Here is a 142,472-nt window from a genome sequence, read left to right as displayed (position 1 = left end):
CAGGTCTGTCTGTCTTAGATTACTGTGTTGTTGTACAAGCATAGCAGTAAAGCTGGTACAGCACAGGCAGGCATGGTTAAAGGGAATGATGCTAAAGGATAATACACTGTTAACCAAGCAAAGTTGTTGTGCAAATATACCATGATTACCTTGCTTATATGAATATCACAGCTCCACTGCATCAGAGAAAATGGATCCCTGTGAATTGGACAGTGTTAGAATGTATGTGGGGAGCTGAGGAGCTTGAAATGGCTGCCACATTTGTAGTCACAAGATGGCGACTGTGTGTGAGTGTTGTTGACATCCATAACTTCAAACAGGACAGTAGTCAAGCAGAGGTTTGTTTTAGCTATTGCCTTCATCAGAAACAGCAGCAGGATTAATAAAAGTGATTTAGTATTTCTGTTTTGAAGTTGCTGATCGTGTTGTCGGGTTACTCAGACCTTTTGATAAATAAACCAACTGCAGTCAAGGATAGTTCTATGATGAACACAAAATTGAATTTAAGACATACCCCAATCTTTTTTTTTTTTTAAAACATTCAGTAAATAACTTTGTGGCTATGGCCCATTAGTATGATCAGAGGTTCTCTGGTCTTCAGCTAGGTTTGATGTTATTGCAGGGAGGAGATAGTTTGCATTCAAAGCCACCGGCCTCAGAGTTAGTCATGGCCTTGATGAACAGGAATGCATGTCAGTATGGGTTTCAGGGTGTGTCAGTCTGCGAGTCTGCATCAAAGATCTTTGTAGATAAAGGTGTATCATTTGCCTGTGATGCACTTACGACCTTGCAGCTAAGAGCAGCAATGATTAATATCACTGGCAGATGATTGATTTATAATGGCGCCAAACAGTCACGAGACAGATGGAGACACAAACATATTTAAAAATACTATAATAATTTTTTTTTTAATAGCGGTCTGTAATGTTGAGTGCGTAGATGGCAAATCAAATCAATTCCATGGGATTTTGCTTTCAATATTAGATTGAATGTATGTTGTATATTGTTTGTAACAATTGTCATGATCTGTCTGCTTGTTTATATATGTAATAACCTTTTAAAAGCTTGATTGGCACTTCTTTGACCAATGATAATCTATATGTAACCCGCGTTGGTCTTAAAGCACTGTGTGCGGATGAAGTTCCCTTATAATGGCACTGTGTTAGCCCGTCGGTGTTAGACTGCCACCATGTGGCCTGTTTGGGAATTCCCTTTCCCGTTCATAGTTTCTATTACGTCTTATCACCAGCAGAGGACGCTCTACACCCAGATATTTCATTCCATTTCTAAACTACAATATTCACTTATTTTTCTCTGAGGATATATATATATATATAGTATGGGTACAGATGGGTTAATTTGTCCTGTAATTTCTAAAGAAAGTATAGAACTGCTAAAGCAATTTAAATACAGAGAGAGGCAATAATAATAATAATATCTTTATATAGCATCTTTCATAGTGGACCACCATCACAAAGCACTTTACAGAGGTATGTTGTGAACTGTGCATTATATGCAGAGTCACTTACAATAGGACATTGATTTAACATCTCATCCGCAGGACGGAGCACAAGGAGGTTAAGTGACTTGCTCAGGGTCACACAGTGAGTCAGTCAGTGGCAGAGGTGGGATTTGAACCGGTGACCTTCTGGTTACAAGCCCAGGACTTTAACCACTGGAGCACACTGCCTCTGTCTCAATGCAAGGCAATGGTTACAATAACTGAAAAGCTGTCAACAAGAACAGCAGGAACATTCTGGGAAACTGACTTGTGAAATCGTTCCAGAAAGAATGAAGGTATAGTTCTTACTGACACTGCATAATTACACTCCTCTGATCCTACCTCTGTAAGCAGTCAAGAGACCTGTAATTTGTCATGTCTGGATGAAAGAGCCTTTGATGCTGTTTAAAACTTAATAACAGCCATGGTGAATAAAGGACACCTCTCACCTGAAACTCATTTCTGGTTGCCTTATTATATAAAGTTGGCAGATACTGTACAGCTCAGGACAAACGTTCGGCATCACCTAGAGTTTTAAGATTGAGACCTAATTAAAGATGGTAGTACAGTATTTCATGTTAGATTTCCAAATGTCACGTCAGTTTTTAAGTAATTGAGAAAGAGAAGGGTAAAGGTAAACTGTGGCTATCCATCAGCACTTTTATATTCCAACAGGAATAAAAAAAAAGATGAATTTATGAGGGAGATTCTCAAAACCCTTTACCCCAAATTGGCATTAGCATTTGAAATGAAAGCATTTACCAAACAGGAATAATCAACTCGTTCATTTGATTTGTGTGCTTGTAAGCAGTGAGTTGTTTCGTAATTGTTTGAGAATTATAGCTGGCATGCATTTGAAAACTGAGCTAGCAGCAACTTGGAGTAATAAGCTTGAAGAATCTGTCCCTCAGTCTTTCTTGATGCCTTTGATATGGGTGTGGTATTTTAAAGGGCTCAAGCTTTGACCAAGTGGTTAGCAAGATTCCTTTAATTGTGCAGAATAATAATCAACATTCTAAATTGTATTTGATCAGATACTTGACTTGTACATGTTCAGAAAACGCTGCACTGACCCGATGAAACACAAGAGTGATTGTTCACATTCTACAAATACGGCTTACAGTTTCACACCTCACTGTCAAAACATCCCTGCAGGTAAACGACTCATAATCTAGGAGCCTTTACTTGTAATGTTTGCTAAAAAAAAAACAACAAAAAAAAACAGCAAGTTGTTTTCTTATTTGACTCATAGAACAGTAGATTTCACTTTAGATCATCTAAACAAACTGGACTGTGAACAAGGGAGAAAGGACACCAAAGGTGCTGCTCATAATACAGGGGTTAAGAATCTCGCTGTTACTGTATGTCTCATAAACCTCTAATTAAGAGAAATCCTTTCTGGGAACTCTTTGAGGGCTGAATGCAATATTTCATCTTGTTCTGTACTCTCTTGTGGATTCATTTGCAAATTGCCTCCCTTGTCTGAATAATAGGAGCAGGCTATTTGGTTATGAATGCATTTTTTTAAAACATGGACTGAAATGTGTCTTGTGCTTATTGCAGGTGGAAGTGAAGAGGCAGTTAGCTACATAGCTACCTACCTCTGGTGTGTAAATCACCCTTTGTATATATTTTTTGTTTTTGCTGGTTGAAAGCATTGCAATTTGAGGAGGATGTGTTCTAAAGCTAAAGGAGAATGACTAGGTTCCCAGAGCAAGGTGTTTTTCATCATGTTCTGTTTTTTTTATGTAACTACAGGCCAGTGTTTTCAAGCACCTCATGGAGAACCAATCTATGAGGAATGTTGCGAAATGGATTTGGATACAAGAAGATCTCCTGTTGCTTAGCAGTGAAAAGAAAAAGGATATAGAGTTCACACATTTGCATACCTCAATAAATGGTTTGACCACAAGTATACCATGATTCCATTACCAGGGAAGACACATTAACCATTAGCATACCATTATTAGCAGACCATTATTTTGAACAGATGTTATTGAATAAGGGGTACTGACATGGCACAATGTATTAGATTATCATTCCCACCAGTCTGGCACAAAAAGGGTTCAAACTTCATTATTAGGGACTCTCACTTTTTTTATCAGAACCCAATATTAAAAAATATGGTTGGTTTTTCCTCTTTATTATTTTCCTCAATCTGGTGATATTCTAGGTTCTGTTCTCATTATATTGAAGAATAACTCTTCACATACAAATTGATGTTTTTTTTTAATTTTTTATTTCAGCATAACTTTATTCAAAATATGATATTTCGACAGTTGAAAATGTGCCGGTCACCTGTCACAGCCTGCCCCATACTGGGGTTGGGTGTCACATGATATGGGGTTGGTGGTCACAGAGTATTTTCTTGCTTTTACAGTAGACAATAATGCAACTATTTTTTTTTTAAAATAACATAAAGTTTCTACTGCGTACAATGACAGAAAAAGTTGTATTTTTACTTTTTATGTGAACATGAAAAATATAGACCTATATATATATTTAAAATGTTGACACAATACTACAACATAATACCACAGCCTCCACAGAACCGGAGGACAAACAGTAAATAATTTAAATAAGCATCATATGGTGACATATCCAACATGTTGTATTCTCAATACTACTGGGAGAACCTACTGGTTTTGTTTTTACACCAAAAGATAGCCAGTATCTAGTTCTATTTAGCATGGCCAGCAGTTCAATCAAACTCCAATACTATTAAGAGTCATAACATAAATAACAAGATATACATGTTTTACTTTGGGTATGAAATAAAAATGAAATATGTGCTAACCTTTATGTTAGATGGAATTGACCTCAAATTACAAGATGGCTGAGCTCCATACAATAGAACACACATTTCAGTGTTAGTATCACCTTCCTGCGCCATCTGGTGTCATAGTTATGAGCACTGTGACAACCAACCCCAGTCTCCCCGGGGTGTGATACTGTGTGATACTGTGTGTATTATGTATGGGTGTGATACTGTGTGGAAAGAAAGACGTATAAATTAAAGCATAATTCCCTTCAGCTATCACGGGAAACGGAACCAACTGAGCACGGTGACTTTAGGCAGCTCGTGTTTTTAATGCAGTAAAGCTGTGTCATTATTCTATGACACCGTTTCAACATTCAGCAATTAAGGATGCGCGGTACTTAATACAACCCTCCAGGTCAATCTCAGAACAGTCTAATTCACCACTTAATGCATACTGATGACTTGCAAACGTATTACTGAAAATAATAGCCGTCATTCGACAGAACTGCTGTAACCTTAAGACCCCGCTGAGTTCAACACGCTGCCTCTCTGTTTCATTGCCATGGCATCAATACTGTTGCATATAAGACTTTAAAACAACCCTGTTCTGATGAGAACACATGCACTGTTGTTATTAACACGCAGGGGGTAAACAATCGCTGACTTGTGTATGGGCTGCAGATATGGACAAGATTCTTAAAGGATCATTTACAGACTTGTACAGTAACATACATGCCAAACAGGGTCATTTTTAGAGCAATTTGAGCTGTATTTGATTAAAGGTTCGTCTACTTTACTGGTTGTACATGTCTGGACCTAAAAGCATCGTGAATTCCAGCTGTCTTCATTGCTATATACTAAGTATAATGGCAACCTGCGTCTCATTGTTTCCGAACAATGCCTTGAAGGACATGGATCTGGATACAGAAGCTCTTCTTATTTATCTTATTAGATTAATGTATTCAGTTGTACAGTATAACAAGGAGGGATGATGGTCTGATATTTCAGACATAAAAGGAACTGCAGTCTGGACATAAAGTACTCACTTAACAATTTCTCTGGAGAACAAAAAAGCAAATTGAATCACCTTTCAAAGGGAAGTTTATTTCTGTCACCGCTGTACATCACTCAATTAACTCGAGTCTTCCATGTAATATGCAGTAAATGGGTGGATGGGCCTTAATGATAAACTGTGTTTATGATTATGTTATATAGATGCATTTAATGAATAGCTAGCAGTCTCATTGAGAATCATGTTTAACACTGTAAAGTTTTATCAGGGATGTTCTGGTTTTGTATGGTTAATAAGCGTGGGAGGTGCACAAAAATAAAATAAAAAAATACATCATATAGTTATTTTATTACGAGAAAGCACACCATTCACAATCTATTGGTACACTATGGTATGTACAATAAGCAAGCGAATTCATACATTTATCAAACTGTTACGCAAGTAATTGTTCACAATTTAAAACGTCTGGATTTTGTAATTGGCACATTTGCCGCACAACCAGGAGAAGGGCAACTTAAGCGCATTCATGGTGCAGTATTTCTTTGAGCAGTGCCCCGCAACGACCAGCAGTACCTGCATTCGAACCCGGGCAGCGCCGCTTCCTTTTCAGCACCTTTCCAAAGAACAGCTCCCTCGTTCTCCGGCGGAATTTCCGGTCCATGGCGCTGTAAATGATAACGTTCCAGCAACTGTTGGAGGTCAAAATCCAGAAAGCGTAAAAAGAAAATTCGCACCATTGGTACCCTAGGACGCTGCCCACCACAAAAACGGCAATGGGACCGAAACAGGCAGAAAAGGAGACCGTTAGAATGGCGATAGTCTTCGCTGCTTTTATGTCTGAAAACGAGGGTCTGTTTGAGATGCTTTGGACCTTAGGCTGAGCCAACTGTTTCCTGGCCTTGCTGAATTGGCGTATGGCAGCAAACGTTATCAAGTTAATGACAAAGGTGCCTCCCAGGAGGGAGAAATCAAAGGTTGGGAACAGCAGTATGACATTCCACCCAGTGCTGGTGCGCGCTGACTCCCCGGTGGAGAACACGTAATTGCACATCCTACTGCAGGGGCTGTAGTGCAAAAGGATATTCTGGCTGAACAGCAATGGCACCACGGCTAGAAAGCAGCACAGCAACCAGGAAAACGCGATCAGGGCGATCGTCCTCTTTTTTGTGACTAAGAGATTTTTGTGCAACGGCTTCAGCACCGTGATACTCCTTTCAATGCACAAAAGGAAAATGGTGGTGATGGAAACGAACGTGCAGCCCGCGAAAACAGGACCTATGACGTGACAGGGGTGGAACCCCCAGACCGCTGTTGACAGGGCCTCGTTGCAGTCTTTTTCTTGAAGCAATGTGGCTATTTCCCTGTAGGCAGAGTAAGGGACTACCAAGACACCAACCGCTAGATCAGCCAACGCCAGAGAAGCTTTTAAATACCCTTGTGGGGTTCTGAATCGCTTTGACCCAAGAAACACCAGAAGACTCACCACGTTCCCCAATATGATAGCAACGATGAAGACTATCATACCGCACACCTTCAGAACATCTCCGTGTAGGGTTTCACTACAAGAGCTACAGTTCCTTTCATTCTTGACACATCTCATTTTTAGAACTTCATTTAACACATCTTAAGACTTATTTGGGGAGATTGATCATGTTTAGACCCACGAGTCATCTGTGGGAGAAAGAAAATGTTAGCCTTAATATTATATGATTTAATTGATTAATCAACCAATGAATGTATTGATGAATTAGTGTATTTGTTTCAAATATTAAACTATTTAAAAAATAGTAATATAGAACATGTTTCTGAAGCCATGGCATTATAAAATAAGTCAGACAGAATTATAGTTCAAGACATAAAATAAAATCCAAGGAAATATCAACGATGGCTCTAATCAATCGCATTTGATATTGTTGACTATACTGTGAACCAAACGCAACAGATAAACACGTCAGTATTCTATTTTATACATTGTAATGATTATTTTTGTGTTTTTAAAACAAACACCAAGATGGAACATTTCTGTTAATTATTAAACATATGATTTTACACTGTATACCTTATAATAACCTAATTATGCAGGATAGTTGTTTTTTTTTTCCATTAAGTACGCATTTCAAATTTACAACGTTCAAGTCTGAAACGGCATTTAGTTACATTTGTAGAAGTACTGTAGTTTTACAGTATTTTCATAATTTCCACAATTATAAATTATTTTATTATTTATTTCTTAGCCGACACCCTTATCCAGGGTGACTTACAATTGTTACAAGATATCACCTTATTTTTACATACTGGAGCAATCTAGGTAAAGTACCTTGCTCAAGAGTACAGCAGCAATGTCCCCCACTGGGGATTGAACCCACAATCCTCCGATCAAGAGTCCAGAGCCCTAACCACTACTCCACACTGCTGCCCCTAAATTCAAACTATAGCTTTATAATATTATTGTATATTCCGTCTACATATGTGCAAAACAATAAAAAACTTAAATCGTACCTACAAAATATAAAGCTCTCTGTCTTTAAAAAATGCATTCACGTAAGTATGGTTAACAATGCTGAAAACAGACTGTACTTCGGTAACGCAACAATACCGGTCCTGACTTACCTCATTGTCGCTTGTCGCTTGCAGGTTCGCTGGAGCTGGATTGTTTAGATCTATGCACCTGACGTCAAGCTCACCCAAGAGCCAGCAAGCCAACCCCCGCTTTTTCAATGGCATTCTGCGAGATGAGAAAGCTCAAAGACTAGCACATGTGTTTTTTTTTGGTTTTTTTTACCCAGAAGTTCGAGGTGTTACATCTGCCACGAGCGGAGAGACTGATTCTTGGCAGCCCTTAACTCCCTAATGTCTGCTCCCAATTCAACCTGGTTTTAGAATCGTGGAGTCAAATAGAAACGCCCTTTTAGACCCTGTTGGGGTGATACGGAACTAATTGATTACCTACCCTGTCACTTTAAAAAGAAAAATGGAATATGGTGTTGCGGTGATGTGGTCCACTCGCTCGGGAGGAACGAGTGCCTATTGAAAGAACACCTGCGGGTTTCTGTAACGCGTATAGCAACAGCACACTCAGTTCCACACAGTAGCCTACTCTACAGTCTATGAAGTGCAAAACGCAATAGTGGAAATCATCCTTACAGTTTGTGAGCATTCTCTATACAGAGTGGCAGTATAGTCTTAGAGTAAGCTCCTGATCACAACAGTCCTGTCTTACCCCTCAGGTTCAAGGCTTTCTCAGATTGGCACGCAATGGATCAACAGTACCAGGTATAAGACTGGGCTTTATATTTTTAATCTTGTTTCTTTCTTGTATAATAACCCATTGCCTAAATATGTATCAGATTTATCTAACCTGTGCCTTTGTAACCACAGATTCTTTTCACATTTATAACTTGAAGGCTCTTGAAAACAGATATGTGCATTTATAATATATGACCGCCCATTCTTTCTCGATGTCTTAACAAAGCCTGATTACATGAAGTGGTTGTGACATGTTTAATAAATGCACATATATTTAACTGGAGCTGGCTGTGCACAGACTGTTAGGATAAAATTAATTGCACTAGGCTTCTTGTAAGATAATTAATAATTTCAGCCTATCAATTCCTGGGACATGCATGTCACGGCTCATCATTATAGACTCCTGCACCTGTCACACAACCTTTAAATGATGTAACTGGTTTTGCTCTGTATGGCAATGTTATACAGATTGTATTTAGAGTACTGCAAGCAAAATGCCAGTTTGATAGGAACAAATCCTTAAACCAATCGACAGTGACAGTGGATGAGCTCTCTTGGTTCATTCTGTAAATAAAAACATGTTATGCTGTTGAGTGTGGAGACTGAAATCTTCCTACACAATGCAATGCCAGTGCAATGCTGGGTACTGTCAACTCTCATGTTATTGACATGCCTCCTTGTGTACTTTTTTGCTGTTTCTTCTCTTTTATTACACAGGCTGCACAGCGTAATATAATATAATCATGTTTTTGTTGAAATCAACACGCTACCTTTCACAGGATTACATTACGATTGAGACTGACACACTCCCAGTCAGACTCCAGTAGACAAGCACAGCTGACAAGCCTGACAGCTCCCTCGTTACACAGCTCAATAAAAAAGACCAGCTTCTCATCAAACCTACAATTAGATTTTCGCTAAACCTGCTGCTGCTGTCACAATAAACTCTGCTGTATGTTAAACCAGAGTAGTGAGTTTTATTTTTAAAGCTGGGTGAGATCCAGGTTTCAGGTTTCAAACCTCATCATATACCTATCGGGGGTCACCCTGGTCAGAACTGGGATAGGAAGCCTCCATGCACCATATCACTTGAGGACTTGAGAACCACTACAGGAGCAAGTGATGGGTCTTTTAGGGATACACTCCCCTCCCGAGCAGATTTGTGTATTTCAGGACAAGAGGAGAGCTAACAAGTGCTTTCAAAAAATATATATATCACTTTAACATGCATACATCTATAACTCTATACCTACAACCCACACCTATACCTTCAGTGATCATTATTACATCATAGGAAGATTATGATATCAAATGTTACAACATTTTAAAAAGCCACAAATAGCCTCACTTAGAACTCCTACACGGTACAACACGCGTCTAAACCATAATGGGAAGATGCTTAAGAACGGAATTGAAAAATGTGATTGATAGAATCAAAGAACTACAGTCGACTGCAAAGAACTTCAACAGTATAGACTTGCATGCAAGTCCAGAGATACGAATGAAAAGACTTGTCAGAGCCTCTTTCGAGATTTATAACAAGATCCCGCTTTATTGTGGGTTGTTTACGTCTGCTTTATTTTTATGTTCATTCGTGCTATGCAAATATTTCATTTGCAACACTCCAGAAAATTAAGGGCATCTTGGCCACGTGGTTTTATTGCAGCTTGACCAATAGGAGTCAAGTTTGAACTACAACACGTGAAGCCGCTCGAACCAAAAGATCTTCAAAAGAACGAACAGTGAGTGACGCGTGATAATATCGTAAGTACTAGCAAGAAGTACGAAAATGGATTTTAAAACGTTGCTTAGCGCTGCATTCAATGTATAATGGAAGTGTTTCTGAAGAATGCGGAGTGCTTAGCACTTCAGCTCTCTTTTATGTTTCATCTCACAGGCTACGGGCAAACTGTGCGCCTGCTGTTTCATCAGCGGCTTCAGGAAGAGTGCAGGAAAGGTTAATAGTGAGGGAACTATTGTACTGCAGACAATAGGATCTGCTCATACAATCCGACTGCTGTTGCATGCTGATGCAGCAATGACCACACTTTTATATAGCGAAATAAAGAAAATGCTCGAGTAATTCATTGTTCAATATTATAAATTATTCCACTGTAAAATGACGTGATGTAGCTGAAAACCCCAGATATTATTAAGCTTTATAATACTGTCTAATGGACATTTTAAACCGTCCGAAATGTATGCCATATCATTGGGTTCTCGTATAGACATGTTAAGGCTCGTCTGTATATTTAAAACTAGTTGAGGCTACTTTGTAAGGAAATCTTACGAAGTTATGAAAACACAGACTTCAAAGCGTCACAGAGATGCATTGTTTTCCAATAAAAAGAGGTTATTTATTAATCTATATTGTGCAATTTAGTTTTCTTTTATATATGGTGTGATCAATCTTGTGGCATTCAGATGCTGAGTATATGTAACAGTATATGTGGAAATCAGCGGTTTAGTGTCATTTAGAAAAACATGATTGAAGCATTAGAGGATTCTAATAATATTCTTTATTTATTAATTAGCCATGTATATACCTACTATTGCCACAAGAGGGCGTGTAATGCAAACGCCTACTGATACACGATCCGACCAGAATTCAATTTTAAAAAATGCAGGTACCCCATTCGGCCACCAGATGGCGCTAAAAATACAAAAGTGCTGGTGGGTCCATAAAGTTAAAACCATTCACCGAGATCAAACGTTATTTAAGCAAATGTAATACAATGTATGCCATTAATCTCAAATGGACAATGCTGTTACCGTTCTGTTAAAAATGACGTATTCCAGTACTGGTGCTTAATGAAGAGTTCTGACTTCATAGGCTGTTTTTAGAGAACAATGCATATTGCCACACGTGTATTACGGGTTCCGCGTTGTTACAGGGTTAAAAAGAACGCATTCTTGTTAACATTCAGGGTTGACGCTATGAGAACGCTTGTGTGAACAAGGCTTTCAGACAAAACATTTTTGCAGTAGTGCTGCAGAGAGGGAGACTGATTTTCACCCCATTAAAATGACGTCACCCACAAATACTGCATAGAAGTCTCTGTGGTTTGTTCTAGAAATGTCTCGGTGTATTTTGTAAGGAGTTTTCATCATTTTTTTATGCAGTTATACAGTTATTTTAGTGTTACTGTTTATTTTATTATGAAATAATAAAAAAAAAACATTCTATTTTTGTTCACATGAAAATAACTAACATCTAAGCTGATAATATAACTTTAGCCATCAAAAGCTGCACATGTAATGCAACAGAAAATCTGGGGTGAAATGAATCATCTGTTAATCTTCCCCCCCCCCCCCGAGGCGCACCATAGAAGTTTACCCGGGGCTCCGATCAGACGGGTAGATAACGACTTATTCTTTCAATGCGTATGCGATTCAACAAATGTGATAGACTTCTGCCACGTGCAAATATCACATTCACTAGTCTTCGCCTTGGGGCACCTGTTTCGAAAATTCCTCGGTGAGCTCGCCTTTCTGATTTGATTGGGGCATGCCGTGCGTGCTGGGCGTGGATCTACCCGCACACCGCCTCTCCTTCCATGGACCGGGTGGATATCTCAGGCAGTGGGCTGGTTTCGCACATTCCAGATTGAGGCAAGGGTATCAAGCACTCTGCTCATTTCCTGCCACAGAAGATCCTGATTTCACTTCGCATTTAGCACAGATTATTTGGCTCGCTCTGCGCCTCGACCTGATTGCACTGTCTGAGTTTGTGCGGCGTGATTGACAGACCGGATTTTAATGCATGAATGCTGGCTATAGATCGAAGGGTTTATTTAGCCGTGGTCACTAAATCCTAACCCATTCCACGCTGTCTATAAAGAGTTGTAAAAAAAAAAAAAGAGAGAGAGAAGAAAACTACACCGAGGATAAAAGTGTCTCGAGACTGACTTTTATTTTAAGGATATTGTGTTTGTACCATTTTTAAAACTAAAATGCCTCGGTCTTTCCTCGTCAAGAAATGCTTTACCAGCAAAAAGCCGAACTACAGCGAGCTGGAAAGCCAGACAGGTATGTTTTCTTCTTTATTGACATTACATTAACATATTCAGTCCACGCGCACTCTAGATCGATTCAAGTTGTCGTAAAGGATGTTGCCTTTACAACGGTAACTTGAATAAGCGAAATGCACAAGGCACCGTACTAAAATGACACACCGTGCCACCATTGTGGCAAGAAAAGACTGGGGGTGTTAAGTACTGGCATTTGTCTGACAAGTCTCAGGAAATGTATCCTGGTTTAACACACCGAAAACCATTTAACGCCTGAAAGTCAGCAAACGCTTTTACACACAACCCCGAGTGTAAGAAGTGGCAGCTGTTTGTTAATTTGAGAAGCTGGACACCTCGTATACGCGCTACACAAGTGGAGATAAAAGGGCTTTTGCACCAACTATATAAAGAGTCTGGGGTTCAATGTGCGCTTTCACAACTTTCTGTTTAAGTCACTGTGTGTTTCTAATGACACTGTCGGTCATAGGACTCTAAGTGGTGCCCATAAATGTTTTTTATTTAGTTGTAGTTGGGGCAGACACAGCTGAGTTAGAAAGAAAAAAAAGCACGTTACAATTTACAGTTTTACTTCTAACACACCGATATATACTTTCACTTATTAAGCACCCAATTGGTTGCTGTGCAATTAGATTATTGTTGAATGTAACGATCTAGGCTATTACTGACGTTGGTGGTAAAACAGGTGTGGAAACCATTGTAAACCACAGGCTAGGTAGGGGCCAGGTGTGAGGTGTGGCAAAAGCTGTAAAGGATAGTGAAGCCTCCTGATGGCAAAGCATGGTCCTGTTTAAAGCAGGAGACCAAAACAGATTTTGCTGATGAATCACAAAGCAGAAACCAACTCAGGTTTCCTATATTACAGACCAGTTCTAACTTATAATGCTGTGATTGCTTGTAAAGACTGTATCTCCATCCTGACAGAGAGTTACCCAGGAGGCGAAATTAGTGCTGTCACTGCCTGCTACCCTTCAGCCCTGGTGTGGGGTGTGGGGCTCCTCCTCACCCCCGAGACGAGCCCCTTACCGGAGGGTCCCGGACCCATGGACTTGAGCTCTCTGTCCAGCAGCGAGGAGGAGGATGAGGGGCGCTCCTCGGACCCCCCAAGCCCCACCCCTGCCGAGCGCTTCCCATGCACATGCTGCAGCAAGTCCTACAGTAGCCCCGCAGGGCTGTCCCGTCACCAGCTGTCCCACTGCCAGAGCGGGGAGAGGGTAGCCAACCCCCGTGCCTTCCGCTGCAAGCACTGCCCCAAGGAGTACAGCAGCCTGGGCGCCCTAAAGATGCACATCCGCTCCCACACCCTGCCCTGCGTCTGCCCCACCTGCGGGAAGGCCTTCTCCCGACCCTGGCTGCTGCAGGGACACATCCGCACGCACACCGGTGAGCACTGCCCTGCACCGGGAGGGAGGGTCCCTGTTCTGATAGAAGAGGGGTGCGGGGGAGTTAATAGACTTTTGTTTGAATGTTCAATAAATGTTTAAGTTCCTGTTAATGCATCAAGAAAGATAGAGAGGTAGCTTGTCACAGCTGGGATCTTTTTTTTAAGATGTACACAAGGTTTTTAAAAAATCATTAATTTCAGGATGTTTAGGACAAAATCCCTTCAGCTGTGTCGAAAGAAAAGTAAACGCCTTGCAGTAAAGTTAAGGGATTTCATTTGTGTACAGTGCAGGTATACCTCCTTACACATTTAAGTATAAAACGTAAATGTATATTCTCTATGTGCTCCATCAACACTTCATGTTGAGAATGCATTCTAATATAACTTTTTTATATATATAAGAGTTCAGTATATCCTTAATCAATTCTTGTATCCCTTCTTGACTTGCAGGCGAGAGACCGTTTTCCTGCACTCACTGCAGCCGTGCCTTTGCTGATCGCTCCAACCTGCGCGCCCACCTGCAGACCCACGCCGAGGTGAAGAAGTACCAGTGCACCACCTGCTCTCGAACCTTCAGCCGCATGTCCCTCCTGCACAAGCACAGCGAGGCTGGCTGCTGTGTGTCCTCGTGAGGGACGTCTCCGCCTTGTAGACATGGGGGGGGGGGGAGGACAGCCTCTGGAACAGGACCATTGACTATGGAGAACATTGGGGATCAGCTTTGCATTTCAGAGAATTCTGTTATTGAACATTACTTCCCTCTCCATCACAAACAATTTGTCTCTCTTTAGAGTGGTTATTCCAATCTGATTGGCATTCCCAAACAAACTGTGCAGTCTAGAGCATATGAAACTTTTTTTATATATATTTTTGAATAAACGTATATACTGCAGCCTATTTTCATATATATTTGTACCTATGTTTGCACCCCCTCCCTCTCTGCCTGAGCACAAAGAAACAGCTGCTGGACTGCCAATGGTAACACACACCAAGAAACTTATTGAGTCAGCTGCTGCCTGATGCTGTGTGAAGGCAGAGCATTGACAGGTGTGCTCCTAGTGTCCTTCACAAGGCTGTTAACAGGTGCCTTCCTGTGAGTGTTCACGTAGCACGCAAATACAGTGACTATAACGAGTTTGTTTGCAGCCCAGGGAGGTATGGGTGTCATTCAGGTAACTGCCATCGTCTATCAGGATATATTGGTTATGTACAGTTTACAGATATTCAATAAAGATTATTTATATTAAAAAAAGCCTTATTTTTTGTATAAAATCAGGTTTCTCTGATCACAAAGAGGGGTGCTTTTTGTATTTTTTAAAGTAAAAAATAAATGCTGCTGTCTTTGACAGGAAATGACCCCACTAAGTGGTTCACACAACTTCCTGTTAGAATGCTGCAACCATGCTGCTCTCCTGTGACCACAGCGCCGGTCAGCATGAAGCACTGCGGCTTCTCCTAACAGGAGCTCTGCCCCTTGTCGATGTGTGTGGGCTGCTGCATGTCTCTGTTGGCACCTGCTGATAAAGAGAGGAGGCAGGTGCTGTTATGCCAAAAGAGCCTCGTTATTTACAGGGCTGAAGTCAAGGCCAGTGTCTTACAAGAGAAGGCCACATCCCTCATGTCAAGCACAGGATCGAACAATAACACAATATATCCTGTTCTACTGCAGTCATTTTGTATTGCACTGCAGAGTACCAGGGCCCATATTCCAGGTGGAACCTTTTATTCCAGTTGGAATTCCTTCATTACAGAGTTAAGGTGTGCTACTGCATACAGCAGTACATTTTTATAAGGTAGGCAATCAAACTCTGTCAATGGCCAAACTGGTTAACAGTTGACACTTTTGTTATAATAAACTATAAACATTTGCAACTAAAGGAGATTTATCACAGCATCAAAAATGTCAGTGGAAAGCCTCGTGCTGTGTTAGAAAATAATTTAAATGTTTTTACATTGCTGCATGTATGTCTTAGAAAGTCTGCAATTCCACATCCTGACAGGTTAAGACCCCTGTAAGCCCCTAATTCTAAGGCAAGATGAACTGATTGACTTGGGGGAGGGATACATCTTCCAGAAAAGTAATCCAGCAGTGAAGCAACTCAGGCTGACCCTGAGAGACAGGAAGAAGCTGTCAGGAATGTATAAACAAGTCTCATCCTGCACTCCAGATGAAGGCTTCCAGCAGTTTCTCAGGAACAGCCTATTCCACTAACGACAGACACACAGCACTCCCAGTACGGGACTCGGGTTCAGCTTTCTTGAAACGCTTCATTGTGAATTTTGTGTCTGACAACGGTCTGTATGACCTCAAAGTATGTACAACGCAGGGTGCTGTGAGGAAAGAGGATGCTGAGTAGAGAAGAACTCTGTCTGTTCACAGAGTAGTGCAGTACAGAGATGGGTTCAGGCAGTGGCACTGTGTTATGTGTAACAGTTTTGTAAAGAGGGTTGTGGGTATAGAGTTGGGTTTCATTGCTAGAATGATGTTTTTGTTTTGTAGTTCCATGTTTGAACATAGGAGGGTACAGAGGATCTCTGTTATAAGTATAGAGGAGTACAGCTCTGGTTTACAGTCTTGAAAGGCTTTAGAGATGTTTTCAATAGAGGCAGTCACTGCTTACCCTGGAACAATTTTTCAAACAAATAAATGCTGCTTTCTGACAGACAGGAAATGGCCCCAGACAACTTCCTGCTTAAAATGCCACAATCTCTCCTCCCCTGGGACTGGTCTTATCACCAGTGGTCCTGTTGTCAAAACAAGCTGGTTTTCATCAACACAGCTTCAACACAGACTGGTCCAAATCTAAACGTGTGTTTATACAGTACTGTGCAAAAGTTTTAGGCTGGTGTGAAAAAATGCTGTAAAGTAAGAATGCTTTCAAAAATAGTTAATAGTTTATATTTATCAATTAACAAAATGCAAAGTGAGTGAACAGAAGAAAAATCTACATTAAATCAATATTTGGTGTGACCACTCTTTGCCTTCAAAACAGCATCAATTCTTCTAGGTACACTTGCACACACTTTTTGCAGGAACTCGGCAGGTAGGTTGGCCCAAACATCTTGGAGAACTAACCACAGTTCTTCTGTGGATTTAGGCAGCCTCAGTTGCTTCTCTCTCTTCATGTAATCCCAGACAGACTCGATGATGTTGAGATCAGGGCTCTGTGGGGGCCATACCATCACTTCCAGGACTCCTTGTTCTTCTTTACGCTGAAGATAGTTCTTAATGACTTTCGCTGTATGTTTGGGGTCGTTGTCATGCTGCAGAATAAATTTGGGGCCAATCAGATGCCTCCCTGATGGTATTGCATGATGGATAAGTATCTGCCTGTACTTCTCAGCATTGAGGAGACCATTAATTCTGACCAAATCCCCAACTCCATTTGCAGAAATGCAGCCCCAAACTTGCAAGGAACCTCCACCATGCTTCACTGTTGCCTGCAGACACTCATTCGTGTACCGCTCTCCAGCCCTTCGGCGAACAAACTGCCTTCTGCTACAGCCAAATATTTCAAATTTTGACTCATCAGTCCAGAGCACCTGCTGCCATTTTTCTGCACCCCAGTTCCTGTGTTTTTGTGCATAGTTGAGTCGCTTGGCCTTGTTTCCACGTCGGAGGTATAGCTTTTTGGCCGCAAGTCTTCCATGAAGGCCACTTCTGACCAGACTTCTCCGGACAGTAGATGGGTGTACGAGGGTCCCACTGTTTTCTGCCAATTCTGAGCTGATGGCACTGCTGGACATCTTCCGATTGCAAAGGGAAGTAAGCATGATGTGTCTTTCATCTGCTGCAGTAAGTTTCCTTGGCCGACCACTGCGTCTACGGTCCTCAACGTTGCCCGTTTCTTTGTGCTTCTTCAAAAGAGCTTGGACAGCACACCTGGAAACCCCTGTCTGCCTTGCAATTTCTGCCTGGGAGAGACCTTGCTGATGCAGTATAAATACCTTGTGTCTTGTTGCTGTGCTCAGTCTTGCCATGGTGTATGACTCTTGACAGTAAACTGTCTTCAGCAACCTCACCTTGTTAGCTGAGTTTGGCTGTTCCTCACCCAGTTTTATTACTCCTACACAGCTGTTTCTGTTTCAGTTAATGATTGTGTTTCAACCTACATACCCAGCTCCTGGTCCAGGCCCTGGTACTCTCCCGCCTAGACTACTGCAACTCCCTCCTGGCTGGCCTCCCTGCGTCCACCACCCGTCCGCTCCAGCTCATCCAGAACTCTGCTGCCCGCCTGGTGTTCTCTCTGCCTCACTTCGTCCACTACTCTGCTCGCTCCACTGGCTCCCGATCACCGCTCGCATCCAGTTCAAGACTCTTGTACTAGCCTACAGATGCCTTGACCAGACTGCACCCAGCTACCTCCAGACCCTCATCTCTCCCTACACCCCCACTCGACCTCTCCGCTCCGCCTGCACTAGAAGACTAGCTCTACCTCCGCTACGCTCCCCCGCCTCCAGAGCCCGCTCCTTCTCCACCCTTGCTCCGCAGTGGTGGAATAACCTTCCTACAGATGTCAGGACTGCCCAGTCCCTGACCACATTCCGGCACCTCCTTAAGACTCACCTCTTCAAACAGCACCTGTAGAACTCCTCTGTTTGTATCCTGGGACACTATCACCCTTCATGTAAATGTGCTTTATTTTGCTCTTATCTGCCCCCTATTTTACTGCATTTAATCCTGTACTTCAGAATACTGTAATCTGCCAAGTGCTTAACCTGTAGTACTTTGTATTTAATCATATCCTGATGTAACTATCACTATTTAGTCATATCCTGATGTAACTCACTATTATCTGCTGTATTATTGAATTGTGGTTTGTCACACTTGTACTTTGCTTGAACAAAAGTTATTGTATTTCTTGCTCTTATTGTATTACTTGTATTGTAACACTTGAAATGTATTTGCTTATGATTGTAAGTCGCCCTGGATAAGGGCGTCTGCTAAGAAATAAATAATAATAAATAATAATACATATTGAATTGATGATCATTAGCACCTGTTTGGTATAATTGTTTAATCATACACCTGACTATATGCCTACAAAATCCCTGACTTTGTGCAAGTGTACCTAGAAGAATTGATGATGTTTTGAAGGCAAAGGGTGGTCACACCAAATATGGATTTGATTTAGATTTTTCTTCTGTTCACTCACTTTGCATTTAGTTAATTGATAAATATAATCTATTAACATGTCTATTTTTGAAAGCATTCTTACTTTACAGCATTTTTTGCACTGCTTTTGCACAGTACTGTGTATATATATATATATATACAGTATATATATATATATATATATATATATATATATATATATATATATATATATATATATATATATACATTGTATATATTGTCTATTCTTTCATATAATGTGGTCCCTTTTATATGTTCACTTGTCATGAACAGAAGTTTCATAAGGAACTTTATATAAAAAAAACTGAAGTAGTACCAGTGTAATCATAATGTTTTATTTTCTTTTAATTTGTCATTAAACAGTAAGGCACCATTTCTGCCCCTTTTTTTAAATGTTAATGAATTTGTGTTACTGTGTACATTGAAGATTATTTTAATATCATATTTCTGTGGAGTATAAACAGTCGGCCTCCATCAGGGGTGCCATAACCAGGAACTATTTTTTTCTTTTTTAATTTCGTGTACCCAATTATTTTACCCCCACTTTTCTGCCCACTTTTTTTACCAGGAACGCTGTGACAAAAAGCAAGCTCAGTTTAGCTACTGGGTGATGTTAGAGTTTAGCCAGTAAGGCTGGGTATGGGAGAGGCAGCACTGCTCCCCTGTAGGGGGTTGCACATCATTTGACCTCCTTGGATTTGACTTGACTGTCTCAATGCCTGCACCAGCTGTAAAAATAAAACCCCACTGAGAGTGAGGAGAGTTGCTTTTATAGCATGTCCTAAAAAGATCAGCAACACATCAGGGCAGCAACACCCCTAACCTATCCCACCCCCGTTTCAGGCATCACATGGAGAATTTGTCCCTGGGGGTCAGTTCTCTGACGGGACGGGTGGAAGTAGGCTTGTTTTCATGAGCCCAGCTCTCCTCACCCTACAGTGTGGAGCTCTTTCTCAAGCATGCATGAATCCATCACTCAGTGGCCTGGAGCAGGGGAGAAACACAACACGGGTCAGGTCTCAGTTGTTGTGTTTGAAACAGTCTATCTGATGCTGGGAAAGGAAGACATCTCCTTCTTCTTCTTCAACAGGTTTCACTGCTTACACAATAACACCTGCTGGATACTAACAGGACTGCACTCAAACCTGCTATGAAGAGCACTCAGAGCACATTAACCGCACTCTTCAGGGTCTCAGAAGCAGCCTGCATGCAGCTGGAGAAGAGTGATTGCAAATAACTGTTCACACAATCAGTGCCATAAGTGAAAATGATAGTTGAGATGCATATGCTGGTGCAAACCAGTGACCCTGCGCACCATACAGCATCTTTGAACCTCATCTCATCTCACCGACAGGGGTCAGAATTTGTAACGGCAGTGTCTTAAGCAGACTGCCTGTTACACCAGGATGAGCTGTTCAAACTCAGATACGTGTGGCTAAAAAACATCATTTTGTATTGGTTCAAATTCTTACTGAATGTAATAAACCCAATGTTTCTGTATGGTTTTAAGTCTGTTCCGAATTTAACCCACAAAATCTGAGAGAGTCTGAGGGACAGGGGGACAGGGAGACAGGGAGGGGTGCAGGCCAGTGTAGACACGCTCCTGATGGCAGGGAGGGTGAGCAGCGTGTGCCGAGCCCACTGATCAACAGATACTCAGCTGGAGCCCTGCAGGCACAGAGGTGCACCTGCCTCAGATCCTGCAATTCTGTGCCCAGGAGCCTTCAGGAAAACAATACCAGTGATCCATTCAACAGGACCTGGGGATTTTAATTCTAAATTCTTTTTTTTGGTGCTGGGTCCTAGATTGCAATTTGGATGCGGCAACATGCATTCACCTTAAAAAACCTTGCTGTCCTTATAAATGTATTACATTTATAAATGAAGCACCGAAATACAAAGATAACAACAAATATTCTTATGTCGACATTTTGCAAGTCAACACACCCTAAGAATTGCTTACAACACAACATGAGCCTGAAACACACCTGTCTCGCTAGAGCACATTGCAGTTCATTCCCAGGGTGCACCTTGTTCTTCACACTTTTACACAAGCAGCCAATCGGCACAATACCTGGGCTCTGTGTGCGTGTGCCGAGCCCACTGATCAACAGATACTCAGCTGGAGCCCTGCAGGCACAGAGGTGCACCTGCCTCAGATCCTGCAATTCTGTGCCCAGGAGCCTTCAGGAAAACAATACCAGTGATCCATTCAACAGGACCTGGGGATTTTAATTCTAAATTCTTTTTTTTGGTGCTGGGTCCTAGATTGCAATTTGGATGCGGCAACATGCATTCACCTTAAAAAACCTTGCTGTCCTTATAAATGTATTACATTTATAAATGAAGCACCGAAATACAAAGATAACAACAAATATTCTTATGTCGACATTTTGCAAGTCAACACACCCTAAGAATTGCTTACAACACAACATGAGCCTGAAACACACCTGTCTCGCTAGAGCACATTGCAGTTCATTCCCAGGGTGCACCTTGTTCTTCACACTTTTACACAAGCAGCCAATCGGCACAATACCTGGGCTCTCCACCAGGGAGCCACCATTACCTCTGGTTGTCACCACACCCTCCAGGTCGTAAGCTTTCCTTCAGCTTCTCCAGACACAAAGTGAAAAGGGATTCGTCAGGCCATGTAGCTTTCTGCCAGTGGCCAATGGCCCATGTCAGTTCCCAGTGAATGGAGATCTTTTGTCACTAATGTAGGCATCTGCAGTGCAGGGTTAGAATGTCAGATAGTTAGGGCTGGAGCCTTCCTAATGCAGGGAACTTCCTGCTGGATGTCACGCCCACATATAGAACAAACAGGTTCAACATCGGGGAGCAGCAGCATTTCTTAAAACACTTAACAGCTGACAATAACGGTATAGACACGTCCTGCTAGATAAGGGGTTAAATATCAATTTTTGTGGGGTTGTCACTTTTTGTGTGCGCAGGATCTCTCTTTTGCTAGACCAATAATCAGTGCAGTGTTTCCTTGCTAATGTTATAGCGTAGGCATAATTTCCCTGTCTCCAATTTGATGTCGCTCTAATCAATGGCAGCTGTGGATTCTGCCAGAACAAACAGCCAAACTGATAGATAACATCTTCACTGCATCCCCCCAGCTGGAAGCGATCAGCTTGCCGTGTAGAGCAGACAGCTATGTAACCGGACCAGACCTTCACAGGGATATCACCTCCCTGATTCATTAAAGACAGTCGGCAACAAGGATTATAACAAGAGCTTGGAGCATTTCACTGGTTTAAGAGCCATTAAGACTCTCAACCACTGTAGTATGAACCATATTCTGCTGTTTATCCTTATAGAAGTTTGCTGCGGTATTCTTGCCTAGTAAAATAAATCTGCATGTATCCCATGCATTTATAATAGTTTACCACCTTTTTGCATTTATAATAGTTTACCACCTTTTTTTTTTACATACTTCACCATACCATGTTCTCTATATTTTACTACTTCTTATGCTTTTGGCAAACTTTCTTAAGGGTGCACTAAGTTTCACAGAAAGGCATTAGGTATGGGTAAAATGTGTTACATTTCATTAGTTAATGGTGTAACGTTTAGTATTGCCCTGTTGAATGCCGCCCTGATTTCTTCACTGTTATAGAAAATCTCTGTTTCCTGTCATCACAACAACAGTAATAATCCTCCAAGTATGAGTCAAAGAGGGAGCAGCCAAGGAGACCACTTCAAACCTGAAACTGCACCCTAAACACTGATTTTCAAGCAGGTGGTTGCACTGATTAATACAAAGGGTGTGTCTGCTTGGCTGCACCTGCCACAGAAGAATGCTCACCTGTATTCACTTGGATTGCAAAGATATGTGGAAAGCATGTGCCTGAGGGTCCCTGGGAGGGGCAGTACCAGGAGAACAGTGTAATTGTGCTCCAGTCCAGGCTTGCTATGCCTGGGAGACAGGGGAGGGGTGAGTGGGTAGCTATTGTTGCGGCACATTCTAGCCCTGCAGGCCAGTGTAGGCACGCTCCTGATGGCAGGGAGGGTGATCAGCGTGTGCCAAGCCCACTGATCAACAGATACTCAGCTGGAGCCCTGCAGGCACAGCAGTGCACCTGCCTCAGATCCTGTGCCCAGGAGTCTTCAGGAAATCTGCTGCTAAACACAGGTGGGATTTAAGCCCCAAATTGAATACTGTAAAAATAATACAGCAGGGAAAGTCTCCGGTCTTGAATATTTATATACAGTAGGTGACCTGATGTACCTTGATTTGGAGTGTGCATACCTAATGAGAGCAATTAGCAAGCCGTTATCATGTAAAAAACGCACAATTAAACCAATATAACACGCTGTCACTGAAGAAATGCTGTACAAAGGGGTGGTGTCGGGAGCTACATTATGGGATAGAAAACCTTTTACTTTTCTGAAACGGCAAACAAGAACAAATAAAAACTAGGTACTAGGTTTTGTAACATTATTTTTAAATTAGGAGAGCGGGGATTCTTTCCGTATTATATATGTGCATGGTGAGATATTCTACACAGTACGGTAAGAGAGGTGTCCGATCTCTTCTAAGCAGTACGGTAGCAGGTAGCTGCTGGCACTGAGCAGGTGTTTCAGAGGAGCTCTCAGTCCTTCGAGCCCCAGGCTCTCCGCAGGTCAGACACCTGTCCACTGCCTTTCAGAAGGGACTCAGGTTACCACAGACTCCCTGAGTGCTGAGGGGCAGGACAGATTGGGCAGTCAGGGTTCAGCAACCTGCCTGGAGTCACACGACGACATCAGCAGCTGTCACTCTGAAACACAACTCTCTCTGACCACAACCGTGGGCCCACGTGGAAAAAAAAAACAATACATGCTGTATTCATGCAAAGCAAATAGCTCATCCTGAACTCACATGAAATTGTTAATACAATATATGCATTTACACAGAATGCTGAATGACTGGTTTTTATCAATTACCCCCACAGCTCACTAAATACTCCTCTATAGAAAATGTGTTACTCATAAGCTAAAGATGGAAGCGAGCAAACTGTCCCACAATTGAAGTTTATAAGAATGAAGAATGGCTTGAGAGACATGTGTTAATACTTTACTCCCACATTTCTGTAATGGGGACTCCCAGTATGTTTACATGCACAAACTCCCCGTCTTTCTGCACTCTGGGAACGTCATTTTGAAATACCAAAGCTGTAAATGTTTTCAACAGTTATGATACTGAACTGCCAGCAAGCCCCTTAACCACAATGCAAAAGAGCTGGGCCCGTCTGCATTCGTGGTTGTAGAGCTTTTAACCTCATCTCATCTCTCCCACAGGGACCAGAGTCTGTTACATCAGTGCATAACACAATGCTGGCCGTAACAACAGCGCCACCTTTGGCCTGGAAAGTAGATTACTAGCACCCAATAAGGAAACAATTATTATTGAAATGAATTTTTATTAAGCAATTTGTGAGGATCTGTGTTCTGCGGGGGGTAATGCAGATCCTGTGTTTTTGAGGAGTTCCCACAGCACTTGCCTTAAACTCCCAACAGTGCTACCCCCACTACTCCAGACAAAAGTCTTTCCAGATGCTGCTCCTTGAAAGAATGACTCAATTTCACCAAACCATTGGCTGTCTGAAAGCAGAGCCCCAGGCCACACGCTACTTCTCAAGGCTACGCTGTCTGAATATCTCAAACGTTGAATGTACTGTACACTGAGGTCTGGAGAGAATAGGCAACATACTGCATTCTCAAGGGAAACTGTGCTCAGGCTAAAATATGCCTGTTTGAATTGCTGTTAAGGACCTGTTCATGTAGGAAATCTGGTAGTATACTATAAGATACTGGTTTTATCTGATGAGTGACACAAGAGGCAGCTGGGGTGTTGGGTTACACAGGAATGGGGGGCATATAGGAACAGAGGGGTGTAATCTTTCATTACATATCATTCAGATGTTGCATTGATTTTCAAAGTGATTCTAAAGATTGCATGACAGATTGGATTATTTTGCTTTGCATTCCTATGATTAGGGTTGTCTAAAGCAGCATGCACTTAATGTTACAGTGTTGTGTATTGTCTATGAAGGTGTGATCAATGCTACAGTGTCCAGTTCACATAAAGTGTTCCCAGTTGTTACACTGCAGTCACTGCCTGTGGTTTTACAAGTTTCCCATTAAAACTGTTGATTCTCAACGGGATGTTAGCTGAGCTACTGCAACAGCCATGACACCTGAGATCAAAGACGGTCTCACACAACATTAGACTAGTGCCTCTCTCACCCTCTCCTCTTCTCTTCTTCTTCTTCGTGTGGTACCACCTGTCTAAGGAATTCAGCTACCTTCCTCCTCACCACACAGTTTGTTGCTTTCACAGCAGCAGTCATCAAGATTCTTTCAAAACAGAACAATGCAGCTGCCAAGAAAGGCTCACAAACCCTGAGACCGCAATGGTGACAGGAAGAGATAGAACGGTGGGAAATGGCATTGTCACCTGTTCTGTATTTTAAGGAACTGCTACCGATCAGCTTGATTTCGTTTCTTATTATATTTTCAAATCTTGTAAAGGAGATAGAAAAGCAAAAAAAAAAAAAAAAACACACTAGAATTTCTGTATTAAGATTCAATTGTTATTTCAATATCATCTCATCTGACAGATATTTGGTGCAAATATGGGGATTTTTAGACACTGACACTGATCCACTTCCTATATTCAGCAACAAACTACTGTATACAGGACATGTATATAGCTAACCAGTAGTGTTTTGCCTGTGAACCAAAGGCATCCTCATCTGGACTTCCAGAGGACATCTCCCCTTTACTTGCCAGCTCTCTCAGTGTGCACGCTGGTGTGGAGCCCTGCCAAGACCAGAGACCCCCGAGGCTTCCAGTCACAGTCTGCTTTTCATTCCCTTCAGCCCCCGCCATTCCCCTGGATCTCTAACACACACAGCTTCTCATTAACCTCCAGACAGAGGGGGGGGGGGGGGGGGGGGGGGGGGGGCTCAGGATCCCAATCAAAGGAGCAGAGCACTGCAGACACAACATGTGCGGGGGTCTGGAGACAGCAAGCTGGAATCAGTGGCTTAACGAGGGCTGAAACGCTACATTCACAGCACTCCACAAGGCTGGTGCGGCTGCAGGCATGCTGAACAGCGATCCATCAGAATCAGGGACAGTTGAGAAGCGTGTGTGTGTGTGTGTGTGTGTGTATGTGTGAGCCAAGCTCCTTGGAAGTTTGCGCTTGGGAGGGCTGCAAAGCAAGTGCGAGTGGGGGTGCAGACGAGTGAAAGCACCTTGCAGCAGCTGCTCTCAATTATCTGGGAGAACAGGCGGAGACCACTGGCGCCAGTTGGGAGCCGGGAGGTCAGGAAGGAGAAAGATTATCAGAATAGGAGCAGGCAGTCAGCCCCTGTGGATCCAGCTGCAGGCTGGCAAATCAGGGATCAGGGGCTCAAATCACACGCAGCCACGGACTCACAGGGGTAAGCCACTTCCCCTTCCTTCAGTGGCAGCCACATCCTTGCTGTGAGATGATAAAACAGTGTCTCAGTTTCTCATTATCTGTGCAAGGTTCCCTATATAAAATGTTAGAATCTATTCCACAGAGCTCATTCAAATAGAATAAGGGGGAGTGACCCTAATCATATGAATGCAAGTAAGAAAGGTCAGTCTGTCATGTGATCTGAGGAGTACATTGTGTGCTTGGGGGGGGGGGGGGGGGGGGGGGGGGGGGGGGGGGCTGATACTGCTGTGAGTCAGTAGACATAACACAATGGAAAAGATTAAGAACTTCACAGCAGCTTCAAAAAGGCCCACTTAGTTGGGTTTTATAGCTGAAAATAAAAATGTTCACTTCAATTTCTTGTTACATGAAACAAACATTGCATAATCTTGAATGAAATGGTCTGGCTCCTGTGTTCCGTACAGCATACAGGATTGGTTCTCCGATTGTTTTTCTTCCCTATCCCGTCCCGTTAGATGAGCACACTGAACTGAGACCGAATTTCCTACAACACCTTCTATATCACCGCACCCCAATACTTGACATGCCCTTATAGAAAGTATAGTAAATATAGTAAAGACTTTAGGGAAAAGGCTTCTTTCCTTCACTAGCAGGAATAAGCAATGCCCCAGAAGAGCTTCTCCCCTGTACCACTACTTCTGAAAACTTTTTAAACAAAATAAATTCTAATAAAACAAGACTTTACCTAGGAGTCGGTAATAAATAAATACATACATATTGCAAACTAGAGTCAGTGAAAGGGCTGTAACTTCTTAAATGACAACTTTCACCTGTACTTCTGTTACTCCAAACTTAAATGCCAACAAAATATATATTTGACTGCCATCTAGTGGACAAAAGATGCCTGTACACAGATATATATAGCAGCAGAGAACAGAGGAGTTTTCATTAAACTGGTTAACAGGCACTTTGGAATCCATGAACCAGAAACACAACACTAGTCTGCCATCTGGTGGACAGTTTAAAACAACAACGACAATCGGTAAAAAAAAAAGCTAGATGTGGACCTGCAACATTACCACCACTAATTCTCCAAACAGGCAACGTAATATTCTAATCTCACCTTGAATTATATAGAACTGCTTCAGATATGTTATAAAGAAATCCTGAGCCAGAATGCTGCCTGGAAGATTTTGGACAATATATATATATATATATATATATATATATATATATATATATATATATATATATATATTTATTTATTTTCTGTAACATTGCCTACCACCAAACAATAAGCAACTTGACCACAGGGGCTTTACATGTCACTGAAAATAGACAAAAGACACAAGGCAATTGAAATACTTTTTTATTATTATTTGTAACAATCATATATACGTATATATATTGCATGTTATACATACATACATATCGAATAGTAGTACATATATCCGGCTTGGGCCACTTAAATGAACTGAAATAAAACCCAACAGCCTGAAACAACCTATAAAAAAGAACATTCTAACAGCTTGGAAAATAAATACGCCAACACAATCAATCATTTATTTTACAATACCCAACTGCTTCCTCTATGGTGCTTGTGTGTATCGTGCTCATGAGTGGATGTCAATGGCAATCGCACTGGCAACATGTACACAGAGTGCTAGCAGGCACCAGGACAGCTTCCTTCAACAGCTCATCCTCTCCCACACAGAGCGCTGTGTTGGGTACTGTTGTGGTTTTGCTACATTGACGAATGCAAACTTTCAAGAGCACCCAGCTCCTTGCACCTGAGCTTGATTGGATTTTCCACTTTCTCAAAATGTTTGACGATGTAGCCGTCTTCTATTGTACTCAAGACTGCTACTGCCAGGCAACATACTTTATTAAAAAAGATAGTTTGCCAAATCGTAACAATTCAATCACTACACATGTTATTAACCCACTTTAAACACCCACATTGCTTACATTGCTTAATAACATAAAATTAAATGTCTCCACCAACTTATACTATTATTTAAGCCCTGATTTTCTCCAGAATTTACAAATGTCCCCTTATTTCTTCCTCACTGCAGGAATTCCCCACACAGCTCAAGAGAACTGCAGTGTCAGTGGGAGTTCTCCGATCCCACGACCAAACCAGTTTCCTCTTTCACACCCAGGAACTCAAGAGCCGACGTAAGCGAGCTACAGAAGCCATCCCTGCAGGTGTCTGCCTGAGTTCACTAAATGTCTGGCCGGTAGGGTTCACTGTAGCGCAAAGAGGAGAAACAGTCACTGCCGGTTTTACCTCCCTAACTCGCCAATACAATGGAATCCCCAGCGAAGACCGGCGACTTCACATAGCCAGGACGCGAACCTGCGCTCCCCTGACTGTATGGCTCACCCTGCACAAAGCATGGCCATGCTTTTACCAGGTGTGCCACTCGAGGACCCCTAAACAGCAATAACAATCACTACAACTGAAAGACATTCATTAAAATAAAAACAGACATTATGCTGAACGGCATTGTCAAAATAAAAACACAAAATAGGCCTACATTCAACATGGATCGTATTTCTGTGTGTAAGAAGATCTATGTCCTCCGAATTCAACTACTGTTGTATAGATTAAGAAAATAGCACATTTTAGAGAAACGTTTGACAGCTTTGAAGCTCTGCACCAACAGCTCACAATCCCATAGCAGCTGCTGGAAAAGTCTACATTGTAGGGAATATTAATATGCCAAGCCATAACAGACTTCCTTGAAATGAATGATATTTGGATAAGGTTAAGTTCAAACCCAGGACTGGGTTTTACCATTATTGAAAAGTTAAAATGACAAGTTTCATTACCACCCACGTCAAGTCTGCTGATGCACACAGCGGTTTGTCGATTTCCGCCTATTTTGGAAACTGAAAAACTTCTGGTTAGAAAATAAATAAATCTAGTAGGGATTTTACAATCGAAACGAATATGGCCAACGTTAGTTTTGCTAGAAAATAAAAAAAAAAGTTCTACACACATGTTGTAGTTAAACTGAAACTATGACATTCTAAAAAAAGCAAGCATTCATACAGTCCGGACAAGGCTGACTCAAATACAGTGCAATAAAAACAGCTTTGCCTCACTCTTTGGCAATCACTGTGAATGCCTGCCAGCATTCACATTGTGACAATCACTTACTATGATTGCTAACATCTTGTCCCCCCCCCCAAAAAAAAGCCTTTTGCCCAGTTCCAGGTTCATCAACCTCTATTGTTTAAGGTTGCTACTTCCCCCATTAACACTAGGGCCTTCCTTTTGGAAGAGCCTGGTTCTTGGTTTGAGAGTGGCTAGTGTCCCATTGGTAGGACCTGGGCAGTCATCCTCCGAGTCTTCCTCATCAATCCAGCTGGCTTTCAGCGGCGTCAGCTCTGGAGCGCAAATATCCCCATCCTAAACAGTTAAACAAACAATCGTGATTGGAGCAATTCGTTTTAATAACATTATATAGACATACACGTATATATTATTTTAATAAAAAAAGTTGCAGCATGAATTTATTTACACAAAAAAAACAACAACATCATCTGCCTCCAAGCTTTGGTTTATAAAATTAAAAGCAATGATGAAAGCGGGTCAGAATAACTGATTCCTAACACAAGGACCCATTCAGGTGTTACCTGTGGCTTGGTGAAGTCCCGGTTTATACACCACTGTACAAAGTATTTCTTGGCAGCCTCAATACTCTGCTCGTCAATTTTCTTGCAGTACACCCGGATCAGCTGCTCTGCAAACCTCTCTGGCAGCAGCTGAGACACCTGGAGTGAACAGGGCAACACACACCCAGTTAGTACTGTCAGCTTCCATCAGCACTACATTCACAAACAGGAACCGAGCATTGCAAACCAGTACCTGATTTCTGCGGATCCGAATGGCCTTTTGGGGGTCGTTCTTGCAGTAGAAGCGCACGTTATTTATGGGGTTCTTCTCCTTCATTCCGTAGTCCATGGAAATGATCTGCACGAGAGAAAACAAGGCACATATTGAGAACGCAAGAGAAGAAAGTGATACATGGGGACTATAAGACAGCTTAACCTTTTCAAATCGGACTATATTGCTAACACTGCAGCAAAAGAACGAGCTTGCAACACTTCTGGTTGTGCGATGTCCCGTTTTGTGTTTTATTCCTAATAAAAAACTAGAAAATTAAATTATTGCTAAATGTGGCTTGTAGTTCAATTCAAGCTTCAATTTTAGCAGGCTTTGATTATTTATATATTCACATGATTATTTATATATTCACATAGTATTGCATTTATAGACTGCAATACTGAGTCTGCAAGGTGTTTACAGTGACAATGAAATCCTCTGCTTGCAGCTTCACATCTGTAGAGTTCTGTGGGTAAGCTTGAGCGACCTCACTGGCCAAAATGTCAAGTTGATCCTGAAATAAATAAATAAATAAATAAATAAATAAATAAATAAAATGTCAGCAGATCATTGGGGTGCAGATCCTAATGGTTTTGCATTTTGTACAGGTAGCATTTTTAAGGCATAGAGCTTTCTGAAATTGTAATAAAAACTAATTTTTTACTAACGTTTTTCAAGTTAAATTGACACTTTGTCAAACTCACACACCTCTAATGAAACAGCCAAGGTGCAAGCCATCTTATTTATGCGATATTGTCACAGTGCATTTAGACATCAACTTACATTTGAAATCTTTGTTTTGGATTTGGGCTGCGTTTGTCCAACACATTTGTAGAGTTTACGGCAAATAACGTTATTGAGAATTTCACGGGCCTCTGCCAGCTCTGAGGTGCTGGAATACAAGATCTGCTGGAAGATGTGATCTATAAATAAAGAGATGCTTCATTAACTCTATATGCCTTTTGGTGGAAGCTGAAGACATCTAGTGTTTCATTTAGAACAAACATATTTGTTTAATTAACATGCTTTATACTTATTTTTGCACTGAAAAAAAATGCTGCTATGAATCAAGTTTCAAAAGAAAACAAAGTTTTACCGGGCCAAGATATTCTTAATTACAGAATTCATTCATAAAAGTTGCTTTTGCATAGAGATTGAACACAAGCACTAACCTGTAAGCTTGGTGTACGCCTCCATATCTTGAATAGCTGTGGAGATTGCATACTTCTTTCCCTGTGATCCTTCAATCTCAATGTAGGGATCTGCCTTCAGGAACGCTTCAGTAATCCTGGAGAATTAAAGATTTTTTTTTTAATGAAATGTTAATCATCATTTCACAATAACTTGATAACAATTTTCATTTTGTTTCATGCAAGCCTGTGCCTTTTAGCTCTAAATAAAGTGCTGGTTGTGATTCTGTCTTCAGTCTCTGCTTACTTACATTGTTTCAATGATATTCCCAACCTTGTGCTGGTAGGCTCTACGGTGGAGGCAGTTCCGCGTGTGAAACATATCGTAGAGATTCCCAGCTTCCTGGGGAACCAAAAATGTAAGAAGTGTTACAGCGACTGCAGCAGATCGGCAGGAAGATTGGATCTGTGACTCTCACTTTCTATTGGAGGACTTTACTTGATGAGGGCCCTCACTTCATTTCTGCATCTGCCTGGCATCTTCACTTACTGGAGAGGTTATGAAAACAACGTTTACCTTCTCTCTCGTGCAAATGTGTTTCTTTGTCCCGACTTCACAAACACGAGCGAACTTGAGGAAGCGTTTGTAGTCAAAGTTGTTTTGGATTCCAAGGTGGTGACAGTCCCTAAAAAAATGTAAAAAACCACCCAAAAAAACCCAACATTTTAAAATTATAGTCAATGAAAAGGACTCTAAAGACTGATAGAATCCAATATCACTAGTTTGCTACATTTTCTTGTTTTAAGGTTATGCTGTTGATAGTGACAAGGAAAGAAGTGGAACTGTTTCCATCATAGTATGAAGAAGGAATCTGATAATCTTCCCTTCTCTGGTTTTAAAGATCGTATTTGGGAATTGCTTAGAACCTCCAGCCAATGCTTCTCCTCCAGTCCCCATTAACAAATAGATATATGGCTTGTTTATTCTGTTTGAACCACACATTATTATTGTGCTGTTTGTACTTTGCAAATGTTCATTTATTGTAATTCATCATGTGATAAACTGAAGCACATACCTTGCAAAGTAATCCCATTTGTCCACATCTATACCATTTCTCTTGTTAGCCACAATCTCGTACAGGAAACCTTTGGCTTCTGTCCGTCCTTTATATGGCCACTAGAAATGAAAAAAATAGGCTTCAGAGGGCTGTAGTTACAAACCCCATGGAACATAATGGATTCCATACAAATGACTTGAATACATGCAAAAATCATTCAAATGACTGCCTATGCACTCAAGGTGAATGCTCTAACATGACTGCTGTAGCAGTGACATTTGTTCACCACACAGGCTGATAATACTTACTCAATACATTATTTTAAAACGTCTAGCACTGAAACCTGGTCACCTGCCTCTTCTATACCTCACACATGGGCTCAGATCATCTTTACTCACCAAAGCCGTCTCCTGGCCGTCTCCCTCCGGGATGCAGGTAGGTCCTGCAATCTGCTCTTTGATGAAGTGAAGGTCCTCTGGAAGCTCCAGGCCATGCTCCACCATCACAGACTCCAGCCCATTGACAGAGATGAGGTGATCAAACATCTGCAGTGATGCGGTCTCATGCTGAAATACAGGAAGAGTCGCCTATTACACTCTAATCTAAACTTTTGGTGAGAAATTATTATTTATTTATCCAAGGCAACAGAGGTGTTACAGGGCAGTGGAGTGTTACAATGCAAGCTTTTTAAACAGAGTATAATTTACAGTAAGTGCAAATAATAATACTAAAATACAATATGAACTAGGACGCAACAAGGATTACAACAAGTTGCATCTACAGTGACATATTCGTAGTGCAATAGTGCAAGGATAGTGTATTAGCTGAGGATCCAGTAACGTGGTGCTGCGGTCAGGCAAGTCCAGTGCAGAGTAGGAGGGGCGGATCATGAGCTCTACGACAGTTTAATTCACTGAGATTTCTGGATTCACAGGTCTTCTCCAACTCCAACTGAATTGGGCTGCGAGGCCAGCAGATAGACGGTTTTGGAGACAGATTTCTTGACCAGATGCAAATATTTTGGCCAGATTGTGCAACAAAACAATCATGCACAACCTGAATTACCTTCCAGTCAAGCGTTGGACAAGCTTTTGGGATGAATTTTCCATCAAACATGTGCGAAAAAGGACCATGACCTAAACATATTGAAAAAGAAAAGACTGTCACTGAAGTGTGTTGTATGATCATATTTACGAAGAGCAAGTTAAGAAGTTAAAAAAATAATCATTTTGAAAACCAGACGTAGACAGCTTGACGTAAAACACATTACTAAAAGTAAAAACAACTTATAAATAGTCTTTAATAAGATATTTTACTTTTAATCTATCATCTGTCCTGTAATTTAACTTCCAGCCAAGTTACATAATGCCACCAGTTTCAGATTATGAAACAGTTCTTTAAATGAAATAATCAGCCAGTTTGTTTGCTCACCCAGATCGTGGCACAGTCCTGCGATCTGCACACAAAGCATGTCCCTCTGGCTGATCTGCAGCTCAGGCTGACGCTCATGTAACACCTGGACCAGCCTCCCTGCCAGGTAACCCACCCTGCACAGGTGAACAAAAGATTCACACTCAGACAGAACAAATGCAGGATCACACTGCACAGCGGGAGGCATTAACAACTACAAGATCACGGTCAAAAGACACAAGAGCATAACTTTGCAACTTTTGATAAAGACCATTTACGCTAAATGTTCGGTCTGCAGTTGGGCACCCCTGCTCTCAGCCCGTACCCAATGGAGTGCTCAAACCGGTTATGGGAAGCCCCAGGAAACACGAAGAAGGCTCCCCCAAGCTGCTTGATGTAGTGGAGTCGCTGGAACTGAGGGGTGTCTATTATACGAACCAGCAGGGGGTGCAGCTCAATGTGCCCGTGGATGGGATCATTGAATATCTGCAAAGAAACCAATCAGACACTTCAGTGACGTTTCACCAGTCACTCAGTATTTGCACACTGAGTAGAAATGAGAAATATAATGTACACTTGTGCGCAGAATTTACTGTAAGCACTACAGACCACCAGTGTATGGTGGTCTGCATAGACCTGTAGTAATAACTGGTCAGCTTGCCTTACTAGGATTTTTGGCTTAGAAGCGCAGGTGAATGTGTAGTCCAGGTGACAGATATGACATAGTTTAATTCTATGTTAATATAACAAGCATATAAAAACAAACTGTCTGCAAAGACCACTTTGAGACAGTCACCACAGTTTAAAAGCAGGTTTGGCTTTTAAATGGAATTTGGTAGTTGGCATGCCAACATGAGCTTTTAACCACAGCTGAAGCAACTTAACCACAGTGTTCCTATGAATCCGTCTTACCTTTATTTTTTCAACGGGCGAGCAAAACCACAGCTTCCTGAAGCAGTGAAGCAGTTCCAACTGGACCCCAAGCAAGCTGAGGGAGACAAAAATACTGTAGTATAAACACTGTAGTATACTGTACTGAGTATCATTTAAACACATTTGTAGAAACAGTTTGACTATAAGGGCTAATGCAATGAAGGGCTAATGCAATGATCTCCAATCTGGATGGGTGACCAGGGAAACAAATTTAGTGTCTAGTCTTAATAACTTAGCCCTCAGTGAAGAGTCCAGCTCTGAATAGCAGGGTGCTTGGGGTGTCCTTCAGAGGAGAATTATTGAGGTGCACTGACATAACTTCCTAGAGAGACGCATGGGACAGATGCTTCCTTGGCCGGCACCCATAAAAAAAATAAATAAATAAATAAATAAATAATACATAGATACAAATAAAAAAAAAACACTCCTCTCTTACCAAATTCCCATTTTCTCCAGGTGAGCCTCTGTAAGGTAGGGCAGTGTCACTCCTGTAATCTGTTCATCTATAAAAACAAACAAACATGTTTTTTTATATTTTGTATGGTGGCACATAATGTCTGTAGATATCTCTTTGCCTTGAATGTTAATCATCTTAAAACAGGATTTGAAACCTCACGATAAGAATGCACTGTGTACATGGCAGAAGATCAAATAACCTTGAACTCTACTGCAGAATTACAAGGATGGAAGTGGTTCTGGAGAGACGCCAGTATGAAGCACATCTTTGAAGACAGGAACTTTGCTTCAACAGATTGCAAACTTGCCTTCCGCAGTCATGTGAAAACCACAACCCATAACATTTAAAAATTACAATATGGTTTAATAAACACTTCCAAAGTTCACATACTGCATTAAACCTTGAATCTCAAATATGACGAAAGGCTATATTATCTTGCACCTGGTGATTTGTTGTGTTCTGCACAGAATATCAAGGCCATTCAGTCTGGGCAATTCTCTAAACATGAGATAAAGCATTTGGCTGACAGATGTTTGAAGTCTGAATCATCTGCCAAATACCAGTCACAATCTCTGTGAGTTGCACTGCAAAACGTTTAAACAGAATCGTATAATCTGTGTTTAACACCCAGAGCAACACGTTTGGGTCCAGACTTGAAGATGTATGTGTCTAATATCCAAACGGGGTCGTTCTGAGCATACAGGGAAACCATTACACGAGGTTTTTAAAGCATCTATTGTATGTGTAAGAAAAGAGAAACAGATATAATACAGATACCATGTACCGAAAACATCACGGCACCTAAAAACACAGCGCTCTGCACATTTCATCTGACCGACACAAGCCGCAAAAATCGTTTTGTAACTTTCATTTATATCAGGCAGGAAAGGATTGCATCACACATTGATAATAAAAATGGATTAGTGCGTGACCTCAGCGTTTTGCACCCTATTTGCTTTTGTTTCACGTGTCAATAAGAAATAAACACGAGCAGAACGCCGGACCTCACCTCTGAATCGCTGCTGCCACTCCCCGTATCCCATGAGCCGCAGATAGCCGCAGACTTCATCGACTCCCCAGTCATGGTAGTCGCCGCTCGCCCCTATCACGTTGGAAATCTTTTTCTCCGGGGTTTTGAAACCATCTCCCGCATCCGAGTTTTCGATTCTGAAGCGCTTTCGGCTTTCTATCTGACTCATTTTTTTTTGTTTGTTTTTAATCTGGTCGTAAATTTAAAATTGAAAGCAAGGCCGTTGTGCTGTAAAGAAAGCAATCGCTTGCTGGAGCTTTCTATTTTTAAGCAAACCGCTTTACATGGGCCTCGAAATGAATTTGATAACCAAATGCCAACCTCTTCCGTAATGCAACAAATAAACTCCGCCTGCTCTTTTCGGTCAGCTGCACTGACTCCAAGCACCATTAGCGACCCCTACCCGTGGTAGCATAATAGTATATTACTGTATCTAAACTACAGTATCTTGTACTTTGTCATTTCTGTAAATTCAGATGGAGAATCCAATGTAACGTAAGTAGTGCATATTATTATTCTACAGAATTACGAGACGCCAAAACACGAATTGCAAAGTGACATTTCATTGTTAATTACACATTTATACAGAACAATACATAAGCAATTATCGTTTCCTAATGCATTTTTAAGTTGTAGAGCCTGTTCGGAACAGGTTGTAGCAGGTAAAACCTGCCCGTGCTCAAATGACTCATCTGGGAGGTTTTAGTTTGTGGTAGGCAATGCATCAACAATTTTGTTTTATGTGATGGTTGTTGTTTTTACAGTTAAAGCTGCACCATATGTGCATCCAAACATGTACTTTAAAAATACTTAATCATAAAGTAATAAGTAATATATATATATATATATACTGTGCAAAAGTTTTAGGCAGGTGTGAAAAAATGCTGTAAAGTAAGAATGCTTTCAAAAATAGACATGTTAATAGATTATATTTATCAATTAACTAAATGCAAAGTGAGTGAACAGAAGAAAAATCTAAATCAAATCCATATTTGGTGTGACCACCCTTTGCCTTCAAAACAGCATCAATTCTTCTAGGTACACTTGCACAAAGTCAGGGATTTTGTAGGCATATAGTCAGGTGTATGATTAAACAATTATACCAAACAGGTGCTAATGATCATCAATTCAATATGTAGCTTGAAACACAATCATTAACTGAAACAGAAACAGCTGTGTAGGAGGAATAAAACTGGGTGAGGAACAGCCAAACTCAGCTAACAAGGTGAGGTTGCTGAAGACAGTTTACTGTCAAAAGTCATACACCATGGCAAGACTGAGCACAGCAACAAGACACAAGGTAGTTATACTGCATCAGCAAGGTCTCTCCCAGGCAGAAATTTCAAGGCAGACAGTGGTTTCCAGATGTGCTGTCCAAGCTATTTTGAAGAAGCACAAAGAAACGGGTAACGTTGAGGATCGTAGACGCAGTGGTCGGCCAAGGAAACTTACTGCAGCAGATGAAAGACACATCATGCTTACTTCCCTTTGCAATCGGAAGATGTCCAACAGTGCCATCAGCTCAGAATTGGCAGAAAACAGTGGGACCCTGGTACACCCATCTACTGTCCGGAGAAGTCTGGTCAGAAGTAGCCTTCATGGAAGACTTGCGGCCAAAAAGCCATACCTCCGACATGGAAACAAGGCCAAGCGACTCAACTATGCACGAAAACACAGGAACTGGGGTGCAGAAAAATGGCAGCATGTGCTCTGGACTGATGAGTCAAAATTTGAAATATTTGGCTGTAGCAGAAGGCAGTTTGTTCGCCGAAGGGCTGGAAAGCGGTACACGAATGAGTGTCTGCAGGCAACAGTGAAGCATGGTGGAGGTTCCTTGCAAGTTTGGGGCTGCATTTCTGCAACTGGAGTTGGGGATTTGGTCAGAATTAATGGCCTCCTCAATGCTGAGAAGTACAGGCAGATACTTATCCATCATGCAATACCATCAGGGAGGCATCTGATTGGCCCCAAATTTATTCTGCAGCATGACAACGACCCCAAACATACAGCGAAAGTCATTAAGAACTATCTTCAGCATAAAGAAGAACAAGGAGTCCTGGAAGTGATGGTATGGCCCCCACAGAGCCCTGATCTCAACATCATCGAGTCTGTCTGGGATTACATGGAGAGAGAAGCAACTGAGGCTGCTTAAATCCACAGAAGAACTGTGGTTAGTTCTCCAAGATGTTTGGGCCAACCTACCTGCCGAGTTCCTTCAAAAACTGTGTGCAAGTGTACCTAGAAGAATTGATGCTGTTTTGAAGGCAAAGGGTGGTCACACCAAATATTGATTTGATGTAGATTTTTCTTCTGTTCACTCACTTTGCATTTTGTTAATTGATAAATATAAACTATTAACATGTCTATTTTTGAAAGCATTCTTACTTTACAACATTTTTTCACACCTGCCTAAAACTTTTGCACAGTACTGTGTGTGTATATATATATATATATATATATATATATAATTAGAAAATGTTTCATAATAACAAATGATTGCTTCTACTGGTTTTATTCAGTGCATACAAGAAAGTGGCATATTAAAACAATTCAACCACTATGGAATGCCAAAATGATTGGAAAACAGTTTAAAAATACAAAACACAGCCCTAGTTAAATCCATTTTAGTCATTAGACTGGGAGACTCCTCATTGTTACTATCGTGGCAATGTTTAAAACAATTTTATTATTATTATTTATTTCTTAGCAGACGCCCTTATCCAGGGCGGCTTACAATTGTTACAAGATATCACATTATTTTTTTACATACAATTACCCATTCATACGGTTGGGTTTTTACTGGAGCAATCTAGGTAAAGCACCTTGCTCAAGGGTACAGCAGCAGTGTCCCCCACCTGGGATTGAACCCACAACCCTCCAGTCAAGAGTCCAGGGCCCTAACCACTACTCCACACTGCTGCCCCATGACAAGAACAAATTACTGTGGCAATGACTGCACGTACTGTAGTCCAACGAACACCAAACACTTTGTTATCTGTGCTTTCCTGTAGTGCTGTAATGCCTATACATGGCTATAACCACTAATACGGTTTTGAGATCATTTTGATGAAAAAGTGTCTTGTTTCTAACAAATAAAAAGCCTTCTATGATTTGAAATAACTACGATACCACTGGAATCAGTACTAAAGACAAGAAAGGAGTTTGCTGAGTCAGTGAACTGTAGTTGCTGGTCCCCTTCAATAACATTGCTCAAGTCTGGAAGGTCCCCATCAGGTCTAAGGCACAGTAAGTTCAGCAGAGGAGAGGGTTATCCAGGACTGCCACTCCAGCTGCCACGCCCCCATCGTCATGTTCGGTGCTCTTGGTCCTCAGCAGGTGTCCTACACAATCATTCAGAACCATCTCCTTACCCTGCCTGTGGAGAACGCACAGCACGGGGTCAGACGCTAGCAAGATGTGCATTGCTAATGTCACTTACGGACCACCCACACCAAGCCACTGATCACAAACTGCACTTGCAGCAAAAGCATGCTGGTTTACTGGGAGGAACGCCCAGAATGCACAGTACACTTCTGGCAGTATTCATCAAAGCGCTATCCGTTTTCTGTTTTTTCTACCTCTCAAATATATCTGCAAGCCACTTAGCAATTTGTTAAAAAAAACATGTTCAACAAAAATTTACAAATCCCTGAAAATTAAAACTCTAAAACAATGAAAGTTGAACAGAAGACATTAGCCATACGCTACCAGTTTAATATCAATACTGTAGCGTGCATGCGCTTGTAAGTGTGTGATGTACCTGACGTAGACTCCATACATGCCCAGCTCACAGAGGCAGGTGGACAGAGTCAGGGGAGCCCCCCTCCTCAGCAGGACGTTCTTCACTGGCTGGGGTCTGATTTTGTCCATCAGGATGTAGGCAGTCCTCTCCGAGCTCTCTTTCACGTTATGCAGTACCTTGCACATATCTTCACCATAGATATTGTTTCCTACAAACAAGACAGTCTTAACCCCCGCCCTCATTAGGAGTACTACAGACCTGCATTCATGACGGTTCTGTGGCACGAAGGAAACAACCGTTAAATGTCTATCGCCTCCATTAACAAAATCTTTAGTGCCACTCATGTCAATTAGCATTAGAATCATTGACCGCTCAACACCTCTCACCTACCAACATGAGTCTGCCCACATTCTCACCTCCTTCCAAATTCCCATCTCCACTACATTTAGCACAACCGGAGTACTGGAAGTGGCACTGGCTGGAAGAAGTCACTTAGTTGGGTGTAAATCCTCTTTTTGCACAGGTAAATGCCACTACACATAAAGGCACAGACTCCACCAGGTTCTAGTGCACTAACACAGGGAACGACTCAGGACTGAAAGCTATAGTGTTTACCTTTGAAGCGGGACTACTTTTTAAGCTCAGCACAGTCCTGAGCTGGAATCTTTCTATCGTTTCTTACCTCCTCCTTCTCTCTGCGGCTTCAAAACAAACTGGTCTGGGTCAGCAATGGCCATAGCAACTGTCCGATCACCCTCTTCACCCTGGTGTTCAGCAAGACACTGAGTTACGTTTTAACAGTCAGAATGAAAATTACATTCATAAATGACATTAGTACTGCATAATCATTACCATATGGATACTTTGCATTACTAATGCAAAGTTACTGCATTCAGAATACAGCTGCAATTAATACTACAGTACTTATTTGTACGGGATACAAGTAATAGTAATGCTAACCATGTCTAGTGTATAGAGTCCGGTAAAGGTGGCTCTGATCCGGACAACAGCTTCCTGGTCATCAGGAAAGAATCTCTCCAGAACCCCGGGCCGAGCCAGCTCCTGCTGGACCTTCTTTGTCCCTGCTAGATGGGTGCTGATATCGGGACACTTCACTGCCCTGGAGCGCTCCATCAGCAACCGGGCCTCCCATCTCTAACGCACAAGAAACAAGAGAGACAGTGAAGACCAATAATAAAGCCTATTATTCTGCAAAACGCGAACGACGAGGACTAAATCGACAAACCTGTTCTGTGTAGTTTTGAGGCATGTAGCCGTTCCGATAATACACTACTGCAACTTCGAGGCCGTCTCTACAGAAAGAAAGAGAGAAATAATAAGGGCACTTTGGTGTTCAATGTACATATTAAACAGTATGTGTTAAATCAAACAGCAAGTTTTGGAGAGGTCATAACTGTCAACTGGCAGCTTATTTGAAAATGCGCTGGGTGAAATTGTTCAGGGCTCTACTACAGCATACAATGAAACCTGAAATTCCGGTCATCAAGGGGAATCTATGGCTGTTTAAAGGCAGGTATCTTCATATTCAAAGCACCTCTGCCAATTACCTGCAGTGGTTGGTGGGGATTGGTTCAGGTGATAGTGAAATTGTACTGTATATGGAATATTACTAAGAGCATAATGTCACAGCTGCCAACCTCTACTGCAGCCATTCTCGAGTGCCTGGAGATGAGGTTCAGTGCATGGGAAGATACAAGGCAACCTGCAGGAGCCTGCATGACCCAGGCAGGAGAACAGAAGGAAAGCACTTACATAAAAAGCCTCTTGTCCAGACCCAATGATCCTCTTTCACACACCTCATCAAATGTTCTACGAATGACATGGATATTCCTGCAATAATCAACCAGAACACTGAAACAATCTGGAATCTACTAAAAAGCACTAGAATAATCTGGTAAACTTGTACAGGCGAGACACATGCCACAGTGGGAGAGAAGGTCAGAACTTTACCTGCTCCAGAGCTCATTTTCCACAAATCGATGGTCATATATATTCATTTGGAAATCTTCAACCAGAAACATAACAACAGCACTGGAGGGGGAAACAAAGTATCCTACCATTATTGTAAAGCCATGCCCAGCTCATTAACTGCAGGCACTCGCAAGTATGCTGAAATATAATGAACTCTTACTTTTATACTTCTCTCAATAGAAAGAGGACAAATAGTGTGAAAATAGTTACATAGTAGTTCTAAAAAGAAAACAGAGCAATATTTAAACACACTTTTATCAATGTGTTTGCATGTTGTAATGCGAAACGTGTACTGTGTGTTAGAGCAGCTGTCTACAGAAAGCCCAGATGCTATCTCTGTTTCTCACCTCTTGGAGTCGTACATCTCCCAGGCTTTCGCGATGCCATCAGCCAGACCCTTTGCGGGATTATTGTCCAGGATTCTGACACCTTCATCCGATTTGCCAGCAACTTTCAATATGTGCCTCACAGAAAGAAGGTGAAGAAATATGTCATCAGTCTATAAATGCTGAACAAACAATAACAACATATTATTTGACTCGGTAAACTGTCCCTGTGCACGTCCTTACCTGTGAACGGTTGGTGTCCGAGACGCTAGCCCCCCAAAGCTGGCCGCTATGGTGTTGATCTCAACCTGTTTCAGTGATGTGCTGCCATCCTTGTCATTGTCCAACATGTAGTCTGACCGGTTCATACCTAAAACTATGGGCTACAAAAATCAAATAGCCAGAGTCATTATTTCTACTGTTAATATCAACATCTACATTTACAAAGCTGCTGTTAATTAATAATAATAATAATAATAATAATAATAATAACAACAGCAACAATATATGTCATCCTATCCTGAAACTTTAATGCACAATAACATTTAAAGCACTGCAAAGGCTGCAGTAAATCACTACCTGTAGATGTGAGTCGCGTAGAGGTTAGCGTACTAGGTTTGGGTTCACACTCTGACTCACCGGAAATATACATTTTAGCAGCAAGTGTGAATGGATACAGGTTTGACATCACAGTTCTGTTGAAATACATTACTCTCCACTCTCCAAAAACACTTGCTGAGTGTTTTTTTTTTTATCTTCAAAGATCTTTTCTAGATTGTTTTACCTGAGAAAGGCCTTCTTGAAGAACTTGTCTGTAGATTTTGAAGAGCTGTGCTGTGAAGTCATCTACCTTGATTGTGCTACAGGAAGAAATAAAGCAATCAAGGCTGTAGCTTCTCATCGTTTGAGGTCATGATCAGGCAGTCAGTGTAGTCGAGCTGTTGAAGCAAAGGGCTCGGAACCAGACAACCCCGGGTTTGAACCCCAGCTTCGCAACTGACTCAGAGTGACCCTTTGCAATCTCAAACTAATGCAACAAAATATGAGAGTGATGCTGGTGTACAATACCTGGCTAGGGCCTGCTCCAGGAATTCTGTGTCCTGGCTGATTCTATCAACCAGCAGATTGAAATCTCTCTGTACCTGCTTCGCCTGCTCAAACAGAGGCCTAGGTACTGGAGATGGGAACATCGTGAACGGAGCATAGCTCACTACCTGGGAAGACAAGACAGAGACACTGCTGTGGTTTGAACAATCCTAGGACACCAAATCACTCTTTAATCATGTCTTTTTTTTACCATGAAATTGCTTTACAAGATACTAGGCAGGGATCAAGTAGTGTTAAGTCCACTCTAATAAAACTTAGGTTTATACTTACTTGATCCCAAAGAGCATCAACTTTGTGCCGAAATATCACTGGGAAAGAGTCGGACAAAGCGGAAAGCAAAATAAAAGAAATTCCTAGCATAGCAGCATATTATATCTGCATCAATGAACTTAACCAAGAACGCAGTGGGCCCTGGTTTTCACTATGTGAAAGGAAATTCAACCGAATACTGTACTTTTAAACCTCAATGAACCTGTCACCAAAAGTAATGAACACATTTGTACCTGCTTGAGATAGGCAGTTGCTAATTCAAAATGTCTGTCTCTGTCTTTCACTTTAATAGGTGACTTAAATGCGGATACAGTCTGGGATTGCTGCTGCTAAAGCCAGTGATGCACAGACCAGTGCGGAAGGGCTCCAGTGATGCACAGACCAGTGCAGAAGGGCTCTAGTGATGCACAGACCAGTGCAGAAGGGCTCCAGTGATGCACAGACCAGTGCAGAAGGGCTCCAGTGATGCACAGACTAGTGCGGAAGGGCTCCAGTGATGCACAGACCAGTGCAGAAGGGCTCTAGTGATGCACAGACCAGTGCAGAAGGGCTCCAGTGATGCACAGACCAGTGCAGAAGGGCTCCCTCCCCTTACCTCTGATGCATTGGGCTCCTCTTTGGTTCTCATGAGGACTCCCTGTATAAGAGCGGCATCCTTAGCAACCGACACCAAGTCCTTTAGCAGTGCTTCATTAGCCAAGACATCTTCCAGAGGGGATGCCATTGGGGAAGGTCTGCCTGAAGCCAAGCACTCGTGTTAAAGGAGTGATAACAAAGGTGTTAAATAGATCTAGTATCTCTCATAGGCATTCTCTTAGCAACATTATCACTGTTTATATACCAAGCACAATGTATGAAAAAAGAAAGAATGTATAAACCGAAGCTGAATTCAGAGAATTACTTTCCTCATATTTAATAATAATAATAATAATAATAATAATAATAATAATAATAATAATAATTGACAGGTTGACATAGATCCTAAAACTGTGATACGGTATCTGACTTCTACACTTCAGCGAGCTTTTACAGTTGATCTATTCTAACAGTACATGCGCGTCAAAGCTCTTTAAATTATTTTTTAATACCTCATTCCTGTAAGCTTTTCAGTAAATAATTACTTCATTAAATACTGTGAAACCTGACCAATCATGGTCCCCTGGGCACTTATTAAAGTAAACCAAAAAAACAGTGGGTTGTGGCTAGTATTAGCAGATAGCTGTTTAATTCAGGTAACAGAGGTTTTACAGAGACAACCTCAGGACACGCCCACTTTAGTAGTTTTGGAATTCAATGTATTAATTATACATTTGGTGGTTACTGATTCCTTTGGACAAAAACAAAACACCTTGTATAGAACTTTTATATATTCATTTATTTATTTGACATAACTAACTCAAAACTAGCACACCTTTCTGAAACTGATAATCATCACAAACTTGTTTCTGCCTTAAAAACCAGCATTTTCAACAGGTAGGATGACTATAAAAAAAAGGGTTCTGTCTATAACTGCTCCTGAAATCAAAATATAGTACCTGGACAGCAAGTTGTTTCAACTTTACTAACTGCCATGCATGCCGACTGCATCCGGTTGGTGCTGCTACAAAGTATGCAAGTCTATTCTGACTAAGTAGTTCTTTTTTTATTGCAGAGTCATCACACCTTGCAAAGCACACAATAGCAAGTATGCAAGTCTCTGTAATGACTGCACTGTCTTCTCATTATTCTACAGATCTGCAACACATTGGCAGTGGTACTAAACATGACTATTATTATTATTATTATTATTATTATTATTATTATTATTATTATTATTATTATTTATTTATTAGCAGACGCCCTTATCCAGGGCGACTTACAATTGCTACAAGATATCAGATTATTTTTACATACAAATACCCATTTATACAGTTGGGTTTTTACTGGAGCAATCTAGGTGAAGTACCTTGCTCAAGGGTACAGCAGCAGTGTCCTCCACTGGGGATTGAACCCATAACCCTTCGGTCAAGAATCCAGAGCCCTAACCACTACTCCACACTGCTACTCCACACTATTATGATAACAGTCCCGATCCTACATTGTCAAACTCCCATTTCAATAATCACTCACTGTCTGTCTCAATGCGCACTCACTTACCTGTTTCTGTTTAGTACCAAAAGAATATTCTTTGTTTGTAATGTAACTTCTTTCTCTGTGTGGTTCGCTCAGTGTATCTATCGTAACGCGTTGTTAAGCACAGTGCGACCAAATGAACAAACCCTGACACTAGTAAAAGCCAACACGAATAAGATCGGTCTGAAATGATCCGCTATACTGCACATTCACACAAACAAGCCTGTACGGTATTCTATTGCGAACTCGACAGAACCATGCCCATTTTACAGACAGCAGGCAGGCAGGCAGGCTGCAGATCTACCCTATCGGCTTCTGCAAACTCAGGGAGGGAGTTTCCGGAACCAGAAGCTAGGGACTGAATAAGGTTTTCCGCTCTCGGGCGCTTCCAATACAGAGAGCTCCGCCTAGCGGACAAAGAAGTGTAAAACATAAACTTCTAAATTAAGCTAACTGTGCTCCACATTATTATTAGGGGAAGCAACAAAGTTGCTGTGGAACCCTATTATTATTATTATTATTATTATTATTATTATTATTATTATTATTACCTAGTAGTAATGGGCAAATTCACAGAAGTTGCAGTTTTTATTCGTCTTAAAGTTTAGGTACATTCATTTTCGTATTATAAAAAGCCGAAAGCAGGGCTATACATTTCTCTAAAATAATTAATTAAGTTTCCCCCCTTGGCATGTCGGTGTACTGCACAGGAGTGACAATTAAACGTCATAAGAACGTCAGCAAAACGCGATAAATAGCAGGTGAAGTAATAACACGCTGAGTGATTTTGTTTTTTAAAAAAAAATATGCAGAAAAATAAATAAAACAAACTCCTCGGAAGAGGCTGTGTGTAAAAACGTGTCCAATAACGTCAATCTTAATTGAAGTGACTGCTTTGCAGGATAAGACAAGAAGAAGAAGCTCCAGGCGGCCCACAGGGCGCGTATCCTACAGGTAAACGTTGCAAACCCCAAGGGTTTTTAAATGCAGAACGTGAGACAGAACCTGGACCTGAATTATTGCAGTTATTTAAACACAATCTTTTGTAGCTTTCATTTTAAAATAATAATGAGGAATGATGGTTAGTGAGGGTAGCTGAAACCAGCCCTCATTTCTGGGTCGGATTTTCTTCCGCACCATTCGGTTCCACCTGCAGTCTGCAGCGTAATTTGCAACCTTACATTCCACAAGCCTGTCTGTGTGTGTGTTGTTTTTGTACAGTTTCTCTGGCTGGCGTTTACATGATGTCTCTGGTGTTCTTCACATTGGCTGTTAATTAGAGAGACTGATTTCTGCCATTCGATATACCTTCTGACTGAAGTTTCATATTTATATAGATGGTTAAACAAAAGCTGTGTTCATTTACGATTGTACTGTAGACTTTGAAGTCATAAAAAAAGCTATGATCCTAAATATTGTTCCATGTTCAACATTTCCCTAAACTTAATTCTCTGTTACTTTAATATCATTTACCAGGTTGATGGAAACAGTTCAATGACCATTTTTAATTTCCAAAATGTAGTTTATCTTTGCAGTAACATCAGTTTTACTCAGATGTCATTCATTACAGTGATGGATGGACATGTTGCCTAACCCTGACATTAGGGGCTTGAAACAATATCCTACATTTCATTATATGGATCATATTTACCTTCTGGAGATCCACATGCACCGAATGGACAAATAGATCTCTCAAAACCAGATTCACATCTAACACGACCACTGTTAAAATAGTTGATATATTTGTTTTTTGTATCTCACTGATGTATTTTTGTAATTAAACAAACCCATGCTCTCTCTATTGCAGGTGTTAAGGACCCTGAGCACCTGTAACCCTGTTAGAGTTGTATTTTACTAATACATCTCTTGCAGCCGGATCTAACCAGTTCTGCTGGAAGTAAACCCACGCCAATGGCAGACTTTGCTAACACAAACACGCCCCAAGTCGGTGATCCAGATAACGCATCCCATGACTATCAGTGCACTTGTGCACACTTAAAAAATGTAGGGTCATTGTCTGTGCAGAGTGATGGAACCTTCCGTTGCAATTGTGGTGAAACTCCACAGATGAGCTTTTTGCCCGACATTGAGATCGCTGAACCTTTGTTCCATGGCTTTTGTCACGATACCGTGTTTGAGAGGCAGTATGACTTTAATTTCTACAAAGAAAGGAAAGGCCAGCTGAGAGACGGCTCGCCATGTCTTGTGAACGAGTGTGCGGTTGGTTGTCCTCACCACCCTCAAATCAAGCTAGAGCCATCCTCCTGTGATAACATCCACAAACTCAAGGCTTGTAGTGATCACTGTTCCAACATCAGGGCTCAGTATGAGAGAAAACTACAGGGAAGCCAGCAATACATAAACCAGTGGGAAGAAATGATAAAAACAAAGGAAAGGGTTGCCAATATGCAGAAACAGGATGAGCCTGAAAAGGTGCAGCACCTGCCACCGCATCAGCATACCTACGTTTGCCAGCTGTGCTGCAGGACAGTTGCCAAGGGTGAGCTGTCAGGAATGAAATCCACTGCCATGATGGAGCCTCTGGAAAGCATGGTCAAAAGTCACGTCATGTCCTGCCACGGCTGCAAAGGGTCAGAGTCGCACAGCAATGTCTGTGACCCAACTTCAAGCACGGGCAGGAACTCCAGCTATACAAGAAGAGTCTCGGCTGCAGGGTGCTCATGTCCTCGTCCATCCTTCTCTTTAACAAGGGCCTGCAGCGACTGCACACCGCAAGAGGTAGTCTTTCTACTTAACTAGAAGACCGTCGATTTTCTCATAATAGACAGCTAATCTTTTCTTGTTTTAGTTCTTCTGCTTGTTACAGAACCAAAAAATACACAAGTCTAGTGTTTCACGCTATTGTAGGCACCCATGTATAATAATTATAAGATACTCTGGGGTTAGGATTTCAGGCTTTGGCTGTACCAGAAATATTTTCCATTTTTTGAATGGATTCCACCTATGGCCATTAGAGGGCTGCGCTTTCATTGTAATGCCAAGTTCTTTATTTTTGTTTTGAAGGCTTTGTTGCACAACAGATACCACTTAAATGTATTGCATGTACATTGTGTGTATTTTTTTTTATAGTCTGTGAGAAGCGGAGGGATCAGCTTCCTGTTGAAATGAAAGGTATACAGCAATCTTGTGTGGTGTACCTCTTGCAGCAAAGAGCGAGGCAGAGCCGTTTATAATGCATATCTGTTTACTAAAACATGGTTTCTTACAGAACCAGTGGGACAGATTTGCTTCCTGTAACAAAACCCCTTTTCCTTTTTAGAAAAATAAATACATAACAAAGTTATATAAAGCTCAGTAAATCTGTCCCAATTATTATTATTTTTAGGTCACAACCCCAAAGTTTTACCAGGGACACGAATGCCTGAAGACCCAAATGGATTAGGGGGAGGCAGGCTAATTTGGAAGTGCTTCAACAATTTACATTTGCCTAAATTTCCCTGCAGAGAATGTAACGCATTCCTGAATGTTAAATCTACCTTTTAATTAGAACAGCCGAGTTATGTAGCCACAGAGACTGTCCTGCATTGAAAACAAAAATGAATAAATACCAGTCGTGGCTTTGTCTGTTTGCTTGTGTGCTTTTTTTCGAATGAGCTGGTTAGTATCTTGCGACACGTGGTCTTACTGATTGGTATGTAATGCCATTGACTTTTCCATGACTCCTCTGCTCTGAATGACAGGGGACTCAAACAGATGCTGGTGAATTGTCTGGCTGAATGCCAGACAGCTCTTCTCAGGATTCCTGTAGCCTGCTGCAGAGTGGAAGGCTACCAATATACACAGACCAATAAAACAGGCTCCTTAACACTTAGCACGAGGAGGCAGCAAAGAATCTCAAGGGGGTGTTTTTTTAATCATGACAGAGATTTAATGCCGTATCAGGACCGAGATGTGTACTCTACCAATGATTAATCATTTTCGCATTAAAAAAAGTGTTAAAGGTCACCCATTAGAGTTGAAATAGAGATTTAAGTAAAGGTTTAATAATTCTGTATTTCTTAATTATTAAATCCTTAATTAAGCTCTACCCCTTTTGGTTTTATTTTTGCATTTCTAGTTATTTAGCCCCATATACAATTCTTCAGATTATTATTTGTTTTTCAGCAAACCAATCACCTCACTTGGAACCAAAGCTGATTTTGCTAAATGAATGCTGTAAGCCTTTTTGTTTTTCAAATAAATCCAAAACTGTAAGAATGCAAAAACAGGGCTTGTGTGCGGTGTAACAGCTATGGCCAAAAGTTTAGCATCACCTGGAATTTTAGAATTGAGACATAATTAAAAAATATATATACCGAAAGCCATAATACGTGTAGTAGTACAGTATTTCATGTTCGAAATGTCACATTTTTCAATTGTTGTCAGTTTTTCGTTAAGTACATGGAAAACTACAAAGCGGTATATAATTCAATATGTTAACCTAACATTATTCAGCAGGTTTCATTCTAGAGTGAGGCAAAGCTTTTGGTCATAGCTGTACTAGATGTAGTATCCTTACTCTAAATGCAATGCATCTCTGTAAGGGTTTGCACAGAGCCACTCACCAGCTTGCTCAGTGTATACGCAGGCTTGCTGTGCGACTCTGCGTCTCTGAGCAGTTGCTGAAGCAGACAGGCTGCAGTTGTCTGGCCCAGGCTCCTGTGTAAGCTGTGAAGAGGCTCTTGCGCACTCCTCACATTCCTTGGTGCTTTGAAGCCGGGCGCTATCACAGCCACGCTGGAATGCTTTTCATTGTTAACAGAGATTTTATATCTAAACAGCATAAAAAGGAAGGACCCCCCAAATGCCACAACTGAATGTACTAGCTGTCCAGCCTCTGACTTTATAGCACAGCTTACCAGTGATCATCAACAGCAAAGCCGTGGCACTACACTGGCAATGCAGTGGTTCTGAACTTATAGGACAATGACAGCTATAGTACATTTTGACACCAATATGAAATTGCAGCAGAGTGAACTGCTACATACTAGTAGTCAATTTCAGTGTACCATATTACCATATACCCTATAACCTATACTGTATACCATATACCCTATACCATATACCCTATACCATATATACCCCATACCACATACCCTATACCACATACCCTATACCATATACCCTATACCACATACCCTATACCACATACCCTATACCATATACCCTATACCACATACCCTATACCACATACCCTATACCATATACCCTATTGCCTGTATTTAAAGTGTTGGTGACTGCATGAATGAAAGTGGATTTTACATTCTGCAAGCTGGTTTATCAGCTAGACATGTTCCAGATGATCTGGGCAGTTGGAAGGGTGGTGTGTTTGGTAGAGGAGCTGCTGGTACATCAATGGCATTTCCGAACTGTTCTGTAAGGGTGGTAGTGGTGTAAGTGTCCTGGCTGAGGGGCTGGGATGGTAATGTGCAGCACTTCCATGTTTGCAGTGTGTGTGGAAGCAGAGGCTATTGTTCAAGGCATTGCTGCAGGAGGTACTGTATGCCCGAGTAACCTTGAAATAGAAACACTCCATTTTAGGGTAACTGAGAATAACACAAAGCAGATACGCTATTGCCTGCAATGACATTGGAATCTCGCCCTTATCACCTGCTAAAAAGACTGATTTGGTAACATTATTTATATTCTGGGACAGTGTGTAGTAATAGGTGACAGTGGGCAAGATATACTGAGCTGTTGCTGCAAAGGTTTTTTTTTATATATAAAAAGAGAATAGCAAAACGTCGCATCGGCCACTCCACGTGTGCACAGCAGTGCGATAGGACCCTTGTAAAAATCACAGGAGTCCTGACCTGACTTCCTTGCAGAGGATCTCAGTCCTGCAGCTGAATAAAAATGGCATGGGATCTGGAAAACTGTGATACTGTTTTTTTTCCCTTGCCTGGCCTCTGCTTTGTGTTGAAGGTGACATAAGCAGGAATGAGTGCCATGACAGACAGTCAGGTGATGGCGGTTATAGGGTGTAGCTTTAGTTAAAGCAAAATACAAGGACACGTTGAATTGCATGGAAAGTTCCTTGCAGCCAAATCAATAACAAGACCTAAGAGACACAAATGAAGATCGTGGCTTGCTAAAAGTTTACCATTATTTATTTAACAAACACCATGGTATTACCTTGTGTTTTCAAATGCTTCCCTGTGCTTTACCACCAAGGAAGGGGCTAAAGACATTCATTTCTCAGCAGTGGGGGAAGTGAAATCAAACATAAGATCATGTATTGTCTCTTGTTTCCTGAATCAGGTTCGGAAAAAAAGTGTGAATGTTAAAATAAGCACAGGCCACCTCTCTTTCAATAAACTAAGCATGTAGGCATTCAGTGCATGATAATCTAAAACAACTGTACCCTTTATAGCAATTCCACTTCCAATTCCTGGAATCCCTGTGCACGCTGATAGGCAGAGTAACTCTTTGGGTCCAAGGTCTGTAATGGTGGATAAATAGGTGCAATGAGAATCTTTATGACAGCATTGAGCCACTGTAGCTCAGTCAGTACATTGCTTTTACTTCCAACAATGGCAAATATTAGAAATATATACAGTTAACACACACAAAAAAAAACACCTACTGGGACTATTATAAAATCTTCCTTGAAGACAAATGCAGATTTGCTGATCACAGCATTGACAACACAACGGGTTTGCACAGGTCCTCCTGTGTAAGTGAATAACCGAGCTGGTTCTCCGGAGAAGGAAGCCCTCAGGGGCTTGGCATTTAGGAGCAGGGGGTTGCACGACCAGAAACACTTTTCACGAAACATACTTTGGCCCGTGCATCAGCGCCTGACTGAAAACACTGTCTTCTCTTTCTTTTCTGGGCTTTCTTTTTATATACATCCACCTGCTTAGACCGGTAGCAGCCAATCGACCAACCAATTAATTATCCAATTATTGGCTAATGGTCCAACCAATCAGGATGCCAGTCTCCTCAATGGTAGCCATGGCTAGAATGGAGGGAACTGGAAGCCAATTTGCAGGGATACCAAACCACCTCCAGTCAAAATGCCTATTGCTACAACTGTGGGACCAGTCTACAAATTGATCATTCCAGTCCATGCTACAGGACCATTGGATTGCCTTTAGCATTGCAATTGAAGGGTTATTGGGAAGAACAGGGAAATGGTATGAAACAAGAAGAATGCTCTGTACTTCATTTTACATTTCTCAAAGCACACCTGGTCTACATCTACAGTTCATATCCTCAGCTCTTCTGTGTTAAGTTTAACAGGTGCCGCTTCGTTTTGTTAACATCGACAATCTGAACACTTTGGAATAAATCTTGTTTATGAATCGTTTACTGTTCATTTATTAGCATTGAAACTTTACACAACCCAGCTGCTTATAGAAAACAAATCCCAGAATAGCCCCAGCACGGCAGCACGTGTTAACCCCCAACCCTTTCTTGAAGGAGATGGTGTAGAAATGACATGCAACGGCAGCGCATATGATGCTACTGTATTTCTATGCAAATGCATGAGAATTTGGACCACATGGGTTTCCAGAATCTCTGAATGAATATGAAGAGCCGAAGGTTGATTATCTAGTTCATAGAGAGAGTGTAATCTGAAGTGAAATCCAGTTTTCAACCCTATCTCCTGTCCTGCTGGTGTTCTGGCCGGGATGTGCTACCTCTTTAACAAAGGACTGTGCGACAGCAGTTGGCCGGTCTCAGGCAGGAATGTTGGCAATTAGCAGCAGAGTTGTATTCTTGTCTATTTTGGGACACTGAAGTCCACAGCAAGGTCGTTTATCCCCTCTTTTGTTATAGAGACAAGGTCAGAAAAATACACGGCATGGTTTATGAAACGAGCAAAATAAGACCTGGGACCTTAAAATTGGTTTTACTGAACAGCGACATCATTATATCACCTATGGTCTCTTCACAAATACTTACATCTTTTTTTATTAAATGAGAAAAATAAGATTATTATTATTATTATTATTATTATTATTATTATTATTATTATTTGTTTCCTAGCAGACGCCCTTACCTAGGGCGACTTACAGTTGTATACAAAAAATACATATCAAGAATTACAGTACAATTAAGAGCAAGATACAAAATACAATGACTTCAGTCCTAATAAGAGCAAATACAAAACATGTATATTAGGGTTGTTTTACAGGTACATTGCACATTTAAAATATAATTTACAAATGAATCTATACCTACTGATATAAAAACGACACAATGAAGGTACCTTATCTAAGAACCACTCGTGACTTTAAACGCGATATCCTATTGGAATAAGCATTTCTATTTATTTAGATTTTATTATGCTGTTATTTTGCACAGGGTTTTTTTTGTATTATTATCATTTAAATTAACACAACATCATGTTAATATATGTCAAACTGTACGCCAGAATAAAACAGCAATCACAGGACACCACTATTAACTGAATATGAATTAAAATGCATGCATGTCGGTATATTGAAAACAATAACGTGTGCGACATGGACATTGTGCTTTTGATTGCGGTAATCCCTTTTATAATAATCCTGTTATAAAAATAACGGTCTTCAGTTCGCTGCCCGGGAGATACAAGTGTCGGTTGCCTTTTGTGTAACTCTAGGCAGCCAGACAGCACCAATGGGACGGCGAGGCTATGACACATGGACATTTCTGACATAGCTTCTTTAACCCCGACCTTGAGAGAGACAATAAAAACGGCCAGTGGAGACCCAGCCTTGTCAGTGTATTCAAACGAAGGTTGGTATAATACACCTGCATGTCCAAGACTGCACTACTAACAATCACTGTGCAGCGTGACTCATTGTTTCATAGTAATACAGTCTGGGTTATATGTGGCCTGCGGAGTTATCGTTGTCGTATTTATTTATTTTACTTAAACATGTAACCACAACTCGTTTCTAAAGTTTAATGATTTTTTGTAAATGATAACCGTGCATGGATATTCTTTTATTATAATTATATATTTTCCTTTTTAAAAAGTTTTTTTTTTAATTTTCATATATGCTGAATATGTTGTCTAATAAAAAAAGAGAGAGAGACAGAGAGAAACTTATTTTTATTGTAGCATGTTTGTCAAATAATGCATTATTGACGTTTCTTTAAGTTATTATCACTTTTATGTTGTTTAGACTTAGATTATTTGAATCGTGGACTGACGTTTTTATTTTATTTCTCGTGTAACTAGATTTGTCTTCCAGAGTTGTTGCTCAGCAGTGAACCTGATCATGTCTGGATATGACCGAGCTCGGGTACTGTGCCTTCCCTGGGAATAAGCGAGAAAGTGCTGCGAGCCCTCCAGGACTATGCCTTTACACGGTAGTCTTAATTCATAATTCTATCTATCTGTCTATCTGTCTGTCTGTCTGTCTATCTATCTATCTATCTATATACATACATATATATATATATATATATATATATATATATATATATATATATAATATTATATTTGCTGTATTGACTTTATGTTTCAAAATACGCTACCTGTACTAAAATGTTTGTAAGTAATTCGTGAGTACTAGGTTAACAGTAATTTAAAACTTTTGTGTAAAACTTACTAATTTACACGTGCTGTTACTGAATCGAGGCTGGGTTTGAGTGTACAATAAGAATTGAAACAGGATTCATTTCAGCTGCTCCCAGCAAAATGCAAGACCCTGGCTGTGCGTGTTTAACTCTCAAGTGTAAGTGATGAAACACTGGCTCCTTTTACAGGGTTCTGGATAATATATATATATATATATATATATATATATATATATATATATATATATGTTTACCCTGAGGTGACAAGCAGACTGGCGAATGCCATAGGTACTCCATACATTGTAGTATAGTGTGCTGATTACAGGATTAGCTTCAATTCTTTTCATTTCCATCATGAAATTGCATGTTTTTTTTGTTTTTTTTGAGAGACCTAAATAAACTTCACTGGAGATAGGGAACTTTCTTGAATAAGATTTATCCCAGTTGAGGCTGGTTTATAATTAGGGCAGTGATATGCATGTCACAGGTTATGTCACACTGAAGTTTGGATCAACTGCTAAGCAAACACTTGGACAAATGACTGGGGAAAAAGTATCCTGTCTTTAGGATTTTTATTTTTTATTTTGAGATGAATAATAATAACGATAACAATTTGCTCAAGAAGTTGGCAGAACACGTTTCTAGAAACTTGCCTCGTGGATATTAGGCAATGGCTTAATATAGATGTTTTTTTTCTGTTTTTGTAGCTGGTGAGCGACCAAATCCATGAGTCAAGGGGAAACTTAAGAAGCCTAACAGCCTGTCTGAGAGCTTCATAAGGTAATGCCCCAGTTCAGCACTGCAGTGCAGAGACAGCGGTTGTGCTCAGTAAAGTTCAGTTGTAAATAGAGCATGTGTAAAGTTCAGTTGTAAATAGAGCATGTGTAAAGTTCAGTTGTAAATAGAGCATGTGTAAAGTTCAGTTGTAAATAGAGCATGTGTAAAGTTCAGTTGTAAATAGAGCATGTGTAAAGTTCAGTTGTAAATAGAGCATGTGTAAAGTTCAGTTGTAAATAGAGCATGTGTAAAGTTCAGTTGTAAATAGAGCATGTGTAAAGTTCAGTTGTAAATAGAGCATGTGTAAAGTTCAGTTGTAAATAGAGCATGTTTCCGGATTGTTTTGTCTTGTTGTGAATTGTAGCATCTTAGCATTGACCTTGTTTTTCTGTAAAACTGGAGTCTATGGTTTTGTACAAACGGAGCTGTGCTTTCCCTGCTGCAGAGAAAGAGGCAGTTAAGACTTGCAGTGATGTTTACATCATTTAATGCATGAACATCACTTTAAGTCTGTGCTAACTCTACTCTCAAAATCGTCAGCTAACGATTTATATATAAAAAACAAACAAACTGGTAAGTAAGTGTTCAGCTTGCTTGGTTAGGACAGATCTATGTAACATGATTTGATTTAGAATGGCGACATTCTTTTTTCGCATGTGGTCTATAAATGGGTTGGTTCAGTCTGCCTTTTAAATCGTCTGGTTTAGCTCTTGTAATGAAAGCGGAGACATTTTCAATATGGCCAAGCTAATTGTAGGCTACAGAAAAAAAGAGAGGGGGGGGATGGTTTAATAATAAATAAGGGTAGTTACCTGTGTAAACAGTTAATTGTTGTTTATTAAGTTTTATTGAAAGATTCATCCAGGTCGTATTTTACTTTAATCAGGAAAACCTGAACAAGCTGCTGACAAAGTTCTCCCTTTGTGTGCTGCATCATCCCAATGAAACTAGAACTCCAGGTAAGATCTTTGAATACCGTTTTTTTATTGCAGGTTTTATTGTAAAACTGCTAAACTGTATTTTATACAATCATATCAGAAACATCTCTATGAAGGTTGTGTAAATCTATTAGCAACTGTCAAGTAGACCTGGTCATCACTCCAGTAAAACATCCTCTTTTAAAATCCAGCGCTCTGGATAAAGGTGGCTGTGTTCACAGAGCGCCTGATCCAAGGGGCCAGACCGCAGCTGTTCAGCCCTTCATAAACTCAGCCTTTAATTTCACTGGCCTCTTTACCCAAGGCTATTGTAGCTAAAATGAGACCACCAATAGAACAACTGCAAGGATGTCAGGGGATTAAAGCATCTTATTTCACTGAGTGATATATTTCTAAATAGCACAGCCTTAATCTTACTCCCTTCCCCTGCCACCACTTTATTACATAGAAAAAACATGTTTTTTTTCCCCATGCAGGTGGACTGGAGTGAACCCCCCCGCCCCAATACTGTAGATTACAGAATGTTACATTTTGCACCCATTTTTCATCTCAGTCTGGCAATCTAGGAGTGTGACATTCTGTATTCCTCGTATAGGGAACTTGATTTCAGAATGTGTAGCAGACAGAGAGCTGTTCTGACACTGGCGCTCATGGTGATTGTGTGGAATAGTCGTGCTTGAAACGCAGCGAAGCGCTGGCCGTGATCGAGCCGTGGCTGGAGGGCACAGAGACAGATAATTCTGAGGTCAAGAGGAAAGAGCCGGAGGAGAAGGAAGTCAGACTGAGAAGAAAGACCCGTCTGCAGCTCCAGAATGAAAGCGCTCAAAGTACGTGAGGCGGCTTCCACACTCACACATGTTGAATAGACACCATTATTAATTACGGTAAAAAGTTCATGTCCAGTCAGCAATCACTGTAAACAGGGTTGACTGTTTATTAAATAGAAGGAAAAAATATATATTATTTGTCAGCTGGCTTCTTTTTCTGCTCTGGCACAAAATACAGAATCCAAGCACCCAAACAAACAGCCAATTATGTAACATTTGCATATTTAGGTTTTTTGAGTTACAGTAGATCACAGGCCATTGAAATTGGGTTAAATTGGTCAACATCAGGAACAAAAATAAAAACACACCCTTTTTAATATTGATTCATTACCATTTAGTGTGACTTGTGATTGGACTGATCATTCTTTTCCTTCTTGTTTCAGCATAAAGAATGACAGGAAGTATATCTGGGCATCTTCACTAGCCCAGTGTCTAGACAAAACTGGCAACAAGCTCACTGCTATTTTGACAAAATAATACCGTGGGCAAACAAAATAAAAAGTATGGTTTGCAAGGCCTTTTGTTTTTTTGTATTTTAAAAGAAGCAATACACACATTTGATTGCATTTCCAACTCCTAAACTGACACTGGCAAGGACTAGTAGATTCACCTGCTAGCAAGTCAGTAAGATTTAAACTATTTTAACAGGGGATAAGTAATAAAGTGATTGGTGTAATTCAAGCTTCACTTTAAACCTACATAAGCGTCCAAAACAGAAATGTACACTCAACTGTACCATGCAAAGTCCCTGCTTGTCATTTAAGCTTTATCGCCGATCTGAACACCACCAGCACCCAGAATGGAGCTTGTACATTTCAATAGAGTACATATTGACATGCAGCTCAAGTGCTGTGCAGTAGGTGGACAAAAGGCAATGCAATACACAGCTTTTTTCTGGATCACCAGCACCTGAATTATTATTTATTTACATTTTAAAATCCTAAATAAATAAATAAATAAAATAGATGGGAACTGCCTGTGCCACAGATGCAGTTTAAATACTGAGTTTCTGGGGATGGAGCGACAGCAGCAGCCAATACACAACACTAGTGAAAAGTAGCGAGAAGAAAACAAATTTATTTTTACTTTATTTTCAAATTTACAAACATTACAGTTAAATAAAATCAAATGGAAAACCAAAAACCATGACAGAAAAGCAAACCGATGACAGGGACTGGAACTGAAATGAGATTAAAGTGCTGCTTTGGAACGGGGGGGCTGGAAAGCAAGATGCTAAAGAGGGGCTGGGGTCACTTTTGGTCGCTGGTTGGTAATGGTTGCAATGATTATAAGACACTTGTTGGGTGTATTTTAATCTGTAAGATTTAATTAAAAAAAAAAAAAAAAAAAAGTACAGTCAAGATAGCCACTAAAATTGTCCTTCACACGAACCATTCAAAACTATACAAAGAGAATGAAAAAAATTATATTAAAAAACAGGTCAAGGTGGTAAATTTAAATAACTAATAGATGTTGAAAATGTGAGCCACGTAAACAGAAAAAAAAAAATACAATTAAAAAAACCACACCTGTTCAGCCAACAAGTTGCACCCATGGAAAAAATATACAGGATTGTGGACCAGACAGACATGGGATAAATAGTTATAAATATGGTTTATGAAAAGTAACTTATTTGAAAATAATTAAATACAAATTGTAAATAATTAAATAGATTGCAGAAAGTAACTTGTTTGAAAATATTGAAATATGGTTTGTGGAAAACAATTATTTGAAAATATTTAAATACGAGTAAAGTCATTGAAATACACTGAAATACTTTAAACTCTTCATAAATATGTAACTAACATACAGCAGCCTCATTATTATCCTGCACTCCAAGCAGGTTAAGCATGGTCCTTGTTGTTAGCCACTCAATTATCTTTTTGAAACTGCTCTATTTCAATTAGATTTAATATGTTTAATTAATTGAAATATTTGAATATTTTATTTCAGTGGGTAAATATTTGAAAACAATGACATATTTTTAACCTCTGGTTTAATGCCCTGTTTTGAAGTTATTGAATTGAACATATTTAGCATTTTCCTCGTTCGAAATCTCTCAACCACCATGTGGCAATTGCAAGACTTGGTACATAATTATACATTTAGGGTAATAATTAGGTTTTAGTTTTTGATTATTCATTAACTATTTGGAAACAGCTGAAGATACATATTTTGTTTTCAAATAACTTACATATATTTAAATATTATCAAATAGTATTTGTTTTCTGCAAAACAATTTAAATATATTCAAATAATATGACTTTGGGCAATATTTGAATATTTAAAAACAAAATGGATTTATTTTGAGCATATATATATATATATATATATATATATATATATATATATATATTATATATATATATATATATATATATATATATATAAATAAATATTTCAACTATTTAAAATAGTTGGGCGTTTACAAATAAAATATGAAATACAGCTATATTTGTCCCAGGTCTGTTCTGGGATACAATCAGAATCCATTTTACAGTTTAGCACCAGCACTGAACAGCTCAGGAGTGGACAGCTGATAATTGCAACTATTACATTTGATCAGGGAGATTCGGACCGATACACACAGATTTGATCATCCTAAGAAATATGCTGAAAGTCTATAGCATCTACAAGCAACCAGTTTCTATTGCTACAGGGTAAAGTAGAAATACTCCATAAAAATCAAAATAAACTAAATTAAATTAGTGTAACAGACTGTAAAATGATTGTGTTTAGACTTCATATTGTTTTACAACTAATATATAGAACTAAATAATTACATGTAGATTACTCAGATAGAGATATTATATAAAGGAAAAACTACCAAAAAACAAACAGATTTCTGCGCTATTTCCTTCAAATCAAATTCTAACTGAACATACAATCTCCCTGAAGGTGCAGTATGGTTACATTCTCCAGCAGTCACTCAAGCTATATAAATTATCAAGAGGACAAAGCGCTCAATTTAATAAAATTACATTACCTTAATGCCCACTGCATAGGATATTAATGCTATTATGAAATAAAACAAACAAAAAAAATTAAGTTAAAATTGAATGTGTTTTTATGGCTTTTTTTCTTTTGTCTTGGATCATACTGGGCTACTACAAGCTAAGACAATTACAGTAGAATTCAGATGCTAACAGGATAAGGAATGCTCTGCATGGCACCACAGTGGTCGAGGCAGTGTGATGTTTTGATTGAGAACAGAGTTGGAGTAGATGAGTAGTGCACTTTATAATGATGAGGTTTGCAATACTAGATGAGATTGGATCTGGGACACAAGTACGTTATTATTCAGTCCCCACCATGCACCCTTGTTTGTTTGTTTTTTTGGTTTATGTGAACTGCAATGTCCTATATACAAAGAATACATGACCAAACATCGCACAGCAAACCAGTGAGGGGTACGTGCTATAAATGATGGTACTACAGCAAAAGAATAGAAATGTTAAGTTTCCTTCTAGTTATGGCGACAATCACTTCGATAACAGTACTGGCCATTACTGATCTTATTAAACCTAAAGCCCATTACCACAAATTCAGGTCAACATCACAATTGTGACTTCCCTTAGGATTGATGCAGGCTGAAAAGAATACCCCACAAAAATTGAAATGAAAAAATGAAACTTTGTGGGAACAGATAACCCAGTTGCTTTTAAAATGAGTTAAATTACAAATACTTGGTTCATGGTTGAAAACTTCCAACGTTTCTGCGTAGTAACCCTATTGATGGAGATGGTGGGACATGTGTGAGGGGCTGGATTGAAGAATGAGGTAGCTTAACCTTACAAGGATTACTCTAGCCACCCAGAGAATCCCTGCATTACTGTGTTTGGTTAGGATCTTAAAAATACATATTTCAAAACAGCACCAGAACTGCTCACCCAATAAACCTGTCATTTCTTACTGCAGACCAGACACACAGAAACACTAGCAATTCCCTCCAACCCCAACCACCACCAATTAAAGACTATGTAAGATGTAAGACCCAGAGGTACAAATCAAATTATGATGGTCAAAGCAAGTCATGTTATTGTGAGAAACAAACCAGACTGAACACAAAAACCCTTCTACTCCCAAGCACATAGCAAGAACACCTTTCAAAACATAAATATCATTTAAACATTGTAGGGAGAGAAATCTGCTACATTTAAGATTTGACGTGTACTAATCCGTTAATTTCAAATTACACTAAACATTGGGTTAAATCTGCTAAACAGGTGTAAAATAGTCATTTCAGTTTGTGCAATTTTTTTTAAAGAGGATTATGAGCAAATGTTATGGCAAACCAAAAAAAAAAAAAAAAAAGAAAGCACACTGTAGTCCGGTAATCTCTGGCAGCAGCAATTCAATTTCTGTGTTTGCTCTAGGCTGCAGACAATCCAGACCTTGTTGATCAGAAACGGCAGAGTGCAAGATCCACAAGCATAAATAGAAGTCTTCTTATTCACAAATCCATGGGCGGTCCGAGGACAGCATTCGTATATATGTGGCTGCACAGAACCACTGCCGTTTGTATGTACTGTAAATGTATATACATTTATAAGGATAAAGATCCATGCCTTTCGGAAAGCATCTGCCGTTTAAAGATTTGCTGAGCTGTACATATTTTATATGGAATATATATATAAAAAAAACTAATAAAAAAAAAATAGTAGACTATTCTAAAGCAACACACCAACAAAAAAATATTGAATGTCCCTGAATAAAACGTCCAGGTTATTATTATTATTTTTTGTGGAAAAACAGAAAAATGAGATAATCTGTTAATGATTGCTGGGGGTTAAAACACACCTGCAATAATCAGTTAACATTCTGTACTTCCAGCATCCAACATAAAACACTGCACAATGATGTATCCCTGAATAACAACAGCCTGGGATATGTTCTCTGAAGTATTGCCTGTTGCTGACAGTAGTCCTCCACCAGGATTATTCCTCCATAAAATCTTTGTCAATATCCAAATAGGCCTCATCAATGTAGCTGGCTATGGCAACAGGTGATGTCCGGTCAGGACTGAGGAGCACCGACACGGTTGTTTTCCAGTAACTGAAACAAATACAGGCGCTCTGGGAAACAACACAGAGATCAGAGTTAGCAGAGCTGGGAGACAAACTATACACAATATCAAAAGACTTCTGAACAAAGGTATTGCAATAGACATTTGCTGTTGGTAAAAAAAACTAAACAGCTTCCAGTCGTGGTTAGCATCCTCCTCCAAGCAGGAGTTTCTATATCTGTTGATACCACCCTGGTAACTTAGCCCTGCTGTGTGACTGCCGAACAGACTCGCCACCCTGAATATAGTGCCTTAATGCGTTAAACATTTCAATCTAATGGGACTTCAACTGTCTGGTGCCACCTGGTGGCTAAATCTTGTGGATTTCTAACTTAAAATGAGGGTAGAAAGAAAGTCAGGCAGAGTAGAACAGGGACAGACTCACATTTTCCAGGCTGGTGCGGTCCTTGTCCTTGTTGAGGTAATGCTGTTGCCAGAAGCGCAGCAGGTTGTGAAAGTTATTGAGGATGCAGCCAGGATACTTCTCTGCGTACTCCTTCTCCCGCAACGCGTTCAGGTAGAATGGCAGCTTTCCTTTGCTCCGAGCCAGCATCAGGATCACAAGGCTGGTGTTTAGACAGCTCACATTCTCCTGCAAGGAGCAGCAATTTAAATAAACCCACAAGTTACATGACCACAGTTATCCATGACCACAGTTATCTGTAGTTCAGATAAGATGATAAAACAATCAACATATAGTGGATTTGCAAAGTCCTATACAGCTGAACAGGAACCCCAGTATGTACTATACGATATAAAACTTTGTGGAAACCATTCAGAAGGTGCATTTACCTGTGTAAGTGTCTCTACACTGATGATATTAATTAGTCTAAAAAGGAAGGCTAGTCGGTTCTCCATGCGAGCCATGTAGGAGAGCAGGCGGCACTCAGATAGCACTTCAACCACTGGAAAACAAACAGGAAGGCTGCTATTAATGTTCATGTCTCAGAAGTTTGCTTTTAATGCATCTTGCACTGTGTATATATACTTCTAGCAGACATCGTAATTAAATCGATAGCAATAGCATAATGATGATGGGCTTTTATGCCTACTTATGTGTGTTGGATTTTAGTATAGACAGTACCTTTCACATCTTCTGTTTGGCTCTCAAACCTGTCTAATGACAACACAATGCAGCGAACAATCATGTTGGAGTCAACCAGGGAACTGTTGATCTGACTCAAGAAAATCTGGAACTAAAAAGAAAAACAACAATGCATAAATGTAGTTTTTTTTTCCTTCTTTACCAGAAAATACAAAGTTACTTCCAGCCAATAGGTTCAGTCAATTGTTTACTGGAATTGCAATCTTTAATAAAAGTCACCTTTTCCTCCGTGTCGACGTACTTGTTAAACCTCTTGAAGGCGAGAAGGTTAAACTTCATGAGCTCCCCTAGCAGGTCGAAGTAGCTCTGCAATACATCCCTGGATTTACACTCGCTGTCAATGATACAGAACAGGATGTGCTGTGGGGAGAGGAAAGCATCATTATAGATCCAGCCCAGTTTTCCTAAACAAATTCCGTACAGAACATTGGAAAGTGCCCACACAGCACTTTACAAAACAACGCCAGCAACATGTTCACACACTACCTCCAGAAGCCCCCTTCTCAACAGAAACACCTGGTCAGCATAGGAAGTGACGCCCCGCAGGAAGCTCTCCACTGCTCTCGCCTGCCAGAACCTAAACACACGAGACACATGAACACCAGCCATTCCTTCAGGCGCATCCCATACGAAATGCACCCATTTCAAACAATTGCACATATTAAATATAAAACCACGTTATGTTCAAGATTCGGACACAGTCTCAAACTTAATGCGAAACAGTGTTTTTTCAAGTTTACGTACAGGTGGGAAACGCCATGAAATACTGTGCCTCACTGCAATGGGTAGCTGGGGTGGAACCCATGCAGTTTCAAACATTAGGGAACAGGGGTTTACCTAAATGAGGAGTCTGCAGGTTCTTTCTTCATGACTGATAGTAACCTTGTAAGTAGACCTCTCTTTCCCTCACACACAAGACTCCTGTTCATGAAAAAACAAAAACAGGTTTTTAATATTGCATTTAAATTCAGCCATGTTCACTTTAAAATGTCTCTGACGCTGTGCTGTACAATTTCTCTGATGCTGCACTGTATATAATCTGAACACAAGACTTACACCCTTCAGTAGTGAATCAAATCTGGAATTTTACAGACTGAATAAAATAGATAAATCATTCATTTAATCATAAATGAGTAGTCCCAACTAAATCAAGCCTTGCACATGTATAGCCCTTATCTTCCAGCAGGGAAGTCAATTCTGCCCCGCTCTGAATGTAGCTTACCTGTCTGTGTTGACCACTGCCTCCACCTCAGGGATGTCAGCCATCATAGAGATGGCACTCAGCTCATTGAGCTCCTGATTATTCAACAACAGGTACTTGTTCCTAAAATTGAAAAGAAGATACAGTCAATGATTGCAGCAGGGCTTTCCAACGCCACACAGAAGGTTTTAGAACCTGTGCACCTACAGGAAGTTCCAAAGACCACAAACCTGAAGACATGCTTGTTTACTTACTCGTGATGGTCACTGAAGCTCTGGAGTAGTCGGAGGAACTGGATCTTCATGGAAATTTCCTGTTACAATGCACAGCACAAAGTTACGCTTGAACAAAACAAGATTCACTTTATGGTTACTTTGCTTTTGCATGCAGAAAAAAAAAGTTAATTTTATGTACAGAACAGTTCAATTGGTATTCCGTCATGGATGTTAATGCCCAGCTGTATCTTTCCGTTGTATACTTACAGGACTGCAGTCACAGTTCTGGTTCTGCCCATGTAACACATGGTTTGTTGTAGGTTTCCTCCAGATGAGTTTGTCGAAGAGATAATTTATGCCAGGGATCAGCTTGAACTCAGCCAGCATTTTGTGCACCTAGGTGAAGAAACACCAATGACATCATTCACCACAAAGTGCAATGCAATGTGTTCTGTATTGACAAATAACTGGAAGACACAGAGATTCAAACTTATCCAACACACTGATTGGATTCTGCAGTTCTCACCTGTGTTCTCTGTCGACCCATTAGCAAGACGCAGAGCACATACAGCACCTCCACTTTGTACATGATCTCATGCACTATCTTCATGGACTGTGGCAGATGGTGCCTTTGGGGACTGGTAGCCAAAGAGCTTTCATCTGAGGATTCTGAAAATTGTCGAGGTAAAACAAATGCATTTTCTTGGCGGTACCATTTTAATAAGAGCAGCTGAATACATCTACAAAACATACTAGCTTTTGAGACCACATAAATGTTCAAGCTGAGCAGTGCGAAAAAGTGCAAATACAAAACAGGGTTCCTCTATCCATAAATCTGATCAACTTCAACCATAGGACACCTTTTTGTAATCAAAACCTTTTTTTTATGAAGTTAGCTTTATTTCAGCATGCTTGCAGTCTCACCAAAAATGAGTCTCTGCATTCCTAGTAAATGGTAACAAGCTTACCTGTACTGCTGTGCTCTGCCTCTACGCTGGCCATCTGCATGAGAGCATCGAGCACCAGCGCATTGTCCAGCCACGTGTACCAGTCCTCCAGCTCCTGAAGGAAGTTAGACGAGCGTGTGTTCTCTGACACCTTCCGGGTGGCCAACTTGCACAGCCGCTCAATAAACCCGGGGATGTTCAGGACAGTGGCTGAGAAACAAACAATCCACAATCACACAGAGTTAAAAGATACATGTCAAAGAAAAAAAAAATCCTAACTTCCTGCTCCTACCAAATTAGATTTCACACCCTTCAACAAAACATCCCCTCTGCCGGGTGTTAGGAGGCTGAATCATGCTCTAACAATGTGAAAGCTAGCTACAGGATATGTATATGAGCATTCATAAAATTATGTAAAACATAATGTGTTTACGTTTTGTTTTTTGCCAAGGCTATAAAAAACTTTCTACAGAGCCTATTATGAAGACAGGCAAAGTGGTGATGATGATTTAGTACATAATTCAAACCCAGCTCATGAGGCATCCTTTACCTTGGTTTATCTCTGCCTGGGAGGGGCTGGAGTTCTTTTTCTGCTGAGCATTTTTGGCGAGGAGGGTGTGCTTGTCATCGTTGCCGACGTCCAGCTCTGAAATAGTGACCGAGAGAATCCGGCAGAAGTTTGCAAGCTGCTGTTGGTCAAAGCTCTGCACCAAACTTGCCAGATTAGGAATGTCCTCCAACTGGATCATCTCCTTTATAAGGCAAACAAACAGTTCTTCAGGATTCAAGATGCTTGTAAAATGCATTGCACCGTATCATATGTTAACAGAGTTTGATCTTTTTACTGACCTTTTTAACTCCCAGAATGTCCTCAATTAGTGTGGCAGTTTGTAAAAATGTCTTTTTGTTTGTCATCAGTGTAAACAGAAACAGTACAAAGTCACTCCTCGCTGCTAGGCTCTTTGTGACACCCTCCGTCTGATGAAGAAGAAAGGACACTTAGAAAGGATACTGTGCAGTTGCAATCAAGGTATCAAATATACTACCGAAACTGAAGCGACAAGTCCACAGCCTAACATTACTTACACATAAGCAACAGTTGTACAAAATGCTTAGACAGTCCTTAATGAGGTCATCACTCACTGCAAGAGAAACATTTTAATAACAAAATTAGTATAAGCTCAAATAAATGAATATGAAATTGACAATTTAAGGAAAGCTCACTTTATTTAGAAGATTGATTTTTAAAAGGTAATGGCAAACCAGTTGAGAAGCATTTAAAATAATAATAATAATAATAATAATAATAATAATAATAATAATAATCATTCAACTACTTTCTGCTGTATTGAATTTAGTCTTAGAAACACAGCTTCTAAGTAGCCAACAAACAGTATCATTCTGTAAATACTACTTCCTGATTCTCAGTCAATTTACCAGGGATGCAGAGCAGCTAGACAATCACCCTGAAATCTCCTGTCTAAGATATAATATGTATTTAGATACTTATATTATCAAACTGTGTGCCACAGCAAAAGTGTTTCTTACTTGGCTTATTTTTCTGTGTCGTCAGCGTGGGTCTCATAAGGATTTCTACTAATAGCTGTAAAAACAAAAAACAAAAACACACAGCCAACAGTTAATAACCTGCAACAAGCAACAGTCATTCTTATAGCAGCAACGAAACCCACAGTAAGCACTGCGATCAATATTAATGTTGTTAGAAGTGGGATTAATACAAAATAAAAATGCACTTAGACCTATGAGAAGAATGGATCACATAAATGAAAGCATTTATTACACTTATTTTATGCATATCCAGCAGTAAAGATGTTGGAAAAAATAGCAGTCAAAAACAGTTTAAAAAGTGTACCTGACCACTATTTGAAACAAACAGTGATTTAAGGTAATTTGCTTCACTATGCATATTTCTGCAGTTTTTATCATGCAGGAGACTGAAGTTGACTGCATAGCTTTAACACACAGGCGGGTTCAATTTACCTGCAGCATTTCCCTGGACAGCTTTATACAAATACATTTTTAATTGATCTAAGGCATATAGTTGCAAACTTACATGAACTCCCCCAAAAAGATCAAAGGTGTATGTGTTTGGAAACGTGGACTCTTGTGCAGTCTTTCTGTCTTCTGTTACAAATGTCATGGCTTCCTTGGACAGTAAGGAAGAGATCTCCTGCACACACAAGTTTTAAACACATTTGTATTACATTCTTTGACATACTGGGATTTTAAGGAGACAGCTAGGCACCCTCAGATTAAACAGCACCCCTATTGCTCTGAAGTCTATTGGACTAGATTTATCAAAGCACCATTGCAATATCAAAATGAAATAGTTGTCAAATGTAGCCAGCAACACAAGTTAATTGAAAGAACACAAGTGCACTTTTTTCATCAGAATTGTTTGTAGGAATAAAGGGGTAACTGGTATTATTATTTATTATTATTATTATTATTTATTTATTTCTTAGCAGACGCCCTTATCCAGGGCGACTTACAATCGTAAGCAAATACATTAAGTGTTACAATACAAGTAATACAATAAGAGCAAGAAATACAATAACTTTTGTTCAAGCAAAGTACAAGTGTGACAAACCACAATTCAATATGCTTTACCTTGAGAAAAACATGGGTTTGCAAAAGGTCGCTGTTGGGGTCACTGCTTTCATACAGCTTCTGCAAAAGAACTGGGATACCGTACCATTTTGCTTTTTTATCCCTTTCGTTTAGCAGCGCCTCAGGAATCTGCAAAAATTCAACACATTTATATAAATACATGTACAGCAAAGATCTTGCCCTGTGGTGGTAAAAGCTGCATCAGGCAAACATAATCCATCTAATGTATGGTATGGTATGGTTAGCTTCATCTTGTGTGCATTTGTCATTATACATATTTGATTGAAGTATTTCTAACACATATACACGGGGCTGGACAAAAATCCCTCACGTGACTTGCTGTGCAAATGAGACTGAGCATTCTGTAATATATGAAAATCTGCGTAGATGTGTTGCAAGTTAATCCCAATAAAGGGTTAAAATGTTTAATTGCTTACATTCATGACAACTGCTTCGATAATCCAACATCAATGCTTCAACACAACACTATAACCTCAACATTGCACATACAGCAACCAGACACAGTTGAACACAAAAGTGAGCCAAAAGTAAGAAATGCAATCGTGACTCATTGCTGAACTCATGTCTGATTTACCTGAAAGATCACTTTGACAGGCAATCTTTTCTATAAATACTCCCTCTTCCTTACCTAATGAAACTAAAGCACCATGCCAGCGACAACACAGGTGCATTACAAAAGGAGGGCACTGTAGCAAATTCAGGGTTTTGCTTGAATCATTGAACCTTTATTGCATTCTTCAGAATAATAATAATAGAATACATGAGGAACCCATTCTACACTGCCCAGGGGGTCTTAACAATGGATAATGCCCCTGAGGGGTTACAGCAGGCTTTTTTTCTTTATAGGACAAGAGATTAAAAACATGCTCTTGGTTGACTTTTGTAAATCAATAAAATCTAATAAATTCTAAATGTTCACAAAGCAGACTTTAGATTTTATAGAAATTGATTTTTCACCAATGCTGCAGGTCTCTGCAGTTACCTGCAACTTACCAGCGACCATTTGAAGAACTAATTGAAAAAATAAACTGCACAACAAAAGGAGATTGCTTTAAAAAAAAATAAACTAGAATGCTATCTTCACAAAAAAAAACTTTCAGTACTTTAACACAATTGAAAGAATAATCTCATGTAAATATTGGGATAATTGGTTTACCTTAAAACAGCCAACACGTCATTCAATAGTCAACATGTCATAAGTACTGTATTTTCGCCAACTACTGTGTAAATATAGTCCCAGAACAGCCCAATGTTTGGATCATCGGGACTTGAGCAGAGAATGTATGGAGCAACCAGGGTGAATTCATAGCCTATAAAATCACGTGCTTTAAAAAACTAATGGGAATATAGACCACAGATCAAATGGTTTTTAATCTTTGGGAGTTTGATTCAAGATAACTGAAAATTCTAAGTGTTTATTTTCCAACCAGACCTCACTGTCGGTTTCCTCTTTAGATTTACCAGTGGTCATCATATGACAATTATTCGATCCAGGTTTATAAACCACCTTCTGGATAACTGTCTATACTCGATTTATGTAATCATTTAAAATTAGCACTCGCCAGCAGAGAAGCATTGAAACAGACTGGGGGGTCATTACTTGCCATCTGTGGGGTTTAACCAGAAGCACATAATGAGTAATCTTATTGTTAGATTTATAGAATAAAGAATTAACAATGGGAATAGAGCACTTTCAGTTGATTTTTTTATCAGTTGTCTAAAGTCGAAGTCAAATTAAATAACTACCATAATCATTATGCTGCACAAAAGCAGAAGACATGATACCGATAGTACAGCGCCTCGGTACACCTTTTCATAACATACGTACCGCACTGTTGATGTTTTTTGTTTTGTTTTGTTTAAACACCCTACATAACATGACTAACGCATACGCCGCATACCTTCTGCAGCAGACTGATAACTTCGGCACGGGATGCGTTATAACTTTGGCCCCAGGCCTCAAAGCGGCCTATAGCACTTTCTCACTCGCTCCGGGTTCGACAGGCCCCTGCCCCGTCACTCGTCCCCGGCTTGTTTCTTACCTGTGTACCCCGGTTCATTCCCCGGCCCGTAATTTGACCCTGTCGGATCCGGGTAACGATATTCCAGACCCGGCAACTCCGGGTTTCCCCTGTCCGAGGGGATTCCGACCACTCCGCCGATGCCATTAGCTCTCTTTCCTGAACTGTTCTAAACAGGAAGCTGCGGGTCGTCTCTGAGATAAACCAAGCCCAGTCGGTACAGCGCCAGCTGCGATCAGAGTGGAACTGCGCGTACACACAACAGTACAGTCGCCGCCTTCTGATCAGCCCAGTGCTACTGCATACTGCATTCAAACAAAAAATGTGGCATTGCCTGTTGGCCATTAAGGAGAACTGCAGTAATCAACACCACAGGTCTTGCAGGTCAGTTGGACAATTTTGTGTAACTTTGCCAAAAAAAACAATACAGTCCACCAGATGGTGAAACTTTCAAACAAAAAACAGCACACACGTGGCAATTTAATTTAGGCTGCAAAACTATTTAGCCTTCAAGCCGGACATATAACCACAACAATGATATATTTCTCATACATGAATATCAACACAGCTGGTTGGTTAAGAACAAGCATGGGAAAAGGTCCACAAGTAACTGAAACATCTGAACAGCAATCCTGTCGTGACATTTGCCACGATGTGTGTTCTTTGACACCCCGCAACCCCTTACTGGATATGAAATGTGTGGGATTTAGTGGTGGTGGTTTAACATGTGGTATCAGCCAAAGATCAGCACTCACTGTGGACTACCTAATGCTATCATATGAATGGCAGTCCAGGATTAGTGCTGACCAGGGTCTGTGAAACCCTCTGATCTGTATATATCGTCATATATTAAGGGTGGGCGAAGATTCCATTCCAGCTTTGCTCTAACTACGCTTGATCACAGACCAGAAGCTGAAAAGAAGAAAGTAAATCAAACTTTCTGGCAGGTTTCTTCATCAGTGTAATGCATTTAACATGCATTGAGGTGGAGAGTTAGGATCCAGTTATCATTTGTGAAACTCTCCGCATTGGGATTAGTATCTCCTCAATAACGGAGGCTATTCATTAGAAACGGCTATGTCCTATAGACGAGCAATGAATCACAATTCCTTCAGAATGACTACATTCTTCTACAAATGTATTCTTTGCACTTGGAAAGCTGTTCACAGCCCAGTTGTTTAAACCCCCCAGAGAGTTTCAAGCCCCCCCACACACTCACACTTCAGACATCTATGCCATTCCATCACTTTTTGAGCAAAACAGGCAGCAGCAGACTATTACAAACATCTTGAATCTCTGTAATAGCGCTGATAAAATGTTATGGGAAAAACCTGCAGATCAGATATTCTGTAACACATTCTCATAGGTAATCACATTTTACATGAAAGCAGGACTGGTGTTTTTATAGCTTTGTTGCAATAGGAGTGCAAATGGGGGTAGTGTGAAAATAAAGCAGCCTACCATGTGTGATGCCTCCCAGTGGGGGGGGGGACAGACTGACAGCTGCGTGTGCTCTGCAGTGTGGGCAGCAGTAAGAGGGGTGTGGAGCGAAACCCTTCAAAATGTGCCATATGTGAAACCAATCAAAGATCCTGAGGTGTTTCACCCTGGTAAACCTCCCACCCATGGTGCTGTAGATCTGTCTGTATCAATGAAATGGGATGCAGGAAACGATTTCAACTGTTATTTGCCCAGCAACATCAGTATTAGTAGTGCATAACCCTATTTGTTTTCTTTAAAATTCTCTGCGGAGGATACCAGCCCCTTAATGTTTGATGAAAAAACAGATTTTCAAAAAAATATTTTTGTGTTTGATTGTTGTTGTTTACATTATTGGTGGTACTGAACTACAGTTATTCTTTTTCACAAGATAATTGGAAATAAATACAATTTTATTAGCAGTCAAAAACAAACAAACAAACAAAAAAAAAAACAGGCAACTTTAAAAACAGTAGTGACGTCATGTATTTTCAGTACTAAACACTTGTCCAAGTATAGAGAGCTTAGAGCTGAAGGGCTGGCTGGGGCAGGACAGGACTGGCATTTTCCTTTTCTTTCTGTCCTGTAGTACAATCCTCTCTGTTTGTTCATGCGGTTCCCCTGTGCTTGAAGTTTGGGATTTGGGGGGTTCCCTCTCCCCGCTGAGTATCTCCACTATCTCCCAGCGCTCAGCCCGGGCCTGGCTGCAGCAGTGCAGAGCGGCTGGGTCTAGGGGGTGCGCCTCAGTGTTGAAGACGTACCCCCCCGCCCCCAGGACGCAGTCTCCGTGCGGCCCGCTCACCGTGTCGAAGTGAGAGCCGTCGTTGTGGAGGAAGTTGTCGGGATCGAAAAGCAGGTAGAGATACTTCACCGTCTCGGCCAGGAAGAAGGACTCCATGCGGTTATCCAGCTTGTGATCCCTCACGTCCTTCACCTGGAAACAAAGCAGACAAACAAACCTTGAACGCAAAACCACCCACATCAGTTTCGCAAAACACAAAAAACACAGAAGGTAACTGTCTGCCTCCTTTACTGCAGGAGTGTGGATAGAAATGCCGGCTCCGCCCATCTGGATAAGAGCTGCTTTACCGTTGCAAACCCGCAGTCCACACGGCTGATCTTCTCGATGGACTCCACAACGTCTCGTCCCAGCTGCAGCAGGGTGGGGTCAGCGGTGGCACGATAGAGGTACATGGCACTCTCTATCAGCTCTGCGGGAAGAGGAGAGGGATTAGTTATACAAGCTCTCACACTGAAGCAAATGAGAAGTGGGACTCAAGTAGCAGGCAGAGGGAGAGTGTGACCATAGTAAGCATCTTAACCACTGTACCATGAAGACCAACATTTTCTACTCTGTTTTTATATTGATCTCGTATATACACTTATTGATCTTGTATATTACTGCTATTATGGATTGGTACTCAGTTCTTTGTAACTGTTCAACCGGGCCTTGGATCCCCCCAGTACAGCTCTGGCTGATGTTTCCTGGGAACCCACAGTTATAAGATGGTGTAGCTATTTATTGTGGTGTAGCTAAATACTGTATCTTGTACATTGTTCAGTAGCTATAAGCAGATTTCTGTGGCAACAGAATGAAAAAAAGCAGCCTAGTAGAAAGCTACACCTGTATGACAAACCAAGCCAGTGATCAACAGTGTCTTGTTTCTCTATTGTTAAAACATTTACCCAATGAATCTAGCCCCATGTTTCTTGTATGACAGATCTTATTTACTTTGCAGCCATAGTTGTACCATAAAATATACCACCAAGATTGTTCTACAGAAAGTGGCACACAATGTTGTTGTTGTCCACCGAACAAGTAATCTGTCTTGTGCAAGAATACATAATGGAAAGTAACTACTGTAACAGCTGGATTGTCTGATAACTGAAAGGTGTAAATGTACCTGGCCGCAGAGGGTAGCCCTCTCTCTTGTCCACGGTGTACCCCTGGGGGATGCTGTAGAACTCTGGCAGCCCTCCGAACTGTTTCCACACTGTGTAGTAGTTGAGAAAGGTTTTCATTGCGCTGTCTAAATCACCGATCAGGCTCTGAAACAGCAACACAAAAAGCTTAGCCAGTGGACCGAAAAAAACAACTCATGAGAATCTTAGGATTATGAAGCCTTTCCTACCTATCTGGGGTCCTGATAAAAGTGTTTGGCTCTTAGATCTGAATATATCTTTTTTATACATCAAGTCAAAATACTATATTGATCCAAATACTGCAGTATATTGATTTCTTGAAGCCTCTGTTTCTGCTGGCCCCTGAAGATAAGAAACACCTGCCCTTACTCTTATTAAAATAGACAGCCTTGTGAAATACTGAACTTTTGATTTCAATGAAATAATTAGATTTTTGTTGAGTTAGATCCTGATTGCAGCCACCTTCTTTGATGTTGAGTTCCAGTACTGTATAATAAAACAATTGTATAAAATAATAACAATTGTATAACTGACGTAGCTAAAGGTGATTAGAATATGTATTTAATTAGTGTATTTCTTACCTGCAGCCCTGGCCAAAATGCTTCCAGAGACTGGAAGACTGGCATGGACACAGTCCCTTTGTGCATCTGAACCCAGAAATACCAGTCGTCATACTTAGTGTAGTTTCGAATTGCTTTGTCATACTCTGTGATGATGGGATGAACACACACAGACATTATTAACAGCCAACACCAAACATGCATCTCCAGTTCATAAACAAATATCCTTTATATATTCAATATATCTTACATATCTCTCTCTATATATATTATCTCTATATATTAAACAACCTCCTGCTTGATTGTAAGGTTTGTGCTTTGTTATAACAATCTACCCTCCTAATCTATCCTGATTCTATCCAGCAGGTGGTGGTGGAATCAAAATTGTTTTAATTGAATCTGCTTTTATCTGCGATATCCACTGCGGGGAGACGTCATGCAATAGCAGAGTTTTTTACAGCACATTTGGCATGTGATGGCCTGTGTGTGTGTGTGTGTGCGTGTGTGTGTGTGTGTGCGCTCTCACCTAAGAACATGGAGTGCAGCTCCTCGTCCTGTAACAGGATGGCTCCCTTCACCAGGTACTCAAAGTAGGAGTCCACCCCTGCTCCTATCCCTGCGTCCTGCGCAACCCACTTGGAGCTGATCACGTCAATGTGGTTCCCAACCTGAGGAAGGAGATTCAGACAGCACTGGGATCAGCATTCCTCCAATGTTCACTGTACTGGAATTACTGGTAAGCAAGCATTTTAAAACAGCTAGTGCGCAGTAAACGTTTTCTGAAAGGAACAAAACATTTTTGATGGTAAGAACCTAGCAAGAAACAACCCTTACAATTCTATCATCCCTCCCAGAAACCTTTTCTTTGCTTTAGCACGTGCTTCAATATAGTGAATCTGGTCCAGGGAGTTTTGTAATTAAGTGAATCAGGCATTTATATACTGATAGCACAGCCGTTGTGTGGGAGAGGCATCTGTGTGTGTGTGCGTGTGCGTGTGTGTGTGTGTGTATGCCTGTGTGTATGCCGGTGTGTGTGTATGACTGTGTGTGTAGGCGTGTGAACAGCCTGCACTACTCCTCTCACTCACCAGCCCAATGTCAGAACGTGTTTTCCAGAGCTCCCTCAGTGCTTTCCTGGCCACCTTCTCGAAGACTGGGTCCCCAGTGAGCCGGCTCAGTGTGGAGAACTCCAGGATGAAGGTGCCGACCCCGGCAGTACAGGTCACTGGCGTCTCCGTGGGGTTCACTCCGCGCAGCAGGTTCACCGTGCCGTACGGCATGCCTGTCGGAGTCTGGAACGCTGCACCCGGGCACAGCACAACACACGCTCAATTAGCAAGTCCCATTTACATTAGTACAACAGTTTACAATGCTATTATAAAATCATCAACAAAAATCACAATATTGTATGCAGCCACATACAAGGTTATATCGACTCACTATCAAAATCAGTCTACTACATTAAAAGAAAATGCTTCGTTTCAATCATTTCCAATACATTACAACAATACTTGATCTCCAATGCATTATGCTTCATTGCAATCATTTCCAGTGCATTACAAGAAGCTGAACTGTTATTAACTGGTATGGGACTGACCAGCAGTGATCTGCCAACCTCAATACAAACCAGCAGTTTTATTACGTGAACGAGCCTGCAGTGCAACACACGCGTTTTCTTGCTTGGACCCTTGTTTGAAAGCTCACAGGCTTAGAACCTGTCAACGCCTTGTTGATTTAATTTGAAAATGTATCAATGTCTTTATAATGGTGAGGGACCACAACATGCACTGCAACTGCAGACTGTTACAATAAAGCCTTCCACCAAATCCTCCAAACCTACCTAGTAAGCATAATCGTTTACAATTGCACATTGGCATGATTTACTGTGTCAGGCAAACTCCAATCTAGTTTACATTGTTCAAATATGATTTTCTGCCCCTTGCATTTGTTTAGTTTAAAAGCGAACTTAAAGAGAGCTGTCACAGGGCTATCAAAACATAACACTACTACCCATCTACGCCCCTGCAGTGTTTGCTATTCTGTGTACATGACTGCCCTTGGGTGGTTATTATTCACATGCAGTGCAAATGGTATTATGGCAAAAGGTTATTTGGGGTTATTGAACATAGCTGACGGCTACTGTTAAATATGGGAAGAGACCATTAGCAAACGTCACCCTCGATTGATTATCATGTTACAATGGACACACTGGGAAGGTCAGGCAAATAAAAACATCAGTTTGAGATAAAGGAAGCGAGCGACAGGATCAGACAGTGCTGCACACTGACAACTTTCTAAAGACTGAACTGGGAATTTTCTGAGTTTTTACTTGGAAATGTAACCATCATCAGTTCTACTATTACTGTAAACGCTGAGTGGGCATAAGTGCAGAAGGACGGGCCAGTGTAAAACTGTACTACATTCTTTCTCTTAGGGTTAGGGTTAGGCAGATTTAAATCTTAAACTCAGTATTCTAACTCTCTGAAAAGCCTGGCCCCTATTTCTACACCTATGCCTGTTTCTGTAGCGTCCAAGAGGGAATGCAAGGACACAGTGACCTTACTTTAAAGCATGAGAATGGGGAATAAATTACTGGCCAGTGCTTTTTAATTCCAGAGCACAGCCATTACAGCTGGATGAACACTCACGAAAAAAGCATTTTTGACAATGCCTTGCGAATCAGACTTGCACCATTGGCAATTAGATTAATATATTTGATATTTAGCTTAGATCAGTGTATTTCATTTGAGGGCTGTGCTAGGACAACCAGTCACAGTATTCATGTGTAAAAACATTTTTCAATTATTCAATTATTCAAACAAACAGCAATCCAATTATCATATTCGAATTCACAAGTAGCATCACTAAATGTTGTTTGTATACTCTAACTGACATTTGAAATTTATTAAGAAGATATTTCCCTATTGTTATATCATATAGTGCTATACCATGCCATATTATCTATAGGTTTATACAAAGAATATTCATCTGAATTTTGAAATAATATATGAGTCGCTGTTCATGTTAGCACGAGTATTAAACCTAACTCTGTGCATGATAATGTACTGGAATGCTGCTTTGATCCCCTGGGACCCCCTTGCAAATGAGGTGGCAAGCACCCCTGTAATGGGTCTTATCGATCCGAAATGAATCGATCAGACTGCATCCACGCTTCATGTTGGAGCAATCCTGAATGCACAAGGATGCCAGAGTGAATGCAGCACACTGACCTCCCCAGGGATTTTGCTCCATCAGAATGCTCAATCAAACCCACAATGCACGCAGTACGTGTCCAGAAATAGCAATGGTCACGTCTGCTACAGTAGCCTCATTATGGATGCAGCAACCATGACACCAGAAATTATAATTCTGCACTGCACTCCTATCATTCACATTAAACGCACTCTCAGGTGCTGTAATATCTGCCTTCTAAAACAAACAAAAAGTGTCATACTGAAGATGCAATACGGACACCTATTCAAGTTATTAAAACTGTTTTTGATATGCTGGTTTTGCTTAGTTTTTTCAAAGAAGTAGAATTTAACACACATTTCTCCCACTAGTTTTTTTTATACATAAACGAGCTGAAAGGGAAATGGTATTCTGAATATATCTTCCTGCTCACCTGGCAGAAGTTTGCGTGCAGCTTCTTCAGCCATCCTGAGAAGGGGCCCCGAGCAGGGCCATCCCACCTCCAGCTCCATCCCGGCCTTCTTCGACAGCAAGTGAGCGGAGAGGAGGCCTCCCACCACTAGGGGCAGGAGCAAGCACTTCAGTTTGTAGTTCTGACACGTTTAACGCCGTGATAAATCCACACAGAAGAATATGATCATATCTTCACCAGGGCTCAAGATAATAATATAAGAGTCTTGTACCAATGAGTCCTGAAAACAGGCATGTTAAGGGTCTGTCTGGTTCGATAAGCACAGGAAGGATGGTTTAACCAATAGCTTAGTGCCTATACAGTATGTTTTAGACCAGGGGTGTCGAATCACAGTCCCACTCCAGGTGTAATAGATACAGTGATAAAATTAAATATTTCAGGGTCTGAATGGAGGTTTAATTGGTCAGTTAAACAATTTAGAACAGGGTTGGTACAAAGACCAGGAGTGGAGGGGACAAGTTTGGCCGCCCCTGTTTTGTAACAATGAACCCTGTCAATAAAAATAGCACAAAAAAAGAAACCTTTTTATACAGTTTGGCGATTTGCCCCTCAGTACTCACCTCGGATGTTGGTTTCAAACACTGATGCGTTCACATCGCTGTCAAAGTTAATATTTTCCTGCAGCACAGACACCACCCGCTGAAACTCTGTTTTGTTACCTAAAATCTAAAAAAGTAATAAATAAACAAACAAACAAATCAACAGGCTGTTTTAATGATAGGTACAGTGTTTCTCCCCTGCCATCACCAAATACAACAACCTCATTCTAAAAATTCTCTTGCCAAAATAAAAACTAAATTGAAGGAAGTCTCTACCATCCAACAAGAACCTACTATCCACTAATCAATGAATAGACCTAGAATACAAAACTGAAGAAAGTGGGCTCCCGAGGAATAATGCATCTCTGGAGTAGAGTATGTTAATGGTCTTACAGCTTGCTGTGGTCCTCATGGATATAAAGCAAGGCTACTGTATGAACTCAACACAAAGTTCAAATACTGTACTGCATAAAACAAGAAATATAGGCTCACCAGCAGTGTGTCAAGTGCGTCGATCAGTGTCAGAGAAAAACTGCAGGAAAGAATACAGAAATATACTATGTATTAAATACAGAATTAAGAAATGCATTAATGAACTCAGCCCTTGCTTTTATGACTAGCAACTCATACAGAACACACACCTGCCCCAAGTGTCCTGACCGTCACAGGTCAGAGGTCGAAGTTCATCATAGGGATAAGCATTCTCGAGGTAACTGTTGTAGGCGTGATAAAACATTGACTTTATCCGTTCTCTGTTGGAAAAAAACACAATGTTTTCAGCAATCTGACCAGCTTTCTATATTCTACTTAATTCATACAGAATGACTTGAGAGGCAATCTGATAGAACTAATTAATTCATTTTCAAGTGTTTCGTCAGTGGTTTTCCACTCTTATTATTGTGCTAATTAGACATTTGCACTATAAAGAACACACGTCTCTTCATCTTACAGCGATGATGCATTTTCAGAAGTAGCGTCCACTTCAATTGTGAACCAACCAACCTGTAATGTGCCATATCGTGCTCTGTAAACTCCTTTCCTGTGGCATGGTTTACGATTAGAAAGACGCAGAAAAACGCGGTGCACAGGTACTTCATCAGCATTTCGAAACGTATAATTAGTTAATGGAAGAAATAATAACGCAGCGTTACTCTGTTTACTCCATTGAAGTAGTGCTTGAACGAGTTCCGTATTTCACTGCTGCAATGTTTTGAGCAGAAATAAGGAAGTGCTGAATGGCTCTAGTGAGCATGTGCGATACAGAGCGCAGACACACTCTTCACGCACTCGTCTTTTAATTAAAGGGACACACACGTTAAAAAAAAACTGGTAAAATAAAATAATGAAGCAAAAACAGAGGGTAATAAAGATTACTGTAAACTGGTTCTGTGAAAAAAGATCACCGGGCCCAACGCGTTTAAAATTCAGCTTACATTTTCTACTTTGAGAAATGATACCATTTTACAAGTGTACACTATTACATCAACAAGCTTTCTAGTAACACGCTTTTCTTTTCTTTTCTTTTTTTTTAGTCCAAAACAAAGAACTAACAGTAAAATGCATTTTGTCCACGGAGCTTTCGTCTAGATTGTGTAAAGCTTAATGATGATTCATTGTTTTCCTGCAGTTTTTAAAAAACAGTATGCAATATATCAAACAGACAGTTCCTTAGAGCACACAACGGAAGGAGCAGAAATAGTGGGGTGTTCTTTATTCACTGTTAACTGAATCTTCCAGATCTGGACCAACGGGAAACACAAACACGCTGTTATCATGCCAGCTGTTCGGAAGCTTTACAGGAGGATCTGGAATGGCCGTCATTGCTTTACAGAAAGCAACAGCCTGTCAAGGATGCAGTGAATAAGCGCTTAGAGCGGAGGCATGCCCTAGGCACTCGTTATCACAAGCAATGTTCGATACTCTGATATCAAATTGTTCTCATCATACAGTATTTATTATTATTATTATTATTATTATTATTATTATTATTATTATTATTATTATTATTATTATTCCCAACTGACAAAAAAACATACTGGTAATTATTATGTAAAATTATAAAAAACAACAACAAAAGAGTCTTTGCACTGCTGTAGAACTTCAAGCAGTTTGTTCTATCAGAGATGAGGCTTTCATTTTGGTTCTCGGAAGGTGTTAGTGAGGGGAGGGTTAGGAATCCAGTCTTAATAAAAAAAATACAATTGAGTTCTGGAGGGGTGTGATAAACTGTAATGAATGGTTAACATTTTTTAAATGGGATTTAATCTCAACCCATAGTGCCACCCACTGGCCATGTGTTGTAACTGTGATTTCTTTGCAAGGGTTTATTAATTAAGAGTTTTTTTTTTTTTAATTAACGCATACCACCTCGTGGCAGGAGGCTGCCCTGTAATTGTTGTTTGTTTTACTTAAAGGCTATTGAAGTTTGATTGGCACTAGGGGTTCATTGGGAACACTGCTTTAGGTCAGCATACAACCTATTGTTTTTTTTAGGTTAGTTTACGTGTCTGGGGTAAGACTGAGTGTAAACAGATGCAGAACTCTATTGTTACACTTTAGAACCCACCAGCACAGCAGCTGTTTATGCTGACTTCCACGCTTACAGTATATAATGGTTTGGAGAAGATGTGCTTACTGGAAACTGTTACCAAACATTCTTTGAATGACAGTGACAACAGGGCCTGGTTGAGGGCAATGGTCAACAAACAAGCAATTTAGAGCTGTTAAAACAATGCCTCTAGCTGCATGTTTTAATTTACTTGCAAATCACTGTTTGCCCTCATACATTGCCTTGTTAAAAACATGGAAGCATTGTGGCTTTGGTAAATAATATGTGAATGTAAATAGCTGGACAAGAACTGGAACACTGCTGCTATCCCACTGAAAGACACTATTGAATGTGTTGCCATTCTTTTAATGTGTTACCAAAGCTTGAGACACAAAATTGCAATTGCTGCAGTGAAAAACAGATTGGTGCAGATATGATTGAAGAAAGTCCACCTTTAGTTGTCTTATCGTTTCTTATAGATTTTCTTCATTGTAAAACAAGGTACAACAGCACTCTACTATACAAGTTAAAAATGACTTTATGTGCTGCGATACGTCACTCTGTAGATCCAGGACCATTGAGGCGATACTACAAGAAGAACAAGTTGTTGCTGTAATAAGGGAATATATTCGAGGGGACATTGCAAATAACATTATTATTATTATTTATTTCTTAGCAGACGCCCTTATCCAGGGCGACTTACAATTGTTACAAGATATCACATTATGCATTATTTCACATTATACAGATATCACATTATTTTTACATACAATTACCCATTTAAACAGTTGGGTTTTTACTGGAGCAATATAGGTAAAGTGCCTTGCTCAAGGGTACAACAGCAGTGTCCCTCACTGGGGATTGAACCCACGACCCTCTGGTCAGGAGTCCAGAGCCCTAACCACTACTCCACACTGCACAACATGCAATGTTTTCTTTTTAAGAGTCACCAGGAGAGATGTATGTTAAGCTTGCTCCCAAAAGTGATATTCGTAATTATTTTAAAAATCCAATTTGACAGTAATTTCTTTTTTAAACCCTGGTTCTCTTTTATTCACATCCCTGTTATGGTTCTGTCAGTGCCTGCAGTATCATCATTATCCTCTTGTGTTTTTTCTCAGTGCTTTGATTCACACTGCCTTTGTTCTTCCTTCGAGTAAGAATAGCCTTTTCTATTCATATCCTGCCATTTGTGAAACACAAGAGTATTCCCATATCACTGAGTTCTGATAACAATTTCAGTTTCAATCTAATTGGCAAACAATGTAAAATGTCACTTTACAAGAGGTGATTAAAAATGGCAGGTATATAATGATTATTCTTTTTTCCCTTATTTGTTATTGTGACAGGGCAGAATCCCTGCCCCTGTAAATCGTGTGTGTGTGTGAGAAATGACAACACAACCTCGGAATTATACAGCTCCTTTCATAGCAGAAGCTCTTTACAAAACAACACCTGAAAAGAAAAGACAATTCAATAGAATAAAGCACAGCGAAAGCATGGTAACGCATAGGGAAGCACTGTAAAGCACCGATAATATGTTAAAATGTATTTAAAAGCATAGTAAACTATGAGAAATGCATAGCTAAGCCATGGGAAAAGCATGGGAGAAAACTGCAAATTTAGTGTGATATTATAAATATAAACAACAGGAAAGGTAACTTAACAATGCCAATTCAAAAAAGTAGGCTTTTAGTCTAAATTTAAAAATACCCACTCAACCAGAGTCTCTGATAGAGAAGTCCACAGTCTGGGAGCCTAAGAGCTGAAAGGCTGGGATCACCTTGAGTGCGACACTTAGGATGGAGAGTAAAGCAAGGTCAGAGGAGAGCCGTGACCTCGAGAGACATGCACCAGCACTGCTACCTGGGAGAGTTCCAGGGAGGCATTGGGAGGGGCTGATGACTGATAAAGCTGGCGGGTATTTTAATGAAAGCACAATCTCACTTCTACTTTCTTTTGTACTTGCACTTTTCACATGTGTTTAATAATATTACATGCTGTTTCATTGCAGTGCTTTCTCAGGTTTTCTGGTTTCTCCCCTGCTGTAATGCTGTAGAACGAAATGATAAACATGTAGCTGTTTTTAAATATGCATTTTATAGGGTAACCTCTGTAAACGAGCCTGGTGACTAAGTTTGGAGTGTTTGAGGCATATCATGACTGCAATGCTTGTTTGAGTTCCTTTCCTGCAAACATATCTATTTTGATTAATACAGCTTCAGTGCTCTGCCATCATTGGTGCACACATTTCAGATGACCAAAAGTTCAGCCTTGTCAAGATTGTTTTTAATAAAAAATAAATAAAAATGATATGATGGTAACATTTTTAAAAAAATTGAGGGTAAAGCAGAAAATGCAAATGAGACATTTTCTGTAAACTAGCATTTTGCAGAAAGACTGCAGACTACAGTAACTTTGGTTCTTTCCTTAAGTCCTCAGTCTGTGGTTTAAAATGGACTTCTGTGTCTTTAAGAAAGGGGCGGTCGTGCCTGGCCAGTGACGTGCCTTGTCGTTGTACCCTTTCTGCTTGAGATAAAGAACGACCAGAGAGCAGAATAGCAAATTCAGGAAAACGTGCTGAGGGTAGCATTGCGAATACGGCATTTATATTTTGTACTCGTCAGGATTCTTAAGGTCACCAAACATCGTAGTTTTACCCAACGGTGAGTAGAAACGTCTTGCAAACGATTATGGTCTAGGTTAACTGTCGTTACTGTTTTTTTTTTTTTAATCATGATGTTCACGACGTTGTCCCTTTTGATGTTGCAATACACTGATTATTATATTATTTCAATAACACCTTTCTTCTTAAAAAGAATAAACAGCATATACCAAATCTTAAAAGGATTAGATTGGAGATACGATTATTCCAAAAATATTTTGGATTCTATTACAGTAATAAGGTTAAATGATATTTAAGATGGCTAGTCGTATTAATACATCGTTCTTTAGGAATTAGTACTGTCTGTACTCAGCTGTTTGTGAGTCACGGGGATAACATGATGGACGTTAAAACAGTTGCTGTCCTACATGCATAATGTAGGTTAATATTAATTTAGACTACGTCAGATTACACATCCTGACTTCCCTTTCTACGGAATATATAATATAAGTACATGACACGACATACATCGTTAGCGCTGCCTGGGGAGTGGAGTCCTGAGCTGTTTGAAGAACTGCCAACTTTTCAATTAACAATGTATGTCATTTACACTGCAAAGCTACGATTCATATCGCCATATCCCTGTATCCATACATCCATTTTACCGCAACTGCTTGTTAATTTGCGAAGGAACGGACCGCGACTCTGTTGCAAACACGTACTAGAAATTTAGATTATTTTGTTTTCTAAAGCTCATCAGACAGCTAAACACTTGGTTTAGATAGTACGGTATTTGGCCTTCGCCGTATAACATTTTACGTTTATAACTTTCTAATTTTAATTTGACGGTGGGTATTGTTAATCACAGCATAGTAGCACCATCAATTTTAATTGGAAAAGCAGCAGAGATCAGTTACCGCATTTGTCCTTGTCACTCACGAGTAGCTGTCGCCAGCTAGTTTGGTAAGTGATAGTTGTGTAACCTGGCGCACCTGTACTGGTCCCAGTTGGATTTTAATTAGTATGGTATTGACCCCTGACCTACACGTTTTTTTTTTTTTTTAAAAAACGCCTAACAGAGACAATGATGGTGGATATTGCTTGCTCTGGTTGTGTTGCGTGGCGCTGCTTTTCATCTGTCATTTCTGTGATTATTTAGCTATAGCTTAAACAGACGTGTCGGTGTTTACACAATAACAGCATAATACAGTTGGTTGTACCCTCGGAATTCCTGTACCATCAAAACAACAACGATGTGTGCATAATATGCAATGAAAAAACAAACAAAGGTATATCCAGGCCAAGTTAAGATTTCAGTAAAAAAAGGGGTTGGTGAATTGAAACATTCTTGTAGATTTATTAATATGCCAGTGAACCCGGAGCTATGGCTGTTTCCTGCATGCTTTACACCTGTTAGTGCCAGTGTATGCAGGTTTGTCCACAGGAAGTCATCTTGCCCACTGAGCAGCAATGGTTAAACATTAGCATGTTAATTAAGTTGAGCACCTCTGAGAGGTACAGTAGTTTGGCTAGGGCAGTTGCAGGGTGTGTTGCGTAAGGTGTATAAAACCGACATGAGGAAAATTCCAGCAAGTCTGGCTTTGCTGGCTTTCCCTCTTGTGTTCCAGGAGTAGGAGTCTGCTGTAGCAGTGCATTCAGAAACTGGGGATTTTTAAAAGCCCAGGGCAGCAGGTCCTGGTATTAAAAAAAAGAATAAACAAGGAACCTGCAATGGGGAAATCGCTGGTATTCATCCACTTTCAAAACCCTTTCAAAACATTGCTGTGTCTTGACCTGCAGAATTGCTGCATGTGACAGTTGCATTGAGGTGTCTTATTTCCATTGTGCTTCAGATATCTGGCTGTTTGTATATTTCCCAAGACAGGTGGATACCTGTGCCTGCATCCAACTGGCCTGTTTATATGACTTCATGCATCGCTTGAGCAGGAGCCTCCATCACCCTGCTGATGTTTACACTTGATACACACACAAGGGGGCTGACAGCACAGGCTTTACAGCAAGCGGAGGCCTCATGGGAAGAATGGTAGAATATTCTAGATAATGCAGAACTAAGGGGAAGAAGAGCGATGTAGCTTTAACAAAAAGACTAAAGAGTGACTCGGAGTTCATCTTATTTACTTGTCATCTTGGAAGCTTAGGAAAGTGGTGCATCACAACAAAACTGGGTCACTACCTGGATTTTAGAATTAACAGCTACAGTATTTATTTATTTTTTGTAATAACTGAGGCATGTTTCTGTGTTTGTTTTTTTTTACCCTTTTGAGGCTTTGTGTTCCGCTGCACTTTGAACACCACACTTCAGAACCCATTTCAGATACAGACTTCAGACTGCCAGTGGCTGCAGCAATGTGGTCATGTGACTTTCTGCCTTTTCAGATGATAGAGAAACCAAAAGGTTACTGTGTGAGATATTGGCTGCATATTTTCTTGTACACAAGCTGTATTCTACAAGTCTGTCAGGCAGGTTTGATTTATCTTGTAATCAAAATGACTTGTGTTGCTACCCCTTGATTATAACTTCAGAAAAAGCATGGGGCTTAACATTTACTCCCATACTGCACCCTACTGTAGATGACCCTGTATACTGATAACTGATGTAATGTATTGAAAACCCTTTCAGTCTTATACTGTACCACATGATATTAAAACCCCAGCTGGCTCGCTGAATGGAATGGAAAACACTTGCTAGCTCTGACTTGTCTCTGAATCATGTATGTATGACTTCAGTATACTGTAATCCTGCTTCCCACATTGCCAGACAGCCTGGCTGTGTTTGGCAAAGTGCATTTAAAAACACACACCCACCCACTAATGACAGGTTTTCCTTTACAAATGATCCACTATGAAATGCTGTCAATGGGATTTCTAGGAGCACTAAGACCATCCTGTCCTCCCTGCTGTACAGCACCCTAGCCTGGATGTGACAAGAAAGCCGTTTCTTTATTGAAGTCATAGATCAGGTTTTTGGCGCCAGCTTTTGGGCAGATGGAGATATTCAATATTTTGTCAAATCAGAGAGGCTTTGTGCTGGAGGAGTTGTTGGCCTGTGCTGTTGAATTTAATCCAGCCTCTGCGGGGCAGCAGGAATCAAACGGTATTCGGTACGACTCCATAGACGCTAAGCCTGCATCTTTCCATGTGTTACAGGCTCTGCAGACTGGAGGTGCTTTGTAAAATGACATCTGAATTGCTTTGCAGGGAGAGACGATGAAGTGCATGGTCTGATCTTAGTCTGGAGAAAAAAAACAATCGATTTAGTTATGAGTTTATAAAGATACCCCCCCATAGTGCAGGTTAATGTACTGTGTGTGTGTGTGAATGCAAACAGAAGAATCTTACTTTATAAACCATGGGAGCAATTGGGTTTCCATTTTAATTGAAAAGGATGGAGACGTCAAGGCTAGTTAGTTTTTAACAGATTGTTTATTAAACCAGAATGCGTTTGTATTTCTGGCCTCTGATTTATGAGAGGGTAATAAATGATATACCGTATTCTGCCTTATTGGGTTAGCATGTTGTAAATATTTACCTGCAGTATAATTTCATTTAATTGGGTAAGATTTAATTATTACATAACGTAATCTGTTCTAAATATTACAACTCTACTTATTAATACCTGCTGTTTTTTCCAGGGATTTTATAAATAAATAAATACAAAATACAAGTATGCTGCAGTTCTTGGAACCAAAGACTATTCACTAGAATGCTTCATTTCAAATCTTCTGACTCTGAAAGTAGAGTTACTGTAATAACCATTCCCCTGTGGTTTCCATGGACTGGCAGCCATGGGCACACTGTAATGAGATCAAATAACTGCATTCGTATCTTAATTCTCTATTTATTTATTTATGTATGTATGTATGTATGTATGTATTTATGTATGTATTTATTGTTTAAATTGTTTTAACCAGGTCAAACTTCCTAGGAATTAATATATTTACAGATACAGAAGTAGTGTATGGAATATCTATCTATCTTTCTCTCTTTATCTCATTTATTTGTGTGTGTATATGTTCTATAGTTATATATATGTGTGTGTGTGTAATATATATATATATATATATATATATATATATATATATATATTACACACACACACATATATATAACTATAGAACATATACACACACAAATAAATGAGATATAGATAGTTAGATAGATATTCCATACACTACTTCTGTATCTGTAAATATATTAATTCCTAGGAAGTTTGACCTGGTTAAAACAATTTAAACAATAAATAATATTATATATATATATACACACACACACACATTTGGATGAAAGCGTCTGCTAAATGATTTAATAATAATAATATAAGAAATGAAAAAGAAAATTAACCAATAGTTCAGCACTTTACAAGGAACAGTCACACCATGGATGACCTAAAGTTTGTGGTTTTAGAAAAAATTAAATTAGATAATGTATAGAAGAATAAAAATAAAATAAATGGATAAATAGACTAGATACCATGATGCCTGAAGGTTTAAACAGAAAGGAACAGTAGATCATTACATCATTAGCTATATAGTGAATGACATCACAAAGAGAAATAAATGTGTGGTTACTATGGCATCAAAAGCCTATAAATTCCTCCAATGTTTGTTTTCAAACACACTTTCCCTTGACAAAAGTATGTTATACATACCGAAACGTTGGGAAGTTGGCTCTTTGAGCAAAAACTTATTTGTGTGAACCTTTTTGAAGAATAAATATATATATATATTATATTGAGGAATGTTTTGTTAACTGTTGTTAGGCCTGTTTTGAAGTTTGCAGTTCACAAAACCTTTTGAAAGTGGTTTTAAAAACTGTACTAAACACATTAAACCAACAGTGAAAATGAAGCATTTTTATGTATTTTTACTGAGATTTTGATGAGCCTTTGCGTCACGTGATGCAAAAAAAAAAAAGAGGTCATGACCTCTGTGTCCTCCTAGCTGGTTATGGCCTTGCTGATTAACTGATTTAAAGAAATGATTAACCTGAGAGAACAGGCCTGTCAACCATTGCATAAAACATTCAGATCTGTTTTGTAAACTTCCATCCCCTTATAGTGAAGCATATCATAATAACAAGAAGAACTCCCTGGTAAAACCGAGCACACTTCCTCACCTTGTACCAACAAGCGGGCACTAACCTCCCCACAAGTGTCTTTGGGCTGAATGGTATTACAAAGAACAGCCCTGTACTGCATGGACACTGGGTACATACTTACTGTATTAAAACTACTGTAGCTGCAGACTTGGACAGTCCCACTCGTTCATACAGCATTAACAGACTGTCTTGCCGATGGGAGTGGATTCCCTGCACACTGCTGTGCACTTTAACTAATATTTTAACCTTGGGGAAGGGTAATGAAATGGAGGCTCCATCGGCAGGAGGGCCCATCAGCTACAGTAGCAGCAGTGAGTGTTTTTTTTTGACGTATTAAAGTGTAAGCCAGAGAGCTGAATAAGGGCTGCTGCTTTCACTGCAGTACTGCATTGGAAGCAGTTTCTCTAGGATTGCAATGGCAATGATGGAACCCAACTCTCCTCCTATATATCTTGTTCCTGAAGAATAGATGTGGTGTGGTTTAGTTTTTGTTCAATGTTAAAGTAGTACCGATACATAAGTGACTGTAATGCTATTCGTTTTTATTTCAGTCTTACAGAGCATAAAACCCTGATCCAATAATTATTATTATTTGTTTATTTAGCAGACACCTTTATCCAAGGCGACTTACAGAGACTAGGGTGTGTGAACTATGCATCAGCTGCAGAGTCACTTACAATTACGTCTCACCCGAAAGACGGAGCACAAGGAGGTTAAGTGACTTGCTCAGGGTCACACAATGAGTCAGTGGCTGAGGTGGGATTTGAACCGGGGACCTCCTAGTTACAAGCCCCTTTCTTTAACCACTGGACCACACAGCCTATATGACTTGCTGTATATTTCCCTCAGGAGGCTGTTGCATGCTCTTGTACAGCACACTATGAATTGGGGAATAGTGCCCAGTTTTGGGGTTATTGGGAAGAGCAGCAGGTTTTCTGTGGTACAGAACAGCATCAGTCACTGGTGTTTACACTCTCGGGAGCCCCACAGTGAGTTTCAGTCTTTATCACAGAGCGCCCGGGGTTGGGAGGGACTCCAGCAGTCATTCGATTGTCTCCTCTCTCTCTCTCTCTCTCTCTCTCTCCTGGGGCTGTTCCTTCATTTTGTTATATAAACCCAGTATACTGTGCAGGTCACCCAGTTGTCTCCTAACCCCGGTCTGTCGTGCTCTACACTGACTCCTACTGGTGCAGGGACTGCACTTCCACAAGGCTGTATTTTAGAAGAACCTTAAATGCGAGTCTTCAATATTCCGTTTTGCCTCGTTTTTAATAACGTGTTAAATACTGTCGAATGTAATATTTTGTTGAGGGGGATAGATCAGTCCTTTAACACGTGCACTGCACCTGATTGCAGATGGACACTAGCATTGACACGATCTCTAGCTCTGCCTGCGTCACTCTCCAGCAAATGAAGCTAATAAGATTGCTGCTTTTCTGCTTTGATCATGAAGACGGAGTGAACGGGATTCCTCCCACGCAGCCTCCTTTGAGAGAGGAATGTGATTGCCAGGCTTCACCAGGACATTTACACAGAAAGCAGGATTAGAATTCTCTTGTGCTCTTTCCACTTCCACGTTCAATCCTTTCCTCTTGGATGAAAACTATAAATGTCAGAGGGAGCTAATTAGAAAAGGCGCTGATTGCCCGATATTCATCAGACACACGTGTGTTTGAAGTGTGAGATTAATGAGATTAAGGGTTGCATGCATCTCGGTTTCCTTTCGTTTAGAAAGGCGTTTATGGGCTAGCTGGAATGAACTGTGATGTAGCAAACGCTGCTCTTTAAATGTTGGAATGACTCCTATCTGTAAGAGCAGTGTTGCCAAGGAGAAAGAGGAGAGTGGCCTGTTCCTGGAGTGCAGTGAATGCAATGTTGAAAATGAGCCTGGCTCAATTTATAGAGTAAACACATAAATAATTATACCCTGGGCAGCTTAAAGGTATTTGAATGAATTAGGCTCCATTAAGTCAAGTCACATACAGGAGGCAGTGTGGTCTAGTGGTTAAAGTCCTGGGCTTGTAACCAGAAGGTCATCGGTTCAAATCCCACCTTTGCCACTGACTGACTCACTGTGTGACACTGAGCAAGTCACTAAACCTCCTTGTGCTCCGTCCTGCGGATGAGAAGTTAAATCAGTGTCCTGTTGTAAGTGACTCTACATATAATGCACAGTTCACAGCCTACCTCTGTAAAGATGGTGGTCCACTATGAAAGGCACTATATAAAAATATACTTATTATATTATATCTCAGCATTATCCTAATTCTGCTAAGTTTTCATGGTACAGTACTCTTAAATAACATCAGAAACCCTTTACAAGGGATGCTGTGCTGTTTGAGTGCACGTATACAGGGATTATTCAGAGTTCACTATAGACCGGCCTAGATTTAACAATTTCCAAATGGGTCAATTTTATGTCCTTGGAATTGGAATTGATTAAAAGGGAATGGGAATTGGAACTGGGAATATATTTAAAATAAGAATCAGAATTAAAAAAACAGGAATTGACCCCAACCCTGGTGATGAAATGTCAGTAACGGTCTCCTAAGACAGTGTGCAGAATGACTGTGTTTCACCAGCTAGCATTTCCTCTGTCATCAATTATTCACCCTCTCTACTGACAGGCAGGTTCCGCTGCCTTTTGTTCAGTGTCTAGTAACTGGAGCTCGATCTGCTCGCATGAAACTTCATCAGTGCGAGTGTCTGTCGAGGTGAACCCAGTCGAGAGCGGTTCAGGAAGAATCCTCACAGCCGTTTCTGTTTGTTAGGAGCCTGAGGAGTACCTAACCTTGATGTCCCTTTATTAAGATACGCTGGTGAATGCCAGGCTCGCACTGCATATCTCCTGTGAAAGGGTTTTCTAGGGAGGGAGGCCTTGAAACATCCACTTTTGGATTGGTAGGTTGTGATGGCAAACCTTTCCTGAAACCAGCCACTGTTCTGTGTGACTAATTACTGTAGCAGTTCGACTCCTAGAAATGTTTGAATTCTGTTTCATATAATTGCTCATACTGCGTCAGTCATTTTTATTTAAATATTTTATTCGAGATCGCATAGGGTTTGAAGCTAACGACCACACAGAGTTTCAGTATTCTAAAGCTCAAAGGACATCTTCCAGGGAAATCTACACTGAACCTGATTGGCTGGGAAGGATCATAGTGGGAAATAGATGTGAATATCTTCGCTGTCTGTCAATCCGTTCTGTATTCCCATCAGTTCACTTCTTTCAATTTTATTTAACCCCTTAAGGTACACAAGGAATTAAACGTTTGTTCAAACGGTTTCTTCTTAAAATACTTTTCAGAGTGACTCGAGCATCACAAGGAAACTGACCATTTGGATGACCGACCAGATCCACCCTGTCAGTACATTTTAAACCCTGTTTCGTGCACCTCAAATAATGTTATTTGTGGGGCGTGTATGTCCCTTGTACCTTAAATGGTTAAGCTTGTGATGGAAAAACACCTGCTGCTTGCTCAGAGCTGCACACATAACTGTATCGGACAGCTGGCATAGTGGAAGAAAAAACTGCATGGGAGTGGAACATGTAATTGTAATTCTGACATCGGTGAGCGTGAGGACCATTTACATACCATAGCCAGTCGCTAATCCGAACCAGCTGGGACCGGACCCTCTTCACACCAGTGATTTGTTGGAAATTCTGATGGCAGTCTGTTCCATAATAAAGATTGACTAATCTAGTGTTTTATGATTTTGCCAGTTACATCAAAAATCACTAATAACCCCTTTTAAGACAGCTGAATTTTTTTTTTACATGATCTTGAAGCGGCTTGCATTTCATTGTGATAGCATGGTTCGGACTATAGGTCAGTTCAGAGAATATACTAAACTGTGTTCTTCTGATAACAAAACCCATTTCACTGTGTTTCCATATGGAAAGATGATGGTGCTTTCTGACAGATGCAAAGCTCCTGTCCTGAGAGGTGCAAATTAGAATCCCATCTCCCGGCAGTGACGTCCTGTCATACCTTGTACTGTATCACCATAGCAACTACAGAAGGTGACCCAAAATAACCTTCGCAGCTTTAACCGGGACACAGTGTTGCTGCATAATAAAACATGAAATTAATTTTAAAATAACACGACCCAAAGGAAACGAATAGATTACTGCTTGACTCATTTGGTTTGTATTCTGTGGACGGACCTGGGTGGAACATTAGTGCTGTCAATTCACCAAGCATGTGGACTGCAAATCCAGTGTCAAGTCCTTGCAGCATCTCCAGTGGCACAGTGCTTCTTCACACCTCAGAAAAATACTTTGAACCTACTCCTGTTTAATGGATTGTTTTAAAACCAGTAGGCACCTCACTGTGGTACTGTACTAAATTGTATGAAAGTCAGACAATCTGTTCCGCCTCAAATGGTTAGGACTGTTTTTAATGTCCGTCTTGACCTACTTGCATTTCGGAGAAATACTTCAAAAGGAACCCAGTTTGTACCAAACTGTAACTGTTCCGAAGTTTATTCGTCATGAATCGCTGATGACCTTGCCCTGAAAGTCAAAGATTCCAGACTATCCTAATACACGTGGCCTTTGTGAGGTACAGAGCGTGAACAATTGTTTTAGTATTCTGCGAAACGCTAGCGAGGTTGTGGATAAATACTTTAAATACAATCTGTGACATCACCAAGTCCAGTTGAAACCGCCACCTTGTCAAAGATTATTGGCTCCTGAAGAATTCAGGATTAGGAGGGACTACTGTACATCGCATTTCCCTTTCGTCCCAGATTTTTTTTTTACGTCCGAGGGAAGTTTCAGATTTATATTCTAAATAAACCTTTGTAAGCACTCCTGACTCTTTTACTGCTTATTTTTTTTTTTTTATCGAAAAGCTGATCTGGTTTAAATGAGCTGAAAGCAGATTTCTGAAGCAAGGTCCCGTCACAGTTTTAATGGATATAATGAGTTTCTGCTTGTTTTGTTTGCTTCAACGCAGTGACTCTCTCGGGCCCGGCAGAGTTGTTTTGTATCCAGAACAGAATAACCAACAAGACCCCCTGTTCTCAAAACACGCCTTCAAGAAAAATTCTGAGCTTTTGTGTTCTTGATTAGCCGTATCAACTAAAAAAGAAAAGTTAATTCAATGAGGTTCAAAAAACCTGAAGTGTGACATTAAAATAAGGTATACTTCACATCCAAACAAGCATAATCACTGTTCATTTCATCGATGTTTGTGTTAATAGAAGTATTAGGGGTGTGCTGATACTCATGTTAGTAATTGCCTTTAAAAAGTCTTTACCGTCGGGTATTAAATAAGCTATTCGTTAATGTGTTGATTTCAAAACAAGAAAAGCTCCCTTTCCCTTACCGACAACGAGTATCGGCACATCCCTAATACTGTAAAGATGAAACCCTTGCTTCTGAATAGAAAGGCTGGATAGCATGTCTTCTTGATGGAGTTTATTTAACCCCCTACCCTGTTGAGTCTCTGCCATTTCAGCTGAGGGCAGAGGCGTACATAATTACCTTTAAAGCTGAAATGATATATTTTTGTTTCTTATGCCAGTAACATTATGCAGCACCTGAAAGATGCGTCCTGAATTTTGTGTGTGTTTTTTCTTTCTTTCTTTTTTCATATTTTCTGTTGTTTTTCCAAGCACCAGGGGACGGGCAGCAGGCATAAACCTTACATTTACGGTCATCCTACAGCAAATAAAAACTGTATACCACGAAGGATCATTCGGTATTCTCTAGAACGTGGCTCCCGCAGTATATACCATGAGGAAGATGATTGCATTGCACTGAAGGGGGCAGTGTTGAGTGCTGTTGTGTTTACAAATGCAATAATGGAGCAACCTGGGCCACCAAACTCCCCTTGTCAATACGGCCTCCTCCAGGGAGTATCTGTTACCCTGTCTGCAGTCTTGCTCTAAGCTTCAGTAAATCACTTTAGTCCTCCAAAGAAAAAAACATTTCAGGCAGCTTTCCTTCTGTTTTCAGTGTTACAAATCAGTGACTTCTTTTGTATCGTAATTTAATTTGCATGGGCTTGAAATGACACTATAAATCATATACAAAACCTTGCTTAAATGGTGAACCATCGTCACAAACCATCATGTCAGAACGTTTATTGATTTGAGAAACATTTCCTGTTCTTTTAAGAAAACTAATGTAGTTTCTAATCGATCGTAACATTGCCACTGGGGCAAGATTATTTTTTTTGTTTAAAAGCATCAGCTCTTCATTGTGGTTGTAGAAAGCTACAGCTCCAGGCTGTCTGGTCACTTGGCTATTTTGAGCTACTCTTGTGGGGGGCAAATCATTCATCAGCTACCTGGGAGGTGAGCAGCTAGACTGGGGTTTACATCATGAGTCCTAGGGAGTGCTGAAGCTGAGGCACAGGAAAGGTTAAAGGATATTGCACTCACGTCTCAATGTGTTCTAAAAACAGCTCTTAGCAGATGGTGTCCTTCAATGAATTTCTAGAGAATTTTGTGTATTATGGCCATTTGTACATACAGACTAACTTATTCTGAAAGACTAATGGAAATGGCACTTTTATAGAAAGGACGAAAAGCATTTTGGATTACTGTAGAATTTAATTAAGCATCCCTGAGTAGGATGGATTTATTTTTAAAACCTTAATACGGAGGACTGTGAAGTTTCTTGGGTACAGAGACACACACTGAGTTATTGTATTGGTACAAATCGGGGATGCACAATGGTTCCAAGTGGGTAACGCAAAGACAAGCAATAAGTGAGTGCAGACAATCTCTCACTGGAGTTGTTCCCCTGCGGGAGGTGGCTATTCAAATATGGAAAATAAATTTGCTTTCCAGCATCCACGTGGGTGGGATGAGAATGAGACGTTCAGCTACCAGTGTAGTCCTGTTTATATTAACTGCTTCACGGCTGTAGCAGTGGTCAGTTTGCTTACGTTTTACTTTCTCCTGTGTTCCAGGTTTCAGTAGCGGGTGTGCATTTATCATGGACGAGTTACAAGACGTACAGCTAACTGAGATCAAGCCACTACTGACTGAAAAGGTGAGTACTGGGCAATACATTGTGTGTGTGTGTGCGTGTACACTGGTGGGACTAGATCTGTTTTCATTGGCTGCTGTACAAACCTGCAGTCTGTTCCACTTGTACTTGTGGAATTCAGAATTAATTGCATTTACAATGTGATTGTAGTTTTAGTTGAACCTTGGCACATCTGTGTAGTTATACTTGGAATAAACAGAGTAAACATGTTAATGTGGTTAGCTGTTAATGTTACTTTTTAGTATAATTGTAATTTACTGTAGCACAGTTGTAATTGAACAGAAAGCATTGTAATTGTAGTTGCAATTTGAGCAAACAGTTGTGCTGTAGTTAGATCTGCTGCTGTATTCAATGGTATGGTACCAGTACTGGACTTGTGCCGCTGGCATGCTGCATCTCTTCCAGGGTCATAAATGTTGGCAGCTTGTCTTTCAGCAACGCAGGTGACTCATAAAATGAAAAAAATTGTATGCGTTTTTAATGGCTCGACACAAAAAAAAGCTCTTGCAGGACTGTTCTTTGTTGTTCAAACATTTTAAAGTGCTACAACATCGTAAACACATTTAGAACTAGTAACTTGCATGCATTTATCTAATCCTTTATCCTAATCAATCAAACAGAAGGCAGTTTGTGTTGCCCGCTGGGTGGAGAAATCTGATATCAATTAAAAAGTACCAGGTTGATCTCTTGTGTCCAGCAGTGTCGCTCATTTCAATTTTCTTGATGGGTTTAAAAATCAAACAAACAGCAGTGCAATGATTGTGACATAGATCTGTGAACTGAAGCAGAGTGTACTCCTGAGGTGATTGTGAGATCCTCCCTCATTTAGGTATAATTATTGGTGTGAATAATTGATGACTCTCCTGCCTGCCTGCCTGCTGCAGATGAGTGCTACACAGCAGTGAGGAGTGCTAGGGGAGAGAAATCTCTCCTGGGAGCTTCTAATATGATCAAAGAGAAGGACCTGGAAACCTGCTAACACTTGCTGAGAAGCTTCTCTCTACTACACACTGCTGAGTTAGGAACATTTATAGAAGACCCATCTACAGATATTTCCAAGATTCCCCCACTGATATCATATAGATGAGACAAGAACCAAAGAGAATGCAGTGTGTATATACACGGTGAGATTCATCCTTCTGCTGAACTTTTTTAAAAGGCACACTTGCATACAATAGGCCATGATGTACTACCTGTAAATCCATTAACACAGAGATCAGAAAGCACTAAATGATCATTCAGCATCCATGAGCCTTTTACATGCACCTCTAAAGGAATGGTATACTGTGTTATCTGCAAGAAGTGCAACAAACTTGACATTGGGGAAACTGAAAGGCGTTTAGCAAACTGCTAGTATATGACATCACAAACACATTAATAGATTTAAATAGAAATAAGTGGGTGTAGTTACCATGGCATCAAAAGCCTAGAAGTACTTCCACACTTTCCTTTAACAAAGGTGTGTTAAAAATACCAAAATATTGGGAAGTTGGCTCGTTTGAGCATGTCTATGAATTGAATCAGTACTGGAGACTAGAGGCCAGTAAATACTACTCCACTTACCCAATAACTGCAAGGAGCTTCATGAGACCCACCAGGCATCTCTTGTAAAGGTCACCTTCAATGAAGGCTCATGGGAAAGCCTGGGACCATTTGAACTGCCTGTCCAGCCTGGACTGAGATCCTTCACAGAAACACAGACACACAACTGTACCCCAGAGAACCCTGAGTGCCTTTACCAAACTGTGAAGCAGTAGGCAGTGTAATAAAACACATCTTCAAACTGTGTCACAGTTCAGAAAGCAGAGCAGATATAAGTAAAGGGAATTTTTTTTATATATTGATAATTGTTACAGGAAATACTAAAAGTGCTGACCATTTCTAAATGCGCTTATACAGTAACCTTCATTTTATATCCTCTATATGTATATGTCCAGGTATTTATAACCCTGTGTGCAGCACTACACCCTGCCTGTGAGTGCTGTATTGCACCATGCGGTGGTGATTAATCTTCTTGGCTACTGTAGGTGTTTTAATGATGTAACTAGAACGGAAATCCAAGAGACTGGCATTGTGAGCTGCTGTATATTTTGAAGGTAACAGTTTAATTACGTTTGGAATATTTCTGGGTGGAATATTACTGATGTGGAAAAAACCTCCCAGTAGGGGTCCCAATTAGCTAGTGCTGTTAAATCGGAAAAGGGGATAAAGTGAGTAGAATTGGACCTAAGTAATCCAGCAGTCTGTCCCCTCTCTGCAGGCACTGAGCTGGATTTTGTAAAGTAAGTAAGTGTTCACAAACACACACACACACACACACACACACACAAACACACTGCCATGGTTAACAGGATGGAAAAGTTATTTCTGCCCTCAGACCAACCTAAACACAAAAAGCTGTGGACATGTTTTCAAAGAGATTACAGTAAAGCTTATGCTACAAACTGAGAGAGGTCCGGAACAAATTCAAATATCCAAACCACTGCAGCAGGTTTCTTTCTAGTTTTACACAACTAAATGATTTTCTGTTCCGTACACCCCAGGGGTGTCTTGCAGCACCTCTTTGGCACTCGGGTACCCACGGGCAGCAGAGAGAGAGAGACTCGCACTGCCAGTGGATAGTACTGCAACTCTTGGCTTTGGGTCTTAAATTTAATTTCTACTGTTTTGTATTCTGTGCACGTCTGGCTGAGGAGGGATAGATTTTTCTTCTCGTACGTTTAGAACATCACATGTCTACAGGGGCAGGGGGTTGGAATTTTCCACTCTGACACACCACACTCCCTGACTCTCTCGCTCTGTGTCTTACCCTGTATTATCTACAGCAGCTTAGCATGTTGTACAGCGGAGCTGAGAACCTGGTCAGTGTTCAGCAGAATGTGCTGCTTTTAGTTTTATTAAACATTTAATAACCCAAAGTGTAGTGAAACAAACCTGTGCATCTCTAGCCAGAAGAAGGTCCTTTAGGGAAGCATTGGTAAACCAGTGGAATTATCCCCAAGGTTACCAGGTGATGCTGCTCATTGTTTAATGTATGCTGCTGTGCTTTCAGTTTCCACTTCCTTCTATTCTGCTTTAGAGAGGTTGTGAGCTTAGTAACGAAACCAAGATATGCTGTGTTTGAACAGAACCACTCTCCATAACTTGTGTCTAATTCAATCGTAATGCAGGTTTCATCTAGGGCTATAGTATAACTGCTTGACTATAATTACAGACAACTCTGTCCTCCGATTTGGCTGAAATAACCTTGAGCATTGTATAAACCCATGTAAGCATCAACCCTTTTTTCTTGCTCCCTCCCCATTCAGCAGTTGTGCTGACTTCCCTCGTAAGTGTTAATTTGGCGTTCCTGGTTTATACAGCTCCATAAAGCACTGTGTGGGCATCACTCCGTTAACGGACTCGAATATTAAAACGATTAGTTCTGGATTGTATGGGCATCGACGCTACACTCTCCCCTCGTACGATGTGGAATGGGAGTAGGTTGATACAAGCCTGGCGTCCTGTGTTTGGGTCTGGTTGTATTACGCTCGGCACTACAGATCGTTTTGATGTACCGGCTTCTGTCGTCTCCAGCGCTGTCAAAGCAACCAAACTAAATCCATCTCCCGCAAAACCTGTATAAATAAAAGGGGTAGCCATTTCTGTTGTAATCAGAGGAGACCCCAACAGTCTTCTGTTGCTACCAGCAATAAAATGAAAAGAAGTGAACGAGGTCCTAATGTATTTGATGTGAAAGCTGTTGAGGCTCCCCGGGATCTAATTCTTGTGGTTTTGTGTTGTTTTTTTCTCTTCGCAGAACGCTCGGAATTTCCAGGACTTTGACTGCCAGGTGAGTGAACCCAGCTGCCATGATGGATGGGACCACATGGGAGTGAACTGAGGAAATGACGGGGTTACACAACCCAGTGGATCAGCAAGCTGTGTTTTCAAATCAGGGTTATTAGAAACATTGGCTTGATAATTCAGTTGACAAAGGGTTCCTGAGACTCTGTGCACTCTGAAGCTTTCACTCTGCTGATGTTTTGTTAAAAGAAAGGTATATCTCAGTTGCACCCTCACCCCACCCACCAGTCTCACGTTGGGAGAGACGGCCACAATTATTGGAGCAACGTGTGCGAAACAGAACGACATTGTTAATATGCTATATTTTATTTATTAGAAGGAAATTTGAACATGCTATAGTAAAATTGTATGTTATTAAGTCTATTGAAACAGAAAACTGTAGGAAGCCTATGTGTTCTATTTTACAATAGCCCACAAGAAAACAATCCGTACCAGAAAGTTCAGTTAGCAAGCCGCTCGTCACAGGAATCGATAACCGATCATTTCCTGTTGACCTATGCAAGGATGTATCAAGCCTGTCGTAAACCATTTTGACTAACAGTGACTCAGTTCAAGCATTTGTAAGCAGACCTATTTAGTTTGTAAATGCCATTACCCAAATAAGAATAAATGTTTGATCACAAACTGCATTCTCCTCCTGGGTTCGAGAATCCAGTAGGATATCTGCTGTAGTGTCCGTGTAACGAGACCACCGCCCTGTATCGTGGGCTGCTTCGGTAGATTTACTGTTAGGTCACAAAGGGGTCTAAGCTAAGCCGCTCATTTCACAGGAGAGTATAAAAAAAAAAATAACAGCTTTACTGTCCTACCCCTCCTGGTGTTAGCTGATGTGACGGCGACCTCTAAGTTGCAATGACAGATCAATGTTATATCATCCACTTCTCCCATCTCAGATTATGATCGGTACGTACTGCATTTTCTGATTGCACTAACATTTGAACAGCATTCTGCATATCCATAAATTCAAACACGGCTTTAGTGGGTTTGAATCTTTTGCTACTTGCTTCACATCGGTTAGCAGTTGAATCCATTCCTGGCTTTACTATGATGTGATTAATTCCACACACCTGAGTGGAGGAGCTCTGCTGTCTGCTTGCCTGGTTTAGCTCAGCCATGATGAAGGAATCACCAGATCCACAGTTTCAGGCTAAGGCAGCATGAGGTGTCATGTGGATTTCTCTCCGGGAAAGCATTAGAACAGGTGCAGACTACAATGGAAGAGGGAGCGCCTCTAAATATTAGGGGAGGGTTAAAAATGTCACTGCAGACAATGTAAAGATACGTCTGCAATACTGTTCTGTGTGGAAACTCGAGGTTTCCATGGGAGCTGTCCGAAGAGCTGAAACAAGAAAACGAAAGAGGAAAACTGCTGTTCATGGCAAGCAATACATCAAAGACTCAAGAGACTGGGAGAAGTCAGCAGATTAGATGAAAGAAGTGCTCAGCCAGATGATACCAGATCCTACTAACACAAAGCTGCAGAAATACTCTGGTATAATATTGAGAGCATGAAAGCTCTGCTATGCCTGCCAGTCTGAGGTTTGAGAGCGTCGGTAATGATGCCCTCGCAGTAATTGCTTGGGTTGCAAACGCAATCATTTTAAGTGAAGTGTATCAATGCATCAGTTGCTCCTGTAACATCCAAGGAGAAAGCATAATTGCAGGGGTTGCCTGTCTGTGTTCTGTGTTCGGAATACTGCTGGGATGCAACGCTATGATTTGAAAGAGGAGCCTATTTACACCACCTAAATAATGCAGCATCATCACATTTCTGAAAACAGCGAATAAAACAAATTGCAGTCCAGTGGTTTCAAAGCGAGTGGACCGCTCTAATTTATGTAGTGTGGAGAGGGTGCAAGACTCCCATTCTGTAGCAGCTTGAGACTTAATGAGACACATGTGGCCTTGTCGCCTCTGCAGCACAAGGTTTACTGTTGTAATTAAGTCAGTAAAACCTGGAGCTGCTCTCACTGCTGCGGAGTGGAAGTGTTTAATGCATGCACCCAGGTCCCTGAGTAATGGGGGCTGTGTCTGGAGCAGTCGCAGTGCTGCAGGATCTCTGTGGGTGAATCAGTTCATCAGAGACAACCACGGTCTGCATGTCATTGTCTTTGCACAGATGAATAAAGAGCGGCTGTGGGGTAATGGTTGGGATTGTGTTAGAAGGACGAGCTCACTAGCTTGTTTTTACAAGGTTTAGTGTTCCATATGTGGATTACAAATATATATATATTGATGACACTGTCATCTTATGAGCCTAAATGCTACTAGTATAACAGGGTCATTTCAAGCACGTAGAGTGTAAAGGAGTAGCTTTCATACAGTGTCCTTGGACTGATGGATCAATGAATCAGCAATAGATAATCCGATTAACAGTGGAATTCTAAATGAGCTAAATGTGTTCTAGAAAAGACTGTAGTGTATCCTTTGCGTTGGCAGTTACCTGAGGGGCCCACAATTGCTGAAAGATGTTGCAGGTGATAGAAAAGGAAGCATGCCCTTTTATATATTCTGTGCATGTAAGACAACGGCTGCAGTCACCCAGCTGGTGGTATAATGCGCTGTGACAGGCTGCTATCAGGGTTGGCAGCTACGGCATTGTTCCCCGATGCCCTCTTTGTGTTTGAGATTTTGAAAGCTCGCTTTGTCAGATGTGTTTCTAATAAAGCGTCTTCTCTGCGAGACCTGCAGTGTGCATGCACTGATAAAAGCGTGAATGGAGTACTGTGGCTCCTGGACATGTAACTGCACACAGTTCTGATGGACCCCTGGCACACTCTGCATCTTCTCAGAAATGCAGTGTTTTGGGAGGGGTTAATGTTTAGCAGTGTTGTGCCAGTAGGGGGCCTCGTGCACATGTTTAATGTACAGTACAGCATCCATCACTTGTCTCAATCTCACTGTATGAAGTGTTGTGCGTTTTGGTTAACGATTAGTAGAATTCTGCAAGTTAAAAAAAAAAATAATAAATTGTGCTCAGATTCTGTTAAAAAAAAACAAAAAAAAAAAACAGATCTTAAATAATTCTGCAGGATAACATCTTAACCTCCCAAAATGTTTTGTTACCTTTGGTTACCAAACACACACTTTTTTGTTGAACCATTTAAGGACCAAAAACAAGAATAATAATAAAAATAATCTTTCAGGTTGGATGTCCTAAAGCTAATTGTTGAACCCCACCCATCCCAAAACGAACATTGATCTGACATTAACTCAAACCTGAATGGTTTCTTTCCCTTGACACCGCTGCAGTGGATGGTATATTTGCATTGTGGTTTTATTAGTTGCCCCAGCACACTGGTCCTGCCCTTTGTCTGTGGTACACAGCGATTGTCCCAGATAAACAGTTGGAGGAGGGGAATCCTGTCGACCCAGATGTTTGCTGACTTGCGAGAGATGGATTGATTTAATCTGCTGTAGTAATTGTAGGCTTGCGGGAGAACAGAGTCATCACACTGCCAGGGCTATTTTTAAATTCAGTCATTGAGCAGGGCTGGGCAGTGCACAAGAGAGCGAGTGTGGGGAGGTGGGGAGTCTGGCATCACTGCAAAGCTATCGACTCATTGGAGAATCGGCACTAGATTTCATATGCATTGCAGTGAGACCTACTGTATGTACATTCATTTAGTAGGCTTTGACTGCTTCTGGAACCTACAGGACAAACTATATAGGTCCAACGAGACACCAGCATATTTCAAATAAAATATATGTACGTTATCCCTCCCAATTAAAGAAAACAAGACTATGGAATCGGAGATGAACCCATAACTAAGTTGTCTTGTTTTTGAATGATGTTTTAGTGCCCTCTAGGGGTTTTTTTGTGTCAACTGCATTTTGCTCCTGAATGTCAATTGTTAAGTGCATGATAAATTTAGCTTTGCCATATATATATTTTCCATTTGCTTATATGCAGTTACCAAGAGGGCAGAAATTATAGCTGCACACTAAGGGGTAATTATTTCTTTAAAAAAACAAAACACATATAGTCCTGGTAAATACTGATGGCTGTAGTGCATGGACTTGTGCTTCTCTAGTCTATATCTCTTAGCCAGTAGCTACAGTAGCAGATATCATGTTTTCTATTTTTATCATCGTGGCAGACTCTGGGTATGATAATATCTGGAAAAAAAAAACAAGCAGGTGCATCCTCCAACCATTGTAGACTCATAGGAAATGTATTTAGAAAGGAACGAACGCAACCTTTGTAGGTGAAATGTCAGCATCTGTGCTGAGGTTTGGAGCACAGGCACACACAGCTGGCTGGCATACTCTTGAGTCTGAGGACTGGAACAGTACGTTTGGCCACAGAGCAGAGCTTCCCTTGCTGTCTTGAGAAATGTTGCGGTTGCAGTTTGACCTAGTTGGCTGCAGTTTTTGGTAGTAGGCACGCTGTCCCGTTTTTTTAAGGTTTTCTGTTTTGTGGGTGGCCTGTCGTTGGTGCTCGTTTTATAGAAATGTTTAGTCGTTGATTAGTCGTTTTTCTGTGGTACAGAGTTATGGGGTGTTATCTGTTTGTGTTTTTAATTGTGCTGTTTTCCTGCAATTACTATTTAAACAGCCAGAATGATTTGTATCATCATATTTATATGATCCCGTTCATGCATGTAATATTTAAAAAAAAAATGTAGTTTTGGGAACATAATACATATATTTAATTGAACATTGCTTTAAATGGCAATAAAAATCAAATCCTCATATGAGGCCTTCATGCATTTGCGTTTTCCATAAGTCCCCATCTAAAGACGAGAAGAGTTTTCATTTGTGTCCGTTCCCTTTATTATTATTATTATTATTATTATTATTATTATTTATTTCTTAGCAGACACCCTTATCCAGGGCGACTTACAATTGTTACAAGATATCACATTATACAGATATCACATTATTTTTACATACAATTAACCATTTATACAGCTGGGTTTTTACTGGAGCAATCTAGGTAAAGTACCTTGCTCAAGGGTACAACAGCAGTGTCCCCCACTGGGGATTGAACCCACAACCCTCCGGTCAAGAGTCCAGAGCCCGAGGGTTATCTATCTGAGCTGTGTTGTTGGTCACTGACAGGAGAAGCCTTGTTTTGATGTTTCTGTCACAGTTGGGCAGCACAGCTCTGAATAAGACTCCTGTTTGGATTATTAATACAGGGCCCTTTGTGAATCAAGGTTCTGATGATCAGACTGTGGCATCACCGAGAGTAGCCTCAGAGACCAGGCCATTACCATTCCAGTAAGTGGCAATTAAAAGATGCAGGAACTGATGTCGGTTAAAAGTGCCGTGATTATCCACAGTTGTGTCCACTGCGTATTTAGATTTTATTGAGGTAAACTAAACCAGTGATTGAAGACCATTATGAGTAAGCATGCAGTGCAATTCTTTAGCCTGCTCCTGCTGTAGACTCACAGTGACCAGTAGTGGAGACTGTGTTACTCAGGAGATCTGATCTGGGTTGGCTGCTCCTTTATCTTAGCAGTAGGCAGACTGACCAAAGTGAAAATAAATTCCATTGGGGCCTCCAGTTAGAGTTGTAGCAGCTGAGCAGGTGTTTGTGCTCCTCTGGGAGCCTAGCCAATGCAGTGATGCAGCATCCCTGCTTAGAATTGTATCCTCAACATCGAGGCGCTGGTTTGAGTCAGGCTGCGGAATCAAGTGAACAGAACTCTTGTCAGACTGTTCCTTAGATATATTTATTCTGCTGTGTGTGTATATATAATATATATATAAAATTACCACTGAAAATAAAAATGGTTAACAGACTATAAAGCCCTGGCTATAAAAACAGGGAGGCTTATTGATCTTGTTTTTAATTGACATGTGAAACACATCCTTCTTAAAAGCCAGCCTGCTCAGTGACCGGTGCCTAGCTCTGCGTTTCAATGGCCAGCCAGCCCACCTGACAGTCTTAAATCCAATTAGGACGGCACACATCCCAGACAGCTCTCTCTGCAGTGTGCTTACCCAGCGGGAGCGGCAGCACTCAACACAGACTCTCCTTTAATCCTCCCTTCTGCTGGAGGAAAATACAGCTGCTGCTGCCTCACCACACAGGATCTTTCTTTCAGGGTGGCCAAGTGCTTTTTACTGGCCTGTTTGCACAATGGTACCTGTCCTGGATTTAGACGAGATTTCTTGCACTGTTGTTGCAGTGGTAAGTTCCCGAGTAAGGGTTAAAGAAATTTAAAAACTGCAGTCTGTTGTGTCATTGTTAGCGTTTTGTAATTCTAATCGTTATCGGCTGACTGACCGACTGACTGACTGAGTGTGTGGTGGTGCTTTCTGCAGTGTGTGGTTTTGTTTGTAGTGATTTTAATATGTGTGGAGTTGTCTAGCTTTTATCTTTCTGGGGCTGTATGTGTTAGGAGGGGTGGGGATAGTAGAGGAGACTTGGGTCAGGAATTGAATGAAAGGTTCATTGAATGAAACCTGGATTTGTTATCCTTAGGCCTGAAGCCATGTTGCAGTAAATATGCTAAATGCTGTCTTCTCTGCTGTCATTCATTCCCAGGCCTGGAGGGAAAGGTTGGGCTCATTTAGATGAACCGCCTTGTATGTCACAGTAATTCCAGTGATGGTCTCAATTAAATCAAGGGTACCTTTACCCCATGAACCATTAAGAACCACCCCTCTCTAGTGTTTTACTACTGTAGCTCCTGCAAGGAATTTTGATTGAAAGGAAATGCAGTAGCGTAAACCTAGGAAGAACCCTGGCCGAATAGTAATGTATTATTGATGGTGCTGTACAGAATCTTTCTTGAGCTCAAACATTGTTATTACCAGTAGTTACTGTTACACTGAGCTAACTTATTAATATAGATCTAGCATCTCTAGTGCAATTTGAACAAAAAACGGTATCTGCATTTAAATTCAAGTATTCTATAAGCATAAGCAAATGGTCTTTGTGCATTATTCATTTTATACAGTATTTTATTTATTGATATATTTATTGTGTAGCACTGCCGGCCCATTTGAAGAACTTAATCATTTAAAATGAGTGAAACATGTAGAAAATAGTTGTTTTTTTAAGACTTTGAAATGGGAAATGTTTTCTCTATTGGTGAATGTGGTTTCTCCGATTTTAATGTGTAAAACCTTTTTAAAAAAAAACCCAGACAACAGAGAGACCAGTTTTCAAAATGTAAACAACTGAGTCACTGTACAGAGCTGGGTATGTTCCTGTGTTTTTAAAGTGAGAATGGTAGATTGGTTTAGAGTTAGTCAAGCTATTCCAGGTTCATATTTCAGTTTCGATCTCTTTCTGTACTGCAGCATGCTGACGAGAGAGGGTGTGCCCGATTGGGCGCTACAACGAATGTGGGGGCAAGTGCAAGCCCTATTGGAAGGCTATGCGCCTTCTGTACTGCAATGTAAAATGGTTCTTCTGAGTGCATGTGGCAGCTTGTGCATTGTACTGCACGGCACGTGTGATATTTCTGGTTTTAAGATACAAAAGCATAACTCGGGCTCATTACAAGACCACAGTACACATTCTTTTTTTTGTTTTCAGTTGATTCAGTGTGCTGATTTCCTGGTTTGCACACAAAATAAAAACAGGATATTGAATCCATCTTCGTTGGTGAAAACGACGCACTTCTTTTCCATTACACCAAATAAAAGTCCTGGGTTATGACGCAGACTGTCCTTCCCTTCATCTAAGTGTGCTCCGGCATTTCAAAACCTTGAATTACTGACCAGCTTCACCAAATTCTTAAGGTGCTGTACAGCAGGTCAGAGCCTTGCACTATTCTAAATGGGGGGGGGGGAGGTGTATGTGAATATAAGAAACGCACCAACACAAGGCTGAAAATGAAAGTGTCGTTATTTGCATATTTAAAAGAATATATATCATAAGGGGAAACGCAAGTTTTCAGTGAACTCGCATTGTATGCAGAACATTCATTACAACCGGTAGCGCTCCTAGCGATTTCTATCACAGCGGTATCCTAAAGCAGCAGTCCTTCTGCGTTGCAAACAAACATCAGATTGTTCTTTTATTTGAATTATTCATGCAGTAGTTCTGCCAGCCTTGATTGCAGCAGTACAGGAGCTAGTCAGGGTGCAGGTTGAATTGAGGCTGTGCGCAGTGAAATGGTGTGCAGCGGTACAGGAGCTAGTCAGGGTGCAGGTTGAATTGAGGCTGTGCGCAGTGAAACGGTGTGCAGCGGTACAGGAGCTAGTCAGGGTGCAGGTTGAATTGAAGCTGTGCGCAGTGAAAGGGTGTGCAGCAGTTGCGGTTTTTCGAAAGGGTACTTCCTGAGTCTGGAGGTTTTACGTTCTTGTGTTCGGGGTGTAGTGAAGTTCATCCATTGCCAAAAAAACCCCAGCACAAACCCAGCGGTGAGAAGCAGTGCGAGCTCTCGGGTCTGGCAGGTCTTCCCCTCAGGTGGGGAGTCCCAGGTGCATTCAGTTAGGGGGCTGTGACTGGGCTCCATTTGTTTACTGCACTCTTCTAGATCTGCTCTGCGATTTGCATAGCTTTCCAAATGTTCATCTAACAGATGTCAACCTAGCCGAGCGTGTGGCTGGCTTTTTTTTTGCACAGCGTTTTGAAAGCCTGTTGGGAGGACAGGTGCAATATAAAACTGTCTTCTGGTCACACACAGTGCAAGCCTCAAAGCAAATCTGATGTCTGACAGATCAGTTCTGGTTTTCACTGATCTGAACAGCATGGGTAGCGGATGGAATGGTGGTATTCATTCTCTTTCCCAGTAGTTCTTTCTTTCTATTTGGTTTGTTCAGGTCTAGTCAGTCTATCTAAACAGTGGGATATCTAAGTACCAAGTCATTAATTAAAACAGTTGGCCCCTCCCTGGTGTTTTACATATTGGTGCACAATGATCCGCCACCATTAAACTGGTCTTTTAAATTGCCCATTGATCAGTAGAAAGTCCGGTCCTGAAGGGCCATTCAACACCAGGTTTAATGGTAATTAAGTAATTATCTGCTTTGGAAACCGGATCTTTGGCTCAGTGAAACAGTTAAAAGAAGAGCTTGGTTGAAACAAAGACTTGGTTTGGCAGAGTTTTGAACCAAGTTGAGAATGAGAATTCAGTGCGGATGCACATTAAATACACTATGAGGTAAATAGGAGATTGTGCCAGACCGCTAACCGGTCACAGACATTTTCACAAATGCAGATCGTTTGATTAAACACAGATGTCACAAGGCATTGTCGTGTTCCTGCATTGAGCCAGTACAGCTCATGCACAGCCTCACACAGCACTGATACAGGCAGAGGAAGATAAGGCACATTGATCAGAGACTGTTGGGCAATGTGTGGTGTCAACAGGGGCCTTTGCAAAGGATCATGACCAAGACAGGAAAAGCAAGAGAAATGAGATCATGCTGATACAGTTAACCCTTGCTTTTCTTGATGTTCTCCATTTTAAAATGCCCACTTCGGCAATCAGATTGATGGATTGATTGATTATTTGTTTTATATCTGATGTAATTAGATGGAAACTTCATAGCACTGGCCATTCCCATGTAATTACCAGTAGATACCATTGGTAGCTATCCAGTTATTACCGTCTCATTACTTGATGTGCCCTGTAATCTGGAGTGCTGCCTAATACTGTTACTACTCCTGTTCGAAGAGATCCAGCCAGCCATTGATTGTTTACCATTAACCAGATTTAGCAGACACCAGATCTCTTACACAGCCCTGATCATTCCCAAAGTAGTTATCAAGTGGATTTTGTACTGGCGAGTATAATGTACAAATGGCAAGTGAAATTCATTGCAACTACATTTGTTTTTCGGCATGATGAACTGATAGTTGACATTTTACGACAGCTGGCTGAATTGATCTCATTCACTTCTAGGAACATGACATCGAGACACCCCATGGCGTCCTCCACGTCACCATGAGAGGCACTCCCAAGGGGAACAAACCTGTCATCCTCACCTACCACGACATCGGGCTCAACCGTGAGTACCTGCCAACCACATATTGTTTCTGTCCGCTTGACATACCTTGTGATTCATTAATGAAACCAGCACTACTGCAGACCAAAACCCTAAAGAACCTGCCCACTGGCTAATAATAGATCACTCTGCATAATCATCTATTTTCTTACTTTAAAAAAAAAAAAAAAAAAAGCAGAACATTTTGTGGTGGAACAAAGGTTTAGGGTCTTTCAATCTCAAGACTTCCAGGAATGTCAGGCTAGGGTGAGTCTTTTTTAATGCCTTCGGAAGTCAAGGCTAAAGGTTCTCCCAGCACCTGGGCTGGTTTCCAGGTTGTAGGAAACCAGGGTATTGGGAGTCAGCAATGTTCATTTGTTTATTTAAGGTGCAATCCTTATCTAGTTTTCTGCCAAGTTCAGTGCTGATTTTAATGCTAATTCGCACAGCGCCAGTCATAGATCATGTGATTTTTTTTTTTGTTTTTTTTTTTTTCTGGAACAAGGAATGTAAATACAATGGGCAGGCATTCCACAGTGCTCTGTGAATTTAGCTGAAAGGTTGTCGGAGAAATCTATAAGAAAAAAAAAAATGTCTATATATGCGGAAGGAGCTGAAGTCCGAATGATTAGAAACGTCTGAAGAGGTGTATGCCAGTGCTGCATTAGGAATGCAGAAGCAGGGGTGGTGTTGATTTATTGCAATCTCCTCCACAGATAAGTCCTGCTTCAACACGCTGTTCAACTTTGAGGACATGCAGGAGATCACGCAGCACTTCGCTGTGGTTCACGTGGACTCCCCCGGGCAGCAGGAGGGAGCCCCCCCTTTCCCTGCTGGGTGAGTCCTTACAGGGGCTTTTTAAAGCTTGGTATTAGACATCCATTATAATCCCTTGATTGCGATCCCAACGCTCAAACACAAAATGTGGGACTTCATAACTAATAATACTGTGTGTTAGTGTGCTGTTGTCCAACGCTGTGGTGCTCTTTCTCTGCAGGTACCAATACCCTACTATGGATGAGTTGGCTGAGATGCTGCCTTCAGTCTTAAACCACTTGAAGTAAGTCGATTCGCACGACACACACACGCCTAGAGCCTATGCTTGTGACTTTATTTCGTTGTTTCAATTGCAGCTTTGAGTGACTCGCTCCTGCAGTGACAGCATCAGTATTCATTTCGTTTTTTTCAGTGCTGTCCTGTTTTGAATGCTGCACTGATACAGTTGACTAAACCTCTTTTGCTAGTAAGCACCTACCTGTGTAGTATGTATCTGCACAGCAAGGTTTCAGGGTAAAGGCGGCTCATTAATTTTGTCCAGGGACTTAACTGGAATGAACTTTTTAAAAACTGCTTTCCCTCCTTTCTTTCAGCCTGAGCACTATCCTTGGGATTGGAGTTGGAGCCGGGGCCTATATTTTAAGCAGATTTGCAGTAAGTTCATCAAGGGTTTATTTACGCTGCGCTGCGCATGTTTTTTGTGTTGTCGAGCAGTGACATTAAAACTGGCAGTAAGGTAGTAAAATGGCTTCCTGCGCAGTTGAAAGGTAAGGTATCCAGACCACCTGGAAATAAGAACTATCCTCCACATGAAAAGTATTTCAGTACTGATATAGTAGCATGTTGCCCTGTTATAGTAGACTCCTCTTTCTGAAGCCTCTTGTTTCTAATTGCTTCCAGTTGAACCGGCCTGAGCTGGTGGAGGGGCTGGTGCTGATCAACGTGGACCCCTGCGCAAAGGGCTGGATCGACTGGGCTGCTTCAAAGGTGAGAGTCCAGGCATGGCAAGTGCGTGTTCACAAACCAGGGAAGTGGCAGGAGTGGTGATAGACATTGGGGTTAGAAGAACATTTTAACCAGATGAAACAGCAGGTCTGTCATATATCTGTAAGACGCTAAGCTAGACGCCTACAGTGTTTTTTGTATGAAGTCAGCCCTGTTTTTATTTTCTGTCTTCGTTTTTCAGCTCACAGGCTGGACAAGCACCCTGGTGGACACTGTGATGGCTCATCACTTCAGCAGTGTGAGTATGAGCTGTTTACCTGCAGCAGGGATTACCTCTTCTATGATCCGATTGAGACAGTGCTGATCCCTCCTGACAGAGAACATGTGGCATTGCCAGTGCTTTCTCCCTCCACCCAAACTAAAAGAAGCTCCAGGAGCATTCAACACAAGGCAAGGGCAGGGATCTTCAAAGACCTTCTGCATGTCACTCAAATCTCCTATACGCTTGGAAAACACTTACGTTCTCATCTAGCTCTGTACTATTTCAGGGAGTTTTTTTTCTTTTCAACTGAGTTGAATTTTTGTCTTGCTTTTATTAAGTCATTACCATTTGGAAATGTTGCTATGTCTTGTGGATCTGTACTTCTGGAAAGACTGCTGTACTAACAATACTATGGTGAATGGGTTTAATGGGAATCGGGTCCATTTGTGTTCCTCCGTTGGAGAATGGGCTTCTGTTTCTACTGCTCAGTGCTTCCTCTCTGGTTTTAATACAGGAAGAACTTCAAGACAATCTGGAACTGATCCAGACATATCGGCTTCACATCTCCCAGGACATTAACCAGGACAATCTGTATCTCTTTGTCTCTTCCTACAACAGGTACATACCCTGCACGCTTCACTGAGACACGGTCATAATCATGCATACAATAATATACACTTCCTACAACAGGTACATACCCTGCACGCTTCACTGAGACATGGTCATAGTCATGCATACAACAACAATACGAAGTACAGTTCAGGTGTGACTCAGAAGGGAATGCACCTGCTCTCCTCCAAAGTCCTTCTGGGGAGTCTAGATCTGACCTTTGCATCTTATACTGTAGTTAATGTAATCATTTATTATGGCATAAACATGACATCTGCAGGTAAAACCCTTTGGATGATGGGACACTGTTAGCAATTCTGCACCTGCTGAAGAGGCGGCAGGCGCTTTAGAAATAAAATATCACAGAGCAAACGCTCGTCACCTATTTAATGTTCTTTCTATTGTTTTAGCCGCAGAGATCTCGAGATTGAAAGACCTGTTCCTGGACTCAATGAAGATACAGTGAACACACTCAAGTAAGCATGGGTGGTTTCCAGTTACCATTAATGTGCACACACTCTATATTACAATAATACCAAAGTGAGTCATCCCTGTTCCTGAAATGCAGATACAGCAAGTAGCTCCAAGGTAAGGCACGATGGGGGTTGAGTTCTGTGATAACGCCCTGTTTCTGTGCTGTCCCAGGTGCCCTGCCTTACTGGTAGTTGGAGACACCTCTGCTGCAGTGGAAGCTGTGGTAAGTCAATTTCCTTTCATAGGGAAGTCATTCAAAATTAAACTAGTTAACTTGTCTAACTAGGAGGCTGCCAGTAGAGAAATTAAACAAGTACTACATTCCTACACTTTAGTCCTTTTGTAGTTTTCAAACAGTCGTCCAGTACATAACTCTGTAAATGTTGATATTGTTCAGAAAGAGAGATCACATGGCACTGGATGCTTCCTGTAGAATGTTTATTAAACTGTAAGTGGAGGAGATGAAGAGCCACAGGACCGGACTGAACAGCCAAGGAGGAGTACTCCCCTGGTGCAGGCTGGGTAATGTTGCTTCGTTTTTTTTTCACTGTACTAGGATGTTAAGGTATTTTGTTCTTCTTTTCTTGTAGGTGGAGTGCAATTCCAGACTAAACCCAACAAAGACAACTCTATTGAAGGTAAGATCTTCTATATTAATGCAGTAGTAGCACAACCTTTTTCTAAAGTGAAGTCCTGCAAGCACAGGTGTTTCTTTTCGCAACTGTAAACACCTGCTTAGCCTAAGGACTGCCCATGTATGGAAAAGTTCCTCATCTTAACAATGATTAGTACCTTGCAATTGCTGATTTGCACAGTTTGACATGTGGCAGAGGGATGGGAATAGGACTCCTATTGCATAACAGTTTCTTCCATTCCAGATTTTACTAGGAGCTTGATCAGCCTCAGTTTACAGGTAACAAGCTCAGGCGTGTCTTATTAAACTCATAGTAAAACCAGGAATGGATCAAACTGCTATGTAATGGGGGTCTTACTTCCATACCTGAGAATGCCTGTGTGGTACATTACATTAATGAATGACTGGTCTGTTATGAACCAGGATGCTCCCTCCCTGTATGGTTTTCTGATACTTGCTTTAACTACAGTATATTGCATAGGATCACACGGTAGTTTAATCAAGTTCTGTTGGTTAATTCCCTTTGTATTCCTGATAAAAATGTTCCTGTGTTGATGATGTTGTTGCTTTACAGATGGCAGACTGTGGTGGGTTACCTCAGGTTGTCCAGGTCAGTACTATTATAAAACTAAAGCGATGTATCATGAGTACTCCTGTATGATGTTTATCTAGCTAAGAGAGCTGATGGAGCAGAAGTGTGAAGAGGGATTTGTAGATGGGTGCTCTTTGAATACAGGTCATGTAAAGAAGTGCTCTTTCTAGACAGCTCCCATTTAAATACATGTGGAAACATGAGATGGACCTGTGTTGAACCTATCTTGCCATGTTCTGTGGCTTATGTGCCTTGTTTTGGGACTTTGATTTTTAAAGCGTTTAGCTTGCGCCTTCATTACCATGTAATTACACTGATAAAGGTATTGGCAGAAACAGACAGAGATGAGGTTGCTTTCTATTTTATTGGGCAGTCTAAAGCAATGGTCTTATGCAGTTGACAGCTACATAATGACGTCGTATATTACCATCCTTGTAACGAGTTTTAATTTTAGAAAAAAAAAGGGGGTTTAATAAAACATGTATTTTCATTACAGCCCGGAAAGCTGGCAGAAGCCTTCAAGTACTTTGTGCAGGGAATGGGCTACAGTAAGTTTTCACCTTGATTTGAGATTTTCCTAAATGTCAAACATGATGTGCATTTTGTGTTCTTGTTTTTTGGTCAAATGAATGTATGCTGTCTGTATGTACTGTAGTGTAGTTCTCTCAATGAGTCTCGTCTCCAGGGAGCTTCACGTCTACATTTCTTTTATCTGAACTGCTGTCAGTGTCTGGATTCTAACAAGGCCAGCAGGAACTAGACTAACAGGCCAGGGCTGAGTGCGCGTTGATCCTGCAACCTCATGTTTCACAGATGCTATTAATGGAAACGGAACGTAAATCGCCGCAGAGATGTTCATTTAAAAATTCTGAATCGTAGTTCACCTCTGAACAACCATTTTGCAATCGGTGTTTATGAGGAGCTTCTTGTTGCCTCACATACCAGCCTTCTGGCAGCTCCTTTTTTAAATTAAGTTTTGCTGGGTTACTCCTCCCTGGTCTTTGAGAGCCAGTTGGGTTCTGTTTTAACCCTTTACTGACCTGTGTATGTTCTCACCCCTTTTCAATGGGCACTAGGCAGAAAACAGTTAATGTCTTCAGGTTCAATTGAAATTGCTGACCCAGTGTTTTATAAAAAGACATAACTTGCTTCCTCTTTTAAACTTTGTGTTGGTCATTTTCTGTTTTGTGAACAGACCACAATGCAAATGCATATTCCTGGCAGACCCTCAAAGATCGAAAGTAAAATAATAGTGATAATAAAAGCGATGCCACTAATAACATTGGTGTTGTTACTATCATTATTATTCACTATTTGGAGTCATACTTTCTTTCTTGGTGTGGGTAGGGAGTGCTTTGCTTAAGTTGTATTTGACAAGGACTACATACACGACTGAAAACTAATTCTATTAATGTTTTGTTTGCAGTGTTGCATAACCACAGTCGTAAGTAATCCTTTACCATCCAAAGAATGAGGTTTGTTGCATGACCTGCACCATAGCCATGCAACAGAGTACTGGTTTTGAGAAACTTGCTCTGGGGCATGTTGTCTTTATCCTCTGGCTGTTTTTAAAACTACCCTTCCTCAGTCTTTGATTGACTGGACTGCTCTAACGGGGGGATAATGCATCCCTGATCAATTAAAATGGTTGAGGTTGAATTGTATTTCACCTGTTTTAAGGAGTTTCTACCTTTTATAAGTAGAGGTAGAAAGCTCTTGGTATCAAAGTATATATGCATTCGAAGTAGTGTTTCATGTTTAAACTTAAATAATAAATAATTCCTCACAATCAGACATCCAACAGGGATGGAAATAAGACTCCTATTGCATAGCAGTTTCACCCATTCCAGGTTAATATGTGCCCCAGTGTATGGGTAACAAGCTTAGGTGTGTCTTATTGAACTCAGAGTAAAACCTGGAATGGATCAAACTGCCATGCAATAGTCTTAATTCCATCCCTGTCCAATCGCATCAACTTCCAGGGTTTTGGTGGCCAAAGAAATTCAGAACACAACTCGGGTGTACCTTGTAGTGTGAACCAGTGTCTTTAGTAAGAGACCTCGGGACGTGTTGTTCTTTTGACTGATCGTGGCACTACATTTATTCCAGTGTATGTAATACCACGTTCATCCAACAACAGCCTAGAAGTGGCATTTTAGGTGTTTCTGTTATACCCAGAATATTTCATTTCTGGTATCATCCTCCAGAATATTATTTCTAATTATTTATATTTAGTTCACTTCTTTTGCAGTTTTCAAATTTAAAAGGATTTGAAAGCAATCTGGGCAAACAGGATCGTTTTCAAACTTGGGAACAGCCTGTTTGAGTCTTCCTGATGTCGGTCGCATGATTTTGTGGTCCAGGTTCAAACAGGATATGTGGCCCGTCTCGTGGTAAAGGGCCTCAGTACTTCTAACAGACCTGGGGTCAATTCCAATTCTGATTCCAATTCCATTGTTTGCTGAAATTACAATTTCAATGATATTTTGTACAATTAAAGTTACAATTATGCTACATTAATTACAATTATACTAAGGTAAAATAAACAACTTTGCACATTGACGCGTTTACTGTATTCTAAATAAGCAAGCAGTAATCGCAGCTACAAATACAGAAACATACTAGAGAACTTTAATTTGATCAATCAGTGAAATTATGCTGGTATCAAATAAATGTGTAATTGAACTGTAATTGATCAGTTATATGGTACAATTACGCAGGCGTGCCAAGGTTCAATTACAGTTACATTGTAATTGCAATTGATTACAAATGACACCGTTGTGTTTGATCCCAGGTCTAGATTGTAGTCCTGTTGGCTCTTAGGGACCGGTGCTAGATGGTTACTAAGCAGCAAACAGGATGCTTCTGGAGCAGGCTGGAATTAGAGGTTCCTTTAAGAGGAGGAACAGAAAAGGGCCCTCACCTTGAACTCTTATTGAACCCAGAGCATCTTGATGACTCACCCGACTGACCCCAGGAAGCACAAGCAGTCAACTGTTTCCCTGGCCTGAAATCGCTTGACGTTGCTTTCAAATATTTGATTTATTTTCAAAATTCTGGTTGCAACAAAGGTGCCTAAATCAGTGGTTCGGGTTTTAGTTTCAACCAAAAAAAGAGTGCTGTACCCCGAGGGATTGTCTCCGGTTATCTGTAGTCGAGAAGGCTGTGAGTGCTGTAGTTGATGTGCACTAATGGAAAGCTGATTTTAACATGAGTTGTGGTCATGGTTGAAATCAAAACCTGGATTGTTAGGGGTTCCAAAGGACTGGAGTTGATTACAGTCCTATATGCCAGCTTTTTACAAATCCCATCCAGACTGTTGGTTGTTCCAGTACATGGTTTTATATATAATTTATTTTATTATTCCTGATGTAGTCTGGGGTTAACTCATCTGGGGTTATCTGCATATACCTTTAAGCAACAGAAGACCTTACAATATTTAAACTTTGATTTAAACCTGAACCGTAATGCCCCCCTCGGATAAGCCTTGTGGGAGGCTGCTATAGAAAACCCCAGACTAAGGTCTTGTGACACCCAGCCCCTTCCCTCCCCCCAAGTGACTGGAAACCTCATGTAGTCACAGTTACCCTCCCACAGTGTGTGGCTCTTGGTAAACAGTATGGTTCAGAGCTGCAGTGTTCTTCTCACTTACTTACAGCACCGACTGAATTGCATTTTTTTTATTCGCCAATAAAGCTCCTTCTAAAACTAGATGTTGTATAGGCAAGCCAGGCTACAGCATTCGCACAGCATGTTACATTAAGGGCTGCTTTTGTTATTTAAACCTAGGTCTTCCTGGGTGAATCCAGTTTGAACACTGCAACCCTGCACCGTGAACCAAGTCTGCTTTTTACAGATGTCAGTTGAAAGCATGTCTTCTTGCATCATTTGCCAAAGCAAATGCAAGCGCCTTCCGTTCTTTTGGGTGACTTTACCACCTGCCTGTTTCGTGTGTGGTGGGTTTGTGGGGGTGGGGTGGGGTGGGGGGGCAGATAAACTCTTTTACTGCTTGTGAAGATTGAATGAGTAAAGTGAGCTCTGAAGAGTATTTTATTCCAGTTCCTGGGTGAATGGGCCTCTGCCAGGGATTCATCTTGACTTCACAGGAAGTGAGTCAGCCGTCAAAAAGATGCGATTAACAGAAATTCCATCCGAGCCAATGACGCCTGGTCGGTGTTACAAGAGTAAATGCTGCGCTCTCTCATTGTAACGCAGTCGCTGGGTCCCATAGAGACGCCTTGATGTGTTTTGTCATGGTAATTGAGTGTGAAAATGGGAGCCATAACTATATCACATTATAATGCAGGGAATGTTATTGTCTTCATCAAATTCAAATTCAATTCAATGTGAGTATTCTCCAATTATACCCAGCTACTAACAGGCTTGTTGAGGACCAGTGGCACTCCACACATTCGTGTAGTGTGTGGATTAGAGTGAGGGTTAAGGCTTTTGCAGCTGCTTTGACACTGCCTGTCTCCAGGTAACAGGAGGAAATTGTGTTCCCTTCCTTTTCTATTTCAATTACATGTATGTGTCTCTGCAAAATCCCAGTGTGTGTGTGTGTGTGTGCAGGTGTGAAGGTTGTATTTGCCAGCAGGTTCACTCCGTGCTCAGTGAAGAGAAAGGTTTATGAAATGCAGTCTCAAAAACAAACGCAGGGTGAACCAGCACACGGGTCTCGAAAGAGGAAAACCACAGCGATGCTGAGTTGATTTTATTTATTATCACGCTCTAGAGTAAGGTGCAATCGTCTTGTTTGCAAGAAAGCACACACAATCACGCTGCCCTGCAGTACAAAATGCAATACATGCATACAGCCAGGGAATATTAAACAAAATCTAGAAAATTAGCACACCTTCAAAACCTGAAGCAAGCAACACAAAGTGTTGTTTGATGTGCACAGTCTTTATGCTTTCGAATAAAAGATTCCAATCACTAGGGTCTGAATGCAAATGTCTGATTTGCACATGCGGTGCAAAACACTTTGGTCAAGTTCGATCTCCGCTCCCAGCTTTGAGTAGATTCTTGAGATTAATAAAGATGTTTTTTTTTTAACAGTCGCACACTTCAAAAGAAACTGACTCCTCGAATCTCAAGGCTTGGGGGAGGAAGCCATGCAGCTCTCTGCCATGCTCTGTAACCCTTCAACTGCATCACAATCCTGGGCTGAATACCTTTCATTAGCTTTGGTACCATTTTCACTGTGTTCCTGATCATTGTGGAGCATGAGCTCAGATTAGTCTTCCTTGAGCCAAGGGCATTAAACCATCAGCCAAACCTTTAGCTGCTTAAATTACAACTTCAAAGACTGAGCGCTTGGGTGAGGCAGGGGAAATGCTAGTGAAAGGTTTGAATGTAGCACAGGAAAACAGGAGCAAGGGTTGTGATGCCGTGTGAAGGCTCGTCTATTAATGTGAATCAATAACCTGAATTTGTTCCCATGTCCTTCCTTTATTTCTTCCTTCCCCCTCTCAATGCCAACAGTCCCTTACGTTCAGCTCAGCCACTTGAACAGCGAATCAGGTACCAAGAACTCGTGCCTTCAGCACAGCTGCACCAATTCCTCAGCGCTACCATCTTTACAACAAGCGCTGTTTTCTTTCAAACTTTTATGCCAGTGCTAGTTACTTTTTATAATTTCCATTCTTGTTTTTTTTTTTTGTTTGTTTGTTTCTTGTTTGTTCCTCAGCATGATCTGTGTTTTATTTGTTTTAGAAATGTGTGAAACTGATGTAGAGATTGCACTTATTGTTTGTACACATTCATTTCTGTCTGGTTGCATGGTGTATTATACATACCAGTGTTTTTTTGTTATATTTTTGGTTTAAAAAAATAAATAAAACATTTCCTTAGAAAGATTCTTCTGAGAGAATAAGTCCTAAGTCAGGCTATCCCAGAACATGGGAGGCAGGGGGTCATATTGCTGGTGAGACTAAGTTGGATCCCAACTGTACAGAGGAGTCTGTAACAGCCAATGCCCTGAATTTAAATAAATGCTTTCAGCATACTTATCTTTGTCCAATAATCATGTGTGCAGAACTGATGCACATTGAAGGTGTAGGTTGCAGTCTGTACTACAGCCTTTGCGCTTGTGCGGTCCATCTCTGCAAACAGAGTACATCTCTGCAAACAAGCTGGACTGATCAAAACCATGAGTGTGCTAGTGACTGATCTGTACAGTGCGGCATAGCTATGGGACCCAATTTATCTCTACAGGGTGGATCAAAAACAAGCCAGGAAGCTGAATTCGCTGCCATTTTGATCCTCCTTAAATTCGAGCACCTCCTTTTGAAGTCTCTAACGCAGCTGTTTCTGTCTCCTCTGTCCTCCGCAGTGCCCACTGTGAGCATGACGCGTCTGAACCGCTCACGCACCCACTCCTTGTCCAGCGTGGGCTCAGGGGACGGGACTCGCAGGAGCTCACACACCACCAACCAGCTGGAGGGGGCGGCTGCCGCAGTCAGCAACAGCAGCCAGGCCCGGACCATGGAGGTGTCCTGTTAAACACAGAGTCCTCCACTGCCGGCCAGCGGGCCAGCACTCCACCCCCTTCCCAGCTCCCCTTCTGCGACCGTTATACATATATATTACAGAATATAAAGGTTCCAGTACAAGACCTTACAATCCTCCACAATGTACATCTTCCTGTTTTCTCGTAACATATGCATGCCTCTGGTAGCACTTCCCCAACACCCCTTTTTTTAAAATTTTTTTATTTAAGATATTTGTTATGTTGTGTTTTTTTGGTGTTTTGACTTTTATTTCTGCAAGGAAACAAGAGTACAAAAAATTGACAACCTTCAGTCAAAATAGACTCCCCGCCTTTCTCACACGCACTGTTTTTTTTGTTGTGATTCTTGTGAATTAAATAATTGCTTCCTTCAATTGCAAAAATAAGGTGTGAAAATGGTGTTTTAGTACTGTATATTTTTACGCAGCATTTAGTACGTTGACAGTGTAAGTAAGAGCAAATTGCTGGGATTGTATGCATAAACAGATTCTTGCAGTTGTCTTGGTTTATGATTTTGATGTTTGAAAAGCACTAGTTAGAAACAATAAAAATAAATAAAAGTTCAAATGTCTTTTTCCATAGAGTTTGTGTTTGAATCGTTGCACCTTTGTGAAGCGGACTGCAGTTTTTCTTTCTGTATTTGCCGCCTGTATTGTGCTGTTCCTATGGGTGTCATGAACAGGAAACACCTTGGAAACTGCTTATTAAAGTGTGTATTAACCACATATTCATGGGAGACTCCTTTAGCCAACAACAAAGGAACCGTAGTGGATCTGGGACTTGAATTGGGCAGCCAATCAAATGAGGGAGATCAACATTCTGATGGATCTTTGAGCTTTCAACACAGACTGCACTTCTTATAGTAGAGCTCTGTACACTATGTAGGCATGCCATGTAGTAACTATATCTGTCGAAATCTAGTTAGTTTTTTTGTTTTTATGTGAGGGAGGCTGGGTGTCTTGGTTTTACTGCACATCCCCACCTGTGGAATTATTAAAGATCTTCGATAAGATATTCTTTTTGGTTTTGTTTCTGCTTTCCGTTTATTTTTTGACAGTAGGTACTGTCACAGTCGTACTGCATTTTTAATTCTGTTGAAGCAGATGTTCACTGCTGTTTCTGGTTAGATTAAGGCCTGGGTCTGTTTGTCATGGTGCAAGAAGGGTCCATCATCACAGAGGGAGCAGCTCCTCGTACTGTCTGCTGATGATTTCAATTTGTACTGATTATTGAACAAAGCTAGAAGTTGTAAATTAGCTACCCCTCAGTCTTGTTTCATCACCAAACTGCATGGCCTTTATGAAGTGATGATGCTGCAGTAGCAGGTGTTTGTATTCAAAGGTTAATATTTCCAGCGGAATGACAATCGTTTCCAGATTGTCCAAGTCACACTTCAGGCATGTTTAAGACTTCAGAATAAAGCCATTTGAGTAAATCTACTCACTTTTGTTTATATGCTCAAACCAAGATCTGCAAGACCAACTCTTACTTCCTTCATATCAGAAATGTTTTAGATATATGATTCTTTATCTCGTTAAATATTCAGGTCAAACTGTAAGGAAACCGTGCCATGTAGTCCAGCGGTTCGGGTAATGCATTGATGGGTCTCGCGCGACGGTCTTCTTTCTGTATTTTTGGTAAGGTACTGCTGTCCTGGAGACACGCTTCTCTTGAAAGGCTTTTGGTTTGCTTACTAGCCGGTAGCCTCAGTTTTATTAGAATTTGTTTCTGATCCGGTCCTCAGGCTTGAAGTGTGTGTAGTTTGTTCCAGCTGAATTAAGTGCTTGTGTAACCAATACCCGGGTCACACTGCAGCATTGTCTGGATTATTTATAGATAGCTTTGCTGCTTATCCTGTATGATCAGTGATGCTAATCTGTCATACGTATTTGCTTTTGCTGATGAGTGTAACTTTGCTTTCCATTTTAGTGGGGACACCAAATTTGACCAAGCAGATTTTGAGTTCTGTATCCAGATTCGCTCGATACATTCCAAGCACTGTGACGTCTTTCTTTATAGTATTTTGCTCCACTGCATATTTCTGATTAGGAATATAATGTTGTTCAAAACTATAAAAAAAAAAAAAAAAACACTATGTTCAGGTTGAAGCCTGTAATAACATATTGTATGTAGAGCACAAGCTTAGTAAATGTGCTCATGTGTTTGTTTCAATCAGCCTTTAAAGCTGCATTGACATGGAAGAGGGCGGGAGGCCAATCAAAATAGCAGTCTCCATCTATATTATTAGCCTGCCTCTGTATTAACAGCATAGAGCACAGAGAGGCGGTTTATATGTTGCAGAGAGAAATGAGACCCCAATAAAGACCCTATAGGAAGCTTTAAAAAAATGTAATTACAAATCCAAAAATGTTTTAAACTTTAACATATAACTGAAGCAATTTTGGGGAACTGTTGAATCGGTTATTAGCGTTTTTTGTACATGCAGTAATATTGGTGTAATGTTCCGACCACAACCCCTCTTGTCAAGACAAGATATTACCGTATATCGGATGTCGTCGATTAGTTTAGTTTATTTTTAGGCATTTCAGATATCATCACATGCACTGTCTGTATCTATGTATATTTATATGTGTGTATGTAGCAGTGTACCATGATTAAATGGTGCCAGGTAAACAATTTCTAGGTAACATTGCCCTTCCAATATAAACTGTGATCTCGAGAGAAAAGTCCAGGTTCCTTTTTTCTCATCCCAGGATACTTTTTTTTCCCCCCACACACATTAACCAATCTGACTTTATTTCCTATAAATATTTATTTTTATTTTTTGTTTGCCTTGCAGCAGACACCCATGCTGAAAAGGAGTCAAACCTCCACGCATGTAAGGCTGTCATGTTGTGATCTCCTCCTCACAGGGTGGTGATTAAAATCACTCCCCCACTTCACACCACAGTCACCCAAGAGCACTGTAACAGCAGGTCAGTCACAGTACCAATAAACTGGCCTCAACACGCTAGGACTACCATTAATCACACGGAGATCAGCTCGAAAACTATTGCTTTCAATATAGGGAAGAAAAAGTTATATCTAAGCAAGATCTTAAAAATTTAAGGCACAAGAATAATGTTTATTTTAATTTTGGTTTCTAGCGAGTGTCTGTGACGAGATTCACCCCTCGCAGCCTCCTACACTATTCAGTAGCCCGCCGCCCCTGGTCAACCCCACTGAGAGCTGAGAGAAGGAGTCTGCTGAATCCCCAGGGGTTGTTGTTTGACAATGGTGACGTCAGTCCCTTGTGTAATGACCTCAAAGAAGCAAACACGCAGCAGTCACGGGGAAGACAAACTGCAGCCTCATCTTCTATAGTTTTGTACAGAGACTTGTGTTAGGTGCCATTTAAAAAAAAAAAGTTCCAGCAATTTACAGGTCATGTCACCCAGGTATTGTTTTTAGATCGCAATGGAAGGGATAGGTTAGGTTTGATACCCAACCCCAGTGGTAATTGAGTAAAAGGTTGATTTAAAGGCTGGAGGGGACCAAATTATGACCTTCCTATAACTTGACCCTTTGACCCGATTTCGGATGAAAAGTTAACCCTAAGCACAGAGCTTGTAAATCGCAGGTGGTAATGTGCTAACTGTTGGGTGCTTTGACATGGTGCGACCCTGTCTGCACATGTAAAAATGTAAGCTTGAAATAGAGACAGATGGGGAGATGCCTCCTGTTCTATTTGTACAGGTTTTTTTCATATCAAAAATGAGTTTGGTGGACATGCACTGAATGTTTTATGGTTCCCTAGTAGTCGACCCTGAGTAGTCCTCATTGCTGTTCTGAGACAAGCTGAAACACACACCCTGAATTCACAGCACTGCCTCAGATCAGATAAAAAAATTATCTTAATTTCCTCTACAATTCTATACCATTTAGGCTATTAAAGTGATTCTGAACAGAGGGTCCTCCAAGCAACTGTGTTAAGTATCTAATATAACAGCGACTGTTGTCTATATTGTTGCAGACGTCACTTGTGAGTTTGTCTGCAGCCCTGTTAGTCATAACCCCCTTTCATTAGACTGTGTATTACTTCAACCAAACTATTATTAACTGAAAAGCTCTGTTCAAGGAAGCTGTGACACCACAGCAGTGACGAGAAAATGAATGGAGTTGCAGCACTGCTCAGCAGGCGATGCCAGTGTTGATAAGCGCGCTATTTTGAGTTCAGACACCACTTGCGACACACTTCTTCTCCTGGTTCCACACGATACCCTCTCAGCAGACCTTCCTCGTGGCATCTGTGCGTTTGCTGGGTGGAAATAGTGGTGCGGCACGCCATGTAGCCAATCGCTAATATTTACTGTGTATGTCATCAAGTATTAGTTTAAATTTGTTTCCAGAAAACGGTTTGAGTCATTCATCGTAAAGGAAGGTTTTTTTTGTTTGTTTTTTTTAAGGTAATTCTGCCTCCACACTAGCATGCTCTTTCGTATATCGGGTGAAATTATTAGTTTATTAGTGGGAAATCGTTAATCATAAGGAAATAAACATTTGGTTTTTTTCAGGTTCCATGTATATAACAATCTCATTTTAATTGTATGTGATCTTCAAATAAAGTATCCCCCAGTAATATGCAAATGGTGAAGAGGTACGGCAGTCAAGCCAAATCGTAATGGTCAGTCTGTAACGTGCGCTCCTTCACAGTTCACAGTGTTTCTGGGGGTTGCTTTGCATGGGTTGAGTGTAATATCATGGGGGGTTTTGTTAGGGTGAGATACAAGGTGCTTGTTATACAAGGCATGTAACCCCATTACATCTCAATCATGAAGGCACTGGCCAAACCATTTGTCTACTTCTGGTAAGGTGCAAGAGGGTCAAGCTAAATCGTCTTTATCCGACACTGCTTAGTTTCCTGTTTTGATTGATAGTTTTGACATTATGGATGAAATACACTGGAGGACACTATATATTTCGAGGAGTGCTATAGGCTGGACAACATAAATGTTCATTGTATACCCGGTGTATGGCCTTTTCAATTTCAAAAGTTCACTTCCAATACAATATACAGTACAAATATATTTTTATATAGTGCCCTTTACGCCATGGTATCCCAGAGCACTGTGCAAAATTAAAAAAAAACAAAACGAGAGCTCATATGTACAATACACTCCAGTTACAACCAATTATATAACGGCACATTCAAAAAGGTATGTGTTTAACTTAAAAGAATCTAATGTTTCAACCTGCCTACTGGCAACCAGAATAGAGTTCCAGAAACCAAAAGTTTTGCATTTTCTGATCTCAAAGAACGACTGGAAACATACAGAGTTAGTAGTTCTTGGAGATAGGATGGCCCTAATCCATTAAGGATCTTATGAGTTATTACAGCAACTTTTTTTAAATCAATTTGATAACTCACTGGTAACCAATGAAAGGACCTGAGCACTGCAGTAATGTGTTGAGAAGGACGAGTGTGAGAAAGCAGCCTGGCAGCTGCGTTCTGAACAGGCTGAAGCCTTCTGAGTTTAGTGACAGATATACCAACAAACAAGGAACTGCAACACCCCTCTCATGACCCTGTGATGATGAGCCTTCACCCTGCCCCATGTCAAACTGAGTTCCAGCAGAACTTCCACTGGAAATAAAGCAGGGTCATTGTAGGGCTACCATACAGAATATCTTTAAAAAAAAAAAATAAGAACAACTAAACTCTTGCATTGCTGGCGTTCATGTTCACACCATGATAAAAGGACTGTAACTAAGCCTGGCAAAGCATTAGGAATAAACTACATACTGTACAGTATGTTAAATCGTCAGTGCCATATGAGCTCAACTTTCTTTTTTCTATTTAAAGTACTGAACTCTATTGGACATACAAAAGCTTCATCTTATCATCAACTCATTTAAAGTAATCTTTGAAGTTATAAAACCACCACGGCAACTCAGATCTACTGACACAGTCTGCATGTGTTGCACATCCTTTTAACAGCTTTATGAAAAAGCACTCCAGTAAAGCATTCTACAGAACTGTGAAACGTTATTGTTGGCAATACTGCAGTAGACTAGAGGTAAGACCTAATGTTTTGACTAATGAATTAAGCTTCGGCTGCCAAATCTACCCTAGAAAACCACCTTTCCAACCCATGGTGGATGAGACAGTATTAAAAATGAATAAAAGTACAGGCTTGGATTTCAGATGAAAAGAGGGGATAGCCTCAGCTTGCCTTCCCCATTGTCCACCTCTGTTTTTGAGGTTTTCTCTTGTGGTCGTGAACTTTGCTTCTAGTTTGAATGTACCACACTCTCTTGGTAAACAACAGAGCGTTCCGTGGAACAAACAATAAACACGTCTGCTGGTTTGTGGTGTGAGACACAAACAAGGCATGATCCGAGCAGGAGGCTCATGAAGGCACATCACTACTGTCGTCACAGGAAATTCACTTTGAGAGCGAGGCAGGCCCACAGATAGGGACAGAGAAGCAGAAACTAACCAGCCCCCAGCTGTGCAAAGGCAGTGCTGCTCTGGCTTTGCGTCAGCTCACACCTGCACACTGAACCTCAGAGGAACAAGTAAGAGGAGGACCTCAGAACTTCAACTGTACAAGAGGACTTGAGAGAGAGTGTAGAGAGCACACACACACACACAGACAGACACACACACAGAGGAATACAGTGTCTACCGACTGAGGATAAAGGACAGGACAGCTGAAGAAACACAGCATTACACCCAGAACAACTGAAAGGGTACAATGATGTAAGTATAATTCTTCTTTTTTTTTTTTTTTTTTAAGCTTACTGATGTTGCATGTTACACTAGTGAACTGCTGCCACTAGTTAAAAATGTTATAGATCTCAAACTACATCATGCTGGATCTGTGTGTGTGGTTTTATGTAACACATTACATCATCTTTAATATTTGGACATATATACACATAAACCTGCGTGATATTTTTTTTGCAAAGCTGCTAGACTCAAAAGAGCCAGTGTTCTTGGGTTTTCAAAACGTGTGACAAGGTGTGTATATCTCACAAAAAGAATGTCAGTGCCTGGGTAGGGAAGGAATAGGGGGACTCGCTGTGGTTTTAATTTCACTCTACTAACACACTTGAAAGCACAGTGTAATTTCACAGAAGCATTACCCGTTTCCAAAGAGTTTTGATTTGCAATAACAGGCTGTATAGTTCTCAGCCCTGACAGCCCCTGCAGTGATAAGAAACAGATCTGTGCATTGATTCTTATATCAGGGCTTTGCATTGTTCCACAGTTAAACAGGAATCAAGTATCAGTTTGCAGGTATTTTTGTGCTAGGACGGTGGTAGTTGTTTTCTATTCAATATTTTACTCTGTTTTGAATGCATTACTAAGGAAATGTTGCACCATCAATTGTTTGGTTGGCATTTATTAGATTTTTCCATAATGCTGTAAGAACAATTGTGGCTATTGTGAAGCAAATAACACTTACACGTTTGTGGGGCTGGACATAGCTGTTTTTTAAAATCTTTTTTCCCAGCAACCAGAGCAACAAAAATATACGTACGTGTTTTAACACAACCTCTCGGTTAAGACTCGTTTGCACCCTTTAAAATAGCAGACCCTGACACAGAACGTACTTTTTAAATCACTTTCATTATTTACAGAAAATAAAACAAAAACTCCCATCGGAGTGCTAAACTAAACGTTTCTTCACTCTTAACTAACACACTGGACGGCTAAGCAGTTTACCAGCCAAAAAAACACATGCTTCACATACAGTTTGCAAGTTACCACACTTCACAAGGTTCACACAGTACCATTTTTTTTATTTTATTTTTTTTCCCCCCCCACCACACAGAACTTTTGGTCTTTCCACTCAGACCTTGGCTTCACACAGACAGCCCAGGCCAACCATTTTAACCTGTTTATATACCTGCCTGCTAATTACAGGCAGGTGACACTAATTAAATTAATAACACAATTAAACAAATAATCAATTACACCTGTGGATGTGCAAACACAGCCACAAAACCCACATTTTCACATTTATTTGGCAGGGATAGAAATTAACCCCATCCCTGCCAACCACCACCAACCCATAACCCAACACTTTATATACAGGCAGGGATCTGCCCTGCCACAGTGTATCTCATTGTTAGTATTTTAAAGAATAACATGTGATTGATGTGGCAACAATTTCCCCCTTTACATTAAACATTTTTTTAAAACTGCAAACTGCAATAAAATACAACCTCTGCCGTAAGAGCGTCAGTAGGAGCCTGCAATGTGTTTAAACGGTCCTGACTGGGATTAGGGTCCCCACCTGTCCCTGCTTTGCTAAATAAGTCACGATAATATTACTGCAATAGACGCGCACTATTAATCGGTTGTCAGTACTATAATAATAATATTATCAATGTTGCCTATTAGATGCCTCTAGATAGTTTAAACTTTTAGCAATAGACCTTCTGTTCACATGTCCCTTTTTTTGTACCTCAGAGGTGGCAACCCTAGATGGGATACATGTGGCTCTTCCTCAGTGATTACAGCCTCTTCCAGGAATTTGGGTATTACCATAAAACTTTCACGAATCTCTATAAAGTCCTGCATTTTGATGCAGTCTAACTACAGCCCTTTCACTTGGGTTTTGTGGCAAGTTGTTTTACAGAATGTGTTCTAATAAACCAATAAGCATTTGTCCGAGGTATTCTGTTTGACGTAGTTAAAAAAAGCAACAAAAACCAAAATTGGACCGCGAAGCATCTAAAAAAGAGGTCTTGCTGCTCTTGGCCGTCAATCCAGAGGCTATTTCTAAAACCCCAGTGCTCCTCACACCACCCCCTCACATTAGCAGCTGTATTTTGTAAGGCCTGCGGTTGGAAAACTCGGTTTTGTAAAAAAGCTTCAAGCAGCGGTTATCTACATCCTCCAAGCAAGTTCGAGAAACTTTCAGATTCAACACAGCAGCAGAAAAAATATGCCATTGTATAGCATATTTCTAGAGTATAACTTTACACAAAATGTTCATTTAGTTTTTAGTGTTGAATCTGCAATCAAAGCACAGTGGTATTATTGTTGTTTATTATTATTATTATTATTATTATTATTATTATTGAAGCTTTGGATGCCTCAATTCTCCCACTGTGTAAAATTGTAGGGTCTTGGTACATGAGGCTTGCTATATCCTTGATGCACATGGTGTACCATACTAGTTCAAAGTAGAAGATGGTAAGGACACTTTCCAGAAATATAAATATTCAACAGTTCTGCAATACATTCTGCCGGTCTTTATCTTTACCGATCCCATTGTAGCAAAGGATGCAACTTGCCGTCAAATGCATTCATTCAGTTCAGTCAAGTTTACTGACTGTAAAAGCAGGACAGGGTTTATTTCAGGAGGCTGTTCAATAAATACAACTGAACAGTGTACATGTAAGTCATTGGCTAATCATACCAGTGCCACCTTTCCAACCTGTTATATTAAATACTCTTGTATAACACGTTTTCTGAAAGAGCACATCAATCAAGTGCCAGTTCCAATGTAGCTGTTGCTGTAGAAGTCTCTGTAATGGAATTGAATCAGTCAAGTTTCCTCTTTTCACAGTATTTCACCCAGATGTGTTGAATCAGGTGGCTTCAGCAAGGCTGGCCTTTCTTTCAGGACTCTGTGTGAGGCTGTAGAATGCGGTAGACCTGCAGAGTGATACAAGGTTATGAGAGAGCTAAATATACTCCAGTGAAGCTTTGTGTAAATGACCGCAGCCTCTTCTACTCTCTGCTCTCAGGCTGAAATGTTTAGCAACTTATAATAAAGACAAGTGGGTTTTTGTTTTCAATGCACATGAGAAATTGGGTTTTAACACATTTGCATCAAAGGTGCTAATTCAGTTTAAGAGTGACTTACAGCAGTTACGGTCAGTCTCAGATATATGCAACCGTTGTTTATAACCTCACATTTGTCACATTTTGTCTTTGTAATAGTAAGAGGAAAAGGTACACATAGCCACAAATTATAAGGGCAGGAGACTTTTTAGAAGTTGTTTAAGATGCCTAATCAAAGCTCAAAGGGATCTAACATTTTCACACGAGTGCCTATTGTTTCAATATCACTGATTACTGACCGGGAATTGTAATTCTCAACCCCAGAGGTTTTCATGCATGTAGGTATATAAAGAAATGACAAATTGAGGCGTTCTAATACATTAGCACACTGCTGTGTGTATGTATGTGTGTATAGATGTAGTGTATATATCTTGTACAAGAGACACGGAGGAAATGTTTGCGCTTCCTTCAGCCCACAGAGCCAGCATCAGCGTGTTGTGAGTCTGTGATCAGCAGCCAGTGGAATCCAGCGTGAGATGGGAAGTCGTCCCACTAAAGCAAGGCGCAGCTCTTCCTTGCAGTCCAGCTCAACCAACCAGCAGACAGCCTCCACTCCACAGCAGAACAACATGACCCTGCCCTGCACCACAGGTGAGGATCAGCCACTGCCACACACTGCTTATACCAGTCCTGGCACTCGGGGATCACTATCCAAATACTGCAGCCCCTAAACTCATAATGCAGTGTGGACCTCAAGTTAATGTATCTTATTAACAGTGAGGCTAAGAAGATTGGGGTCAACAGATCTGCCAGAATGGGAGAAACACCAGCAGAATGTACTAAACCTGTTTCTGTTGAGTTCGAAATAAAAGCAGGGCAGGTTTAGAAATATGTCACAAGATAGGCTTGAATCATATTTCTTTTATCTTAATAAACTGTTTCGCTGGAGGACAAAGGAACCATTCGGTTCATTTTGTGCTTTTAAATGTCTTCGCCATGAATGTATTGATGTTCACCATTGCATGCAAACTCTGGACTGGAATTATAAAATAATAAATTCAAAAAAAAAGAATTGGTTGCACAAACTGTTTCAGAGAAACTTGTTGTGACTAAACACATTTTCTTTTAATAGCATGCATTTCGATCAGATAAAAGATATGCATGAAGACAGACCACGTATACAGATAGGTCAACAACACGTTTGGTTTATAATTAGCCATAACCTGTCGCATGATGACAAAGCACGGATGTTGACCCAGTGATATTTCCGTCAGAAAGTAGATGCACATTACACACTTATTAATTTAGCACCGCATTTTATGACAAGGATACGAAGCAAGAAGCATTGTGTCAGTTCTTTTGTTGTCGTTTTTCTCCTGTTAGCTCAGAATGAAGTCTCTAACCTGAAGCTCTTGTTTTGTAGCTGTTAAGAAGTATGTGGCGGTGGCTCTTTACACTTACCCTTCTGGAGGACCGGCAGAGGCTACGGTTCGAGTAGGAGAGAGGCTCAATGTTCTTTCAGAGTAAGTGCAAATAACAATAACATGAAAGCATGCACAGACATTTTGACAATTACAATTTGAAATGCATTCTGTTTAGTGGCTCTTAATGACTGGCTTGAAAAACACTTTTACCCACCCCCTTCTATATGGCAAACCATCATTATCTTAGTCTATGAATAATACACAGAGTAGTTCATACAGCAGTAACCCGTGGTCAACCTAACTTCAAACCACAGCTGGTAAATGGCCCCACAGAACAGTCCCTAGAGGTACTGTACTTTTTTATTTCCCATAGTATTAGGCCAGCACTAAACAGTTATTTTATTGTAGGGAAGGCGACTGGTGGAAAGTGTCCTCTTCAGCAACAGGCAAAGAAGGCTACATACCGAGCAACTACGCAGCCAAAGTGTATCAGAGGTAAGCAAAGCAAAGTGTTGTCCGATATAGTTCTACTGTAGCATGGGCTGAGACGTGTGGTTAAGCCTGGCAAGAAACCATGAGATACTGTAATGCTTAGGACAGTATACTTCAGAGAAGTGCAGCATAATGACCAGTCTGTTTTCATGTCCCATAACATAGAATGATAATGTTAACTGAAGACATTGAGAATGTTATACGCTTCCTTTGGTATTACTACATATCCATGTCTACAATGATAAGATACCTCTTCTATGTTGGCCATCTGTCTATTAAGACCAACTTTCCCAGCCCCTTCGGTAGTTGGAACAGAGGTCCCATGTATAAGACATTGACCTATTTCCATGAATGACTAGTTAGTTCTTGTGTAAGTGGGGTGAACTAGTCCAGGTAGAACAGACAGCTGCTGAAGTTGCTCAAGTATGTAAGAGTGACATCATACATTCCCCAGTGGGCGACTTCATGACTGTCTGTTAGAGTTTCCATAGGCACTGTGCTCTATCGGGGATTCACAGCAGTGGAAAGAGCTCCTCTTGATGCTTCTGCTACCAGTCAGAGCTCACTCACACCTGTCTCCTCTCTCAACCTCCCCCAGGTGGCTCTATGAAGGAATAAGCCGTGACAAGGCAGAGGAGTTGCTGCTCCTACCTTACAACCGGGCCGGGTCTTTTCTGATCCGGGACAGCCAAACTCGCAGAGGTGAGAGTGCCACACTGAGGGCAATGTAACTGCAGTGTAATTAACACATGTGATTTCCCATGAAGTGATTGCACTGCCTATTTAATTCATATGAAGAAGTCATCAATAATGATACATTCAACATGCTGTTGTCCACCCTCTACTGTATCTGTTCATGATGAATTGATGTTAGGTCATTAGAATTGTCAAGAATGTTGATTTCACATGAATATATGACTGCTATTGTATTGTTGAATGGGCCTTTCTGAAGTAATCGTGTACATCGTTACAAAGAGGCATGCTTGGAAAGACCGTGGCTTGCATGATGACTTTAAAGGCCACACTATTATACACTGAAGCAGAGTTTAGTAAGCTGCAGTCAATGCATTTTAATTTACCGAGGCTTTTCACTTACTCTGTTTATTTGCTTTTTTAAAAGTGCTTCTCAGTTAAGCCGGGAAGTTTTGATGAATTGTTACTATCTGACTAATTCTGAACTCCAATGTGATTGATGAAAAAGATGTTTGTCATAAAGACAAATAAAGTATGATAATAAAGCACACCACCTCTCTCTGCTTGCTCGCTGCCTTATCAGTCAGAAACCCACTAAACCACAGTGACACAAACAAAGCCTCTGCTGCCAGATCGAACAAACAAAAGAATAACTGATTTTACTAGATAGTCCCCTCAGAACACAAGCAGTTTTTACATAGCTGATATCAAGTCAGTATTATAAAGCTGTCGCAGTCATTCTCCAGAGCTCACAGTAACAACAAGGCAACAGCTGCAGCTAAGTGGCACAGAACAGAGGCTAGTGCAGCAGAGACAATAAGAGGAAACCACAGCACAGTAACTGCTGAGGATCCCAGGTGCACACAATATTGAAAAGGTTAGAATTAATAAGAGACGACCACACAAAAAAAACAATGCGACATGCAAGCCGATGCATGTAATATGCAGCAGCAGCAATGGGATGACATGCTTTCTGCATGTGGCTGTGGAGATTGCATTTATCATCTCTTATATAGAACACAATGGAAAGATTTAACACTAGCAGAGCCAAACTTCGTCAGCTCATTTCCTTCCTGAGAAATGTGTGCCACTTACGTGTGGATTGTAAAACTCCCGCCTACCAAACTACCTGCAGATAATAACAATAATAAATACTTACCTGCTTCCCATTGCTTATTCACATTTAGTGCAGACTGGGTGACATTATCAACGGCTATTAATTGCCCAGGTGGAAATATAGTTCTCAACATTATTATACAGTATTTAAAAAGAGTCATATTTGAGTTTCTATCAGGTGTATGGAAAGGAATGTAAAGGAATCACTTTTTTTTTTAGGTTCGTATTCGTTGTCGGTGAGGAGGTCCAACAGTTCCGCGTGGGAGTCCATCAAACACTATCGTATCAACCGGCTGGGGAACGGCTGGTTCTACATCTCCGCCCGCCTCACCTTCCCCTCCCTGCAGCACATGGTCGACTATTACACAGGTGAGTGTGAGCGAGGGACCCTGGGTGTGTCAGGGGATCAGCAACACACCGCACGAAACTAGTGACAGAGCAAGAGAGACGAGAAGCTGTGTTATGATATTTCTAGTCATTCCTGTGCATAACGTCTGTTTTGGTATACAAACCGACACCATCTAGTGGACCGTGTTTTCTTTTGTGTACAGCGGGTAATACAGTCTCTGCGCGCAATACCTTCAACGTTCCAGTGTCAGCGGGTAACGATTTAAAAATGAAAGTTCCATATGTGGTGTTTCTATCTTTTCGTGAATAATTTGGGTGAGAACCATGAATCGCACCTACTTACAATTAAAAAAGACAAAAATGCTGTACAAGCTGTAAGACAATAGCAGACGCACATACAGAACACAAAGACGTATACATTCAAAGGTTAAGATGGGATAATACAGACATGGGGTGGAACATCTGGCCTCACTAGCATGCAAGCTGTTATACTGTATTGCCCTCAACCTCCTCCTCTGAGCGTCTGTTTTTAAGATGGGGCTTTTTCTTCACACCTTCTCTCTTAGTGTTGGTGTCTTCTAGTTAAATTGAGGCTGGAATGAGTCTGTTAGCCGCTGTGGTGGGCGGAGGGAATGGACTGAGTCTCGAGGAACAACGTTTATCAGTTTTTAGTTACAGCTCAAGAGCATTAAAGGAGCTGCTTTTTAAAAAACATGTTTTTACTTAAGAGCAAAATTTAAACATTTTTTTTAACAGAAAACAGGTTATACAAGGGTGTAGTAAAGAGCAGTATCAATCTCATTTATTTTGCCTCTAGTTTGAGTATTTAGTACCTTTCCATTCTGGTGACTTTGAGGTTATTTGGCTGGCGGATATGGTAATATAGAATACTTGTTTAATCTCTAGTCATGACATTTGGTTTCTGCCCTTCTCTACAGAATCAGGAGAGGGTCTGTGCTGCACTCTGAACGAACCATGCTACATCCAGGGCTCCAATAACGTCCCCGTTCAGAACATACCGGAGCCCATCACCGTGAGGAAGCCCACCCTCAACTGGAAGGATGTGGACAGGTACGCAAACCCCTCTCCCCCTAGACACCACAAAGCTCATTACAGATGATCCACAAACAAAACAACTGGGCCCACCTGCGTACAAACAACCTGCCCCTGTACAGTCACTGATTTGAAAAAAATCACAACACAAGCTTCTATTGATGTAATTTGATACATTACATTTAGATTTGACTTTTGCAGTTAACAAAATTAGAGTAAGTTATCATCACAGTATAGTTAAAGAGAACATTGAAATAACAGACAGTTAAAAAGGCTTAAAACAAAATTACAAAAGTAGCCTGTCCTCAAATGAAGACAATGGCACTTAATGGGTTAAAAGCTTATTCATAGTGAGAAGTTGAACACATTGTTATTCTAGCTAGAAGTTATAGCCGTTCTTTCATTTTTGAGTTTGCTAATAAAATGGAAACATTTACAGACGGTAGAACATGGTACAGAAGAAATGTTGGCTACTGTGGCTAAAATGATTTCCCCTTAAGAAGTTTTTATCTTTTGATTCTAATGTGACTCTACCGGGGAAAGTCAGATGATCTATACAGACTACATGCCTGATGGAACCATGTTAAGTGTTCATTTACGTTCTCTCTTTGTAGCTCCATGTTGTTCGGTACAGATAAAGAAGGCACTGAGGACTCTCTGGTGAGCGAGGGTCTGCGTGAAGCCATTAACTCTTACCTGTACATGACGGAGGAGAGGGGATCTGACCAGGGGGGCTGCAGCAACAGCTGGAAGACATGCTGAGCAATGACAGGGTGCAAAAAAAAAAAAAGGAACATAATAACTGATAATTTTGCATGGCTCACACTGCGCCCAGTGACCAAATTAAATAACTGTGGTTCCTTAGATGAAGGAACTTTCAAGATGATGCTGAATGTCATCCGAGATCTCCAAGACCAACAGACAAGTAGAGTGAAGCTTTGAACGAGAAGATTACAGACTGCAGAAAAACTAGATACTATTCGTTCTCATTGCTAGCACTATTATTGTCCAGCAAGCCAAAAGCCTCCTTGAGACACCCAACAAGGGCTCTGGGATCCTTCCCCCCTCTCCTCTATAATGAGGCATGGTCTGGAGGGTCTTTGACATTCACAAGGCAGGAGAGAGCCCCATTCTATGGACACCCACACACGTCTTCATGTTTTTCTTGGACAGTTGGCTTATGGTTCAGTTTACCCCAGAGTAAGCCTATTTCATGTAATCGATCTGTATAGTGATTACATGCTTGTTAAACATAATGTGACCCAGGAGGTATGCATCCCATACAATAAAATAAAAAATCGCAATCAGTGGCTTTTATGTGTTTAACAAAAGGTTACATTAAAAGGGAGTCATATATGGCATACTATCCTCTTAGCTGTAGATTGGATGTTTTTGTACTGTGGCACAATCTCTGGTTGAGCCCTGCTTGGCTGTTTGCTTCTTCAGAGATGTTTCAGCCACAGGAAGCAGGTCAACTCTCACAGGAAATGGCCGAGATACCATGTACTACTAAGTGGAAAGTCTGATGTCAAGCATTCAAGCCTTGGCGTGACCACTGAACCCTTGGTGTGAGCAACCGAACAAATGAAACAAGCTGCCAGAGCAGGCAAAGTTTGGACCGTTTTTTAAGCACAACTTTAGGGGTTGCAAATAAAGCCTTTTTGGTATTTTTCCGGATGACTGCAGATGAGAAGTTAAAGTTCGCAGTCCAGTCTCGACAAATAAAATGCATGCTAATTAAGTGGCACCACAGTGTTTAGCAATGATTCGTAAAGGCTTAGTTACAGGCTGATAATATAAACCACATGTAATTCCTATTTGTTAATTCATAACACTCAATCACTTGTCAAAACATTTCTACTAGACTGACAAGTTTTACTCGTGAATCTGTTTTAAAGTAATGTAAAAGTGAAATGACAGAAGGGGATTATGTTCTGTACTCATTTAAAACCACAGCAGGGTGTGTTTGTTACAGGACAGAATTCAATACTTTCTATTGGGTTTTTTTTTTCATTTTATTTTTTATCATGACTTTGTTTTATTTTTATCAAGTGGGGCAGATACATTTGAAAATTGTGACCCTTTCATTGAAGTTTGCTGGGGTGAGGTGTAAACTTGAGATTATCTTGTGTACATATTAATTTGTATATAAACTAATAATAAATTATTTCTAATAAAAAGACACAATCTCTTCTTTGTTTTCAATAATAAAGTTTTATGCAAAAAGTCACAACTGGGAGCATCTATCTTAGAAGAATTACCAGTAAAAAATAAAACAATTAATAGATTGTATTTAATGACAGAAATAGACATTATGAACTCCCATTGCATTGCACTTTGAGCCATTTCTGTTTTTACTGTGAACCTTTATGGTTGTTTGCAGCTTTGAATCATATTTATTTACTGGTTTAAGCAGTGCAAATGTGATATATTTAACTCTTGCTTCATGCTAGATATAGATCTAATAACATCAGCCTGGCTCCATTATAATATTTACATTTTTTATTAGTTTGCATATGATTGTATTCAAAAACCACACTGGTAGAAAAAAAAGGCAACGTGATTAGAATTGTTTCATTCCATATCCTCACTAACGGTTTCCAATTCAGTAACCGCTCAACGTTCTGAACCATATCCATATCTATCTATCTATCTATCTATCTATCTATCTATCTATCTATCTATCTATCTATCTATCTATCTATCTATCTATCTATCTATCTATCTATCTATCTATCTATCTATCTATCTATATATATATATATATATATATATATATTTCCACTGCAACAGCAGTTTTATTTCATTTTTTTCATTTTTTTCATGCTCAGATATGCCCTATGACTCCTCAATGAGATAGCCCTGGAAATCATTAACACACAAAGTACTCTGTGCTTTGTATGGAACCACCTACCTTTAATTCCACCCACCCCAGTTCACCTGGCTGGTGAAAATGCCTTGATCACGCATACTCTTCTTGAACTGTCGCTATTGAGAGAGTTTCCACTATATTTTTTATTATATTATTCCTGACCTCCAGGACACCTCTTGGAAACAAGGCGGCTGCATCCTTTTGAAACCCTTTTCAAAAATAACATCAAAGTAATAAGACGCAAAATGTTCTGCTAAACTTTATTACCAGTTTTCATGCATTAAGATCAGTAAACCTGCCCGAGTTTATACTAGTTACACTGGAGGGTCCAAGTAATTACCAAGATACCTCAGAACTTTCATCCACCAATCGGGAAGCTGCATAAGCAAGCACTACTACCTCACAGTAGATGACCACCATGTAGTTACTTGTTTTTTTAAGAACATAAGAAAGTTTACAAACGAGAGGAGGCCATTCAGCCTATCTTGCTCATTTGGTTGTTAGTAGCTTATTCTCATCAAGCAGCTTCTTGAAGGATCCCAGGGTGTCCGCTTCAACAACATTACTAGGGAGTTGGTTCCAGACTCCCACAATTCTCTGTGGAAAAAAATGCCTCCTATTTTGTGTTCAGAATGGGAACATTTCTTCATTTCAGAAACTACCAGCTTTAGAGACGTGTAGGTTTCATGCAATATTGCTTCAGCCACAAGCAGGTGGAGGTTGTGTACAGACAGTTGCTTTTTCATGGGGTTTCTTGTTGTGTAAGATTTGATTACACTACTCAAGTTTCAAGCAGTTTGCAGTTGTGTACAGACAGTATAATGATCTATAGATACAATATATATATTGTAAGGCAGCGTGTTGTGTGCGACAGCAGGGAGGGGGTTAAAACCTCCCTTAAGAGAAAATGCACCTTTTGTTTAATTGTCTTGCCTTTTAGTTAATCATTTGTTAATTGTTTTATTATTCAATTATCCCCTGCACCAGGTGCAGGGTATTTAAGAGGAGCTGTTAGACTGCTAAGGGCTGCTGAGTAGAAGGAGGCAGAAGAGGTGCTCTGTCTCCGAGTAGCCAGCAAAAGTAAGTGCTGTGTCAAAGGTGTGTTTATGTAAGGACGGGGAAACAGCTTAGCTGTCCCGTGTTAGACAGGGTGTTCCTGAGAGTTGAGTTAGTGCTCCAAGAGGAGTTAGGTTTTGTTTTGTGTGTTTTGTTTTCATTTTGTGTTCATTAAAGTATAGCGCAACTGCGCTTAAAATCAAGTTCCTGTGTGCTGGGTCGTATTTTTAAAGGGGCAACGAACTTGAGTGGGTCCAATCCTTTATATATATATATATATATATATATATATATATATATATACACACATTAAGCATAGGAAACCTCTCTAGAAAAAATACTGTTTGTTTGGGAATGTGCCATCCCTACGTTGAAATGTACTCTGTAGCACTACAATGTTTATCATGGTTTCATTTTTACACGAGGTTTAGAAATTATGTTAAGACAACGGATAACATCTATTGCTATATCAAGAACTCAGACATATATCACAGTATAATTTCCGTAGTCAGGAAATAAGACAGGAAGTATTCCAGTAAGGGAAGGGTTTGGATTACTTTCACCACCATCACATTGGTCTGTATTAATAAAGCATTAACATGCGTCCTTTTGAATATCATTCCAAACCACCACAGAGAGCAACTCTTTCATTCAACAGTTACCCCACAACAAAAGGACTTTCTGAGTTATGGTTTAAAGAGGCACTGCTGTTCTGTACGGGGAAGTTACATACAAACCCCATCTAAAGTTGAAAACATACAGAACCTGAGCAGCACAGGGACACTAATGTCAGCTTCATATCCAATGGTATCCTCACCAGTATGTTAAGAGCTCTTCAGCTGAGAAGGATTTGCAAAGAAGGATAGTTGTAAAGCACAATAATGCGTATTGCGAGAGTTTTGGAGATGAAGATGAGACCAAACTGGCTGAAGATGTGAACTAGCAGTTCAAAAGAAAAAGAAGCAAGAATTACACTTTAGTTTTACTATTTCATACCAGATAACCGCATACAAACAGTCTTGTAAGTTTGAGTAAATTTATCATAAAGGACTCTAAATGAAATCTAAACTAAATATATATGTTATCCTTAGTTCAGAAGTTACTAATCTAGTACAATGCCATGTAAACTTATTCAGTGACCATATTCTGTACAATCCATGCCATATCTTACATCATTGCATACATGGAGACTGTTCCTTAGGGTTACTTTACAGCAGTCTGGGTCATACTCACAACAGTCTTTGATACAGGAACGCCTTGACATTTCTTTGTTCTTTGCACATTTTTGCAGCGTTGGAAAAAACGTGAAAAAAACTGCCTGTTTGCCTGTTTAACACACAGGGAAGTCTTAATACTCAAGAAAGCATGAATTCGATTCTGTGGCTTGAGTAGGATGTTTAGTGCTCGATTTCTGTGAATCTCTTTTCTTAGAATCTTCCCAAGACTGCACACCTGTGTGTGGTTTACATGCAGTTACAATAACACTGCAGCATCGCCCCCTCCCCCCAGACCCCAAACCCACTTACTCACAACAGTGATAAAACAATAGAACACAACTGAAGCACATTTCCACAAAAAGATTTTCAAAACTCTCCACAAAGAAGTACAGGTACTCATCCAGCCCCGGCCAAGAAACGTTCTTTCAGAAATATCAACTGTTTACAACATGGGATTAGATTCACCATTGCTTTTTAATCATTTTAATATATAATCCAATGCAATTCTCAGAGCTCCTCCTGTACTGCCGTGCTAGGTGTGTAAATGTGCCACAAGGTTTTTCTTTTAACAAGCTTTGCTCTGGAGTTTGCTTTATGATATTTTCATCTAGTGAATTGTCCCCCTTTTTATGCATGAAATAATAAAAACACTAGCAAGCTTTGGTTACACTTTACAAAAAGAACTAATGTACCAGTTACATATAATAAACTAAAACTTCACTTCAGTTACAGAGGTAGGTGACGATAACCCAAATGGTTTGAACGATGACAGCAATGTTTAAACAGCTCTCATGGAAACTCCCTGAATGCCACTTTGTTTCCAGTTCAAAACCTTTACAGCGACATTTTTGTACATGTGGCAAACCACATTTTAAGAAGAAAACTGTTTTTGTATCTTTTTATATCAGAACAAACGTTACAGCATTTGCGGAAGCTCACAGGATTAACCGAGAAAGATTGAAGACTGTTACTAGCTCTTATTGTATGGTTCTCTAGTTATGAATCGCGTCTCTGAGTAGGGAAATGGGGAAACTCTTGAATAAAGTTAAATGTCTATAGTAATGTAATGCACAGGGAATCAGACACATGTACCTGGTCTTTCACATTAGATTATATTACATCATATTTTAGGCTTTCAAAAAGATGGAGTGGTCTCAGCACATTTCTCTCAAGCCTCTTCTCATTTTGCTGGAGACTTGGGTATCATAAGTCCCAGTAATAAGTGGCCTAAGATCTGTATATTATTACA

General features: G+C 40.5%; 9 protein-coding genes and 1 long non-coding RNA gene across 19 annotated transcripts; 5 read left to right on the top strand and 5 right to left on the bottom strand.

Moving 5' to 3' along the window:
* Positions 1 to 5,788: 5,788 nt before the first annotated feature.
* On the bottom strand, positions 5,789 to 6,840 carry LOC117422342 (adenosine receptor A2a-like). The gene has a single exon (XM_034037249.2). It carries the CDS (start codon positions 6,794 to 6,796, stop codon positions 5,789 to 5,791), a length of 1,008 nt encoding a protein of 335 aa, XP_033893140.1. The 5' UTR covers positions 6,797 to 6,840.
* Positions 6,841 to 12,015: 5,175 nt separating this feature from the next.
* On the top strand, positions 12,016 to 15,184 carry LOC117964515 (protein snail homolog Sna-like). Its single transcript, XM_034908315.2, has 3 exons — positions 12,016 to 12,549; positions 13,473 to 13,931; positions 14,383 to 15,184. The coding sequence occupies exons 1-3, from the start codon at positions 12,474 to 12,476 to the stop codon at positions 14,562 to 14,564; spliced, it is 717 nt and encodes a 238-aa protein (XP_034764206.2). The 5' UTR covers positions 12,016 to 12,473; the 3' UTR covers positions 14,565 to 15,184.
* A 12,654-nt stretch (positions 15,185 to 27,838) lies between these two features.
* On the bottom strand, positions 27,839 to 36,912 carry LOC117963861 (deoxynucleoside triphosphate triphosphohydrolase SAMHD1-like). Its single transcript, XM_034905348.2, has 16 exons — positions 36,379 to 36,912; positions 35,349 to 35,415; positions 34,892 to 34,967; positions 34,305 to 34,465; positions 34,001 to 34,116; positions 33,635 to 33,705; positions 32,968 to 33,135; positions 32,588 to 32,688; positions 32,089 to 32,197; positions 31,823 to 31,914; positions 31,554 to 31,669; positions 31,165 to 31,304; positions 30,803 to 30,895; positions 30,364 to 30,468; positions 30,132 to 30,269; positions 27,839 to 29,904 (listed from the first exon to the last, which is right to left on the bottom strand). The coding sequence occupies exons 1-16, from the start codon at positions 36,566 to 36,568 to the stop codon at positions 29,722 to 29,724; spliced, it is 1,926 nt and encodes a 641-aa protein (XP_034761239.1). The 5' UTR covers positions 36,569 to 36,912; the 3' UTR covers positions 27,839 to 29,721.
* A 1,983-nt stretch (positions 36,913 to 38,895) lies between these two features.
* Positions 38,896 to 46,282, bottom strand: LOC117962423 (glutathione synthetase-like). Of its 4 annotated transcripts, none has more exons than XM_058990934.1 (13): positions 45,973 to 46,282; positions 44,432 to 44,574; positions 43,528 to 43,673; positions 43,244 to 43,319; positions 42,703 to 42,842; positions 42,481 to 42,597; positions 42,113 to 42,193; positions 41,915 to 41,992; positions 41,388 to 41,454; positions 41,102 to 41,296; positions 40,824 to 40,923; positions 40,160 to 40,349; positions 38,896 to 39,775 (listed from the first exon to the last, which is right to left on the bottom strand). In XM_058990934.1, exons 2-13 carry the CDS (start codon positions 44,558 to 44,560, stop codon positions 39,652 to 39,654), a joined length of 1,443 nt encoding a protein of 480 aa, XP_058846917.1. In that variant the 5' UTR covers positions 44,561 to 44,574; positions 45,973 to 46,282; the 3' UTR covers positions 38,896 to 39,651. The 4 variants fall into 4 exon arrangements, with proteins under 4 accessions (XP_058846917.1, XP_058846918.1, XP_034761267.2 ...); XM_058990935.1 differs by having other exon boundaries at positions 44,432 to 44,570; XM_034905376.2 differs by having other exon boundaries at positions 40,824 to 40,905; positions 45,973 to 46,281.
* Positions 46,283 to 46,416: 134 nt separating this feature from the next.
* Positions 46,417 to 49,452, top strand: LOC131698587 (uncharacterized). Of its 2 annotated transcripts, XM_058990932.1 has the most exons (4): positions 46,417 to 46,709; positions 46,850 to 46,902; positions 47,756 to 48,687; positions 49,295 to 49,452. In XM_058990932.1, exons 3-4 carry the CDS (start codon positions 47,860 to 47,862, stop codon positions 49,349 to 49,351), a joined length of 885 nt encoding a protein of 294 aa, XP_058846915.1. In that variant the 5' UTR covers positions 46,417 to 46,709; positions 46,850 to 46,902; positions 47,756 to 47,859; the 3' UTR covers positions 49,352 to 49,452. The 2 variants fall into 2 exon arrangements, with proteins under 2 accessions (XP_058846915.1, XP_058846916.1); XM_058990933.1 differs by lacking the exon at positions 46,850 to 46,902.
* Positions 49,453 to 54,595: 5,143 nt separating this feature from the next.
* On the top strand, positions 54,596 to 59,678 carry LOC117417364 (uncharacterized). The gene is made up of 6 exons (XR_004546707.3): positions 54,596 to 54,678; positions 55,127 to 55,257; positions 56,175 to 56,247; positions 57,131 to 57,203; positions 57,659 to 58,009; positions 58,393 to 59,678. It is a non-coding gene; the product is annotated as an uncharacterized LOC117417364 (long non-coding RNA).
* A 1,651-nt stretch (positions 59,679 to 61,329) lies between these two features.
* LOC117434634 (short transient receptor potential channel 4-associated protein-like) lies at positions 61,330 to 71,569 on the bottom strand. The gene is made up of 19 exons (XM_034057267.3): positions 71,237 to 71,569; positions 69,174 to 69,302; positions 68,617 to 68,733; positions 68,091 to 68,145; positions 67,629 to 67,684; positions 67,392 to 67,520; positions 67,093 to 67,294; positions 66,564 to 66,752; positions 66,122 to 66,264; positions 65,863 to 65,991; positions 65,635 to 65,693; positions 65,402 to 65,503; positions 65,017 to 65,100; positions 64,666 to 64,756; positions 64,399 to 64,539; positions 64,159 to 64,270; positions 63,867 to 63,979; positions 63,460 to 63,666; positions 61,330 to 63,084 (listed from the first exon to the last, which is right to left on the bottom strand). Exons 1-19 carry the CDS (start codon positions 71,558 to 71,560, stop codon positions 62,947 to 62,949), a joined length of 2,520 nt encoding a protein of 839 aa, XP_033913158.3. The 5' UTR covers positions 71,561 to 71,569; the 3' UTR covers positions 61,330 to 62,946.
* A 1,519-nt stretch (positions 71,570 to 73,088) lies between these two features.
* Positions 73,089 to 80,635, bottom strand: LOC117424463 (ER degradation-enhancing alpha-mannosidase-like protein 2). The gene is made up of 11 exons (XM_058990931.1): positions 80,383 to 80,635; positions 80,022 to 80,132; positions 79,873 to 79,912; positions 79,402 to 79,507; positions 78,803 to 78,928; positions 76,266 to 76,477; positions 75,704 to 75,845; positions 75,199 to 75,323; positions 74,599 to 74,743; positions 73,784 to 73,905; positions 73,089 to 73,628 (listed from the first exon to the last, which is right to left on the bottom strand). The coding sequence occupies exons 1-11, from the start codon at positions 80,481 to 80,483 to the stop codon at positions 73,176 to 73,178; spliced, it is 1,683 nt and encodes a 560-aa protein (XP_058846914.1). The 5' UTR covers positions 80,484 to 80,635; the 3' UTR covers positions 73,089 to 73,175.
* Positions 80,636 to 84,437: 3,802 nt separating this feature from the next.
* On the top strand, positions 84,438 to 121,932 carry LOC117420465 (protein NDRG3-like). Of its 6 annotated transcripts, XM_034033913.3 has the most exons (18): positions 84,438 to 84,594; positions 96,578 to 96,660; positions 100,457 to 100,489; positions 110,322 to 110,427; positions 111,120 to 111,240; positions 111,401 to 111,463; positions 111,774 to 111,834; positions 112,081 to 112,167; positions 112,367 to 112,423; positions 112,902 to 113,005; positions 113,407 to 113,472; positions 113,642 to 113,693; positions 114,061 to 114,108; positions 114,679 to 114,714; positions 115,193 to 115,244; positions 116,123 to 116,140; positions 120,181 to 120,219; positions 121,031 to 121,932. In XM_034033913.3, exons 2-18 carry the CDS (start codon positions 96,604 to 96,606, stop codon positions 121,198 to 121,200), a joined length of 1,170 nt encoding a protein of 389 aa, XP_033889804.1. In that variant the 5' UTR covers positions 84,438 to 84,594; positions 96,578 to 96,603; the 3' UTR covers positions 121,201 to 121,932. The 6 variants fall into 6 exon arrangements, with proteins under 6 accessions (XP_033889804.1, XP_033889810.1, XP_033889814.1 ...); XM_034033919.3 differs by lacking the exon at positions 116,123 to 116,140; XM_034033923.3 differs by lacking the exon at positions 120,181 to 120,219.
* A 5,670-nt stretch (positions 121,933 to 127,602) lies between these two features.
* On the top strand, positions 127,603 to 138,255 carry LOC117416561 (src-like-adapter 2). The gene is made up of 8 exons (XM_034027721.3): positions 127,603 to 127,910; positions 131,425 to 131,603; positions 132,376 to 132,475; positions 132,785 to 132,871; positions 133,467 to 133,570; positions 134,897 to 135,046; positions 135,964 to 136,096; positions 136,693 to 138,255. Exons 2-8 carry the CDS (start codon positions 131,489 to 131,491, stop codon positions 136,838 to 136,840), a joined length of 837 nt encoding a protein of 278 aa, XP_033883612.1. The 5' UTR covers positions 127,603 to 127,910; positions 131,425 to 131,488; the 3' UTR covers positions 136,841 to 138,255.
* Positions 138,256 to 142,472: the final 4,217 nt, after the last annotated feature.

Source organism: Acipenser ruthenus, chromosome 18 (genome assembly GCF_902713425.1).
Source record: "Acipenser ruthenus chromosome 18, fAciRut3.2 maternal haplotype, whole genome shotgun sequence".
Lineage (NCBI taxonomy): Eukaryota > Metazoa > Chordata > Actinopteri > Acipenseriformes > Acipenseridae > Acipenser > Acipenser ruthenus.
The sequence above is the reverse complement of the archived record's forward strand: the minus strand, read 5'-3'. Positions and strand labels throughout refer to the sequence as shown.

What these genes read in the sequence shown, in the direction of transcription:
- LOC117963861 (XM_034905348.2), bottom strand. Translation starts at nt 36,568, where the DNA reads ATGAGTCAGATAGAAAGCCGAAAGCGCTTCAGAATCGAAAACTCGGAT. An exon ending in ACGGCCAGGAGACGGCTTTG is followed by an intron (nt 32,689 to 32,967) that starts GTGAGTAAAGAT and finishes TTTCATTTCTAG; the next exon opens with TGGCCATATAAAGGACGGAC. An exon ending in AAATGGGATTACTTTGCAAG is followed by an intron (nt 32,198 to 32,587) that starts GTATGTGCTTCA and finishes ACATTTTTTTAG; the next exon opens with GGACTGTCACCACCTTGGAA.
- LOC117964515 (XM_034908315.2), top strand. Translation starts at nt 12,474, where the DNA reads ATGCCTCGGTCTTTCCTCGTCAAGAAATGCTTTACCAGCAAAAAGCCG. An exon ending in CGAGCTGGAAAGCCAGACAG is followed by an intron (nt 12,550 to 13,472) that starts GTATGTTTTCTT and finishes CCATCCTGACAG; the next exon opens with AGAGTTACCCAGGAGGCGAA. An exon ending in ACACATCCGCACGCACACCG is followed by an intron (nt 13,932 to 14,382) that starts GTGAGCACTGCC and finishes CTTGACTTGCAG; the next exon opens with GCGAGAGACCGTTTTCCTGC.
- LOC117434634 (XM_034057267.3), bottom strand. Translation starts at nt 71,560, where the DNA reads ATGGCCAACAGGCAATGCCACATTTTTTGTTTGAATGCAGTATGCAGT. An exon ending in GACACAGAAAAATAAGCCAA is followed by an intron (nt 67,685 to 68,090) that starts GTAAGAAACACT and finishes TTTCTCTTGCAG; the next exon opens with TGAGTGATGACCTCATTAAG. An exon ending in CCTGCAGACTCCTCATTTAG is followed by an intron (nt 64,757 to 65,016) that starts GTAAACCCCTGT and finishes TCGTGTGTTTAG; the next exon opens with GTTCTGGCAGGCGAGAGCAG.
- LOC117420465 (XM_034033913.3), top strand. Translation starts at nt 96,604, where the DNA reads ATGGACGAGTTACAAGACGTACAGCTAACTGAGATCAAGCCACTACTG. An exon ending in TCCAGGACTTTGACTGCCAG is followed by an intron (nt 100,490 to 110,321) that starts GTGAGTGAACCC and finishes ATTCACTTCTAG; the next exon opens with GAACATGACATCGAGACACC. An exon ending in TCAGTCTTAAACCACTTGAA is followed by an intron (nt 111,464 to 111,773) that starts GTAAGTCGATTC and finishes CCTTTCTTTCAG; the next exon opens with CCTGAGCACTATCCTTGGGA.
- LOC117422342 (XM_034037249.2), bottom strand. Translation starts at nt 6,796, where the DNA reads ATGATAGTCTTCATCGTTGCTATCATATTGGGGAACGTGGTGAGTCTT.
- LOC117962423 (XM_058990934.1), bottom strand. Translation starts at nt 44,560, where the DNA reads ATGGCATCCCCTCTGGAAGATGTCTTGGCTAATGAAGCACTGCTAAAG. An exon ending in CTGGAGCAGGCCCTAGCCAG is followed by an intron (nt 43,320 to 43,527) that starts GTATTGTACACC and finishes TTCTTCCTGTAG; the next exon opens with CACAATCAAGGTAGATGACT. An exon ending in TTCAAGAAGGCCTTTCTCAG is followed by an intron (nt 42,843 to 43,243) that starts GTAAAACAATCT and finishes TGATTTTTGTAG; the next exon opens with CCCATAGTTTTAGGTATGAA.
- LOC131698587 (XM_058990933.1), top strand. Translation starts at nt 47,860, where the DNA reads ATGGCAGACTTTGCTAACACAAACACGCCCCAAGTCGGTGATCCAGAT. An exon ending in GCGACTGCACACCGCAAGAG is followed by an intron (nt 48,688 to 49,294) that starts GTAGTCTTTCTA and finishes TATTATTTTTAG; the next exon opens with GTCACAACCCCAAAGTTTTA.
- LOC117424463 (XM_058990931.1), bottom strand. Translation starts at nt 80,483, where the DNA reads ATGCTGATGAAGTACCTGTGCACCGCGTTTTTCTGCGTCTTTCTAATC. An exon ending in GGTCAGGACACTTGGGGCAG is followed by an intron (nt 79,913 to 80,021) that starts GTGTGTGTTCTG and finishes TCTTTCCTGCAG; the next exon opens with TTTTTCTCTGACACTGATCG. An exon ending in TGGACTGCGGGTTTGCAACG is followed by an intron (nt 73,629 to 73,783) that starts GTAAAGCAGCTC and finishes CTTTGTTTCCAG; the next exon opens with GTGAAGGACGTGAGGGATCA.
- LOC117416561 (XM_034027721.3), top strand. Translation starts at nt 131,489, where the DNA reads ATGGGAAGTCGTCCCACTAAAGCAAGGCGCAGCTCTTCCTTGCAGTCC. An exon ending in GACCCTGCCCTGCACCACAG is followed by an intron (nt 131,604 to 132,375) that starts GTGAGGATCAGC and finishes CTTGTTTTGTAG; the next exon opens with CTGTTAAGAAGTATGTGGCG. An exon ending in AACTGGAAGGATGTGGACAG is followed by an intron (nt 136,097 to 136,692) that starts GTACGCAAACCC and finishes CTCTCTTTGTAG; the next exon opens with CTCCATGTTGTTCGGTACAG.